The 144179-nt window shown below is 37.7% G+C and overlaps 2 protein-coding genes across 8 annotated transcripts; one reads left to right on the forward strand and one right to left on the reverse strand.

The window, feature by feature from the left end:
- Positions 1 to 10530: 10530 nt before the first annotated feature.
- On the forward strand, positions 10531 to 40711 carry PITRM1 (pitrilysin metallopeptidase 1). Of its 2 annotated transcripts, none has more exons than XM_030007495.1 (27): positions 10531 to 10654; positions 11100 to 11202; positions 12033 to 12139; positions 13104 to 13255; positions 13698 to 13812; positions 13930 to 14026; positions 14432 to 14592; positions 15837 to 15963; positions 16707 to 16795; positions 17373 to 17501; positions 19284 to 19397; positions 19834 to 19930; positions 25216 to 25350; positions 27315 to 27453; positions 28563 to 28679; positions 29779 to 29911; positions 30620 to 30740; positions 31558 to 31634; positions 31948 to 32113; positions 32242 to 32342; positions 33253 to 33373; positions 34173 to 34244; positions 35564 to 35676; positions 36224 to 36349; positions 37644 to 37789; positions 39503 to 39605; positions 40233 to 40711. In XM_030007495.1, exons 1-27 carry the CDS (start codon positions 10608 to 10610, stop codon positions 40324 to 40326), a joined length of 3102 nt encoding a protein of 1033 aa, XP_029863355.1. In that variant the 5' UTR covers positions 10531 to 10607; the 3' UTR covers positions 40327 to 40711. The 2 variants fall into 2 exon arrangements, with proteins under 2 accessions (XP_029863355.1, XP_029863356.1); XM_030007496.1 differs by lacking the exon at positions 10531 to 10654 and adding an exon at positions 11625 to 11649 and having other exon boundaries at positions 11094 to 11202.
- Positions 40712 to 41374: 663 nt separating this feature from the next.
- Positions 41375 to 88908, reverse strand: LOC115338740 (phosphofructokinase, platelet). Of its 6 annotated transcripts, XM_030007498.2 has the most exons (24): positions 88796 to 88908; positions 88420 to 88623; positions 79664 to 79737; positions 72830 to 72907; positions 70265 to 70454; positions 67573 to 67738; positions 66791 to 66835; positions 66582 to 66690; positions 66049 to 66144; positions 64508 to 64600; positions 64010 to 64135; positions 63348 to 63412; positions 62574 to 62643; positions 59628 to 59774; positions 58696 to 58766; positions 58134 to 58221; positions 57037 to 57189; positions 47041 to 47205; positions 45826 to 45887; positions 44703 to 44814; positions 43247 to 43346; positions 42907 to 42912; positions 42488 to 42593; positions 41375 to 41910 (listed from the first exon to the last, which is right to left on the reverse strand). In XM_030007498.2, exons 2-24 carry the CDS (start codon positions 88502 to 88504, stop codon positions 41757 to 41759), a joined length of 2361 nt encoding a protein of 786 aa, XP_029863358.1. In that variant the 5' UTR covers positions 88505 to 88623; positions 88796 to 88908; the 3' UTR covers positions 41375 to 41756. The 6 variants fall into 6 exon arrangements, with proteins under 6 accessions (XP_029863358.1, XP_040978085.1, XP_029863359.1 ...); XM_041122151.1 differs by lacking the exon at positions 42907 to 42912 and adding an exon at positions 51010 to 51162 and having other exon boundaries at positions 88420 to 88872; XM_030007499.1 differs by lacking the exon at positions 57037 to 57189 and adding an exon at positions 51010 to 51162 and having other exon boundaries at positions 88420 to 88871.
- Between the last annotated feature and the right edge of the window lie 55271 nt (positions 88909 to 144179).

Raw genomic sequence — 144179 nt, forward strand, 5'->3', positions numbered from 1 at the left:
TATTATTCCAAAGCCTATTTGTGTAAAATTGTTATTTTTGAAAATGAAAGCGTATTTGATTTCCTAGCTGGAGTTAATATCTCCTATTTTGAACAATGTGTTAAGCAGTGTCAGAAAATGTAACTGTCCCAGTTTTGCAAATAAATGCAGCCCTTCTTGTGATTTAATTACAAAAAGCCTCCCTCTGAAAACTGTCGATGTACCAGAAGAAGGTTTGGGGCCAACATTAGGAGAGCAGAATCTATAATCTCAAACTGGATGTATTCTTTGCATGTTTGGTATTTTATTTAAATCATTTGCACATGTCTGATACATACATGGGTGCTTGATACATTACATAGCACACAGGTAAATATTTTATCTTAGCCAAACGCAGTTATTTGAAGGCAAAATGTGTGTTTGGTGAGCTCTATTATCAATAGATAAACTATTGAAAGAAAGGTATCTGTAAGCACGCCTGGGGCATGCACGTTCAATGATTTTTGCATGTACGGTGATTTCGCTAATGATTGATGTTGCATCTGACATTCAGCGTATACATTATTCCGTTTATTGAAAGCTTTGTTGGTTCTGTTTTGAATGGCAAACTGCATATGCTTGAGTTATCACAATGGAAAAGCTTATCATAATAATGGCACACAAACTGCAAGAGGGCAAAAGCTTTGGCCCATAGCAGCGCTTCTGTATGCCAAGGTTAGACATTGTCTCATCCGAATGCAATTGCACCCTAAGTTACGTTTAAGAGTTGAATAAGTCAAAGTTATTATCATGTTCACTTTTATGCTCAGCTGTTGCTCTAGGGATACAGTCTTCCGCCACTTACATGCTGCCTATCTCTAGTGTTTGTATTAGGTATTCATTTTACAGGGTGAATTGGAAAATGGTATTTGGTGCTCCAGAAACAGAATGCCTCTTTCAGACTTGCTAAGCACAGAAATGTGAAGTATATAGTATGGGTAAAATGAAAAATATTATACATATTTTATTGACAATAAGTGTTGACAGCTTCAAGTATTCACTTTTCACAGCTACACATTTTCAATTAGACTTCCAATTTCTTTTTAATTCCCTTTTGTCATAGCCTCACAACTACATGCTGGAATTTTTCTATTTGTGACTACGTACCTCATAGTCATAGTGCAGTCCCGTTCTGGGTATCACTTCTCCTGAAAAGATGAAAGGACAAGCCCACATACGAAACCTTGCTGTGCTGATCTTATTTGCAGAGTGGTCCTTGATTTGATCAGCAATTTTCACATCCTCTTCATTCTCTGTTTGTTTGTGGAAGACACGTGAAATGACCTTCCAGCAGATAAAAAGCTGAGTGACACATACATTCCACATACGTATGGATGCAAGCCATACTGAAATATTGTTCGTTTGTTTGTTTTTTAACAGTGTAGGAGACTGAAGTTACAATGCTAATTTCATGAGTACTTTTTACGCTGGTTTTGCTATGATTTTGGTCAAAATGAGCAAAAGCAAGCTTTAGAGAATTTGCTGGTCCTGTGAAAGATTCACCCCTGAATTAGCTTTCATGCTCCCAAGAAAACTAACTTTAAGAAAAAAGAAAAACTGTCAAAATGTATAAAACCACCACAGAGGTGTCTGAGAAGTCTTTGTTCAAACTAGATCCATTTGTTCAGAAAATCCATTTATGCAAAACAAGTATTTCTGAAAATTACCTTGTTTTGAAATTCATAATGAAGGATTAAGATAAACACATATTTGAATTTCAAATATATACAAATAAATTTGCACATCTGTAAAAAGCATGCCAATTCTGCAGGAACTCCAGAGGAAGTTTCACCCATATATGTCAACGCATAGGTGCTATGTGATTCTGACAAAGAAATGAATCTTGTTCCACGGTCCCATTGATTAATGAATGAAATTCTATTAGCTTATCTGTAAAATAGGTAGTAATAGCAATCTTAACTCATGATTTCCTTGAGAAACTGTGAAACTGAGAGACTTGATGACTGAAGCAGATATTACAGCGATACAGAAGTCACTATTAACCTTAGCAAGGCCAGGGTTTCTTTTTGTAAGTCAGTGGCAGAGTTAAAAGATTCCTGGAGTCATGACATACAGTCTTCAGTTTTAATAACTACTAAAACCATCAAAAATAATAACTGGATTCTTTTTCATATTATTGGTGCAGGCAGCCATCCAACACTAAGCTTCTGTAGTAGGTTGCCTTCAATTATTAAGCAGTAAAAGGTGGCAGGTCTTTATCAGGAACAGAGATGAAAGAGAATATTTTGCTTTAATACAAGAAGGGAGAGACATGTTGCTGAACATAATGAACTGTATACTATGTGGAGTACATCATAATGGGCTCTTTATTTGGGTTACATGTGGAAGATGAAACAAATATGTTCATACATTCCAAAGACATCTTTTCAAAACTTCAAACCATCGCATTTCATTCACTTTGGATAATATTTTACATCTGACAAAGCATGAGATCATTCAGCAGATTAGGTCACGCTGCCTATTTGAAGACTTTATGGATTATTCAAAGGAGAAAGACTTACATGTCCTGAAAACTGTAAGCAAAAGTAAAACGTGCATGATAAAAACCCTGGCTCAGTTCTGCAGTCTGACTTACTTAGGTAGATCTCCCAGTGACACATAGCAGAAAGCCACTGCTGCAGGAATGAGAGCTGCATGTACCCTGGCCGAAATGCAAGGGTTACACAAGCTGCAGCTGTCCGTCAACAGGCGTGCTTTTCTGCCTTTCTGTGAGTGCAGGGTGGTGGTAATGGTACTTGTGCACCCCCGCTTCCAGACAGATATCATCATAGCTACAGAGAAGTAGAAAGCACCATAAAGAACAAAAGCCATGGGGCAATACTTCACTGGTGTTTACTTCATGAAATGCTGTTTCCTTCAGTATGACTGACTACACCATATGTAAGTTAGCAGAAATTGCTTGACCCATGAGACTTAAAGATTAACTGAAAACAAGGTTGTTGAGCAAATTAAAAAATTATGCACTGTCTTCAACATTTCTGAAGTGTTTTGACTCTGAATCTTCAGAACAATGACCCGCGTTTTAAAGTTTAACTTCAGCTGTACAAAATGATGGCACGAAATGCAGACATTTAACAAGACTTACAATTGTGTCTCATGTCTAGAATGTGATTATAAGAGTTGGCCAACTGCAGCACCATGTAGACATTAACAGTGGAAGATACAGATGGTTTCTGCTTAGCATTTGTTTGTAATAATAAAGTGTAAGTCAAGTTGCATTTTGTGCTGCATTTTAAACAGCTGTGTAAGAGCCAGTACAAAATCTAAAACCAAGTATGACTTAAAATATAACACTGCTTTGCTTTTCTCAGAAACAGTCAGTGAACTGGAGAATGTTTTGATTACTTTAACTTGGTATCATGTGTACATCTTTGTTTTCTAAGAAAATTAGATTTGCAGCTCATGCTTTTGCTGTCTATCATTGAGTTCCCCTCTCCTCCACCAACTGACTAATTACAATGGAACCTGATGACAGCAGAAGTCCCAGGGATATTAAATTCCACGTTTTGTTAAAAGAGACAGATGAGCAGCAGAAAAAACTTAAGTGCTCAGATGAGGGAAAAGCAGGAAGAGCCCATCCATTATATGTTCAGTTTGCTGAGCAATCTGTCCGTGCATCACTCCAAATCAGCTACACCATATGATTTTACACTGCTGGCAAGGGCAATGCAAAATCATAGTAGGGATGAGAGCATCCTGAGGGCATTGCAATACGGGGACAGATAATGGGGAATTGCTTTACTTCAATGTAATGGATGTAGCCAACAAGAAACAATATTTGGTTATACCTGCTGGTCGTGGAAGAACTTGTCTAAACACCTACCTCTTCACATAACAAACTTCCGATGCCTAAAGTAGTCACAGATGCAAATATGGCATTTGTACTGTCACTGCTACTTCACCATGTCAGAATACACCCAGCTGAGTACACTAAGTGTTCAAACAAGCATTCAAATAAGGAAAGCTGAAGATTAGTAGAGAATTGCTCCTCTGGCTATTGAGTACAGACCCTGGCTACACCATCCCCTGATGGTTCAGATCACATAAATATTAATTCACTCTCAGGCTCTCTTTTGGAGTGAATAACCTAGTCCTGAAACAAAATCTGGTAAGATTATGGAGATAGTTTGCTCAAAGACCTCTTCTAAAAGGCAACTGGAACAAGACTTTACTGGGTTAGGCTGCCATCACCTTACACAACCCTCCGACTTAATCCTGGGGCTTTGCACCTCAGATTTCTTCAAGGCCCTCTTCCTACACACGGAGGGATGCTGCACAGTTTCATATCATAAAATCACTGCCCCAGTAAGCTGTATTACAGCTCTCTCACTACTTCAGGTAATTTAAACTGAAATTCCCTTCCCCTCAGCTATGTCTTAGGGCCACATAGGGACCAGAGGAGACCAAGGGCCAAGTGTGGACCTTAATTTTTATGAACCTTCTCTTGCTTTGCAGTTAGATGATGCTTTTTATCATAGGGATACCCTGCTACCCTGACACAAGTATGTAAAAAAAAGCAAAAAATCTGAGCGTTAAATAATTTTTCTCTCCCTTTCCCCCTCCCCCCAAAATGAAAGGTAAGAGATAACAAAAAAAAATTCTTTCCAGCGTGTAGCAGCTGAAACGTAAACAGATGCAGAGCGATTTTCCAACTACTCCGGACAGCATCAGAAATGGACTAGATCCCACCTCTTCTCAAAATATGTTTCTCTTGTACTAAACCAAGGCATACATTCCATGTTTTTTCCATTACTGCAGCTCCATGGGATCTAGCATGTGGTTTTGCAGATATGGGCAGTGAGCTCACTTAAATGAAATCTTTAACTCCACATAAACTCCACAACCCCTTTATGCAGACATTGTTCTTCCCACACACAAACAGTACGCTTTGGCCTATATCGGTGCTATACGTGTATCTGCACTGTTAAGGACTTAATAAAGGCTCTCTGTCAACAGGGTGACAGGAGCAAGACTGAGGTACCTTGTTAGAGCTATGTGAGAGACCACATCTGCACAGCATTAATCTCTATTCTGGCTTGTCTCACTCTGGTGCAACAAATAAGTTAAGAAATGAAATATAACCCAACTAAGGCGAGAAGAAAATTCGTAAAATGTGGATCACTGCAGTATCAGGAACTTGTTTATCCTCTTCTTGGTGTTGTGGACTGTAGTTTATGAATGGGTCTGAGACAACAACAGTGGAATTTCTCAGCAGTGAGGCTTTTCTTTTTCTTCTATTGGCAAAAATGGACTCTGATGTAACTCATGATGACCTATGTTACAGCTATCTTCCTACAGCAAGTAACATTACTAATGGCTGAAGTGGAGATATTCCCAAAGTGTTTGTAAAAAGATGAATGAAAACACCAATAAGAATATGTAAGCCACACAGCTGAGTATTTCTGGGTATTATAAGCAACCAGCAAAGGTCCTTCCAAACAGAATCACCTTAGAAAATAAGCACGTTACAGACTTTTAAGCCATGCTCTATGGAATAAAATGCTGCCACTTTGCTAATTCACTGTTTTTACTATCCCTGGGATTCATACTCCTTTAGCTGTTATTGTTAACGAGTGACTCGTACAGAGGTTGAATAATTAAATTGCAATTTGGAGGCAGCACACAACAAGTTGTGCATGAAGTTCTGCTTAACGCCTGAGAAGCTGAGGTGTTGAGCAACTTTCCACTCCTACATTTGTGATATTCTATAGCAACACTTTTCAGTTAGTGACAATCCTTTGTAATATCCTATTTCGAACAAATAATATTGATGTGACTTTAGCTTTCCTCACTTATATGTATGCATAATATTATGCAATTTTTGTTAACCTTGACCCAACCCCTCCCCTCCCCTTTACCTTCCTCTCTCCTTCCTGTCCCTGAATTCCTCTCTGTCACACTGTTTGTTAGCAAGGGAAGCAATCAAGTATTTAAATCTTTTAATAAAGATGCAGGAAAAAATGTCAAGGAGGGCAGTAAAATGATTTGAAATGTAAACTATTAAGTAAGATTTTCATGTTGACTGTACCCAGGTATTCTGGTCTGCTTAAGATAATCCTAAAACACAGAAGCACTTCTGATACACTACATCATCCCAGGCTTTTAGCAAGACACATGATTTTCCTTTTTTCCTTCTCTCATATCACTGGTTGGGAGCAAACCTGCTCCTAGCACTGTACCAATGGGAGGTATCCTGTTCTCTGACAGTACAATACAAAGCAGGGTCTGCACATGCCAGCCTCAGTCCTGCGTGGGGTCACATAGCCTGGTGGAGAGTCTACTTCCACCTTGTGGGATCTCTTTGCAACAAATTGTCCAAAAATGACCACACTGAACATTGCGCTCGGTTTTTATTCCATTTTCTACTATAAAATCTTTGCGGGAAACATTTCCCTCTCTTCCATGCTACCACATACCCTTTAATAATCTTCCAGCTGCCACGGACAGGATGGACAGACAATCTCTGGGATACCCCCAAATCCTAAGTTTCGGGCTAAACAGACGCTTGTGAAGGTAGGAAGGAAGCAGAAAACCAGCAGCAGTACAGCTATCAGCTTCTGTCTCTGCCTCTTACTTGCAATCTTGTCTGGAAGAAAACACGGACAGAGTAAATTAGGAGGTCTGCTGCGGCCTGGGAAACTTTTCTCTCCATGTGGCTTTGTAAAATACTGATTTCAGTGCCCTGTTGAACGTTGTCTGACACCCATGGTGCAAAACCCTTGGCTTGCTAATGTTTTGTTATTGAAGAGAATACACTTAAAAATAGGAATGCACATAAATAATTTTGGAAACAAAATTGATACACAAGCAAAGGGTACCAGTAGGGTTCAGTGATGTTCAAGATACAGCTGAAGCTGAGGTCATGCTTATGTCCTGTCAAAGACCTATTCTTACCAGATCCCCTCTCAGGAAGATTATGGGTGGTGATCACAGGGAAACAGGGAAGAGAAGGGCTGGCATCTGGGATGCGAAAGTTCATTATTCCCAACTCACCAGCTGCCACACCGTTGTCAGGAACTCCCTTCACAGAGTCTTTACTCATGGCCTTCAGAAAAGGGTTGACAGGCAGATAGTCTCCTCATTATTTTGTCCACTGACAAAGCACAACTTCTGACATACCAACTGTATCCCCTTTGAATTTCTATCTTTCAGTAGACCTTGAGCGTAGCCTTTTTTCCTTTAACTTTTGCTGACTTCTGTAAGGAGTTTTATGTTGCTTCTGACAACATGTAATACAGGGCTGTGCAGAAAATCACTGGTCTCTCTCCTGGGAGGGTGAAGCAGTCACAGAGGAAATAATTTTTAATAACTTTAGCCCTGAGAAAACCCTAGAAGAAAGGTGCAGGCACAGTCTATGCTGTGTGCAGGGAGAAACACTGAAATCGAAGCATGCTTGGTAGGGGTCACCACAGAAAATACAGTTTTCCAGCTGTAACCAGCATCTACTAAGTATTTTTCAGAGATTTTAACTTGGCAAAATTTGGGCCTTATTGTCCATGAAGATAAGAAAAGACACACTTGACAAGTGGGAGGGACCAACCTCTGCTACAGAGGATAAAGAATGAAACTTCTTAGTTAAACACAAAATAGCATTTTCATTCCTGAACAGTTTTAATTTAATTTTTTGAAATAAACAGCTTGTGCAGGCATGGGACTCTTTAGCCCAAATATTTAATTCAGATAAACTTGTAAGTGATTGAAAACAAAATCTTTTGAAGGAAAACAACACGAAGTAAAGGTATCTCTCTGGTCAAACACTAAGGATTAAATTGTCATCTCATTTTTGCCAGTGGAGAAGCACTTTGAAGTAATTGCAGTTACACAGAATTTGTCGCTAATTAACTGAAAGCAAAATCTGATCATGGTAATCCAAACAGTTTAATGCTATTTATCAAGACAAGTTGACCAAGAGAATTTTATACCTGTTATGCTTTTACATGGCAGTGAGCTTTTTCTGAATTACCCTTAAGATGCAGAAATCATGTTTATGAAGTTATATATATACACACACACGTCTGTGCCTGTACATTCACAAAGAATATAATGTACTACTCTTACCAGTGCAGCAGTAATCTTACACAGCAAGAAAATGAAAAAATACTGTAACATATCACTTTCTGTTCTGTTTGCCAGAAGAAAAGCTCTGATGTACGAAATACATCAGACAATAGCAGGAGAAAGAAAGAATATTTTAAAGTTGTCTAAGGGGTAGTATAAAAGACTTCCACTTTGTGATTAAATTTAAGTTTAGGAATGATGTTTGATGTCTGTTGAAACTCTGCCCACTCAGATTGGTTAAGTTTGTGAAAGGTTGCCTGTCAAATGCCATGTCACTGATATGAAAACAGACAGCCAGTAAATCATCCTTCCAATATAAACATCAACTAAAAATAAATAAATGTCTGCAGCAGAATGCCAGCCTGATGTTCCATTAAGATGAATGTTATAAACCATGAAGCAAACTAAATATTGATGACAAGAGATCTGTAAGAAGAGACAGTAGCTTATGGTCAAATTAGGAAACTGTTGGTAAAACTAAGGAACTGAACAGTCAACAGAAAAAACAGTACAATCTTTCAAAATTAAAATTGCTGCAAGTTAACGTTGTTGTGACTAATAATAAACCACAAGTATATGAAAATATTTAGAAATACTTGAAAATTGAACCATGCAGTGTAAACTCACGGTTCTATGTGAGTCTCAGAAGTACTTTTTTCATATGTTTATTGTTCTTTGTTCATTATATGTTTGTCATTGTTTGTTTTCACCTTGAAAGAATGTAGAAGTTCCCATCAGGACTGGTTCTTCATGGTGTTAGAAACATATAGTTTCTGGAAGCATATACTGAAACGAAACATATACGGGAAGCAGTTCCTATCAAAGTGGTGTGACTTGAATCTAATCTGAAACAAATACAGAAAAAAAGGACAAAAAACACAGGAGGTGAAATGGTGGAAGGCAGGGAGGAAATCAGGTATAACAAAAATAGGGAGCAAACAAATTGCATTCACTAGTACCCAGCATCTAAGCTTTACATGAAAGTTACTGGATCTTTTCACTAGCCTTAAAAAAGATTGAAAAAGATATGTAATTAAGATAGATGACAGGTTACACAGGTTAATGCACAAAATCCAGACTTTAACTACAGCCAGTTATTGGCTTTTTTATTTAATTTAAAAATTAATGAAATGGGAAAATTACATGGAAAACACAAATGAGAAAAACAGAGGAAATGAATGGTGCTGGAGCAATGAGGAGCCACGCAGCTAGCGGGGAGATGGAGGATGTGCTTCAGGGCACTGCGCCCAGCAGCAGGGCTGGGGACGGCAGAAGGGCAGCGAGAGTGCCGAGTCACGCCAAAGATGATAAAATCCCCAAAAAGACTATCACAGGCAGCAGTGGGAAGCAGACAACTGCATGCCAGACAGCGAAGAGGAAGAGGTAGAGATAAAAATTCCCAAGATACTTTAAACTCCAATTTTTTCAGTTAACATCATAGCCAAAGAACTGAAGACAAGCAGCGTGGGATGTGCCGAGCACCTGTTGTTCACTCTGGTTTTGTTTAAAATCCCACGTAGTCTCCTCTTCTGGCATCAGGCCTCTTATGTCTAAACAGATAATCGGGCTCTTACGTTCAGGAATGAGGGATTGGTAATTTGGTGGCCGTAATTCACAGATGCTGGCCTTCTGGGAAACCTCACGAACACGCGATGAGAAATTGATTATCAAGTTACTATCTAAAAATCCTATTAGCTTGCAAAATGGAAGGAATAAAAGCCTAGGCATGTACCAGCACTTTCCTGGTGGGTACAACGACATCCTGTGAATCTTCACTGAGGTCCCTGTTACAACACCGACTGGAAGACGTACACCCACCTCTCTGCTAGCTTACCTAAACCGTGCCCTCCCTGTGCGCAAGCCCTTGCGCAGCAGATAAAGACACAACTGCAGGATGAAATCCTGGTTTAGTTTCCCACTCGCTCCTGTTCACTTTGCTCATTTTCCTCACAAAATCTCTGCATAAAAATATTGAGATGCATTGGCAAGACATGGGCAAGGAGAGATGCAGCCCTCGGAACGCATTTATCCCGGGTGTTTTGGGTTTTTTTTTAAGTTGAAAAAGCAAACGATAGGCTCTACTCAAAGGTCGCTCCCCTTACAACCAACGCAGCTTTTGATTTTCCCGAGAACTTCCCGAACAGGCTAAGACTTTTCCAAGAGATTTCCCCGCCAAGGTCAATCCTCCCCAAAAAGGCTAAAGTTTTGGGGTTGCGTTCCGCGCCTCCCCCCCCCGTCCGAAGCCCCGCCGCCCCCAAGGCCGCTCCCGGCCGGGGGCCGAGCACCCGCCGCCCCCCGGGGCCCGGCAGCCGCGGCCGCTGCAGCCCGGGCCGATCCCGCCGCCGCCGCCCCCCCCCGTCGCCCCCCCCCGTCCCCGGTGGGCCGCCGCAGCGCGGGGCGGGCCGGCGGCGGGGCGGGCGGAGTCTCCCGCCGCCGCCAATGCGGGCGGGGGCCGCAGCGCCTGCGCCGGCTCGGCCGTGCGGCCTGTCCCGCTGCCGAGGCGCCGAGCCATGTGGAGCCGCTACCGGGCGGCCGGGGGGCTGCTGAGCCGCGGCCGGTGAGGACCGGGAGGGAGCTGGGCGGGGGAGGGGGGCAAGCGGGTCCTTTCCCCGCCTTGGCCGGGCCCCTCTGCCGGCGCTTCGCGGGGGAGGCGGCCCGCCCTCCGCTGCCCCGGGCCCCGCCGCGGGCCTGGGCGGGCTCCGCGCTGCAGCCGGCTCCTTGGCGCTCCGCCGAAGGACGGGGAACGGCGTGCCCCCGTCCCTGTCCGAGAGCCAGACGGCCCCGGTGCGGGCAGGCAGGGAGTCCCCGTCGCCGGAGGGCAGCTCCTCGCTGGAGGCCGGCGGGGCTCCGAGGCCGGGCGGTGGCGTGATCCTCGTCGTCCCCCCCCCCCCCCCCCCCCCCCCCCCCGCCTCCCTCCCTCAGGGCGGGTGCGACGGACGGCCTCCCCTTGGCAGCAGCGCTGGTGGGAGCGCGTCTGTTCTAGAGGGAAGTGTTCGTTTCAGGTCTTTGACTCGGAAGTCGTGGAGGTGGAAGAGCGTTTCCGCTAATGAGAGAGCGCTGCAGTACAGGGTAGGCGAGCAGATCCACGGGTTCACTGTAGAGCAGGTAAGCATCGCCCTTCGCGTGTCTTTCCTCAGGTTCGTATGGACAAGTTGTCCCTTGGCGGGAAAGCGCCTAGGCGAGGCTGGGAGTCTGCACGCTGAACACTTGGCGTAGATGTTTTGGGTGGTCAGTTAAAAAACGATGCGGTAGTTCCTCATAGTTATCTCTCTGCAACCTGATTCTCTAGGTAACATGAACACGTGTTCCCGTAGGGAGCTAGCTCTTCTAGAGTAAATAACGCATCCCGGAGCTACAGAGGTCAAGTGTTCGCTCTTCTAAAAGTCCTGACAGATAACTGAACTTCACTGCGTGCTGCTTTATGAAATACGTTCAAGTAATATTTTATTTCCTCAGCTGCCTTTAATACCTTTGTTAAGAACCTGCAATGGAACTAATGTGTCGAATTTCTTCTCATTTTTTTAAAGAAAAAAGCAGAAGCAGAGAGTAAACGTAATTTGCAACAAAGTGATTGCTAGTGACAGAGCTAGTGGTAGAACTGGTTTCCCTGATTTTTCTTTTGCTGCCCTCACTGCTGGCTTTTGAATATATGTCTTTTGTTTGTACTTCTGATCAAATTGTTCTGGTCTTGATATCTATAACAGCAGAGTATACTTCTTTGGTTGTAGTGTATTTTAAATGGTTTTTTAAACTTTATTTTCCATTTGCATACTTGTTTTTTTTCCCCTCACAAACCATAGGAACAAAGAATTTATTTAATACTGTATATGGCAGTATTCTATACAGATCAACAAACTGATCATTGCTATATCATCCATTATTTATTTGACCTAGTTGCAGTCACACTGTAATACAGATGTTTTCTTCCAATGCAGGTGACAGCTGTTCCTGAGCTGTTCCTGACTGCAGTGAAGCTTAATCATGACGGTACAGGAGCCAGGTATTTACATGTGGCTCGGGAGGACTCCAATAATCTGTTCAGGTAAACATTAATCTTTGTATAGCACATTCCATCTCAGCATCACCTTGGGGTTTCTACACTGTAATCCAGCTTCATAACTGGATTTTTATGTGCTAACAAAGAGGATAGTACTTCCTTTGTGGGACTTCCTTAAAGTTTTTCAGGTTGGAACAGATGTCATGAGGTCTGTTGTTCAGTCTGCCGCTCAAAGCAGGGTCAGCACTTAATTTAAGTGCAGTTCCTCAGACATTTATCCAGGTGGGCCTTGAAAACTTCCAAAGACAGAGATTATGCAACCTCTCTGGGCAACCTGTTCCCGGTGTTTGACTGTCCATATGGTGGGGTGGTTTTTTCCTTAATATCAAGTTGGAACCTGCCTTGCTTCAATTTATGAACGTAGTCTCTTGTCCTTCCATCGTGCGTATCTATGCAAGGAACCTGTCTTCTTCATAACCTCCTTGTAGGTATTGGAAGGCAGCTATTGACTCCCCTGATGCCTTTCCTTCTTCAGGCTAAATGAGCCCAATTTCCTCAGCCTCTTTTCACAGGGCATGGTTCCAGCCATCTTAATGGCTCTCCACTAAACTGCTTCAAATTTATTATCATCTCTTCTGTATTGGTGAGCTGAAAACTGGACTTTCCAATAAACTGCTTTCTGGTTGCAAGTTGTAAACCAGTTCTTTTTTCCATAAGGTTCCATGAAGGTTTTTTTCTGAGCCTTTTGGGTAAAAAAGAAATGTGTTTAGTTACATGCTGAAAACTTATGTACCACCTCCAGAAGTAGAAGTGCAGAGGTTGTACATCCTCTGGAAGAGGTGACTGAGCACTCAAGAGTCTTAAGAACTCAGTAACTCTGCATCCTGCTGTATGTCATGTTAGTTACTGGACAGTGATAATGTTCCCATAAATCACAGCTGCAGTTAAGAGGTGGGTGGACTTCTCATCACAAATAAATGCATTCCTCTCTGTGCTCTCTGTCTTGCAGTATACAATTCCGAACCACTCCAATGGACAGCACTGGGGTCCCGCATATTCTGGAGCACACTGTGTTATGTGGCTCTCAAAAGTATCCTTGCAGAGATCCGTTCTTTAAAATGTTAAACAGGTCGCTGTCCACTTTTATGAATGCATTCACAGGTGAGCCCACAGTAAGTAATACCACTTAAAATGCTTGAGGTTTTGTTGCAGTAGAGCTGTCTGTCAGCTCTCCTTAATTTCCCTTTGGAGAGCCGTTATTGTTAAGTGTAAATGTTGTGAGTGAGATATTAAAAAACTAACAAGGCAAGGCAACAAAATAGATCTTGTTCATTTGGCAGTTACAAAGTCGTGATAGAGTTAGATCTTTATAGTACACAACGGTACATTTAATTATTTTTATATATATATATGGCAAAAGCAAAGTTTTCATGGTAAAATAATTGCAGTTAAACTTCTATGTATTCCTCTGCAAAAATCTATTTCATTTAGTAAGTTTCTTCTCTTCCAGTTATTTATATGGATGAGAATTTAAAAATAAATGAGGGCAAAATGCATCTTAGGCTTTCTAAATTCTGATCTTTTTATGTTTCTTTATATGCAGCTAGTGATTACACACTCTATCCATTCTCAACACAAAATCCAAAGGATTTTCAGAATCTCCTGTCGGTGTACTTGGATGCAGCTTTCTTTCCGTGTTTGCGGCAACTAGATTTCTGGTAAGATGTGGAAAGCTTGAGATGTATGGAAACCTCAAATTAAAAGGAAAAAAACCAGAACAAAATAAAACCAAAACCTTAAAACTCCCAACACGTCCTGTTATTAATTTTTTTCAGGCAAGAAGGTTGGAGGTTAGAACATGAGAACCCAGCTGATCCTCAGACACCTCTAGTCTTCAAAGGAGTTGTTTTTAATGAAATGAAAGGGGCATTTGTAAGTTTTGTGAATGTTTGGTTTAAGATCTTATACATGGTAAAGTGGCTTAAGCTGCAGGTTATCAATGGTGTTACTGCACCAGAGATTTCCATTCCTCTGTGAAATTTAAGTCCTCAGTAAAGTCAACAATCTGTTACATGGTTATTCTTAAAGTTCGGCTGTCAAAAGTTTGTTTACATATAAAAAAGCACCTTGTTAATGGATTGTATTGTAGAATTTTCTTTTAAATTGACATGGTAACATAGCTAGTTTTATTAAAGTATGTGGGACTACAGAACAAAATGCTTATGTGAGGAGGAGTTTTTGTGTAAGTTAGAGCTCTGAGGTCTTATTATTGAGCACCTTTTATTTTTAAAATGTGTTTTGATGATTTTTACTGAAATGTGGTATTTTTCTCTTAAGACAGATAATGAGAGGATATTTGCACAGCACCTGCAGAATAAAATTCTCCCTGATCACACTTACGGTGTAGTATCTGGTGGAGATCCATTATGTATTCCTGATCTTACATGGGAACAGCTTAAACAGTTCCATGCCACACACTATCATCCAAGCAATTCCAGGTATCTGAAATCTGTGACTAACTTTTTAGGTTATATAGTGTGTTAGCACTCTGTTCATATTTTTGTGAAGGGAAAACCAGCAATACAGTGTTTCCATTCACATGGCCAGCAACTTAGATAACCTGTGCCCTACAGCACCTAGGACAGCATTGAAGCAAGGAGTTTGCTCTAGGAAGAGCAGTGAAGAGTGAATTGGAGGCAGGAAGGAGAGATGGCTGATTTTCTAGAGTGCATCTGCCTGCTTGATTATGACGATTTGTTTTGAGGATTTCACAGATGTTTCACCTTGAACTTATATGGGTCGGTGGGAAATGGAACATACTAATAAGTACTCGGTGATAATATTAGGGAGTTATGATACAAATAGTATAGATGAGTCTAGGGGTTCCTATCCTCCTTGAAGTCAACACAGATGAAGTTATAAAAAGAACTTCCAAATGAACGGCTGTTCATTTACTCCTGAATCACACAGTACTGTATCAGGTTCTAAATAATGGATATTCATTTGAGTCGGATACTAATTCTGTTGGTACTAATAAGGTATGCAAGCTAAAAGTCAATTTGAAAGTGATATGGAGGGAAATCTATAGTACTGTTGTTTCTTCTGTAGCGATTTTGTGGTCAATCTGTTCGTCTGATTAATTCACATACACAACATCAGCTTGTGTCATGATAGTGAATTTACCATCCTTTGTTTTTCTCATCATCCCAAGTACTCTACTGTACCTGTGTTTAGATTTTAATCGGGGAATAAGATTTACCTGAGACATACCTCGTGCTTATATTTAATCCAGGTGTGGGAATGTGCTTGGTAGCCTGACCCCCAGAACCCAGCCATGTTTTACAGATCAGTTAAGACACGGATCATTGTATTTTATACATTGTGTGTGAGGACCATAAGAATTTTGTCCTCTGAAACTTTAGAGCACTGGGATTCTGGCTTCAATTACTAATGTTTTTTCTTGGAACCTTGTATATTGCTGCAACTAAACGAATTCTAGCTTTTTGTGTCCTCCAAAGCATAAACCAGAAGCTGAAAAATGTGGAATTTTACCAGATCTGTGAGTTTTATGTATGTGGCAAACTCGTGGGTCTTTAACCTAGGGGCTCTACAAAGCATGTTGCATTCTAGATGCAACTGAATCTCTGAAAAACCACACGAAATTCAGAGTATAATAAAAGCTGTTACTGTAAATTCCATGTAAAATCTGATGCTTAACCCCAGTCTTTCATTTGAAATGCAGATTTTTCACTTATGGTAATTTTCCACTGGAGCAACACCTGAAACAAATACATGAGGAAGCATTGATAAAATTTGAAAGAATTGAACCAAATACTGAAATCCCGAAACAGAAACTCTGGGAAAAGCCTGTAAGTAAAAAGAAATAAAAAAAATAAAATGAAACAAACAAAAAGAAACAGTGCACATCCAATCTTGGAATTGCAGAAACCAAATATAACACATTAATGTTTTAGCCCAGCCTGCTGGAGTTATTTTTTTGTTGAGAAGTGTTTTTGTGTGTAAATGAGCTGAAATATTCTTATATTTGGTTACAGTGCGGAAAAACTACATTTACTTTTGAGTTTCAGTGATGTAATGATTGCGTGCAGTTGTTTGTTTTTCTTATTTTCCAGTTTTCAAGTCCCTCATCATTTGAAGCACTGAAACATTTATTAATGGACAGCATTTAGTGCTACTGATTAGAAATATTGATACTTAGTGTCAGGAAATATGCCCTCTAATGGTACCTAAACTTCCAAACATTCATGTCAAAAATAATTTTTTCCATTCTCTCCCTCCCTCCTCCCCCTTTTGCTCCCTGGCTTGTCCCAAAGTGTAAGCCTTTCTTTGAAACACAGCTCAGAACATTAATTATGGCCAGATTTTCTTGATCCTCTCCTCTATTGTCCACTTGTAAAAATTGAGATACCACTCATATTTTTGAAGATATCCCATGTTTGTGTATTTACTCATGAATATTGAACTTGCTCATCAGTATCTGTAAAATTATTTGAAGTCTTTGGAAGGAAGATACTACGAAGATGCAAGCAGTCATGTTTTTTATTTGTAACTGAGTTTAGTCTGCATCAAATGTATTTATTATACTTTACAGAGAGAACACAGCGTAACATGTGGCTTAGACTCATTTGCTGCCGATCCTTCCAAGCAGACAACTGTCAGCGTCAGCTACTTGTTGACAGAGTAAGTGTATCAAAATGAAATTCTGAATCAAAGGCTCATTTTAGAACTTCAAGCAAGATGCAGGCATATTTCATGTCCCCCAATCCCTCTTCATAATTGTCATCTTTAAGGTAAATAATGCCATGGGAAAGCTAGACAAATCCTGCTTTAGTAGATGAAAATTTAATTGCTAAGCAGAATTTTTCCTGTCTTTTTTTTTTTTTTTTTTAGCAGATAGACATAAGGAAAATTAGGCGTTACCTTACAGAACTGTTCAGTTGATTAGACTTCTGGGAACACTGGCGTCCTGTCTTTCAATTTTGTGCCATGTGCAAGCTTTTCTGTATGACCCTACTACTAACTTTATCTACCCTTGCAGCCTAATTTAACTTGCTTTACTGCTAGTTATAACATGTGAAAGATGCAGAACTCTCTTAGTTCCTTAAGGTTTGGTGCAGTGTTCATAACTGACAATTATTTCTCCCTTGCTCCCTCTACATTGTTTTGTGGAAGTAATTCTTCTGAAATTAACTCAGTGATGCTGGGTGTCACATATTCATAGCTTAATGGTTTTTAAGAACTATTAATTTTTCTTCAGTATTACAGACACTTTTGAAACGTTCACACTAAGCCTGTTGTCTTCACTGTTGGTTGATGGGCCAAATTCTCCTTTTTACAAAGCCTTAATTGAGTCTGGTGTTGGTACAGATTTTTCTCCTGATGTTGGGTAAGTGTTGCAATTTACATTTCATCACTATAAACAATATTAGAAAAGTTACAAACCACTATTTAGTTGGGAGAAGTCATCTCTTATACTGGCTATTTACACCAGAATAAGCTCATTTTAATACTAGAACATCTTAAGAGTTTCTACTGATGAACTATAAAGCATTCTCAAGTGTAATTTTTGGCTTGTCAAAATAACTTGATATGTTAGTTTATACAAAGTTGTACTGTTTAAAGCTTATGAACAAGAAAAATGGGTAGATAAAAACATGGTATACCTTCAGCACCCTAATTTACTTGGGGTTTTCATCTTGGCCATTTAGTATTACTCAGAAGAGTTTGCTAGCTCTTCTCTATACTGTGTTACCTTTGTTTTTTTGCTTTAGTTCTGTGATTTAGTAGTAGGTAGGTTTGTCACAAATGTACTTTTGTGCAATTAGGGGCCATTAACTTACTATCACCTCAGTACAAAAGGGTATTTCTGCCAACACTTACTTATTCAAACTGTAGCTCTTACAGCCAGTCTTCTGAGCTCGCTCAGTGCTGCAGACTAAGGATGCATGGATTGTCTTCACCTAACTACAGGCTCAGCTGCTCATCATAGTTTACCTTTATTGTCAGCAGAAAGAAAGAAGCGCTTTCAGGGCGTAATTCATCTGAGTGATTTTTAGACTTGAGGATGACGAAAATCACACCTTTGTCTCCACTGACTGTCTCAGATATTTGAGTGGGAAACCTTAATATACTCATTTATGATTTTAATGTCTTAGCGACAGTTCAAGCCAGGCAGAGTACTCCTATGTGAAGTCATGGGCTTCCTGCAAGTCCTGTGTCATGCATTGCCAGTGCCATGCAGACATCTTGATATTACAGAGCATGGCAGCGGAAATCCATCTTTAGACATTAAGTAGTGATTCAGTTGTATGTTTTGTCAGCTGAACCTTTTCCAGGTTGACTGTATTAATACGGTGTTGAGCCATACAGTGAGATGGCTTTAATTTGCCTTAGTGACTGTGCTGATGAATCAGTCTAGAGGAATAAGTTTGAGTCCAGAGATCAGTATTCCAGAATTCAATATCTGAGTCTGTCATTGAATTCCTTCTGTGGTTTTTAGACATGGAATAGTGGATGTTTAGAGTTGATGAGCACCTATTGCTTTTTGTTTGTTGTCTTTAGTTTGAACTGCTAGGTGTTCTGTGTTTCTGCAAGTGTCAATTTGTCTCTCTAAAGATGAGTTCTTATGGTTAACCGTGCCTGACAGCTTGGACAAAATTATCTTTACTTTTTTTTTTTTTTTTTTTTTTTTTTTAAGTACCATTGAAAATAATTGCAACAAACATGGAACACTTCATCTTCACCACTTACTTTACAAATACTGCTTTAAAACTACAAATTTAAAAGTACCATTCCAGTCACTTGCTTAAGTAGAATGTATGTGTTTGGCCTAAGAGGCAGCTAAAATTTTTACCTTAAAAAAAGAAAGTACTTACAGATGAACGGGAAGATGAGCAGAAAAGACCAGCTTTTCTTCTGTAACTGTTTTTCTTTCTCTAATATCATATGCCGTATGTTTTCTTAACAGTGGCTACTACTACTGAAATTGAACAAAGAAATGCTTTTAAGTTCCGTTTTTTGCCTCCTTGGTAATTATTTTTCTTTCTATCTAGCTTTTAAAAGCCATTGTATGTGGAAATGATGGGTATTTTTCCCCTTCTGCCTTTGCTGGCAGGTTTAATGCTTAAGTTCTAGTACTTGTCACTGAGTTGGATGTGTTTTATTCTAGGTTTAATGGCTCAACAAGAGAAGCTTATTTTAGTGTTGGTCTACAGGGTATTGCTGAAAGAGACATTGATACTGTGAAACAGATAATTGCCAGAACAGTTGATGAAGTTATTGTGTGAGTAATGCTAAATTTTTGAGAATACTGTTAGTTCCTTAATACAGTCTTACAGTTAGATATTAATAATATAATAATATATAGGCATATAATAATACAGACATATATATAGTAATATGCCTTAAAAAATTAGTTATATTTAAATAAATATGCCAAGGAAGCAGTAATATTGTTCAATACTCCTAAAACTTGTATCTGCTACTTCCTCTGTTATAGCATATTCATCAGCATAACCTTCAGGAGTTTAATGATATTAGTGCAGTTTCACTGAATGACACAGCATGATAAGATTATTTCATATCAAATTTAATTCAGTGTGGAAGACATTATGTTGTAATGCTTCCTTTATCGATGTTATAATTCATTTTCATAACTTCACTGAAAGTGATTAGTGTTAATGGATATGATTTCCTTCTCTCATCACCCCTTCCCAAAGGAAAGGATTTGAGGAAGATAGGATTGAAGCTCTACTTCACAAAATTGAAATCCAGCTGAAGCATCAGTCTACGAGTTTTGGACTTGCCCTGACATCTGTAAGTCTGTATGTGTGCCCATGAGTGGTGTTTTTTTAGGAATGGATAAGGAATCTACTGTCTGCGTCTTTATGAAATGTGGGGTCATTTTGCTGGCTCTTGATATGTAAAACTTTTCACTTCAGGGCTTTTCTTTTGTCATCTCATATACATCTTCCTTCTTTTCGGTAGCCTTCAAACTATTGCTGGACTCTACACTGTATGACTTAATCAGGCAGTGAGCCTGTTGTCTTTGCCTGAATAGTAGCTTTGACTGCAGTAGCACTGGCTACTTCTGTAAGAGAGGCGTGACGTACTGGCTCTTGGAACTGTATGTTTTGGCTAGATGCCTATGTATTTTTAAAAATTAGAGGGACTATATTTTTCTATGGAATTTAGGGTTGTATTGCTGTAATTTAATTTCAAGATTCACAAGTGAAAATGTACACTAATTCAATTCTTGGCCTCAAATTTTGATACCAAAGCTGTATCAAAGTTTTGATCCAAAGCTGTTACAGAAAACATGTTCCGTAGCAGAATGTGGTGTCTTTGAGAAGTTTGCAAGTTGTAAATTTGGGAACAAGTTAGCTGCAGTATTTGCAGTCAGTTTGGTAATCAGGGCCTCCTGCTGCCACTCGTCCTCCTGTGTCCTTCCTCTGTTTTTTTTTTTCTGCTCTGCAGCAACTTCAGTTGCTTCACAGCTCTTTCACTTTCTATCTCTCAAGTGTTGTATCTTCTTCAGCATGAACAGGAGTTCATTCCTTTGGCATACAAAGTTAGGTAAAGAAGCAGAGCCCTGGATTAACATGAGACTTGTAAATGGGAGAGCCACAGCCAAGAGCTGTTTCAAATCAGATTGCCATACAGACAAATTGTGGATGTTTAATTGCCTGTCATGTTTAATACTAGAATCTGGCAAAATGTGCCTGACTTTGATAGCCAATACTTTCTAGCATGTCTTCAGATTGTGTGAGTAATTCTGTCTGATGAAATATTTATGCATATACTTTATCTTTCAACATTCTTAAGTCTTGAAGTTGATTCAACTGTTAGGACTTAATTCTAGAGCAGGAAGCTCTTAAACAATTCTTGCTTTTAAAGACCAGTCATAGCGTTTGGTGTTAATACTCCCATAGAGGAGGATTATATTTCAGTTCATTTCGCTGAGGTCATGTTTTAGAAGTTGACCTTGAAAAAGGTCTGAAAGGGACCTAGTTGTAACTAAAGTAATCATAGAATGGTTTGTATTGGAAGGGACCTTTCAAGATCATCTAGTTCCAACCTCCCTGCTCTGGGCAGGGCCATCTTTCACTAGATCAAGTTGCTCAAAGCCCCATCCAGCCTGACCTTGAACACTTCAGTGATGGGGCATCCACAGCTTCTCTGGGCAAGCTGTTCCAGTGTCTCACCACCCTCATTGTAAAGAATTTCTTCCTTATGTCCAATCTAAATATACCCTCTTTCAGTTTAAAACCATTGCCTCTTGTCCTGTTAGTACAGGCCATGGTAAAAAGTCTCTGTTGTGTTTCTTAGAAGCCCCCTTCATATATTGAAAGGTCTTCCTGAAGCCTTCTCTTCTCCAGGCTGAACAACCTCAACTCTCTTAGCCTTTCTTCATAGGAGAGGTGTTCCAGCCCTCTGATCATTTTTGTGGCCCTCCTGAAGATCTGCTCTAACAGGTCAATGTCTGTCTTGTACTCTGGGCCCCAGAGCTGGATGCAGTACTTCAGGTGGGGTCTCATGAGAGCAGAGTAGAGAGGGAGAATCACCTCTCTCAACATGCTGACCATGCTGCTTTTTATGCAGCTTGGGATACGATTAGCTTTCTGGGCTGCAAACGCACATTGCGGCCTTATAGCCAATTTTTCATCTACCAGCATCCCCAAGCCCTTCTCTGCAGGGCTGCTTTCAAACCATTCATCACCCAACTTGTACTGATTGCTCATTGTTGCCCCAGCCCATGTGCAAGATCTTGCACTTGGCCTTATTGAATTTCATGAGAATCATGTGGGTCCACTCCTCAAGCCTGTCACAGTCCTTTTGGATGGCATCCCTTCCCTCAAGCGTATCAACTGCACCGCTCAGCTTAGTGTCATCTGCAAACTTGCTGAGCGTGCACTCAATCCCACTGTCTATGTCATTAATAAAGGTATTGAACAGTATTGGTCCCCATACAGATCCCTGAGGGACAGACATCACTTGTTACTGATGTCCATTTGGATGTTGAGCCATTGAATGCAACTGTTTGCATGCAGCCATCCAGCCAATCCCTTATCCATCGAATAGTCGATCCGTCAAACTCGTATCTCTCCAATTTAGTGACAAGGATGTTGTGTGGGACTGTGTCAAAGGCCTTACAGAAGTCAGGATAGATGACATCAGTTTCTCTTCCCTTATCCATCAATGCAGTCACTCCATTGTAGAATGCCACCAGATTAGTCAGGCGTGATTTGCCTGTGAAGCCATGTTGGCTTTCACAGATGACAGCCTGTGTAATTTTAAATGTTGTGTGGTAAGGGTTCTCTAACTTCCATGCTGTAGTCCAGTGCTGTGCTAGCTTTACATTTAGGAGGGCTTTCCTCTGTGTGATGTATTTATTTAAAACGCAGTACGATAGGTGAACCACTGGCTGAAGAGTGGGGGTCAACGAGTTTTAGTAAATGGGGTAACATCTGGCTGGTGGCCAGTCACTAGTGGTGTTCCCCAGGGCTCAATTTTAGGGTCCGTTCTCTTCAGTGTTTTTATCAATGACCTGGACATAGGAGTTGTGTGCACACTCAAGTATGTTTGCTGATGATACTAAATTAGGAGGAGTTGTTGATTCCCTTGAGGGTAAAGAGGCCTTACAGAGAGGTCTTCACAGATTGGAGTGCTGGGCAATCACAAACTATGAAATTTAACAAGGACAAATGTGGATTCTGCACCTGGGACGGTATAATCCTGCATGTACGTGTAGACTGGGGGAAAAGGCTGGAGTGCAGCCCTGCAGAAAGGGCCTGGAAACATTCAAGGTCAGGTTGGACTGGGCTCTGAGCAACCTGATCTAGTTGAAGATGTCCTTGCTCATTGCAGGGGGGTTGGACTAGGTGAGCTTTAAAGGTCCCTTCCAACCCAAACTACTCTATGATTCAAGGGATCTGAGGGTTTTCGTGAGTTCAGTATGAGTCACATAAAGCCAAAAACGGCCAAGCATATCCTGGGTTGCATTAAGGACAGTATAGCTAACTGATCAGAAGAAGCGATTGTCCCACTACACTCAGCATTGGTGCAGCCTCACCTTGAATACCGTGTGCAGTTTTGGGCTCCACAATATAAAGACATAATAATATTAGAACATGTCCAAAGGAGGGCAACAGAGAGCTGAAGGGACTAGAGGGCATGACTTATGAGGAGCTGCTGAGGATAACAGGTTTGTTCAGTTTAGAAAAGATGAGACTGAGGGGTGACCTCATTGCTGTCTACAACTCCCTCATGATGGGGAGCAGAGCAGGAGGGGCTGGTCTCTTCTCTCTGGTGTCCGGTGATAGGACATGAGGAAATGGCTTCCAGCTGTGTCATGGAAGTACAGATTTGGTATTAGGAAAAAGTTCCTCAAGGAGAGGGTGGTCAAGCACTGGAACAAGCTCCCCAAGTGTACTGGTTTTGGCTGGGATAGAGTTAAATCTCTTTATAGTAGCTAGTGTGGGGCTATGTTTTGGATTTGTGCTGGAAACAGTGTTGATGATACAGGGATGTTTTCATTACTGCTGAGCAGTGCTTAACACAGAGCCAAAGCCTTTTCTGCTTCTCACCCCACCCCACCAGCGAGGAGGCTGGGGAAGTTGGGAGGGGACACAGCTGGGACAGCTGACCCCAGCTGACCACAGGGATACCCCAGACCATATGGCGTCATGCTCAGCATGTAAAGCTGGGGGAAGGAGGAGGAAGGGGGGGATGTTCGGAGTGATGGCCTTTGTCTTCCCAAGTCACCATTAGGTGTGATGGAGTCCTGCTTTCCTGGAGATGGCTGAACACCTGTCTGCCGTGGGAAGTGGTGTACGAATTCCTTATTTTGCTCTGCTTGCGTGCAGCTTTTGCTTTACCTATTAAACTGTCTTTATCTCAACACAGTTTTCTCACTTTTACTCTTCGATTCTCCCCCTGCATCTTGCTGAGAGGGGAGCAAGCGAGCGGCTGTGTGGGGCTGAGCTGCTGGCGGGGGTTAAACCATGATACCAAGGAAGTGGTCATGGCCCCAAGCCTGTCAGGGTTCAAGAAGCATTTGGACAATGCTGGTAGATAGATGGTTGAACTTCTAGGTTGCTTACTGAGAACCAGCACTGAGTTGTTGTAATGAACCCATGGAAGCCTCAAATAAGGAGTGACTAATTTTATTTCAAGAGAATTATCTTGAACATATTCTAAAAGAATACTCTTCTTTAAAACACATTAGGGAATTTCCACAGAATAGATAATAATAGTTATTACTGAAAAAGTCTGGAAGGCTTGTGATACCTGCTTGTAATTAAAGAGGTAAGACAAGAGAAGATGGTTTTGGCAGTTCCAATGCATTTGTTTTCTATATGCTTTTAAGACCTTTTTCTTTCATATGTCTTGGGATTTTTTTATTTTCCTCTGTTGCATTTTTTCCCCATTCACAAAGACTAGAAGTGGAGGAAGTTTTGATATCTTGCCCTGTGGTGTGTTGGAAGAACTTTCAATAGCAACTTGGGCAAACTTAATAGTCTCAAACTAGAGAATAAAACTAGAATAAAAATCCTTCCAAAAGAAATACCCTGTGGGTATTGCTGGTTATTTAGTATCTTCTTTCTCCAAAGTACCATCTATGTTACATGTTTGAGTTACCTTATTATTAATCATTTCATCTGACTTGATACAATAAATGGGTAGACTGTAATATTTGTCTACTACTTTGTCTCTACCATCTGTTTCTTTTTTCTTTCTTTCTTGGGCTGAAAATTGAATTTATTTTAAATGAGAAGGAGGAAAGAATATTACAGTAGATTTTCAGAATACAGATATACACACCTCTGCAAAAAAAAAAAAAAAAAAAAAAAATAAAAGGTGGTTTGGTATGATAAAATTAGAGGAGAGAATAGAGAGAACAGCAGACAGATGATGATGGAATAGTCCTTTAACCTGAAGAAAGTTTTCAGCTTTTTTTTTTTTCCACTCCAAATATATTAGAACTCACATATATCTGCTATTCAAATATAAGTGATAAGATGGTTTTGGAATATAGATGCTGTCAGTCGTAGAAATGCAGATGGATTGTACTGCTTACCTAATTATTCTTTCCCATTCAGTATATAGCATCTTGCTGGAATCAAGATGGGGATCCAGTGGAGCTTCTGAAGATTGCAGATAAAGTCTCTCGGTTCAGGCAGTGCCTTAAAGAAAATCCCACATTTCTTCAGGAAAAAGTTAAAACATATTTTAAGGTAGGCAAACTTATGGAAAAATATCTTCAGTATCAATTTTTAAATCACAATTTTGTATTTAAAATTCAACTGAAGGCTAATTTTTTTATAACCATACTGCCTATTTTTAGGCGTAGATGAACAGCAGCACTTTTGAATGAAGCATGTTAATTTTAAATAGTTGAAGTGAAAACTTTTCAAAATGGAAAAAATTGTCTGATTGGACATTTGGAAATACACATATTAGAGCATTGATAAAATGCTAATGATGTACTGAACTGTGATGCCTGATGCTATAAAAGGGCACTATGGGTCTTTCCTAATGAGAAGCTCAGATGTGAATAGAGAATTGTAGACCTAGTTATGTGTTCCTTAGCATTGGCATAGCAAGATACATCTCTTTTCCCTTGAAAAGACTTTGCTTGTAAGAAAGATCATTCTGGTGCTCCTCCTGTTCACTGAACTGCTGTCTGAATTTTGCTGTCAGTGCCAGTTGCTTTCTGCTCTTTTTCTTGTTTTCCTCTCCATACGTTCTACTGGAGTTCTTGGAGAAATAAAAACAGTAAAGGCATTATAACATTGAATAGTTCTGAAGCCCTGAATTAGCAATGCCAGAAAGAAAAAATCCAGTGATAGCAGTGCAAAAGTGGTTGGGGGGGGGGGGGGGGGGGTTGGTGTTTTTGTTGGTGTGTTTTTTTCCAATGAAATTGTTCAAGTTGTTTTGAAGGGCAGATCTATAATAGGTAACTGCCAACCTGATTTAATAGTGAGTAAATGCTGGTTCTTATATACTCAAAGGCAACAAGAGACAGTGGCATCAGCTGAAATCTGTTTTCCTAAAGGCATTATTAGTGTCTGGAAGTAGTAAGGAGCTGTTAAGGTTTTGGCTTTTTTAGGGAAGAAATAGAGGTGCAGTATTTTTGAGAATGTCCTTTTCTATGCAGTTCTGCTGAGGGGGCTAAGGCAAAAACATGACTCAGTAGGAAGTAATGAGAATAGTTGGATGTTCTTATTTCGGAAGATTATGCACTGTTGTACCTTGTGCCTGGAGATAATAAAGCTGGAAGGCTAGGAGCAAGGAAGAGAATGCTGTTCATCCTGTCCATTTTACTATGCCTGGTTAATTCTGCATTTCCCTCTTCAACTCTGTAGTCAATCAGGTTTCTGTAGTCTTTCCACATAAGCACAGGGGAGATAAACTCATAAAACGGAATCCGATTACATTGTCGCAAATTATTGGCAGTGTCTGTCAGTGACAGATGTTGCTGTTTGACTCCTGCTTTGAAATGGGCAATTTTTGAGGTCACTATATTTTGACTAGCCTCCCAGTATTATATGAAGTGGAAGCTGCTTGAGTAATTTTGTTATTAAAATTCCATAGTCCTATATAAACAAAGAGCAGCTGTGTCACAACAGCATAGTTGTGTCACAACAGCAGTTGTGACACTTGCATAATGCATGGAGTTCTCTGGCGGCAAGACTGATGTAAAGCATTTCTGAGCAGGATAAGGCATGCACATTTTACTTCATATGGGATCTCTGTGCACTCAAGCTTGGGCAGGTTGAAAGAGGTATTTAACAAAACCCTCCTGCATGTAACCAGATTCCTCATCTTAGAACATTCTCCAGATAAAACTTGTGGCATGTTGCTCTATAGCATTATGTACAGTTGTTTAACCTTGATTTAATTAAACTAATGAGTACTGTGTGCTGTTGAGGGATTCTGACTCTATACTAAAATTTCACAGAAGGTTGTTCATGCTTGTTCTTGCAGTGAGCTGCCTCTTTTCCCCACCCTTGCAGGAGACTCTTCTGTGTGAAATAAAGAGTTCAAATTGCCTGTTTGTGATACTTTTGATAATATGCAGGCCAAATGATGCACAGACTGGTTTTATCTACTGCTGATGAAGCAATAATCTGAAGCAAAACAGGAGGCAGTTGCCCTCAAAATTAATAATGCTTTGTTTTCGGATATATTTCTGCAGGATAATCCACATAGATTGACTCTGTCAATGAGCCCAGAGGAAGGCTACCATGATAAACAAGCAAAAATGGAAGCAGAAAAGCTGGAAAGAAAGGTCAATGCTCTTTCTGAAGAAGAAAAAACCCAAATCTTTGAAAAAGGTTAACATGCTTTTTCATATTTTTATTTGGGTTACTGCTTAAAAACACAGCTGGTGTTCTGTAGAATATCTTAAATTCTCTGGCACTCTCCAGCATTTGTTCCAAAAGGGATGATTTTTTTTTGTTGGAAGTTTGTGTGTATGTGTTATGGGGCTATGCAGTAAGGTGTTTACACTACTATGTATGATTGGTATATTCCATTAGTTTTAACACTCAGAAATAGAAAGATCAATGTCTCCAGTAGGGCAGAAGAAAGGAAATTGTTTTAAAATATTGATCTGCTTATTCTTTCCCATGTTAACTTGCAGTAAGTACCAAATGAATTCCACCATTTACCTTGAAGCTGTTTATTTTTGAGGTCTGCTCCATGCTCCTATAAAACATAGAATTTGTAATTTTATTTCTAATTTTTTCTGCTTAAAAAGCCAACTATAAAAATAATGTTGTGTTTAACTTATTCTGGGCAATAACTTGGAAACCGTGGGCTGTCATCTAACTTTGTGAAAACAGTGATCTAGTCACAGAAATCCTCCAAAAAAAGTGGTGTTAATCTTCTGAAGCTTTGGTACTAGATGGGGATAGGGGAGCAGAAAATCAGATGAGGCTTGCTACTTACAAAGGTAAATTGGAGAGTGCTTAGAGATGACCAGTTAGAATTTGAAAGGCTGAAATGTAAAATTAAACACAATAATTTAGTTGCATGAGTGTACTGACAGAGCACTTGGCTAAGAACTGGGGAGAATGGCTTAGAAAGAAGCTTCTTACCTGTAAGGTCTGGGTTGCCTGTGTTGCCTGTGTTGGTGTTCGCAGAGCTGTGTGACAAGACAGGCTGTCAGATGTCACTTCTTCAGGGCTTAAACTGCATGTTACTGTAAACAGATTGTGAAGGGGGGATTGGAAAGAGAGTTTACAAAGATAGTGTTCTGTTTGCTGTTGCGACGTGATAATCTACAGAATTTGTTTCTAGTACAATAATTGAAAGAATTGTTGACAGAAAATCCTAAACTCAAACTCTTGTGTTTTTCTGATCTGTATCACCTCGGTAGGTTTTGACAGCACTTTCACTAAAAACTGAAAATGACAAACTGGTATTCTGCTCTCCTTACTAGGTTTGGAATTAATTGCTCTTCAAAGCAAACCTCAGGATACCTCTTGTCTCCCAGCTCTAAAAGTGTCTGACATTGAGCCCAAAATCCCATTCACTGTGCTGGAGACAACACTCACAGGTTGGTGTAACCACTGTTCAGATTGTTACCTAGCTGCTTGCCCAGCTGTTGCTCTTTTTTGCTCTTTGCAAAGCATATGTACTCACTGTTTGTTGTCCATAGTTACGGTCCTTTTCCTCTAGTCCGCCACCTCTGCAGTAGAGTTTGCAGTGGATTTGCAGATGCTTCTTGCCGTTGCCTCTGAGGGGCAATGTGGGGCTCTTCTCAGCTCCAGCCAGCCACCCACCCTTCCCAGGGGTCTGGCAGTAGCGCTCCTGATGCGAGTTCCCTGCTGCCTGCTTACTCACCCCCTGCCCTGCAGTCAGAGGAGTCTCCAGGTAGTGTGCTCCACTGCTCTTGAGCAATCTCCCTGCTTTCCAGAGACTTCGCCAGGGTGCTGCACTACTGGCAGCTTGTACAGCAAGCCTTCCTTATGGCTTTCCCTCCCTACCCATTTTCTACAGAATATGACATACAGGAGCCATGGGGGGAAGAAAAAAAATAATACTGTCATTCTTTTTAACTTCAGTGCAAGTTTCTCCCTGTTTTGCTGGTGGCTGCCCCATGGATTGATAGGAAACAATAAATTGTAGATCTCAATTTTGTTACAGTTCTGCCAAAATCTTGCAGGTAATACTGCTCTGTAGTATATTTCTAACATACCCTTCCCTGCAAAAATTGCCAGCGAATGTCAAGTACTGTATAATTTTGATGCTAAAATGACCTGGTTTTGTGAAAATTCCAATGTGTATATTCTAACGCCCTAGCTTAAGAGAGAAGGTACAGTGCAGGAACCTGTTTTCCTCAACTTTTGATCTTGACTTGTTCAGAAACAAATTACCATTCCTTTATTTGAATGTTACCTCTAAAATGTGACCTCTGTCAACAGAATTCTCTCTTCACATTGTCCGGGTACCCATTACCTTACCATGGACAGAAACAATAAAACCCTTTCAGTCCAGCATTCAGTGCAATGTGCGAAGTTTTAACAAGAAGTGGCTCTGAAGTGCCAACAGAAAACAACTCTTAATGCGAAGATCTTGTAAGAAATTGTTTTGCTTTTATGTGTTTATAGTAGGAAGCTGTTAGTTGTTCTTTGCTTTTGTTTTTTTATCCCTAGCTGATGAAATTCCTGTCCAGTACTGTGCTCAGCCAACCAATGGGGTGGTTTATTTCAGAGCCGTTTCCAGCTTGAACACACTTCCTGAGGAGCTCAAACCATATGTGCCGCTCTTCTGCAACGTCATTACAAAGTGAGAGGTTTACTTTCTTAGAAGCTGAAGCAACAGGCTGTAATACACCTTACTGAAATAATACTGCTTTTAATAATTTCAGCATCTGTTCATATTATAGAAGGGTGTATTGGTTTTGTGCTGATACATTGGTGTCCTGCAGAAACAGTGGTTTTCCCTCTTCCCCACAGACTTGCCAACTCCTTTCCCCTTGTCCATCAGTCTCTGCATTGCTTTGTTCCCCGGCATCAACACAAGCACTCTATGAACAGATTGGAAAATTCATATAAATGAAAAATAGCCTAGCAGAAATTAAAGTTTTGACTTGGATAGATTTTTGGTCTAATTTCACTATGTGGTCACAGAAACACTGACCCCATCATAGGGGAAAGAGTGGCACAGAGCAGAACAAGTGACCTGGGCTGGGAGGAAGCTATTGTTTTTATTGGCGGTAACAACTTACGCGATGTTCCATGTGGATGCTGGTAGCAGGCCTGTGCATAAAGCTCACTTTTTAATATACCATTTTGAATTAACAGGATGCTTTAATTGAAAAGCTTGGTGTGACGCTTTTATAAGGTGTGAAGTATTGTGTTTGCTTGGTAATGCCCCAAACTGTTTAGTTGCTAAATTAGTATTGCCCTAAACAGTCTACTTTGCAAATGCCATATGGATCCTGGTTTTGGCATACAGTGAAAATGGGAAATAAATCTCTCTTGTTTTTTGCAGGCTGGGATGTGGAGCCCTTGATTACAGGGAACAAGCCCAGAAAATAGAACTGAAAACAGGTGGGATGTCTGTCAGCCCACATATCATTCCAGATGATTCACACCTGGATGTGTATGAACAGGTAAATTAATCATAAATTTCAAGATGTTACTCTTGCAATAACAGCTGTGTAGTTAAGGGTCAGTCAGGGCTTCCAGGTAGAGGGTCAGCTAGTGTGCATTGAAAACTTTGTGTATGAAAGGACTTGTGCCTTTTCGTGCAAGATATAAATTTCACAATTACAATAACTTAGTATTTTTTCTTAATGGGAGTGCATGATGTGGTTATCCATTTTAAGGCAGTGCTTCACTAGCATCTGTCACCATGTTTTTGAGTGCTGCAAAAAATTTTGGAAGCAGAGGGTAGAGGACAGAATGGTACCATGTTATAGATAAAGATTGCTGTTAACATGTGTATGTCACTGTTACTGTGGTTCAGAAACATGGAATGTTTGCAAGATCATTAAATGTTGGTACTGGGCATAACAGTCCTAGCAATATTTCTTAAGATTTTTTTCAGACTTGCTGGTGTCTGTTGCTGTGGCCGGCTCCCCATGGATCCTGGATTTGAATTAGGGGGACTCCTTTGCAGAAAGGTGCATCCCCAGAACAGTTTTATCTGTACTTTATGTGAAAAATAAGAAATTCTGTTTCTGAACTACTACTTACTATTGAGAAGGAGGAATCAACAGGCTTGCTTTGTGTGAAGAAGTTACATTTCATGTCTGCTCTGATTTTAGTAGCATAGCCTGCATTAAAGTGGTTTTGTGATGTGTAGCATTAGGTTGGCATCATTGCATCACTTTCATAAAAAGTTATTGTGCATTTCTCAGGCCACTGCTTTGGTTGTCTTGTGTGAAGGGGTTTTTTTTTGTGCTTTGTTTTTATTTTTTCCTTCAGGGTGTGCTCTTTTCATCTCTATGCTTGGATAGAAATCTGCCAGACATGATGCATTTATGGAGTGAAATTTTTAACAAGTACAGTACATTGGGTTTTGTTTGTTTGTGTGTTTGCATGTGTTTTGGGTTTCTCTTTTTCCCTCTTCCCCCAACCATTCCCTTCTTCTTAGAGATCCTACTTCGGGGTTTCTTTTTATAACTGTATCTTTAGTAGCTCTCAGTTTTGAAACCTAAGTAGTCCATCATTTGCATGACTATATAGTAGATTAAATGGCGAACCAACAGTTTAAAAGCTCTTTGTTGAACTTGATATGGTGAATGATTCAGTATTATAAATTCCATTGGTGTGCTTTTGCATGAGACCTAGAGACCTGCTTCTACTCTTTTTCAGCCCCCGATTTGAGGAGGAAGAACATTTCAGAGTGCTGGTTAAGAAGACTGCACAGGAGCTGTCAAATGGGATTCCAGATTGTGGGCATTTATATGCCTCTATTAGAGCCAGCAAAAACCTTACACCTTCTGGAGAACTGCAAGAAATGTTCAGTGGGATGGATCAGGTGAAAAGTTAACAGCATCCTTCAGCGTGGCCAAAATCCTCAACTTTGGAATTACAGTGCTCGTTTTTGCTAATTCTTTCTATTGGCTTAATTAATCTGTAGTCTTTCTGCCTTCCCTTCCCACACAGGTGAAGCTGATGAAGAGAATAGCAGAAATGTCTGATATTAAACCAATACTACGCAAATTACCACGCATTAAGAAGTATTTATTAAATAGTGACAACATCAGGTGAGTTCCAGCTAAAAAAAAAGGGGCGTTTTGGTTAAAGAGAGGCCATGGCCTGTGACTGTGCATTTCTCAGTGCACTTCATGGAATACTGGGGTTTTATGAAATGGGAGATCTGTAAAAAAACTACAAAGTTATTATTAGTTCAAATTCTCCTTGCTTACAAAGTGGTAGCTATGGCTTATTTTGTTCAATTTTAACAGGTATGAGAAACTTACAGCAAATTTAATATGTAAGTGTTGTACCAGAAGTGTGTTAATCGCCTGTGGGATTTTACAGATATACTCAAAGTTCTGCCTTTTTTTTTTCCTTGAAGGTGCCCATGAGATAAATACTGTTGTATTGTAACAGTAGAATACAGTTTGTTTTGGATGTTTTTCTCCTAAAAGGAAAATAGTGACATTCTGAAATCTGCTTTATGCATATATTAGAAAAAGTAAGAGGGCACTTTAAGGTGTTTAGTGTCAGACGCATTAGTTCCAAAACCAGATCCATTTGAAGTGACATAAGTTGCAAAGTTTTGTTTTGCAAAGCATGAAATGATGAATGAAATTATGGAAGTATCTACTGTTCAAAACCATGGTAAGTCTGCCTGTAAAGAGAGAACACACAGTGCATTAGTTTCTTTGTGAGACTTTTATAGTTTGTGAAACTGATGTAGTCCTGTGACAGCTACTGCTAAAGTTTAGAACCAAAAGAAAAGCGATTGGACCTTGACTTTTTTGGGGGGGCACATCGAATGCTGGATTATGAGTATTTTGCTTTTTTCTGTGATAATAATTGTCATTTGAGTGCAGATCTAACATTCTGATGATATAATAGAAAATGTTTAGGAAGAAAAAGTGGCGCAAATTATAAAGGACTGTCCAAAACCACAAAAACATGTAAAAACTTGGTATGTACTTTTAACAGGTGTTCAGTGAATGCAGGACCTCAACAGATACCAGAAGCGTCTAAAGAAGTAGAGAAATTTATAAAGGGCATAGCTAGAAGTAAAAAAGAGAGAAAACCTGTTCGTCCCCATGTGATTGAGGTAAGAAATTACTTCATTTGTGACTAGGGTATCAAATACAGTTGACTTGATCTTGTGTAAAGACCACTGTGCAATCAGAAGATCATCTGAACTCAGGTACTATGTCCATACAGAGATGTCTGAAGAAATTTGCAAGAATCAGCTCTGTAATAAGCTGCTATGTGTTTTGCCACAGAGGCTGTTCTTTACTGCAATAAAATAGACAATAGTAATCCTGTAGATCAGCTGTCAAGCCTTGCCCTGAGGTTACCGCTTTTGTGTGGGATGTGGAAAAAGAAATTCTTCCTTTCTCTGTTGCATAAAACTGTAATTTCTTTTTTAGCTGAGCTTTACTTGAAATGTTGGCTAAAGGAAATAGGGCATGACGTGCAGTTCCTCAGTTGCATAGAAATTTGTTTTGTTATCTGGCTGTTCAGGACATTTGGCACAAAATGTGCTTGATTCAATAGAGTTGACAAAGGATCTGCTCTGCCAATACACAGCTCCGTCTTAATTTCTGACGAGACTGGAATAAACTCCCAGTTCCTTACCCATGAGGAAAATGATAGTCTGAAACTTCTGGGGCCTCATTTAATCTGTCTTAGTGTCTTTCACTGCCAAATTACTCTTGAAAGGAAATTTATTTGGCATTTGCTTAGAAATTCAAATATAAAGAAGTAATTGAGTAGCTTGCTTATGTTTGTGAAGACACAGTCTGATGATAGTTTCAACGAGGTTTGAGTGGTAGGGGTTGCATTTGTAGTATTCTTGGTCTAAATTGTTAAATCATCTTTTAATATGAGGGCTGGGTTTCTTGTAGAAATCTTCAGAAGTCAAACCTGTGGGAAGTGAAATGCTTACTGGTTTGCAGATCACAAGGAAACTAGTCAATGTAAGTACAGTACTGGTTGGCAATATTGGTATTACAGGGCTGTTGCTGATATTAATGGTCCATCTTAAGCTGTTACAGATTCTTTTAGTATTTAGAAGAACACCACTGAAACATAACGTGCCCTTCAGTTCCACCCTCTGACTGGATTGTTTCCTTAAACTAGCCGTCAAACTTCTCAATCCCTCTGTGTCATCCTTTTTGTTATCTTCTCTTTGGTTCTGGCGTGCAGATCATTTAGCTAACTCCATGTCTGTGCATGCAGGCAAATACTCGCTTGTGCTGTCTCTTGTAAGTGATGCTTATTTTATTTTTAACCTGGTTTCTTTCAAAACCAGGCTCCTGTGGTGTCACTTCCTCCTTCTCCCTAAATGATTCTGAATGTGAGTGACACCTGACAGAAGAGCATCAGTGACAATTAAGTAAAAATGAGAATCTGTATTTAGCTACAGGAGAGAAAAACGGCTCAGCATACCCTGAGCTCTCCTCTGAGAAGGTGGCAGGGAGAGCTCAGCCCGTGGTTTTGCTTGCTGATCGGTGATGTATATGCTGCTGTGCTTGGCCCAACCAGCCAGGGTTGTGTGAGGGGCTGGAGAACAGCTCTCTGAAGTTAAGAAAGCCTTGAGAGTATTGAAATGGGGTCATAAAAGCTGCTGGAGGTGTGTAAGGCTCTGCGCATGCTTAAGCAAGCACACAAGCAGGTGTATGTGTGAAAGAGGCGAAGAAGTGAGTGCTACAGAGGCCTGGAGACATGAAGAGGGCTGGAAGTTTTGAAGTGGGGTTGTAAGGAAGACTTCAGTTTATTGCAGGGGATGTTTGAGTGGAAATTCATACAGCTGCTACTGTTCAAAAATAGTTTGCATTTTTTCGTGGATTTCAGTTTCTGAATTTGTTTTCAATATTCAAAATTGAGTAGAGGGATTGAAATATAATGTGGTGACCGTGTACTTATGTGGACATAGAAGTGGAGAGTTATGAACACTTGCTTCAATCAAAGTAAAGACATGGCAGAGGAAGCATGCCACTCAAAACTCTTTGGTAATAATACAAGATTTGCACAACTGAGAAGCTGGTGTGCAAAGATGGGTAGCTGATGTACGGTGTCCATGTACTTTAGTTTCCCAAGGTAATCCTGTGTACTGGATTGCTAATATGGGCACAAGTGAAATGTCAGTGGTTGCAGTGTAGGTCAAGTGGCAGCTTTAGTATTTGTGTGTCTGTATGTTTGGCAGAATTTCACAGCTCTTAAAAAAGCCAGAGTTCTCAAATGGGTGAATTGTCTAATCTCTGCTAACTGTGACAATAATGCATTTTTCTCTTAGGATCCTACTTTCAAACCATGCCAGATGAAGACCCACTTTGTACTTCCGTTCCCAGTGAACTATATTGGGGAATGCATTCGAACAGTTCCCTACACAGCTGCAGACTATGCAAGGTGGGAAAGCAGAACCAGCAGGGAGCTTCAGCATATGTTGCACAGCACAAAACAAAATGGAAGGTGCTAGGCTGACCACAGAAAATGGAGTATCGATAGAAAACGCTTTGCAGTGCATTTGTCAGAAATCTTTATGGAGCATCCTTTATATTGCTAGGTCCAGAAAGGCCCTGTTTTACTAAATGCTGAGATGAAGTGGTGAGGGGCTGCTATCCCCTAACTTCTGAATAAACAGCCCTGCCAACTTGGATGTGTCAGAGTTGACAATCCTATTGCGTGCAACAAAGTTTAGGAGGCTGCTCTTGTATTTCATTAAAATGAAATAAATGGAAATAGTCAAAGAATGTTCCAAGGCAATGCCACTCTTAAAATAATGTCACATTATTCAGCTATTATTAAATATTGAGTATTGTTATCGTTACTGGTGTAGATTACAAGAAGCAATGCGTTGCAAATAGGGATCTTTGTGAACTTCAGAGGAAGTTGAGAATATTACTGTTGTCCAATTCATTTAACATCTTTGCTGTTGATATTTCTCTCATTACAGCCTTCGAATTCTTGCACGGTTGATGACAGCTAAATTCCTACATAGAGAAATCAGAGAGAAAGGAGGGGCTTATGGTGGAGGCGCTAAACTTGGTCACAATGGCATATTCACTTTCTACTCCTACAGGTAACAAACAGTAGGTTCATTCTTTCCTGTACATGTCTAAGGGGACCACCGCCTGCACTTGCATGTGTCTTATTTTTGACTTAGTTGTAGTTGTCTTTCAAGATTAAGTAAAATGAAAAGAATGAAATAACAAGAAAGTGATTCAGTGCTGATGAAGTTAAGATTAATTGCTTAAGGTATATGATAAACCCCTCCTTGCTTTCTCTGGTTTCTGTCCTTGGGAAAGCCTAACTTATCTCTGCTGGTAGCAACCACCATTGTGTCTCTGTACCTAGGCGTTAACCTGTACCAGGTTTATGTAAAACTGGCTTTCACTTGTTTCTTCCTGGGTTGAGGAGGCCCTAAAAAAGAGAATTCAAGACTATTCTAAATTTGAGACCAGGAAGTAGAACGATGTTGTTCCCTAAGTTCCCAAGTTTGAAAATACGCAGCTTCCTTTGGTGACTGGCTGGAATAATCAGAGATTCAGCAGAAATCATTGCTGGTGATGAGCTAGAACTGCTTTCTCCTTCTTTTCTTTTCCCTTCCCTCCCTGCCCCCCCCCCCCCCCCCCCCCCAGTCCAGAACACTTAGCTTGCGTTGGTGTTTTACCTTCCATTGATCTTACCAAAGCACTTGTGAACTGGAGGTATTAAAGACTAGTTGTAATCCCCACTAAAAATGTCATGTGGCTAGAGTCCTGGCTTAAATCATTTTTCTAGACCAAAGGCAGCCTAGCACAGTACTTGGTCGGGATTCCTAGCTAAAATTTGAGCAGCCTTGCCTCGCTGTGAAGCTTCAACATGGTAGGACTTGTCCTGGTTAGTATTTCAGTAGTTGTTAACCTGTTGCACCTGTTTTACAGAGAGCAAAAACAGGTGTAGCAGGAAAAGCAACTCAGAGAAGATATGGCATATCATAAATATTACTGGTGTTGATATTAATGGCAGTTATGCTTACTAAGCTGGTGCAGCAAATTGATAGGGCATTGTAAACGGTGCTGGTTTACCATCTTTTTTAATACCAGTTCTCTGCATGCTGTCTTAGAACTACTTTTAGGCAACTGAACTTGCTGCACTTGTGTATCTAAAATTCAAAAAATGCCTGGTTTATAACACTTCTTTCTTCTGAAAAAAAAAAAAAGCCCAACCCCAAAACTTCATTTTGTACGTTAAAAGGAAGTTTATAATTTGGTTTAATCCCCATGTATGTATGCTTGTGTGATGCATAGTAAACTATGAATGAAATGAGAACAAAGCAATTAGGTTTTAATTTTGTAAGACTTGAAGTAATTAATTTTTTTTTTTCTTCTAAGAGACCCGAATTCATTAGCCACCTTAAAAACATTTGAAAAAGCAATCAAATGGGCCAAATCTGGAGAATTCACACAACAAGATATCGACGAAGCTAAGCTAGCAGTATTTGCTGCTGTAGATGCACCAATAGCTCCTTCAGATAAAGGTATACTCTCAGCAGCCTCACAGTGCTGTCAATATTTTTTTTTTTTATTTAAGTTTACAGGGAAGAAAATAGCTTGCTAAACTGTATCATATGATAAAATTTCTACTTGGCAGATGTAAGACAATGGCATTTTCAACAAAGCAGTCAATTCCTGTTGCTCCCTTTCAGAAATGCCACATGCATTCAGTCTCTCTACTGAAGTTTTCATATTCATACTGCTCCTTGATGTCAGGTGAATACAGCCAGGAGATGGAGGCAGATTAAAGAAACAACTTTAGGCTTGGAAAGGGCATTAAATGCAAGCAAATAAAAAGAAATATTGGTCTTCTGATTCAAAAAAACCTGAAGGATTATTTTCCTGACACAAGTATGCATACTGACTATGAATGTCTCTTAACCTTTTGTGCATACTTTTTTTTGAAGAAGTTAAAGCATAAAAGTCTGTCTGCTACGGTGGAGCATGCTATCTTCTCTACATATCTGCATACTTGTGATGGCTTGGTAGTATCTTCACATCTTTTCAAGTTGCTCGCTTGTTGCTTTGCTTTCCTCGCTTTTCTCTCCCTCCCCCATTCCTAGCTTAATTTCAGTCCAAAACTTGCTGAGTTAGAATATGTTCCTTTCCTATAAAAAAGGAATGATAAGGTTAAAATTAGCGTTATTTTAATATGTATGTGTATTAACACTAACTTATTAAACAAGAAAACTTAATGAAGCTGACTTTCAGCTGATGGAACTTGGTTTTGGTCTGGGCAATTAAAAAAAAAAGTAATCAATTTTAGGTGCATACAAGTGAAATACATGCATATTGAACGTTGGTATTTGTGAGAGTAGTGACTTACATTCTTTGATATTTGAACACACATCTTAACGGAGCTATGGCAAATTTAGTGGAACACTGAATAGAAGAACATTGTTCAACAGGCCTAGAGGCTGTTGCAGAAATACCTGTCCCTTCATACTACTGTTATTTTGATCATTGGCCCTGGATAAGAACTTGAACAACCTTATCTAACTTGGAAGTCAGCCCTGCTTTGGGCAGGAGGTTGGACTAGTCAACAGATGTCCTCCCAAGCCACATTTTTTCCATATGATTATTTGCATGACAAAAAGCTTTTCTATGATTATTTTGGAGCTCTCTGGTTGTTCATGGACCTATAATATTAATATTAAAATACTGTAGGTAAGTATTCCAACAAAAGCATTAAAGCATTTGTATGCAGATTTCTATGTGTAGTACAAAAAGGTGATCAAACCTTTGCATTGCACATATATTACAACTGATTGCAAATTTTAGGAGTTTGTTGTTATAAACCACAATAAAAATAGAAGCCTCATGAAATGCAGTTTGGCTAAAATGTTGTTAGAAAGTACTGAGACTCTTCAGAATTAATCATTTTTAGGTTTTCTGGACCACCATTACATTTAGGTTTTTGGCAAACTAAATCACTTGCCAGAATAGAATATGAATCTTTTTTTTTCTCCTAAATAGGAAACTCTTACTACCTCAGAAAATTAATTTCCCAGTTCTAAACTTTAATGTTTGATTTACAGTTAGATATTGTCTCAGAACAATGAATGGCCTTAATGGTAGTCTCTGTTCTTCCCCTCCAGCACACGTACCTGTCTTAGTTTGCACTCGTTCATGTGCTTAGTTATAGCTGAGATTCCAGTGCACCAGTGCAGTGTGTGGTTTTGGTTTTTTTTTCCTAGGAATGGATCATTTCTTATATGGGATTTCAGATGAAATGAAGCAGGCGCACAGAGAACAACTTTTTGCTGTCAACAGTGATAACCTGGTTGATGTATCAAATAAGTAAGTCTGTGCTCAATTTAGGAAAATATTTACTTGAAAAATAGAACAAAAACCTCATTTGAAGAAGAAAACAGTTTGTGAAAGTTGTCATAATAAAGTTCTTGGATATTTTCCCTTGGCCTTTTGCACTACTTTCAGTATTTGCTTTTGTAACCTAGAAAGAGAGTGTTAATTATGTCCTGCTTATTGCATTTTAGCAGATGTAACTCCCTCCTATGTTCTGAATTTGTGGGAGGTGATTGTTTTACTTTGGAAGGGTCCAGAAGCTGTCTGGAGAGAGAGTACACTCAGACATCCAGCTCCTGGCTATATGAGCTGGTTCTTCTAGACTTGTAACATTTTGTGCTTCTTTAGACTTCTGAATCCACTTTTAGGCTTAAGAATTCCACTACTGAAGAATACAAGGTTAAGGAGATAGGCTAGTTAGGGCTACATCTTAGGAGACTGTTGTATTGTGATGACTGGGGAAAAAACACTAAGTCAGTCCAAAAGATGCTGTAAATGCAAACAAGAGGTATGTATCAAAGAGCACTTTTTCCTGAGATGGGAATATTTTTAACTTGTATAGCAGAGTTACAGATAACAGCATGCAGCAGCTTCTCATTTGTTTCTGTTTTTTTCTTGCAGGTATCTTGCAGTTGGGAAGAGCACGCGTAGTCAAGCTGTACTAGGCCCAGAAAATGCAGATATCACCAAAGATCCCTCATGGGTCAAACGATGAATTGCTGCTGAACATCTGAGCTAATACAAAACAAGCCAATCTGTGTGACTATATAATTAGGGGTTTTTAGTAAATTTTGACAGTGCTATGGTCCAACTTAAATATTCATTGCTGCTTTCAACAGTGTCCAACAAACCAGTGAAAAGCTGTCCCTGAAATAATTATGTGAAAAATTTTCTAACCATACAGTATTTGAGAGCAAGAATTATATGCTCTGTATGGCAAAGACAGACCTTAATATTTTACATAAGACTCACTCCTCCCATTGCCATATGAATACTATATAAATTAAATATTTTTGTATATGTAAAACTCTCGAGTTTTAAATGGTGTTTGTTTGAAAGCATGTCTGCTGTTGGATATATAAAGAACTATGTCTCCCATACTGAGAGATTTCATTCTTTGGTGTGATAATGCCTTTACATAAGCCACCTACAGGTAGAGGAGCTTTTGACAGTATATTGCATCAAGCCCAGTTTGTAGTGAATTGCAGTGTAGTGGGCAAATCAGTAATGAGGCAGTGTACAGTGTATTTTAAGTTCAGCCTATCTTGCCAATTTGAGCAACATTCAGTCATTTTCATATGACAGTCTAGTATTTAGCTTTTTGTCAAGGGGTCTAGTTAACAGAGAAGCAGGCCTGAGGAAGCATGTGTGTCAGCCTAATTTCAAAAATCAATTTTACCCTTTTTCATTATTAGTTTTTTTTTTTTTAAATAGTCTTGAAGAAGCTGGGAGAAAGGAAGAAGCATGAAGCAAGGACCAGATTACACCCTTCTGAATCTCAAGTTTTTAAAGCTTCCCCTGCCTGCCCTGCCCCCCCCCCAATAGTTTTATCATCCCTGTACAAGGATAAGGAATTTCACTTTCCAGCCTAATCCTGAAGCAGCAGCAAAAACCAGCTTGCCCTGCTGTGACTACTACCTGCATGGTTAGGGAAGGAAAAGGGCCATTGCTTTTCTCTTCACTGGAGTGTATAGAGAATCCTTCATGAAGCATTATTCCCCCCCATTGTTTAAAAGCAGGTGAATACAGTTTCTGACAAGTCATGATGTTTGCAACAGTATTTTATTTCACTTCAGATACATTAAGCACATTCTGTAACTCAACACAAAGCTAGCCATCTACACTTATTTTTTGGGTGTAAGTACTCTGAAACAAAGTGCAGTAGATGAGTAACTTACAGAGTGCATAGAACAGCGTTGCACTGATTGTTAAAGGGTAGTATCAGTAAATGGTGCTTGTCCATTAGATGCTAGGGTTTGTTTCAAACATAACACAAATACAGGACAAAATCTGTGACATCTGAACATCTTGTTTCACATAAAGTGCTGGTACAATAACTTAAATGTTACAAAACAAAGCTGTAATGATTCTAAAGCATTGTTACTCACAATGTGCATCTATTACAATAATCTAAAAGTGTTGTCTTTAGATGGCTCCGGTTTCTGCTTCCTTTGGGCTGTGCATAGCAACATGCTCCAGCTGGCCTGAATCTGAAACATCATAACTAGTCTTGTACTTGGCCAGGATTTTCATCAGTGGTCGCAACTTCAGCCACCATTGTTCCTTGGGAATCCTGTGTCTGTGTAACAGTTGGGGATGGGGGGGGAAAGATAAGGTGATTCACTTAGTGGCCAAGGCAAACACATTTGACAATACAAACAGTAATGGCCTTCCTCATAAATAGGATCAGATATTGACATTTATGGTGGGATGTAAACACTGACCCAAAATGGAGAGAATTAAGGACAGAATACTGAAGAAATGAACAGATTTTACTGGAAGATGTTCATTATCGGTAAGCACACCACCAAATCTGGCACAAAAATGCTGCTCCACTAAACTGTACCAGAATGTAAAGCAATTCTGGGCATGAGAACAAAGACATTACAAGAAAGTTATTTAAAAGAACAGTGGAGTTCCAGAATTCACAAGAGGCTTCCAAGTATGAGGAGGATGAAGAGAAGGCATGAAGGGAGTTGTTAGAAAAGACAAGTGAACAATCAGAGTGAATCACTGGCTGAATGCACGCTAACAATGAAAGTGGAGTAAAACGGTTGACAAACGCTATGTGTCAGCGCTGCGGAGAAGTTGTTCATTTGATGTGGTGAAAGAAAGCCTGTGTTGAGATGTTTAAAATGTAAGCAGCGTATACGTACACAAAGTCTGTTTCAGTCTTAAGCTCAGCCACAGGTTGGAAAACAAGGTTGCGTCTACGCATTCCCAGCAAACAAACTGAGTCATCAGTATTGGCAAATACTTTTCCTAAAAAGAATGAAATAATTCAGTATCTTTCTTATTCACATTTGTAAGGGCAAATACCCTTTTTCTGTAATTAAACTGAATAGGAAGCTTACAGTAGCTTAATTCCAGTTAACTGAATATTTAATGTAATGACAAAACATCAATTAGTACTTTAATAGGGTTAGGAGATCTTCACTTTTTTAACGTAGCTTTGGTGATTAGCAATGGAAATACAGTGTAATTAAGCAACAATAAGACTGAATTTTAACATCCAGTTTTAAATTAGATTTTAGTAAATAGTACTTTACAAAAATTCCCAAAGAAGACATATTACCTTCTTCTGTCTCCCATGTAGCCACCATGAAACAAAAAGGAAGAACAGATGTAACTATATAACCATCAATTCCTTCATGCATGAAAAACTGTAATCACACTAGCATTTTTTTAAAGAAAAATAAGAAAAGAGCTATCTGAATTATTGACCTCACTTGAGGGGAAATCTTACAGGAGGAAGCACAGCAAGGCACTACAGAGTAATAAAAACGTAACCAAGAGGGAAAGAAGTATGTTGACTAGCAAACTAATACACATTCACATATTTACATAGTAGAGTAGTCTTATACCAATAGCTAATCAAAGACAGTAACAAGAGATAGCAGCAAATATTTCTGCACCTTTTCGGTAGGTTTCTTTCAGTTTTTTGGAAATCCACTGCATAGCTTTTGCAGAAATTTTTGTCCCAAAGTTTCTATCAAATGGTGAAGGTGCACCACCCTGTGTGAAAATTTAAGTGTGGGTTAGTGTAGTTATTGAACCAGTATTTGTGTCATCTTATTTTATCAGTCATCTCTGTTCATGGCCTGCTCTACCTCTTATTTCCATTTCCCCCACTTAGAAAAACAAATAAACAAACCAAAAACCCCACCACACAAATCAAGTTAAACATTTAAAATTTGTGTTAAACACCAGTAGAATTCTCACCGAATCAATAATACTTTTCACTTAGATAAATTTCGCTGTTTTCCCTTTCTTCCACTTCTCCACAGTGCGATCATTAAGCACTGCCCAGCTGTCACACTTCCACAGGGCAACCTGGTTTCAGCATAGACCAGGAGACTGTTGAAGGAGAGGTGTCAAGGAGCCTCAGAAACCTAAGTGCTGACTCTGTAATCTAGAAGTCTGGGAAGCATAGCACTCTATTGCAGCTAGAACAAGGAAGGCCAGAATACTGTGTATGTAATACTAGGATGAAAAAAACACGTTAGGACTTCCTAGACTAGTGTTGTTTTGTTTAGTTGTTTTTTTTTTTAAACCCTCTCTCTATATTATATAATGTCTGACTTTTCTTTTTCTGTCTGTTTTCAATGCAGCAGATGGGACTGAAATCATAGGTGAAGTAGTTTCAGATTGGTTGACTAATGGTGGTCTTGACCTTCAAAATAAACTTTGCTAAATTTTACACAAAGTGCCAACCTCAGCACTGAATAAGCTAAAAATATATGAGTAAGGGGAATATACATACAACTTGAAAAGACTTAAAAGGAGAGAGAGTCATTTAACTACTAGTACTTGAGAAATTTGGCTGTACTTGTATTTTTTACTCTACCTCAGTCTTGGTGATTAGCATAGCCAAATTAGAAACTTACTATTTGCCCACTAACAAGCACTATAGTGAGATAAAGAGATGCAAGGTACAAAGACCACAAGGAGTAGTTCACTACTGTCTCTTCTACAAGAACAATTCATCTGCACATATTTTCGTAATGAAATCTCATCTCTCCCAGGGTTCAGAAGCCAGATACATTACAGATGGGCAGATAAGTTTGTTCTAAGGATATATTACAGTAATAGTAAGATAGCTGTATTATCTATTTTAAAAGTATAATTGTTTATTAATACAGATAGGAGAGGAATGAAAATGAAAATCATTAAGAATCTAATGCATTTTTTTCCTGGATTTTTAAGAAGGTATTGCAGTAAAATGTAACGCTAAAAAAAACTTCTAAGTTACATATAAACAAAAATCCACACACTTTTTTTCTTTAATCCTGAATCAGACTTGTTTGAAATGCTTGAATAGTGTTCTCTGTTCATAAAATTTAAGCTCTGTAACTTTAAGGTCATTTTTACCTGCTGCATGTGGCCCAATACATTTTTTCGACAGTCAAACACTCCTTTTCCTTCTTCAGAATACAGCTGATAAATGAAGTCAGTTGTGTAGTTCTCATTGCAGTTCTCATTTCTGTAACAATTAAGGCCAGATACAGTTAGGAAATTTACTATTAAGTAGTGGATGTCTTTACAACTACTGAATGACAAATGTTTTCCTATTTTCTTGATATGAGTAATCATGGCCCAGGTATTTTCATCTAATCACATACGTTTACATCCACATAACATGCTCATGATTTTGAAGTCTGCATTACTTTTACTACACTGACATCACTGGCAGGTCACTTGGAATCCATTATTGAATAAGGTAGTGAAAAATATCATTTTAGGTCTGACAAGTTCATTATGCAGAGGAAAAACTGCACTAAAACAAAGTCTTTAAAACTGCAAAAAAAGTCATTGACATCCAATGTCATCATTTTGCCCTGTATAAAAGCATGGATAATGAACAGTACCTTAGGCTGTTCCTTATTTTTTCACCCTAGTCATATAACTAGTAGAACCTGAACAAAGACAATGGTATCCTCATACAGCTTATTGGGCTATTCATTTTTCAGCCCTTCACTATTTGGCAGACTGAAAATAAATGCTCAAGAGAGAAGCTACAGCCTGATTCAGGCTGCCTAAGAAGGTATAATTTTAAAACATGTTAATCAACATATTTGAAATGTTTTGATTTTTGAAAGGTATTTTATTCTGTGTTATCTCCTAAAATCTAAGTAGGATTTTTATGGTAAAGGCCATACTATATGTGTACACATGTATGCTAGTTTTCACACTATCTTTGGTAAGACAGAATCTACAATAAAAGAAAAAGCTGATGAAAAAATAGGCTGAAAATAGGATAAAATATTAGATTATGGAGCAAATATATTTATGTAGAAAGAAGGAAGCTTTGGACTTGAGCTTCCTGACAGCTCCCAGAATTGCCTTCTGGAGCAACAGTTTTACTAAAAATAGCATGCTAAAGGAATAATCAAGTAATATAAACTTGGAGTGTCTTTGCAAGTGGCCAAACAGCCTACCTGGCTGGAAGTGCTCAGCATCACTGATGCCATCTATTAAACCTACTTCTGCTTACCTCAGCACTAGACCACGCTGGATACTGGTTTTCATTTTTTCAGTCAAGTGTTCCACATTAGCCTAGAAACAACAAAAGTATTCTTCACTCACCATACAGAACTCTAAACCAACTTTAATGAGCCTACACATCCTAAGAACTTCTGTAAAGTATTCCACATAAAGTATTATGTGCAAATTCAAATAATCAACAGGTTTTTGGAGATCCAGGATAATATACCATCTATGGGTATTTATTCATCTTGGGTTAAAACTAACTTCTTCCTCTACATCACAAATAATTGATTTTGATAGCAACACAAAGTTGATTTTTGTATGCTATACTGGTACAGCACCAAAGTTGGATAACCTTGATATACATAAAAATACAGAACTTGCCATATAAGATCACAGCTTGCCCTTACTCCCAGTCCTTGCAACGGTCCTGTTATGGATGGTGATGTACTGCTGTGCTAGTACTCCCATATATGACATGAAGAGTACATGCCACTGAGAAATGAGTGGGGAGGAATTATGATTCATTTCCCATCTCTTTTCCTTTCAGGAAATTTCTATCTTTTTAGCTTTGTAGTTGTCCATGACCACAGCTAGCACCAAATACCTCAGAAGTGTAAAATCCTCACAGTAGACAAGTTCTGTATCAGCTTACACCCTAATCTGTAATCCATAAAGCCCGAGATCTTTATTTTAGTAACACCCCCAAACATGCTCTGAATAGTTGTGGTATCAAAGTGAGTATTTAATACATCTTACACACTGTTCAGTTGCTGACCTGAATGGCTTTCTAACACAATGAGCTGAGACAATATCATAATGGAAAAAGTATTCCTTTTTTTCTCCCCCCCCCCCCCCCCCGCCTTTTTTTTTCCTTTTAAAACTGCCCAGGTCTGTTTATTTACATGTAATTTGAATTTCAATCAGAAGAATAAAAATAAACCAATTCATCTAGTAGTGTTTAATGGCTAATATAATAATTTTGTCATTTAACTGAACCTGATGCCAAGAATAACTGGGTATATATTCCTTTATATAATACGACATAAGAACTGGCATTATATCAAAGCGCTACTGACAAGTGCAGCTTTTAGATACCATCTAAACTTTGTTTATTTTTTTTGTTACATGAGTAATCTACTTCAAATATACACATTATGCCATATACATACAATTTTAGCATCTACTTAAAAATGAGGAAAACATTTCTAATGCTGTATACCTGGAGCTCTCGAATATCAAACTGTTCTTCAAAGATATAAGCAGCATCAGCTCCTGCCGCAAGGGCCCCCATATTAGCCAGATAACCACAATAACCACCCATGGTCTCAATGATGAATACACGACGCTTGGTACCACTGGCTGACTGTTTGATGCGATCACATGTCTAATCAAAGACAAGATATTGTAAGTTTAAATAAAAAAAATCTGAATTTTTATGCTTTTATATGCCATGCAACTTTGCATCACTTATTGGTAAAAGGATTAAAGAATATATAAAATCCACATATTTAAAAGTTCCAAAATAGCATAACCCATTTAACTGTAATAATTACCAAATAAAGCAATTCTTATAAATCATACATTGAACATCACAGTCAAAATAAAATGTTTTGTTGCTATCAACACTTATTTATTTGCTTCCTGCAAATACTAAAACAAGAATTCATTTTCATTTGTGCATGGACTTAAAAGTTGTGATAGTTTTCTAACAGAGAAACTAATAGATATAATGGAGCTTTTTAATCAATTCTGGTATGAGTAAGTTTCTCTTCTCTGCTTTGACTCTTTTCATTACTGAAGAGTTTATTTCTTCTTAGTATTGATTTTAAAATTCATTGCATTCCCAACCATACTTAACAGCTACAATTCCTTAAACTTAAGTCTTAAGCATGTATTGCTCTATTGTTTACTTTCCAATAAGCATATCAACATCATTCTTTCAAGCACTGGGAGAGCATTTTTTAAAATGTTTTTGGTATTTTTATTAATAGATACATACTTAATATAAAAAGACTGCAATCTCCACTTGGATTCACCAGCATAAAGAATGTTCTCTACAAAGAGATCTGTTGCTTACATGCCACCAATTAACACCAATATTAGAGCTGCCTAAGAGACTTATAAAATAACAGAGAAAATTTCCAGTGTAGTAGGACCTAGGAAACTTAGGAAAACATAGAAACTTAGGAAAACATAGAAACCTAGGAACTAGGTTACTACTGCATCTCCAGGTTTTAATGATACTCAAAAAGCTATTTGACAAACTCACTTCCTGGAATGAATTTTTCTACCATTCAGTTATTTTAAAGTCATCAGATAATGTATCTTCCTTTCAGAAAGCAAATAAGAGAAATAGAAAGATACTATTTCCTTCTTTGTCTTAAAAATAAATAAATTGGTTATACCACACTTGGTGACAAGAAGAATTTTGTGAAACTGATGTTCTGTCCCTACACCAGTCCTGTTTAGTAATAACAAGAAATAAAAGTACCTGTGAAGTTCGTCATCTTGAAACCTAAATTATGATTTTAAAAAATCCTCATGCCTTACTGTTTTTCTGAATGAGTAACTGCAGATGCTGTAATATTTGAGGTATTTCTGTTTCACAGATAGTTACAACCAGAACCTTCATTCAGCTAACTGAAAATACTTCAAGCTGAAATAGATTGTGAGCAATACAGCTTTTAAAAATATACCTCACAGACCACAGAACAAATAATGAATTGATATGTGAAAAAACTAAAAATAATAAAAGCTTAGAACTCCTAACATCATAAGGTTTAATGCACTGAAGGACTAAAACCAGTGTATGCATTTATTTAGGTCCAGCTACTAAAAGATACATGTAATTTCATTTATACAAATATTTTTATATATTGCCAGATGTGCACATTATGTGTATACACATACAAGTGCAGAATTCACATGAAATTATTCAGAATATGGATTGACATTCTGTTATCCTAAGCAGAAAGTATCTCCATGACAAACTGAGTCACAAAAGCCTATGTTGAACTTCAATCAGTTTTTCAATATGACAATTACTTTTAGCTGTCTTGGATTCTACAGTGTCCTCAAGCACTTTACTTTCCCCTTCCAGATGTGCTTTCATAAGAATTTTTGCAGAATACTGTCTTCTGGCATATGGCAAACAATAATAAATTTATAAAAATCCCCACTACTTTTAATAGTGGCAGGTGCAGCACTGAACCAATTTTAACTAATTTTAAAAAAGCTGCCTGGAACTGGATGGATACTATATGTTTAGCTTGTGTTATAAAAAAAAAAAAAAAAATCTTGGCTTTAGACACTGAATAAATAAATACACATGCAAAGATTTCTTTCATTTTGAGACCTAAAACTTTTTTAGAAAGCTTGGAGTTTACCAAAAGTTTTCCAGCTGCTGGTAGTAGAATGAGATTTTCTGCCTTTTGAGAAGCTCCAAGTTCCAAGCAAGGATATAAATCATTAGTTGCTTTTGGGATTACCCACTTTAGATTTATTTAGAAGGATTTCTATCCTTGACTATACAAGAGACGTTAAGTAGAAACTTTCTACTATTCTTGCTCTCTCAGAATGACTGTGACAGAAACACCCAAATACAAAAATGGCACAGATAGATTTTAAAGAATCATTCGTTCACATACTACTCCATAGGCTGGAAAGGCCAAAGCTCAAATGCTTGATGCAGATTTCAGAAGTTTTAAACATGAAGGCATGGTGACTCTTTCTGGAGTACACTCTGGAATTCCATTGCTAGTTGAGCTTTCACATGAACTGAGCCAGCTTCATGAAAAATCTGATATTCAAAACTTCACCAAATCAACAGTCTTCTATTTTTAGCATAAACTAAACATTCTAACCATCATGAAATTCAATAGATACAGCCATTTTTAATTTTATTTTTTACTGAGAGCTTTATTGAAAGCTGTACAAATTGCAATTAAAATTAATAATAAAAACAGTGAAATAAGAGGAAGCAGCAATATATGCAATCATTTTTCCCCCCAGTGTTTTCATGTTTTCACTTTTACAGGTGCATCACTATTTGAAGTGATATCAGTCATAATTAGCAGACTTAGCCTGAGATTTATAGAAGTAGGTAAGGGGGAAGCAGCTCATGGAGTGGTAAAAGTACCTGTGTCCTGCCTATGAATGTATTGATACAATTTACCCACACTACATCTTAGGTCATCTTCACCCCAAGGATGCTGTATTGCATCTCCCAAAGACCAGGCCATAGTGTATTCTGACACAGCTCTTTCAATTATCTACTGGAGCTTTTTCACTCTATAAATAAATAACACCGTATCAGAGCAGGAAAACAAACCTGCATTTCTCAAACCCCTGCATCTCTATTCTGACTTTCTTGGACAATTACTTCCCAATTAGTTATATGGATTGATAATGAGGGGTTTGATAAAACCCAGAGCTGTTCAGAGGTTTACTCATTTGTTTGCATTAGGCCTCAACTCAGTTCCCTTTGCTGTGGCTCCAGCAGACTCAATAGGATAGTAAAGAACTTAAGGAGTTCATATAGCAGTTGTACCCAAGGGAAAAAGCTATGGCAGACTAAAACTAGAAAACTGACTGTTCTGACTGAAATGGAAAACTCATTCATAGCAAGTTCTGGCCTCACACTGTTTAGTCAGCATCAGTGACAGACTTAACTATCTATATATACTATGAATGCATTTATATGCACTTAATATATGTTAAGCCTAATGCAGTCTATGGGATTATTCATGTGTTTAGTGTTAACCATGTACTTAAAATGCCCTGTTGCACTGAGCTCAGTCATTAGCTCATGCAATAAATGTGGCATTTATTTATAAAATATGTGCTTTCTTCTTTCATCTAAGTAATGCTGAGGAGCTACATAAGATTAAAAAAAAAAAAAAAACAAAAAACAAAAATCAAAGCAAGCAAAATATTTTATTTTCAGTAAAAGTAAATGCCCTAAAAACTAATGCAGCAGTCTTGGATAACAAAACAGACGTTAAACGTTCAACATAATTAATTTTTATAAGGTTAATCTTTAATCAGTCTTGGAAAACTTCTTAACTATAAACCAGAAAAAAAAATACAGTAACCAAATTATTTTAGAAAACTAGACATTTCAAGGTCTTTAGGTAGCCTCATCTTATGCATCTTATTGTCTTAACTTTTAACAGATATGCAGTCTTACCTCCACAATAGCATTCAAGGCAGTGTCAGCACCAATGCTAAAGTCTGTGCCTGGCACATTGTTGCTAATAGTAGCAGGCAACACACAGATAGGTACGCAAAACTCCTCAAAGCGGGAACGTGCCTCGTGTAGCTGCAGACAACTTTCATAGGCCTGAAGCAGTGGTACAAGTATGAGTGATACATTCCTTGTCTTTGGATTGCTCTGCTAATGACTCCTTGCATGTGATGGTAAATTTGGCTGTCCATTGGCCCAAGTAAATAAAATTGGTGAGATTATTTGGGGGGGGGGGGGGGGGGGGGGGGGGGGGTATATCCTGTACATACCACAACAGTGCACTGGGGTTGCATTGGCACAATGCTCTTTGAAGAAAGGCAGAAGATTAGTGCAAGTTAATACAGAGTGAACATGAAGTGTGCACAGCATAGAGGTCTGAAGCAGTTGGGCAGAAGAAGACAGCATAAAGGTAGACTGGAAATCATTCCACAAGAAACCACTTAAAGAACAAAGTTTGATACATGTTAAGGAGTTTAGAAAGTTGACTAGTAAAACACCTACAACTTGAAGGAAATGCTTAAAGAAAGCTGCTTTTTTAAAAACTATGTTATCCTATAAAGTCAAGACACACATCGATTTCCACCAAGAAAAAGGAAAAAAAGTTTTGCCTATGCCTTCCAAGACTCTATCAACATCACACATCTGCCTCTATGCACATAGACTGGACCTAGGCCCAGAAAAATCCAGGAACATGTGCACATGTATGAGTTAATAAAAGTTTGCAAGTATAGTTCAAGGATTCTTTGCAAAAACAGCTGTAGGTCCTTGGGAAGATTCCAAACACTACAAAATAAATCATCGTGTGAAAAGGATTATGTGTTCCTAATAGATGTCAAAATAATACTTAAAGGTTAAGATTTTGCAGCTGTTTTAAGCCAGTAAACATATTTTTAGTTACATTATTCCAATTCTTTCTAATCTAAACTAATCAGCATCTCTCATGATGTGTGGCAATTTTTCAAACTGCCTATGTAATGACTCTCCACAAGAAAGCCTGATTACATAGTAAGTTACGTTCTTTTTCTCCCAGAAAGGACTGATGTTCACAGAAGTCTCATCTTTTCAATTTCTCAGATCAGTTCAGAGAACCAAACTACTGCAGATCAAAATTAGATAGCTATCAAGCTATGTCCACAAATATCTATACGGTGACTGATTTAAGCAATAACTTAGGAAAAATGATGGGAAAAATATTCATGTGTGAGAGTTCTGCTTTCTAGGTTTTTGTCCTAGATAGAGCAGATCCTGTTCAGTGACAGGACAGGCCATGTGGCAGTAGGTGCATAAGTGCAAACTGACTTTCTAAAGTCTCTCTCTATTAATGTATTTCATAAGTGCAACTTTCAATTAAGCTCAGTGCTACAATGCATTTCCAGTTTAAGTTTGAAACACAGTCTAAAAGACTGCAGTTTCAGACTTGTAGCTCTGAGAAGCAGTATAGCCAGAAGAGCAACAAATGGATTTTTTGTTTGTTTGTTTGTTTGTTTTGTTTTTTGTTGAGTGGACAAGACTTTACTGAGAAAATTTCAGTAATTGTCTAGCCCAACTCAGCTCAGTCAGGCTGCTTTGAATTTTTATTTCTACCGAAAAATAAAGATGTACACCGAGTCACAGTGGTTTGGTAAAATCACATGGCTTCATGAAGATCTGAAAAACATGAGTTTCTCTAAAAAGTTTTATATTGAGACTTTTGGGAAACCAAGTCGAAGGGAGATTTAGAGCAATAACTAACACGATTGGTTAGTCTGCATTTATGATATGTTAAGATGCAGTTAAGATATGTTTTACTTGCATTAAATATTGCCATTTTATTTGATGCAAGTGATTTCAGCAGACATATCAGAAGACTGTACCTTCACCAAGCACGAGCATTAGATGATTATATGCAACATCTTTGCATCACTGCAGCAAAATATGAAAATATTTTCAATAAAGGGTCACTTAATAATTATAAAGGGTAAATAAGTGATAGGTGGTTTTAATAATTGTTTTACGACTATTTTTTTTAAATAAGTACTACAGTAAGATCATAGAGGGATACTGTACTATGTCAATGAAATGGTTTAATCATTTCACACCCTTTTATTGTATTTGTGTTTTTAAAAATGGTATTGCCATAACCAATGATGCTTTATAAAAATACATGCAATCAAGCAAAGACTGTGGTTTGTTGTCCTTATGTTGATCTAAATGCAAATGGCCATTGAAAGGGATGGATTTACTGCTCTACCTCCACATCCAGCTGTTGCTAGGGCTGAAGCGGATGAAAATTTAACTGGTTAGACAGCTTGGCCAGGCTAATTTTCAGCTTCCTAGTTCAGATTAATGTGGAGCCACATATGCTAGTACCAGCACTGGAAGGGTACAGGAATCTGTGTTTTTCAAGGGAAATGCATGGAGACTCCATTAATGCAATCTAATTGTAACTTTCTTTGCTCCTCAGTGGCTGCTTGCTATTCTTTTTCTCACAAAACTAATTGATCAACCTGTACCCCCTTCCCTTTGATGAAAGGAAAAGGCAGAGGAAAAGGCAGATTGTCAAAAGAAACACATTACCAAGTTTCAGCCTCTTCCTTTCTCAGGTTCTGTTTTTCTCCATCTCTAGCCGATACCTTTTTCTTTTCATTTCCCCATTTACTTCTACATCTCCTAAATCAAATGAATATTCTTCCATGCCTTGTTCTGGTTTATTCCTTTTTCCATCACTTCCCTCTAGCCCATCAGTAGGCTTTGTTTTCAAATTAAATTTTCATCCTTTCCACTCTCTTTCCATGTTCTGTAGCTGAAAGAGTCTAACTCCTTATTCAGTCTGTTTAATTACAGAGTAGGTTTCTGCTTTTTAGTTCCATCTGCAAGATGTATTGCTAATGCCTCTTTTTGATCAATATTAAGTACTCCAACTTTCATCTAAAAAGAAATTTCTATCCTTCATGATTATGTAGGAAAAAAACTTAACACTTCTTTGGTGTCACATTCCAGAGGTCTGCTATCTGAAATAATATTCTATTCACTTCACTGGGTTAGCAACATGAAGTTGAGAATATAGGTATTTTTATTATGGTAGTTATTTTACTGATGCTTCTTTTCACAGAAAACTCAAAGTCCATGTTCTTATCCTGCAGTCCTAAACAATTTATTTTGTACATCTAGATATACAAGCCTTAAGCATACCCTTTTCAGGTACAGAAACATCCAGCTTTCCCCAGGTATTTTATATTGGAGTTTTCATTGACAATTTTTCTAATATTCTGAAAACTGAAGTGAAAAATACAGCATATCATAAATTTAAAACATTATTCAAAAAAAACAAACCGAATTCTACTATTCAACTGATTACAAGCCTATATTTTAAAACAAAAATGGAAAAAATGGAACATTTCAAGAGGGTTACAGAATTTGTTATAGAATCTAATTTCTAGTTATTGAGAAACGTACCACCCACTACCTATGACTTAGGGAAAAGCACGCTCTTACCTAATCTCTCATTCAGAAGTTATGTATCTGTTGGTCTGGGTTTTATTGTTTTCCTTTTTAAATGCAGCATCTTAACACATTTTACGTGCAAATGTCTCCAGGTACCATTTACATGCCTTGACAAGTTTTAAACAACCTAACATTGACAAGTGTCTAGTAATGCCAAACACTAAAAAGGCCTCATTACCCAGTAGAGATGTACTTACCTTACTAAAAACTGTCAAGAACACAGAAGTAAGAAAAGTACCACAGAAAAACTAAGTGTGATGACATTTTGGTGTTCATAAGAGGTACTAATCTGAGAGCATTGAAAACTGATACATTTATTGACCTAATAGTGGCAATAGGAATAAAAATGCTATAAACTAGATATAATGGACATTCACGTCCATCTGCTACTTTCATTTACCACAGTCAATTGTATGACTTGTATTGAGCTTATCAGTCACACTTAAGAGGGAGCATCATCATTATGCAACCTGATCTGAACATGACACAGGAATGAAAGGATACATTTTTCATTATCAGTTTTAGTGAATCATACTCAAACAATCAGAGCAGAAAACTGAAAAGATACCAAGCAGAAACGTTGCCACAACACAAAAGTCTCCTCCTTCCCCAAAAGAGAACAAAATTTAATTTTCCATTGGATTGAATCTACATCTTGCAAAGCCATTATATTTCATATTTATTTCAGAGAAAAATCTAGGCAAAATAAAATGCAAAACCAAGATGGAAGCTATTAGTAAAAAGATATAATTTTGAGAATTTTTCAACTACTGCATTGAAAATATGGATATACTAACATTTTATTATCTAATGAAGGCAAATGATATCTAGAAACCTAACTATAAAGCAAAACACAGCAACAAGGAGAGAGAGACTGACTGACTACGATACATCCCCTCTACATGAAATAACCTATAAAAAGAAGTCAGTTAGGCAAACAAAGCTTATGAAGAAAAGAAAAGAAGAAAAGTAGGTGTTATGCACAATCATTTTACTCACCTTAATTTGTGATCAATCATTTTGGAGAGATATTTTTATTTACCAGAACTGGAAACAACATCCACATTTATAACCTAAGTTGTCTATAAAGAATACGTTCAAGATAAATTTTAGTTATCTTACAGTCTTGTTCAAGGCAACAGTTAAGGACACTGAAATTTGCCAACTGAAGGGTTTATTTTGCTGAAGATAAAAATATTTATGTTGCCATGATAAAAAACAAAACAAAACAAAACAAGTGAAGTTTATATTAGTGCTTTTGAATTTGATAGCATTTGAGGAATCCTTCAAATTTCTGAAAATAATATCACAATTAAAATCTTCAAATGTTTCTAAGTGATAGAAGAAGTGACATTTAATTTTCAAAAGCAACTTGACATTCTTTTCCTGCTTTACATGAGCACTATGCTTGTCATTTTTCACTTTTTAAAATGTAGCTCAATATGTACAATCAGTGAAAAATTCTACATTCTGGCTTCAACATGGCTGCAGACAAAAATCAGAAAGTGGAACTTGTAATAAAATATGGTAATTTATTGTAAATCACTAAGTTATGAAATAATTCTGTTTCTTCTTTATAAGTAAAAACATAAATTCAATTTTGAAGACAAATGCTTTATTAGGTCTTTGCTGTGTTTTAAACAAACTATGGACACTCTGCAACTGTATATGCAATTTGTATGTGTCTGCAGATTATGCTGAAAAGAATAAAAATTGAAGGAAGTGTAATATTACTGCTATTGTTTCACAGACAAAATTATGTCAGAATATAAACAGAATTGCTTTTCTTAGCAGAGGTGTGATGAATTAATGCTTCTTAAGTGATTCAGATGAACTGTAAATGTGCATGCCTGACAATTTAATTTGTAAGGTGTTTGGCAATGCTTTCTGTCCAACTGAGTTTAATATTAAACAATATATTTTTAATTTATAATCATATTACTGGATTTGATTTTTTTAAAAAATACTTCATTATACATCTCAACTATTTTTGTTAAATCTGTTATTAGTAGGATACATGCAATTCTTATTTTTAGAGAAATATGGATCTTACATTATGTATTAGAGGAATAAAGATGTTACATAAATAAGGATCTCTTTCTGAACAGAACAACATTCACTCAGTGTTTGTTACAGCTAGGTATACTGATAGTTTACCCATAATGGGGATTTTTTTTACTCTACAGTGCATCAAATGATCATCAAGTCTTAGCTTTAGGTTTCTTTCTTCTATATAAAATAGATATATGCCATCTTACTTTGTAGTTTACAAGTTTACAGGTCATTGTAGTTTCAGAGGAAACCTAACGGAAGCATTTGGGATGCTAAACCTTCTCTTTTTTAAATGGGTATTATGAATGTGGCTATATCAAGTAACTGTATCATTTTCCAAAGTTCTGGTCTATAAAAATATCCAGTTCTAGCCAATTTAGTCAGTTTAAACCAGAACTGCTTTGTTAGTAAGCGCACACACCAGAATAGACTTACATCAGTTATAGTGTTCAGAGCAGTATCTGCACCAATGCTGAAATCTGAACCCGGTACATTGTTGGATACAGTTGCAGGAACCATAACCATTGGAACACAGAATTCGTCATATTTCTCTCGGGCAGCTGACAATTCCAGAAGTCCGAGGTACGCCTGTTGGGCACAGGCATTGGGTGAAAAATTAGGATGGAAAAAATAAGGGCAAAGTTGGAGTGATAAAACGGAGGGGCCACAGGGGGAGCCATTTCTACCACAGCACACTTCAGCAAGTCAAAGCATTAAGGAACCACTAAAATCTAACACACAAAAAAAGAAAGCATTAAAAACAGGTATACATTTGAAAACACAATAAATAGAACAGTCATTTTCAAGGGGATATATAATTTAGACATAAAGTGCTTCGTACAACAAAAACATACTGCAAACTAGTTCCCCAATCTTCAGGTACTGTTACTCCTGATTTAAAATCTTAATATTTCTGAACCAGGGCCATGCCTAACAGGTTGGTAAAATTGGATGATTCTTTCATTATCAAGAAGCAATAAGCATGCTCTTCTTTGGGAAGAGTAGGCAAAATACTTTCCTGAATCAAGATTTCAAAAATTTATTGTTTTGGTAAAATGAAATGAACATGAAATACAGAAAAAAAAGAAAATACTTCTCTAAATCAATTACAGATTTTGAAATGCACTATGTAAGAAAGAGTGGCTTCAATAAGGGACTAACAGTGCAATTACCACTAAAGGTCAAGAACTTCTGGAAGTATGTTTTAAGTATTGATACAGTACAGACTGGAACTTGCACTACTGAGGTCATTAATTATTTTTTTTAAATACAAAAATAGTATCATGCTATCTCACCTTATTTATCCATTTAGCACATCCTATTTTGCAGTTACTAGTCACTGTCTTAAATGTCAGCTTTCTACAGAATCAGTGATTGACAATACCTCTGATCCTAAACACTACTTACGTTGTATATCAAATATAGTTGTAACCAAATGCACTTTGCATGAAGATTGGGTAAAAATTAAAATGGACTATTCGTTTTGTTAGAAATTCTACTCTACTTAGATATAATTAGACATTTTAGTGTACCTCAAATCCACCAATAACCATAAGGGCATTAATGTTGTTAGTGCGCATCTGGTCAGCGATCTTCTCCAAATATTTTGCAGGAAGAGTACTAAAAATTATTAAACCAAAAGAAAAATGAAAAAAAATTTACAGACTCTGCAGCAATAAAAACTAATTACTAAGCTGAAACAGTAAACCGAGCAGGCAATGCAATATTTTTCATTTTTATCCATACAAATAATTCTTCCTGACATCCAGTAAGGAATCATGTCAACTGTAAAGAAACTACAGGTTTGCAATCCTTTTAACTGTAAGGACCCCAGGAAATTTTTAAGTTGAGGTCCCAACTCCCATGTTCATTCTCTCTTCAGAGCTGGTACAGTACTATAAAGATATCCAAGTTGGAACATAACAATTTACAAAAAAAACCCAAACCAAACACACAACAAAAAAAACCAAACCACAACATAAAATTGAGGACTTAAAACATTCTGTGGAAGGAAAAGAGCATGGAATCATACACCGGTTATATGAAATACTAGAATTCAACTCATCATAGCAATTGGCAAAATATTGATGTTACCGTTTTGTACCAAGAATTGATCCTCCTTGACCAGTCCAGCCTCCGACATCTCCCCAGCTGATTTCCTTTATCTTTGAATAAAAGTAAAAATGGAGATCCTGTTAAGTAATTATCCAATTACTTCTCTTGACATGCAGCAAACACCAGGTACTACTTAATGTAAAGTTGTTGGAACAAGTTATTGGGTGCTGACAGCACCAAAAATGAAGTTGGCAAAGAAAGAAAATGGCGTCAAGACATTAACTTAATTTCTCTTGAATTCTTACCAATCCCTTTCCATTCTATTTGTTCTTTCTTCCTCCAGGCCATGATGAACTCTGCCTCTTTGTTTCATATAATGATCCTATTTTCACATCCTTTCCTACTGAATGTGAAACAAAAATCTAAATCTAGGTCTTTGAAGCTAGTTTTGGGACCTAAGGCTCCAGCTAGGCATAGAAATCATAAGTTTGTATCCAGTTTCTCCTCAGTATACCAACTGATCCTTAACATTTAAAACAGGGGAACAGAAGAATCTAACTCACCTGGGGATAAGCTTCCTCCCTCAATAAGCACCACTGCAAAGTTTCTTATAGCAAAGAAACACAGATGCAACAACTCATGACACAGAATCAATGATTCTTCTGTTATTCTGTGGAAAACCTATCATATGCTAAACATCAACCAAAATTTGAAGGTAGGATTCATCTGGACTAATTTTGTAGCTCTGCAGCATGTGATTAGCAATACTTAAGATAAATGAATCTATAGACTTGAATAGTTGAGAAATACAGTAACAATTTGGGTTTTATATATCTTTATGAAATAAAAAAGAGCTTACAGAATCAGTTCCCACACAGTTATGACAGAACATACCTTCTAAGAACATAAACAAAAGTGGTGGTGTGGGATGGGGTACATACTACTATGTAATGCACATATGTAATACTGACCTTCCCTCTAGCAAAACCTTCAAATCCATCAATGACAGCAAACATTTTATGGCCTTCAGTTATGCCAACTCTCACTGCAGCCCTCACTGCAGCATTCATTCCAGCTGCAGGGGCACCAACATTTAAAACTGCCACATTAAAATTAGTCTGCAAGAGAAAAATAATATTTAATAAGCACTTTAATATCTACACCATGGTTAATTTTTCCATCATACACAGTTGCTAAATGTTGGAATGTAGGAAAGGAATTTCAAAGCCCCTAAAACCATCCAAAATTTGAAGTTAACTAGAAGGTGCATAAACATATTTCCCCATTTGCAGAAGATCACATATAAACAAACAGTTTAAAAAAGAATATTTGTTTTTAAATAAGACTTTATCACATTTTTATTTGGTTTTCAGATTAAGTTATTCAGGTTTTTATATTATAGCTCAGCTAGGTTCCAGAAACATAAAATATCTTGCGTTATTCAACCAGTTTCATGTTATCAAAGCAGTATTTTACAAAACCACCCAGAATAGCCAAGAAAAGAATAGGAACCAATTCTAGCACATAGCAGTTAGGTGTATATCATCAGTATCATGTAAAGTGAAACAGATTACAACTTTTAATTTGAAGTATTGTCCAGGTTTTTAGAGCAGCTGACAACATAGTAGTAAACAGGAGCACTCAGCATCTTTCACAATACCATATATTTTCAGATTATGGCAGTTTTTAAAGCATTTCCGAATGACTCAAAGTAACTGTGCTTATATACAGTGTCTCCCCAAGTTTAATGAGTATCCCAGGTGGGCAACTAATCTACTCAAATGGAAAAGTCTGAGATATCAAATATACTTTTGTAATTTAAACCACAGGCAATGTAAGAGAGAAGGTTCTATTTAAAACATAACATGAAATAATAAGTATTTTAGTATATAATGTGTATTCCATACCTATGCATTTAGTCCCCATTTATATTGCTTTGTTGTCAATTGTACTCTAGATAAAACAACTACATCTAAATGGATGTAAGCATTACAGACTGAACACAAGTGGCCAAAAAATCACACAATCTAGCTACAAAATACTATTAAAAACTTCTGTCTTGTTACAACAGCCACAACTCTAAAACCACAAGAGTTTTCAAATTAAGAATATTTTCTTCAACTGAATTACTACTTTAAACTGATAAATCCAATATCATTCAGATCATGGATTCTTTCCCAGAGGAAAAAACTTCAATACTTGCATTAAAAAGGAAAATATAATAGAAAAAACGTGCACTGTAAGGGTAAACAAAGCAAGACTGCTACTGTGTGTAGAATGCTAGTAAGCATCTTTGGATTAAATTTTAACTGCAGAGCATGAAATGCAGATCTTCTGTTTGTGAAGTATTCCTTGAAATGGAAAGCTTATTTCCAGATAAGTCACAGGCCACTGTCTTTGATTAAGAAATGGTCAGCTAGTATAAATCGATACAGTTTCACTGACATCAATAAGTGTTGATTTACAACAGATAAAAATATAATCCATTACCAAAAAAATTAAGAAGGCACTGCATTTTATTAATTTTGTTTTATTTTTACAGCTTCAAAATCAATACTGAGAGCAAAATGTAAGTAAAGAATTAAAACTTTACATGCCTGACCTTTGGTAAAGTTTAACCACTCTGTATGAATTTAGCAAACAGAATTTAAATGATAGCAAACTATCTAAGTGAAATGCAAGTAAGTTTGACAGCCTTAGCTTGCACACTAAAATTCATCATGCTTTAGGGTCAGCTGGATGACCTTAAATTGCTTATAACTATTAACATGACAGAAGTGTAACAATTTGGTACTGCGGAAGAGCTAGACGTTATTAGCTTTATCCTGGAAGATGGGAATACAAAACAAAAAAACCAGAACAGTTGTTAGGTAATGATCATGGAATCTCTTTCAATCAAAAGAAAAAAAAAAAAAAAAAAAAACACAACAAACCAAAACAAAAGAAAAAGAGACCCAAACCAGAACATGTATGGTTTCTTTTTTAGCTCTGGCACAATCAAAGGATTGTAGAAAAATGCAAAGGAAACACAAGCAGCAAAATACATGTGCAGCAACACTGCTGAAGCAGAGCATTCAGTAGGCTCTAGTGATCTGATCAGCTTAGCCTCTTCCTCAATTCCTGTGACATGCACATTTCATCCAGTTTTTAATTCCCATCCAATCCCTTTTATTGAAGCACACAGATTTACCTAGTGTGGTCAAATCCAAGTAGTTAATAATCACAAGTGGCCTACATTTCCTTCTAATGCCATCCATCACAAAAAGATATGGCAAAACTATTTTAAAACAAAATACAAAAGCCCAGTGCTAACAGTCCTAAATTTGCATTGGTGTATATATATATAAAAAAATATAAAAATATATAAAACAAACAAACAAAAAAACCCCACAACACCCAAAAAAACCCAAACATGTGATCTGGCAAAGCAAATGTTGACTATCCACCAAAAACATCATGAATTCTTTGATCTCTTGAAGGTCAAACTTAGATCCTTATTTTTGAAACAAAACCAAAAACAATCACAATAAAAAACCCCACCCTCTTAATCATGATTACATCACCTTTCCTTCTCTCCATGTTAAGGAACAGAGGGCATAACAGTAACTATTAGGACCAGACACTATAGCAATTGGGACCAGACATACATCCAAGAGAGAAAGAAACTGTCTAGCAGGAAATTTTCTAGTTAGAAAGGTATTTCACTTTAAAAAAAGTTAGTTATTATTAGAATAAAATTGTGTGTTGCAAGCATCTTTCTGCCATTATAATATTTAACTGATTTTATAAAATATCCTATGACATAGGTTTGAAGAGAGTATTAAGGCGGGATGAGGGGGAGAAAAGAAGAAAAATACTATTTGTTAAGATACCCCAAAAGCAGACATGCATTGCACACTCAAAAAAAACCCCCTTACCTTTGGAAGCTCGGCATCTGGTTTTTTGTGCGACAGTAATTTGTAGGTGTTAAGGTTGTTTTCAAAGCTCCTAAATAAATAAGTAAATAAAATAAGTAAAATAGTAAACTTCTCAACTTATTTTAAAGAAACGCTTGAATTTTTCAGAAACTTTTAAAGAACAGGTATGCAATATTAGCACCAAAGTTATTACAAATACAAAACACAATAAAAAATGGAAAAGAGAGAACACTGGAAAATACTCAATCCCATAACATAATAGAAAATATAAAATAACTATATAGCTGGCAAGTTAGTTTTACAGATCATGGATAAAGCATTTTATTATCAAGTGACTTGAAATAGAAAATGCTCTGTTGACAAATAAGAGGGCCGAATGTTTCCCTCCAACATTACTGTTGGAAAACTACCAGCTACTTACAAACAAGGTCATGGGATTGGCCTCAAAATCTTGAATAAACAAACATATAGTTGCTATCAATCAGCTCATACAACACAGCAGCTTTTTCTTTGTGAATAGGTAGCCTACTACTGTCCATCACTATTCTGACACAGTACTGACTTACAGTTTTCTTTGGTTTGCATGTTTTTATGGAGATAAGAATTTCAATTATCCTACTTAAGCAACTCTTCTTCTGTCTCCTCTATTATTCCCAAATAGACAAAAACATATGGATATTAAATTATGTAAAATAAAATGTCAAGTGCCAGCAGAATAGCAAAGTAATTCAGCTTTCCTAGAGTAAAAATATTGATATAAGTTATTGGCCATACCTTCCACGAAGCCTCACAGCCTCAACAAATCTTCCCTCATCCATGGCTTTCTGGACTTCTTGAGTCTTGAAAAAACAAGTTGATTACTCATTATGTTTAAAAAACACGGGAAATTGATTATTTAATGTATTCCAGTAAATAGATCATTCTGAAATAGCTTTCCAAAGTGACAAAAGAAATATTGACATTTCATTAATTTATGAGCTACCTCTTGTCGTAGCATAAATTACAGTGGACAGGAGAAGAACAAAGTAGAAACAGACAACTAAAGCCTTCCTGGGACAAAAAAAAAAAAAAAAAAAAAAAAAAAAAATCAATGTATCTATCTGGCTTCCCCCCCGCCCCAGTTTAAGCTGAACCGAAAACTGACTTGTGTATGATGTGTAAATGGATGCAAGCATCTGAAGAATTTGTTGTAGCAATAAAAAGAGAAGATCCGAGATGAAATTTTAAAACAAATTAAAAATATATATTTTTCTTGTTTGTTGACAGTTCACGAATAAGTAATAACACATAGAAAACACACATGAAATTAATTATTCCCAAATGTGGGAAAGTGCTGCACACATTCCCATCAGTGTTTTAATGACGACAATTATTGTACACAGTGGTCTGTTGTAGTTAATGAATTACTATAAATTGGCTCTTTGCCAGAAACTCACCATCTGCACACACTCCATCAAAGGCAGACGGACAGCCTGGTTTCCAGAAAGGGACACGACACAGGCAGGAGTAGCTGGAGTAGCTTCTAAAAGGGCAAGCACAGCTTCCACACCCATACGACTTGCCTGAAAATAGGTAATGTTTGAATGTTCAAGCAAGCACGTAAAAGCACCAGGATTCCAATCACAGAAATGGTGATGATTTCTCTGTAATTCAAGCTGAAACCAATTATTCCTTGGTAGGTGAAAGTGTTGCAGGCTGTTTAATACCCTTAAGTATGGGTAATTGTTCTTGCAGCTTTGCTTTTTAATCCTAATATAGATTCCTTTACATGAAGTGCTTCACTATTCTGAATTTGAGCTATTCAGACAGTTAATGCAAGATAATAGTTGAATTTGTCAAGTTAATCAGGTAAAGAACCACCACACCCCCAAATAAATAATCAAAAGGTAGTTGTACTATGTGGTGCCATGAGTAATTACTTTAGGTTCACTCACCAAAATTCTGTCAAAAGCTGAAGGGGTTCCACCTCTTTGCACATGACCCAAGATAGTTACTCGGGTGTCAAAACCAAGCCGCTGAACCACAAGCTACAAAGAATTTCAAAATATAGTGGTTTTATTATCATCATTATTTTATATATGCATGTCTTAGCATTATTCTGCTTTATGTGCTACTGGAATAATTCCATGTACGCTACACATTTGTATGTCAACAGTAATGAAAATACTATAAAAGTTAAGCCAGTCTTTAGTTTATTCCTAACCTAGAACTAAACTCCACGTTCCTAATCTAAAGGAACATTTTATTTAATAATGGCAAAACAGCAGCTTAGATTGCAATGCTTTAGCTACAGTTACAATGCCTTCATTATGGACAGTCCTCAGTCTTATAAAAAACAGATCTAAATATTATAATTAGAATACCTGAAAGAAGTTCAGTTACAGTGTTTTATTCAGCCCACATTTCACCTACATGCAAGATTACACATCCCAAAAGACTGTGAGTAAAACTTTAGTGAAGATGACTTTTAACCTTAATTGACAAGGCTTTTACAACTTGCAGTAAAAATTATAGTAATAAAACTATTTCATTCAGCCAGGCTTTATTTCCATTTCCTGTTACATATCAAATCTGAAGTCACAGAAAGACATGTTTATTAATACATCTTCAGTGAGCATGTAAGGTTAGGAATAAGTAATGGATACCATAAAGCAGAAAAAAAATTTAGAAGTTACTTACAAAATCTTCTATCCCTGGTATTTATAGTTTTTGAATGTTTTAACTGGCTGAAATTTGTAGCAAGCAAGTAGTGTTTCTTCCATAAAAGCATAATAGCTATCTGCAGCATGTATACTTAACACTGCTTGGTGCTAAATTTTACTTTGTAAAACTGCAATTCTGAATTAAGAGTCAAAGATTACTCTCAAACTGACAGCTATGGAAAACAAAACTTCATAGTCACAGGACAGATAAGCCCCAGGTAAAGTCAAAGTGTCTTAGCTCCGTCCTGCCAATGACTATTTTTCAGCTTCTTTTCTAACGGGACCCTTTCCAAGAAAAGCAGAATAATTTCAGCTCAAAAGTTTTTCTTAATCTTAGACACCAATGAAATTTTTGGCAAAGCAACCATTTTGAAAAAAGTGACAAGACTTTGTCCCAAGTAGACAGTATTATTTCACTATGAAACAGACCATTATCAAAATTTTACAAGAAATATAAGGTAGAATAGGATTATAATCATTGATTTGAGCTGATTTCAGACTCTCTATCAATTAAGGCACCTATGAAGTAGGTGCTTTGGACTGTTATCTTCTATTTCAAGGAGTAAAGGTTCTAATTAACAGTCACTGAAATAATTCCCCCTTAAGTGGACTATGGATTTACATAATAAAGCACAAATATAAAATGCAACCAACAAACTGTGTGATAAACTACTTTACAGGAACAGATTCATTTTACAGGAATGTTATTGTTAGTAACAAGCCCCATCTTAAGAAAAAAACAGAAAGTGTGTCATAGGCATGTTGACACTTACGTCCTTAACTTTCTCTGATGTTATAGGTTTGTTGTGGCAGTCAATAGCTCCTTCAGCTACAATAATAATATTCAACCTTTTCTTTCGTGCACGATTCTATAATAAAAATAAAAGCACATCCATATAATAAAGAAAAAAAATTTACAGCACAATTTTATAATCAATTGCTATACATTAAGCTGCTAGGATTTGAGGAAATATTTTTTATACTTGATCACTTCAGAGTTCTCACACATTTTATCTTCCTACAGGTCTTCTCATGGATGAAGTGAAATGTCTTATAACAAATTAACGAGGAGAGGTACACACACTGCTTGTATAGGAACAGTTTTATGTAATCACTAGAGTAGGTCGTAATAATTCTTCAAAACAATCACAGGATGCAGGAAAAGAGCTGTTTTAAGATCAAATAGCACTATCTGTGACACCAGAAGCAAAGACTTGCTGAAAGCCCTGATCATGTTTTTAAATCACTGTTTTCAGACAAACATCTGCAAAGACTTCAGGGAATCCCAAACATAGTAATAGATTACCTCTGAAAGCTTAACACACATTGAATCTTCCCATCCTTCTTCTGGTGGGTATTCAGGAATAAAAACCCAATCCGCACCACAGGCTAAGGCACTAACAAGAGCTAGATACCTAATAAACATAACAAATGATTAGATATTTATGGTTCAGATTTCCTGATCTTTCATAATTACATCTGTATGAGACACAAACTGCAGAAGACAATACATACCCACAGTGTCTCCCCATAACCTCCAGAACAAATGTCCTCTGATGGCTGTAAAAAATAAGAAAACAAGTTAACTGTAATACTGAAACTCAAAAATCCAGTCCAAATTCTTGAAATCAGAACCTGATATCAGAAATAGCCTGTGTTTACCATGCTTACAAAACACAGAATTCATTAGCAAAATGGAAGGCTGTATTAAACAATGTATTTAGAATTACGTATCTTCTAACGCATAATTCATTTTCACTACTACTTTAATCTAAAACATGTAAGGGCAGTTAGGAGAGAGGAGGTGAACATTTACTAGAAATGTAAGTGATGCAGAGCCATAGTTAAGAACTGTAATGAAATAGCTGTATTAAAAAAAATAATCATTTAATTGCTTAGATTTTACCTAGGGAAAGCTTATATACAAGCAGATGCTACTTTGTACTATTCAAGGTATGTCTGGATCTTCTCTGGAAGAGTATGTCTGGGAAAGACTAAAAACAAAAAAAAAACCCTGCCCCTAAGGCTGATGCAGCCTCTACAATCAGATGTTTGAAGTCCTGCCATGACAGGAATGATGGAAAAGCAATTACTAAGAAAAAAAGAAACCGAGACACTTGAAAGATGCAGCCAAAAAGAGCTTTTATTCCCACTCTAGAAATTACAAATACCAGTTACCTAACTTCTATTTAAAATTAACTTATATCCTCCACTATTGTATGGCAATAGAAAACTTAAGATTTGAAGCATAAACAACTGTATATTTGTTATAGTTTTCTATAATATGCACAATTTACCTTTGAGCAGTAGTCATGATGGCATCCACAACTTCAATGATTCTGTGCAAGGCTGAGTCAGTGCCTATGGTCATATCAGTGCCACAGAAGTCATTGTCTATGGATCCAACCATTCCCACAATGTTAAGGTAAGCATATTTCTTAACAGCCTCTTCATCAATCTTTCCTGTAAAGAAGTATCCAGAGAAAGACCTGTAAGATTTTTTTTTCTTTTTAAACATTTTAGACATATTGCTTGGGTGCTCTACTTCTGTAAATTAAACATATCCAAACATTAAATTATGTTTAGATATTTTAGGTAACAAGGTTAGTCAAAACTACAAACAAAAGCCAATCAAACAACCAAACGAAAGAATCCTGCATAGAACTCCTTACAGTAAGGAGGGAAACAAGAGCTTTTCAGTCCATTTCAAAGTGTCAACAGATCATCACATTTTGTAACCAACCTTAAAATTGATGGTTTGGATTTAAACAATAGCATTCAAATTGTAGTCTCAGTGTATGACGTGCAATGAAGAAGTAAAAGGATGCAACTGGATGCGATTATGGGCATATGTAAACAATCAAAAACCAGCATTAAACTTTTGAAGACTTCTCTTCTGCAACACTGAAAGGCTCTGATTTCATGATTAATAAGCAAATACAATAGAAAAGCTCCTATTCTAAGTCTTAGTCTGTGTCTCCCAAGACATCAGTGAAAATGCTGAATCATCCAAGAGTTCTAAAGGATCTCAAGGATGAAATACCATAGCTGCTTAAGTGCTTAAAACTACCTTGGTATCTGTGGATGGGATGGTAGTAAATACAATGCCAAATTTTTAATATGGGATTCAAGAACTATATATCAGTGTGTTTAATGTCTATACTAGAGAAATTAGTAGACAACACAATGAAAAATATAACTAATGTCCATAAAGATAAATACACCACTCTGAAGAAGAATCAAAATGTTTTCTATGAATGTATACCATGCATTACAAACCTTTCCTAGAGTTCCAAAGGTGACTTAATAATCACATGAATAAGGGATATCTGGTTGACTTATTCTACTTAGATTTCCAAAAAGCCATTGACAAGGTCTGTCGCCAAGGGATTTTGAGGAAACTAAGTAGCCACAGCATAAGAGAGAAGGCTTTTGCATAGAATAAATAATGTGAAACAGAGAGTAAAAAATAAGAAACAGAGGGCAGTAGTAAATGCAAGTTCTTGTATCTGAGGAAGGCAACCAATGGAGTTCTAGAGGGATCTGCATTGTTCAACATACTCAGCAATAACCTAGAAAAGGGAATCAGCAGTAAGGTGCTGAAGTTTACTGATCAAACTGAATTATTTGGGTTCTAAAGGTATGGAGTGTCTGAGAAGAAATGAAGAAGACTAGCAAGACACAGTGAGCAGTAAAGTATCAGATGGAATTCATTGTAGATAAATGTAAATTAATACACATGAAAAGTGTACCCTAACATCACAAATAAAATAATGGTATTTTCAGCATAATAATAATATAATGCTGTTTTCATTAATAAATCAGCTTCAATGCTCAATAGCGATCAAAAAAATCAAAATATTAGAAAATATTAGGAAAAGAATAGAGAACAAAACAAAGATCATTATACTACTGTGTAGATCCATGGTTTGCCCTCATCTTGAATACTGGGTGCAGTTGTGGTCCTCCCCACCTCAAAAAGGACATGGTAGAACTGGAAAAGGTTCAGAGAAGGGCAACAAAGATGATCAAAGGTATAGAACTTACATATAAGGAACAACTAAGCAAACTAGGACTCTTCCATCTAGAAAAAGAGATGATGAAGGGAAAATAAGACAGCTGTAAAATCTCAAGTGGCATACAGAGAGGAAGCAGGATTGATCATTCACTGTTTGTTCTAACACAAAAATTATAGGACATCAAATGATACTAGAAGCCAGCAGGATCAAAATAAACAGAAGATTCTTCGCAATCTTCATCGTTCAGTGAAGCTGTAGAACTCCTTGCTATACAATGTTTTCAGCAAAAATCTGTATGCTTTCAAGGAGACTGTATACATTCATGGAAGAGAAATTCATTAAGGACTGCTTAACAGCATCTGGTTCAGGAAGCCTGAAGACAGAAATGGATGGAACCTATCAGAGTATTTCTGTATTATGAATAAAATATAGCATCAACACAGCATTATTTAGGCTTCTTCTGTTCTTTTACTCTTCCCTATACATTCTCTTGAATGCTATCAAAGACAACTACTGGGCTGGATGCACTTTTAGCAACAGCCACTTAATGTTCTGATCCTAAACAGTGACATAGAGCCAGGAAAGCATCATGATTTAATAACAACCAAGTGTGTAGCTCATTGTAGGAAAGGAATTGCCATCTTAGTATGGATATGAGGGCAAAGGGCTTTTCAAGTAGAATGGTCAAAGTTCAGACCCTGAAAATGATTCATAATAGGGGAAAAAAGCCACACAGACTGTCGCCCAGTAACTTATTTGGCCTTTTTGAACCTTTATGGTATATAAGAGAGGATGTACAGAAATCAAAAACTGTTACCTTATGAAGAACCATAAAATTTCCTAGAATTTATGCACTTGATTTTTGAACTTAAGAAATATCCTCTGGATATAGTTTGTGTATGTATAGTTAGGGTACATAGCTTCCCTGGAGATTGGACTAGCAGTCTAAAGGGTCTAAACACAAACTTACCGTTCTGTGCCAGTTCTTCTAGAAGTCCACTCCATTCTTCACGGAACAGATTGGCACCAGTTAAGCTACCATCTCCGCCAATCACACAAAGATTAGTGATTCCTCTCTGAACCAAGTTGTAGGCTGCCTGGAGGCGGCCCTCCCGAGTACGAAAGGATTTGCAGCGTGCACTACCAATAACTGTACCTCCCTAGAAAAAGGAAGTATAACAGTTTTAATTTATAATCCAGTAATTTACTGTATTTTTTTAAAGACTAATTATTGATGAATGGTTATTTTGTAGTATAACCTCCATCTTTAATTTTACAGCGAGTAAAAAGGAATGAAAACCAAAGAATTATCAAACCTGTGGGAAATTATGTTCTCAAGAGTAGATACACACACCAGTGAAAAAACACTCAAAAATGACTCATAAAGAGCTACTCTTGAAGGAAAATGTTAAATGATTTGGGTTTAATTTCAGTAGCATTCGAACAAATTATCTAATTGTTACTTACATGTGATGACAATAGTAAAAGTGTAAATAGTAAAAACTACTAAGTAGTTAAGTATGTAGATAAATTTGCTTCAAAGCATGATGTTTTTTCCCCTAATATCATGAAATATATAAACAATAACAGAAAAGATGTATCCCTAAAGCTCAAAATTAGCATTTACTATCATTCTACAGAATTATGGAAAGAACTGCATCCACATTTAGTGCCTTATAAGTCAGTTTAATGCCAAATTTTCTGGTGTAGTAATTATCAACTGTATTTATTGATATGATTTAAGGAACTTCCTCCAGAAATGGAAGTCATTATTTTCAAAAAAAGACTGAAGCATCCTGTCACTGAAAGTTGCTGGGCATCTTGCTGAAAACAAGTTATTTACACATCTTCTGTGTTTATGTTGTTCAGTGGCTGAAGAAAAGTCTAATTTTTGCCTTATTTATAGTCACAGTAAAAAGTGAAATTAAGACTGCAAAATTTTTTTTTCCCTGCAAACAAATCTGGAGATGATTACCTCACTTTTGCACAAACATTTCCTTCACTTTAATTTATAATAAATCAGCCATGCCAATCTAAATTTGAGCTTCAAATCTGTAGAGGCCGTACTGATACGATTTGCCCTATCAATAGGTGTTTCAGCTCTCAAGCCAGTCCTAGGCACTATTTTACCATTTATGTTGCAATACACAACAGCTGCTAGTGGAAGGAAAAAAAAACAAACAGTGGAATAGATGCAGTTCAGCTTTCTCCACAGGCAAAAAAGCAGAAGTGTACGCGTGGAGATGTTCTAAAAGTAACAATCAAGACTAAAAAAACATATCTAAACTAGATATTTTCATACTTCAAAAAACATAAGTGAAAGTGGAAAAGAGACTATGTATTTGAAACAATGTACTACAACTTGTTCTGATTAAACAGAACTATACGTTGGGCTGAAAAATCTTTTTATCAAAACAACTAAACACATTCTTTAAGATGCATTCTCAGCATCACTGTTGGTCTGTTGACTTCCTAGCAAACAAGCTTAGAAAGGTGTTTTTCTTACACTATGTATGCTACATACATGTATAGGATGCCTACATCCTGCTCCTGCCTATGCTCTTGTGTGGCTTGGCCATGACATCTCAATTTTCTCTTAATTATAAGATGCGTCTGGATGATGCTCTTAGTCATATGGTTTATTTTTAGGTAGCCCTGCGAGGAGCAGGGAGTTGGACTTGATCCTTATGGGTACCTTCCAACTTGAGATATTCTATGATTCTACAATTACAGATTCTACAACATAGGGGATTAAAAAAACCACAACAAAACCCCTAAGCATATGTGGACAAAATATCTAAACAGTATTCCAGGGTATTTGTTTGTTTAAAAAAAAAAAAAAAAAAAAAATCATCTATTTGTCTCTCTGCTGACTGCTTTATGTTTATTATATTAGCTTTACAGAAAGCTCCAAAGAAACCCACGCTTCACCTGGACGTAGTTTTCAGAAAGCTTGGCAAGCAGTAAGGCCTCTTCGCCAAACATAGCATCTACTCTGGAAGAGGTAACAATATTACCATGCTGAGGAAAAGTGTCAGGAGATCCAAATGGCCACCTTGCAGAACGTTGTAATATGAATGTACAAAGTCACTGGTATTATTTGAGCTCCGGAGAACTGTACCGTAATTACACCCATTACTATAATTCTAAATCCACTTATACGGAAAGCCAACAGGGTTTCGTAAGAAAACACTTGCCTTACAAAACACAGTTGTTTCATATTTTGGCCCTATAATGTCTTTTTATTAAACATAGCCTTGTCAATATGGCTTTAGGAGGCTAATGACACATAATGTTGAAAATCTAGGACAAAGGTTTTCAAGATTATTTCTGAGAACCAAATAAAAGACCACACAAAGATCTTTAGAAAGTGTCAAATGTCCATACTGTAGAAATGAGGCTCTGCTAAAAGTGGTGTGTGCTGGTCACTCACTCATCACAGAATTTGAATCCATAATACAGTGGTTGCCTGGATCTAGAATTTTCATTCCCTGTTTAAAGAGAGAGGGTTTGGATCCGACCCCCTAACACTTACCACTTGCAGGATACTTGAAACACTTTCCCATGAAACTTCTACAATATTATCACCTCCATCAACCATTCCCTGGTAACCCTGAAAGAGAAAAAGTATTTCAGAAGTCTGATTTGATAAACTCTGTAATATTTCCACTGCAGTAATACTCACCTTGTATATTTTAATGCAACTTTAAATAATTAAAAACAGTGAATAAAAAAATACTCAATTTAAATGAAACAAGATTCAAGCAGGTATCACATTGGGGGGGGGGGGGGGGGGGGAGCAAAACAAACCCTCTCCCTAAAAGATCAGTTCCAAAGACAACTTCAAGATAAAGTAATACTTTACACAGATTACACAACTTATGAATTAGAATGGCAATTTTCAGGTTTTTTTTTAAAACTACAAATAACAACTTTGAAAAGCATTATAAAATGTGTTTCCTAAAAACACAACCTCAGCCTGAAGTCATGATCTTAGGAAAAAAAATCAATCTACCTTTGTAACACTTTGTACACTTTTTCTCCTAAGGTAGGTATAAGCAAAACAAAACAAAGAGCAACAACCAAAAATTTTTCATAAACAAAGAAGAGATCAGGTCACATAATCTTTATTCTTTTTGGAGGCAGTTACACAGTAAATAGATGAAAGAAATTTAGTAGAAAAATACAATTTTTAGTGATGCATTTAAGAAAACCTTAATACCTTAACTCAAATGGTATTCAGAAGCCAATGCATGCTGTAATATGGAAGGAACTACACTCTGACAGAAGGAAACTATCCAGGGAGCAGCTGAAGGGTTTTGTTATGCCTGGCTTTATTAACTCTCTACATAAATACTAGCAGAAAGATATTGACAATTACAGATTATTTTCCATTAGGTGATATTGTGAAAACTAAGTTAAAAAAAAAAAAAAAAAAAAAACACAGCAAAGTTCTAACCTGAAAAAAACTAATTTATACAGACACCAGAATAAAACTGGGGTTACCATTCAAATTTTTGACATTTATTTAAATCCAAAGGGGGAAAAAAAAAACCAAACACACTACACTAAAGAAAACAAACAAAAAACCACTAAGCAAAAATAAAAATGACAATGTTTATGTCACCATTTTTAAATAATGTGTACATATGGATAATCATGCTGAGGAACAATTAGTTAATCTTTCTTCTGTATGCAGTTCTTGCAAGACTGTACATACTTAGTTTTAGGGTTCTCAATAAGAAATCAGGTGGAACTAGAAACAGAAGGAAGTTTAGAAGACAGCAAAACTGACATTATAGACTGGAGACGCTTACTTTGGCACAATCCAGAGTATATGTAGATTTTATCCAGTAAGCAATAACTTGGAAATGTACTAAGCCTACACTGGCTTAAAAAGCCATATATATTACATGAATATTACATCATACTTGGAATCCCTCACTAGCATGATAGGATAAGAATATAAAGATAACCTGGACTCAGCAAAAGTATGAGTTACTCAAATTAAGCTTTCTAGGATTCTAGTACAGATTCCAAGGCGAAAGCATAGAAGTTTCTGCTCAGTAAGACTTGACTAATAATTTACATAAGGTCATCAAGAAATAGTAAAGAAACATCTAGATGGAAAATTACCTATGTCTCTAATTTGTCAGTCAACAGATCTTTTCCATATTTTGTACACTCTCCAGATAACTTTGAAATGTATCTAATGTATACACATACTGTCTTCTATATTAATGCATACGCACACTGTCTTGAAGCTAAGACATTATTTGCACAATTCCTTCAAAATTAGAGCAAGTTGGAAAAGAAATAATGCTTAATCTACATAACAACTTAAAAAAAACCCCAAACCTCTCAGATAAAGTGCAAAGATCCTCAGACAGAAACATTCCAGTGGATCCAACTTAGCTTGATGAAGGCTAATTACTAAGTTCATTTACCACAGGCTTGCCGTTTTGTTTTGTTGTTTGTTTTTTTTTTTAAAGCAAAGAACATGATGTTCCTTATATCACTTGGTAATGGATTGAAAGCTTTTCTTATTGGTGTTCCTATTGGCAACTACAATAACACAAAGATTCATAGGCAACAAATCCTGAAAGAATAGCCTGACATTGCATCCTTATGCATTTTGTAACACTGACTATAATAAGCTGCACTATAAGCTGACAAAAACATTCACCCTCCATTTTCACTTGAGAGGAAAAATAAAGAAAGTGCAGCCAAGAAAGTATTATATACAGTAAATATATACATATCATGAGACTCATGGATGAAAATTCCTTATTTGTATTTTATTAACAAATCTAAAACACAGGGAAAAGCAAATGGATATACTACTATTTGAAATTGTCCGTAAGATTTGAAAGACCTTATAGTTAGGCTAAGGATGAGCTATGACCGACTCCTGCATCATGCATCTTTAAAGTAGAAAGAACTCATGCGTTCTGGTCAGGAGTCCACATCAGCTCTACTTTCTCTGTGTAGAGAAGCAAGAACAGGGGCTGTATTAACAATTCCTCCCACTACAAGGTAAGATAGGGAGTTTTTTGAACAGGTCTGATCCATTTTAACTGTTATATTCACTTTTCCTAACTCAGTTCTGCTTGCCAAGTAGTGTATGTAAGCTAGCTCTGAACAATGTAGCTAAAATTTCCTCACTGTTATTCCATACCATTAAGAGATACAAAAGGCATAGAATTAAGACAGGTTTCTAGAAAAGCTATAGGGAAAAAAAGATGACTAATTATATTGAAGTACTAATAATGATCAAGATTTCCATTTATCATTTTCATTATTTAAACACTGATGCTAATTTGGGGAGTGGGCAATCCATTTTAAAGGTGGAATTTAACTTGAAATATTTCATCAAATAATTCGACACTGTTACAATTGCCTGGTTACTGATACAGACCTTAACAAAAAGAGGGTGGGAACCTGTCAATTTACATTAAAAAAAAAAAAAAAAAAAAAACAACTTATTTAGATTCTAAAAATAGTAGCTTGAGTTCTAAGATACTAAAACTATAGGGCAAGAATGGAAAAAAGTAAATGGTCAAAAAAAATACAGCAAGCACTACACTTGAAAAAATCAACCCCATTTTATGCCTATTCCTTCCTCTACCCAAAATCTGAATATTGAAAGATGAACAAGAGGAAATTCCCTGTGGGTCATATGTTCACAGGGTACACACATATGCACTGTAACTCCTGGAGAGAGTGGCAGAGACAGCAAACCTTGCTTCCAGTCTTAACCATAAAAACAAAAGCTTTTTAAAAAAAACAAGCCATCTTCTGATATGTTACATATGAGACATTTGGGGCTTTAACAGTTATTTAAGTTTACTTACTGAGCTTTTTTAGCTATTGCTCGACAACGTAAAATACTAGCATCACTGAGTGCACAAACCACCACATAAAAGACATGAAGTTTTCCTCACAGAAATCCGTGACTGCCGTACCATTGCATTTCCAATGCTGGCCTCTTGAGAAAAAGACTCTTAATCAAGATGAAGAATCTAAAAGTTCCATAGCTTAGTAGTAAGAACACGCATCCACTGGGAACTATGTGCTTCAATCCTGGAAAAAGGGCAGGTTATTTGTATAAATATTTAAGACCTCAGTTTCTAAAATGAATTGCCATAAATGAGAGGCATCACTTTCTCTTCTCATTCTCAATTAAAAAGAAGGAAAAAAAAAAAACAAAACAACCCCAAAAAACCACCACAAAACCAACTTAAATCACTTCTGATTAGTGAAAAAATTTAAACTTGCCTCTTAGAGCAGCCTGGTACTTTTACATGTACTTCCATCTCCTAGATTTTCACAGCATAAGTAAAGTCAGTCCATGGGTATTCAAATTTTAATTCAGATTGGGGTAGACTTGAGGAATAATGTGATACTAGTCAGTGATGGTGACTACAGACTGTTTATATACTAAAATTAAATACTAAAAGATGTTAACATGAATAAAATATGAAACTAGGGCAACTGTATAGAATAAGCATTGTTTCCACAAATTAATAGCAAAATTTTCAAATGTGCTAATTTCAATGAAATGATACAACTTTTTTTATTTTATATCTATAAAATTATAGTTTTTATAAACTATATAAATTATATATACATATAAATATAATATAGTTTTTATATGAACTATTTTATAGTTTTAAATTTTCACAAGACTTGGTTTGTTGTTTTTTTTTTTTCCTTTTGGGAACCAAAGTATGTCCAAATAGCCCATGAATTCCAATATCTGTTTCTTTCTTCAGGCTTTGGCAAACCCAACTTAAAAAATGCTAGAAATTTACTTATATCTAGTTCATTGCCAATTATTATTTTTTTATCTTGGTAATCTCTCTCATCACAAAATGAAGCAAAATGGAGTTAGGAAACAAAAGGAAAATAGGGTTACTGTTTTACTTAGAATATGGAACTAATTTTGGCCACAGCTGTAGGAGACAGGTGGTTTTATAGTGCAAAGAAAGTTCTTATGACAGAGAAAGTTACAGGAGAAAAAGAGTGTACAACTATAGCTAAGTAGGCTTGAAAAGGCTGAGACCTTTAACTCCATTTTTGGCTCCAAATAAGAAAACATTTTTCACCATTCGGATGTTGCCACTTCAGTTTTTTTCTTCACTTTTTCAGAGCAGCTTCAACACAAGTATCACTTCACCTCATCATATGTGCGTCTAGTTAAAATGACTACTCAAAAATGTAAGCTAAAATTATACTATTCTCATTGCTTAACACACTGAAGTCTGCATCTGATAAACTGTAATTTAGAAGGACCTTATTAAAAGTATTAAGTAACTTCAAGAATATACAAAAATACATCTCCTCTATATATATTATGCAAAGGCTTACAATAGGCATCATCAGTAACAAGTCTTACCCTAAGATTTTTACCTTCCACTACACTTGTCACCTGTACCTGTTTCCTATTTCAAGGTGCTGAAATTAAATGGTTGTTTCATTTCAAAGCTTGCAACAGTGTTTCTCTGAAGCACTTATATGCATTGTGAAAGAAAACTGACTTCATATTTTAATTGACAGAGGCAGAGAGGAAAAAAACCTTAGCATTCAGTACTTCCTCAAACAGAACTGAATGGACTAATCTAGAAGCAAAGATCTCTTTCAGAGCTATTACCCATACCTTCAGTGAAATATACGTTTTTCTCCCAGACTACACTGTTACAGTGAAGATAGAATGACAATATATAATGGAAACTCAAAACTCCAACACTGACTTGATTTTTACAATCGATTTTCATACAGAAATATCTGTGACTTCACATTGGCAAACTCTAGCAATTAACAGATGAACACAATAATTTAAATAGTGTAATTTTGCCAAGTTCAGAAAAACAGAAATATCCAAATTTCTCTGGAAATTTATCATTGAATACACTGTGTGATACAAAACAGTTTTTAAAAGGTGACAAAAGTAAACATACTGTAAAATGAACTACAAAGATGGTAACTCTTAAGTTAAACATAAATTTAAAAAAAAAAAAAAAAAAAAAATCCAAGTTCTAGCCTTTCAAGACAGCCAAAACCCCCTAATTTCCACAAAAGTATCTGACCCATTTCAGCAAGCCTGCAAAACAGCCAGAACACTGAAGGAATTCTAGAGATTGGCCATGTAATTAGCACACACTAAGTATTCAGAGCTACTTGCTGTAGCACTGTAGTACAAAAGAATTTTGGAGCACAGTGCTCTGCTTATTTGCATTTCAATATACTTCACATCTCTTTAGTAAATGAGCTATAGGAATAAGCAGACAGAAAGAAAATGGATAAATAGCTACCCTTTAAAGCTAAATTGTATATTTTGCATGCAGAAAACTAAAACCAAAGTACTTTCCTAGCACTTCTATGAATTCTAGTACTACACATTTTTATATTAAACATTAAAATTACATTTTGCTAGGAATATTGCCTACCAAGTTTTGCCCCATATCAAACGTTTATTATGATTTGTAATCATCTCAAACTTCTAAGGAGTTGTACAGGAATTCCACTGTGAACAGAATGATTTCTTGCTAAATCTATTTACTGTATTCTTTAATTCTCAAATTTTATAAAAAACTGTAAGTGTCCTTCAGGCAGAAGTCTAACTATAACTTAGTCTAGTCTTCCAGTAAGACATAGCATTTACATTAAACTTGTGTCATCATTTTTTCGTATCAAATAGTTGTTACGGAAGTTTTCAGTATTCATGCACATGCAGTCATAAGCTTCAACCACAAAATTCTGATGTCTGGACACACTACTAATGGTGCAGGTTTTTTTTGGTGGGGTCTTTTTCATTTGTTGGTTGGAGGTTTTTCAGTTACAGCTTTCTACCTATAAGCCAGGAAAGATGGCACCAGCCTGACAGTACTCTTGACCAAAAAAAAAGTTGTGTAATCTGTGAAATGAAAGTGATGGCACATCCTTATCATACCCTAGGAAAATGGACTGGGGGAAAGTCAGAGGTTTAATAATTAGTAGTTTAACTAGGTTTAGGAAGGTATTTATAATATACAATATTTGAGGCCAAGCATCTAACAAGTACACAAATACATAGCTCACTGCTAGGTGACAACCATCTCTGTCTTTCTCAGTATTTTCAAGCTTCTGGTGGTACATGAAGAATTCCATATATTTTAAAAATTACTTTTAAATGAAATAGTTTTAGCATATACCTTGTAAAAAGTACTTTCCACAAAAATAAAAAAACATGAAATAAAACATTGATATGATGAAAGGGAATGACATCTATAACATTTTTTAATTTATACTATTCACTCTCCATGAAATTTGTGCAAAAACTCAAGTATAGTCAGAAGACAAATACAGAATGAATAAAACAAAAACTAACCTCATAAACAAAATACACTTTGGCTTTTACATAGATTCCCATGCGTACTACTGCGCGCACAGCAGCATTCATACCTGGGGAAAAAAAAGCAAAATCCCATTGTTATAGGTTATCCAGTATTTTTTTATATACCATAAATTTTCAGTGTCTTCAAAAAAACAACAACAACAAAAAACCCCCAAAAAACCCAGAACATTAATTAATTCCTAAAGAAAGGCAATGATCAGCATGTATTAAAACAGAAATTTGCTTAATGACAGTGCAATCAGCCCATGAATATGAAGGGTGCAGAACTATTTGCTTTGTTATAATAATTATGTGGATGCCAGTACACGTGTTATGTGTGTTAATCGGAGAATAAATTGCTGCTGATTGTAAAACACCATTGTAAAAGTAACAGCTACTAAACCAGAAACAGAAAGTAAATTCATTTCACAATAACGATTAGTTTTCTATCTGAAATGTAAAACATTTAGCCAGTTAAAATTTAGCTTCTTCAAAGGAGAAATTACATTGTAACAGTTCTTGTTCCTGAGCTTTCCAAAGTAACACAGGCATATACACAGTATTTTCTAGGGACCACAGCCAAAGCTCCTGACATGGACAGGTGCCCACTTAAAAAGACAGATGTAGCAGTAAATTAACACAAGAAACACTGCATGGACTCATTTGACAGAAAAATGCCTAAATGCCACTTTGCTTCCCGGAATTGCAAATTCACATTGACATTCTCTACTCATAGACATCTAACAAATTATACTAATGTAAAATCTTCCATTTAAGTCCAGCAGTCAAACACGTAACCCCCTGAGCAACAGTGAAAGTTCCACTGGTCCCCTGACACGGGTCAAATGAATTTCTGTTATAACCCAACTCTTCACATATTGTGTTACCTTACTTATTATTCAGGAAGTTCCCAAAAGTAATAAACTAATTGCTTTCATACCACTTAAACAGACTCAAGAGATTATGCAAAGCATGAGGACAGAAAAAGTAGTTAGGCTACACTGAAAGAAATAGCCTCAGCACATCAGTTGAAAAGGGATGCCAGAAACATGACAATCCAAAATATTGGGCACCGATTCTCCAAATCTGTTGCACTAAATATCAAAATAGCAAAGTAGTAGGTCAGCTCTGCTATTTGACATAGGTGTTAAGTGTTCATCTATCTGGGGATATAAAAAGTCAGTAACTAGAATATATAAACCCACAACACAGTAAGCCATAAAGATCTATTCCTACAATATCCATCATTATTAGACAAAATACTGAGCTATAAAAGCTTACCTGTCTGAATAAAGAATGAGACTAAGGTTTTCTAAAGATTTATTACTTAGGAACATACCAGAAAGTCCCTGAAGTTTCCAAATGCAAAACAAAAAATTAAGTTTGCCAAAATCAAAAGTTGCTTTGTTGTTCGTATAGATGTCACTTAGCTTTAAGATTAAAATCACAAGTAACAGTGTTTTCACATCAATTCTGTATTAGGAAATAACAGCAAGAATTCTCTCAGCCAGAGTCAGCCTTGTGGCAGAGCTGGAAAATGTTCTTAAATGCCAAGACAGCTAAAAGCACAGCTTTGGACAATGAACTGCATGATGCCAAAGAAAAGCAGAGAATCTCATCTGACAAGTTGTACTGAAAAGAAAGTTAGCATGCTAAGCCTCAGATCAAAACAGATCTACTACACAGAGAAAAGTTATCTCCTCAGTGAAATGGTTTTCATAACAAAATGAACACACCCACCCACCCCACCCCCCTCACACACAATGTTCCCTGGAAAGCAGAGACAAAGACCTTTAACTTTATAAAACTTGACAGTTCTTCACAGCACTGCCATTTTCCTCAAACAGGGAAGACATAAGCACAAGCTATTCCTTTCATGGAAGTCCACAGCTTGCTTCTATCAATGCACAAGATGTGTGGGAGGGGGGTTTTTTGTTATTGTTGGTTGGTAGCAAGGTTTTTTGGTATCTTGGGTTTTGGGTTTGTTGTTTTGGTTTTTGAGGTTCAACTTTGTCACCTCTCCCATTTGGCATCTGAGAAGAAACACTGTTTCAGGTGTCTAATATATGTTCATTTACAAAGGCTCTGGTGTCTCATTCAGCAGTAGTCTCTGTATTCCAAGTGTCTAATTAGAATAAAGAAAAAGCATCTGTGATCCAAACAGGCTAAAGCAGAATAGTTTTGTCAGCAAAAGTAAATATTTAATAAAATAGGAAGAAATTAAATATAAACATTCACATGTCTACCAAAGACACATACTTGTCTTTTATCTGTTTCTTGCTCACATTTCTGCTTTATTGATCATGTATCCTAGCTTTTTATCTTTAGCATGTACCTCTTAACAAGTGTATTTTAAAGGGTAGTAACTCTGGCCTCATTACAAATGCTCCAGATCTGCCATACCTTCATTATGTATAAATTAGCCTACATTAAATGTTGATTTGACTTACTGTTCATAGTCCTTCTAAAAGAGAGTAAAATATAAGCATTTATTTCCTAAAATGACAAAATCATTAATTCTTTCCATGTGAATATATTCATAATACAGCCACATACTTTCTTAGCAAATATTTTCCAGTTTCCATGTGTCTTACATGAAAAATTGATAAAATTCATAATTTATCTGCTGCAAGAAAGGGCAAAAGCCCAGGAAAAAAAACCATAAATTAGAGACAAAAAGCATCTTCTCAGTACCATCACTGTAACTTTATAAGTTTATGCAACATACATTTTATTATTATTTGGCAATGTATACTTTATCTCTTTATACAGAAAAAGGACTTGGGTGTTTATTAGCAAGCTCCTAAAGAAGTGGCTTACATTGCAGAAGGGCTGAGGACTGAAGGATATTATAATTTGATATTTACAAAATACAGTTAAAACACTGAAGCTTTAGACTTTTACATGTTGGCTATCTAAATCCGAATACACTACTTGCGGTGATTCAAGTATGTAAATACAGATAATTTCATGAAGTCTCTGTAGAACTTGTCTAACAAAATGTTGCTGTATTTGATTATTTGTGGAGTCTTACAATAGGATTTGTGAATTACCATAATAACTATGAAATGTAATTATATGCTTATTACTGAAAAAGAGATTTACTGGGTTAAACATGGATTTAGTCCTGAATAATAAATATAGCCTGATACACATAGGATTAGAATAGCAGCTTCAAAAGAAAGCCACAAGTAAAACCAGTATTTTTTTATAACATAAGAATTATTCAAAATCTTTCTGAATTACCACTTGCTTTTGCATTAAAGCCTTTGACAGAGCAAAAGATTTATTTTGCTCTTCTGGACTCACTTACATGGCTTTACATAATGTCTGAAAATAATTTAAGAGTTGATAATTTATTGTCCTTCTTGATATTGTCTATTCAATTGTCTTTGAAAGCAATAATTTTCATAGCAGGGTTACAAACAGTACTACAGAAATCTTTAAATTATTTTAAAGGCACTCCCTTCCCCCAAAAAGAACATTCCTCTCCTGTGCCTACATCCTGTTCCACATACATATGCACCACTACAACAGAGGAGTTTGAGTAAAATTAAAACACTATTATTCTGTGTTTAAGCCAAGTTTTCCTCACTTTAGTCAGCTAGACAGGCCTTTAAATAAATAACTGTAATACTAACCATATGAATGAAAAATCAAAACTATGCATCTTGGACAAGCATCAAGAAATACTTTAGTACCACCAATTTTAAAGATAAACACTGGCCTTAATGCATGCTTAAAGACTTAGTGCATATGTTTAAGTGCTACCCTGAATAAAGTTCCATACTTAAAAGACTATATAGCAAAACAGAGAAACTAAGGAAAATGTCTAAATATTATCAAACAGAAAGAATTTATTCAAGTATAGAAATGGATGTATCAGTAATGATGTAAGAGCCTATAATCATCAAAAGGAAAGATGAGAAGAAGCAGTCAAATACAAGATCTGAACAAATGATTAAGAAAGCAATTTGGGTTTCTTCCATTTACTTTTAATTATCCAACAGGTTTCATTGCATATAATCACAATAATGATTCTGAATACCTGAAGAAAATACTGTACAATTTTTCTAAACAGTAACATAACACTCTATTAGATCAGAACATTCTACTGCTCAAATAGATACAATAGCATAACATCTAGACTACATACATATCTCCTTCTTCAAAATTAAAACAAAATCTTAAGAAACTAGTTTCAGTCATAGAATCCACTAATTATAGAAGCAATTTCTCCAAAATACTAAATGCATTGACATAGTTACACTCATCTATTAATAACTACATCCCTTAATTTTACATAAAAATTATATTTATATTATACAGATGGACACATACATATGTATTTTATATTCATGACTATACACACACTATTATTTGCTGGAAAAGGTGCCTTTTTGGGGGGCTAGAGTTTGAAAATTCCTTGTGACTGTCTTCAAATTACTTAAGTGTTAACAAATAAACTCTGTAATTTGGACAACATAAAAGGAGTGTGGGTTGTTTTGGTTTGGGGTTTTTTTGTGTGTTTGTTTCTTTTTACTTTTTTTTTTTTTTTTTAATTTATTTTATTCGTTCAGTGGCAGAATTTCTTTTTCCATCATATGCTAGCAGGACAAGATCAGTACATCTGCGCTACCATATTAAATATGTTTTGTGATGTTCCTTGGAAGCCTGTAATGCTTCAAGAGTAGCAATATGTAGATCTTTCTTCTACAGTCATGGCCTGTGGTATTCCAAAACTCTGAAATCCAAGAGGCTACAGGGTTCTTTTTAGCTGTTTCTAAATTCAGTATTTGCTGAAGGAGTGGAGTTTTTTTATTTGTTCAGTGGAAGAATTTTTTCTTCCAATATAAATTACCAGGACAAGAGCAGTACATCTGGACTACTATATTAAATATGCCTCAAAATGTTGGGAAACCTGTAGTGCTTCAAACGTAGAGACATGTAGATGTTTACTTCAGCAGTCCTGGTCTATAATATTCCAGACCATTACCATGTAATCCGTAAATCCCTCTACTTATGCTGCCTTCCACAACACTAAATCTTTGAGTTTATCTCAAAAATAACAGGTCATATTCAAAGACAATAATCTTGAGCCAGTAAATTGGGCAACAGCTCTAAGTAGCCACAAACATATAATTCCCCAACAGTACACAATCACCTTCTGTCAGAAGCTTTCAGATTACATTGTTCCTGTTGCTGAGCCATACCTATCATGGTCCTAAAATAAGCAGCCAGATTGGAGGTTGTACGAACATAAGTGACCTACGGCAGCCAAAATTGTCTGTGGCAGCCACTGGCAACCAGCCTAAAATACAACCAGTGTACTTCATGACCTGAAGCAGACCATGGCTAGAGAGTCCCACAAAGCGAAGACAGAAGCATGACTTAGTCATTAGTCCACCATTTATTAGTCCATCTTTGAACTGCAACCGCTACAGTTTAGAAATAGCCCAGAAACAGGACTAACACTTAAATTTTGAGAATCAGTTGTCGAAACTTCATTCGCCTCTCAAGGTACTTGTGATTCTGGTGGAAAGTACTTGTTTTATTTCACAATTTAACAGCTGGCTGGCTAATGTGATGGACTGCAACGTTTAGTACTTACAAACTTTAAGTGTACAAAATACACATCTTTTTTTTTCTGTGAAATAAATCACTGATAAATTCTTTAACTCCACCAAACAAAATAATATACCTGTGTTTAAAATATGGTGACTAAACCATAATAGTTCCAGTATGACATATACACATTCTCTAGTCCTTAATGTTGCATGGGTAGTAAAAAGGACAAACAAAAAAAACCTTGCAAGGAAATACCACAAATGTGGGGAAGTAATTTAAACCTTAACATGTCCTATACATAGAAAGGCTTGTGTAATTTACCTAATACTACTTCTAAATTATTAAAAAGTACAATAACAGCAAAGGCAGTAACTTCTATTTTAAAACAATTTCAAGCATATTTTGTTCTAGGCTAAGATTTACAGCCCAATCTAAATCAAGGCACCTATTGATATGAAGATTACATGTTTGCTGCAACACTAATGGGTGTTCTTTCTACTCAATTTCCTATGAGTTCAGTTTGCATTACAGATGTTCTGAAGATTTCCAGTGTCTAACAAATCTAAAAAACCCCAAAACCAAATAAAACCAAAACAAAACAAGAGACTGGAACTCTTTTTTTTTTTTTTTTTTTAATATTAGTACTTTTTTGCTTACTTCAGAGTTAGTAGTTTTTGCCTCATGTACAGTTTGCTTAAATATACATTTTCAAACAGCTCTGCAGTAATAGCAGCATATTTTCTTCTGCTTATACTTCACAACTTCACTTCTCTCCCATATTTGCCCCACAAAGGGCAAATGACCTTGACTGGGCATGACTCATTCTGCCCCTTGTTTAACCCCTAAACTAGCATGCAAACAAACAGACTTGAGTTTGCATATTTTACACATATATACTGCTACCAAGATAAAAAGGGTTATGAACCTCAAATGTGTTGTGTGACTCAGTTGAAACTATCAAGTTCTAAAATTCTTTTTTTATCCTTGTTCTTCTAAGTTAGGACAACACCACTGCCTACAAAACCTGGAAGGCATGCAGTTTACTTTCGTCTTTGTGACAACCTCACTCCTGAGACAGCAACTTTCAGAGGCTGTTACTCTTTATCCCTCCACATAAACATGCCACAGTTGCAATTTGCCAGATAATAAAGTCTAGATATTACCCATGGATTCTGCAAGTCCTTTAAATGCTTTAATTCACATAGTAGCAAGTGCAGATTAATGCTTTATAAAGAGAGATACATCTGCTGCTGCATTATATAATCTCCAGCCATGCGGAAGCAAGTAGCAGGGCTCAGCCTCTCGCTGAACACGCTACTGCTGCTTGAGGCAATGCCCCGTCACACTTTAAAATTAAAATGGCGATTTGGCGACCAGACGATTAAAACAGAGATGCCTTGATTCACAGTCCCTCCTAGAATCATTTGGCAGTGGAATTGATGACACTGAGAGCAAACTGTGGATAAAACTTGAACAAGCATAACCCCACGAGGGGCAAAAGATAAACCAACTAAGGGCGTCAGTTTGCTTCTTCTCCGGAAACTGCAACATTTTCCCCTCCTTTTGGTATCAAATCCCTTCCAGCCCTGATTAGTTTCAGGTAAACCCGGGGGCTCCCCGTTATTCCGGCGGGCAGAGGGAGGGAGGATGCTTCTCCCAGCCCAGATGACGCAAAGAGGCGGAATCTGCAGCGACTCGCAGCGGATCACGTACACACCGGCGGCGGGGAGGGAGCGCCGAGACACTGGTCCATGCAAGCTACCACCACCTCATGGACGCGCTGGGAGGGAGGGGAGGGGGGTGGGCTGCTGCCTGCAGCCGCTCGCCTCTTGGGAAATGGGACCGAAGGCCCCAGCCGCGGGGGCGGGCGGGTGCCTGCACGTCCCCCTGTAAAAAGCTGGGCAAACTGGTCATTAAGGTACCGAGCCCACGCAAAAAAGGAAAGGGAGGCTTTCCCCCGCAGTCTCTTCGCAAACGAACGCAAACGTTTCTTCTTTAAGCGAAAGTACTTTCGAGACGCTCCCGGCAAAAAAAAAAAAAAAAAAAAAAAAAAAATCGTAATTTAAGGGAAGGAGCTAAAAGCAATCATCATTAAACAACTCCCCCGGCAGAAGCAGAGCAAGAGTCCTCTCAAATAGCACGGAGCATTGCACATTTGAAATCTTTATTAACGGAAACTTCAAACTACTAATATAGATGAGTTTATCTGCTAGAAAAGGGGAAACGAAACTGTAGGAAAACGTGACTTCATGGCTAAGTATATTGCGATCAAGCCTCTTTTCTTTCCCTTCCCTTTTAATGTCTATAGGTCTTTTGTTCGCCCTGTCCTGTAGCTAGGACTCGCTCTACACTTACGAGATTCAGGAGGTGAAACACGTTTCCAACGTGCTCCTACGGGGCTAGAGAGTAAACTACGATCTGAGCGTTCTAAACCGTGGGTAGGAACGTAAAATTGTTCCTGGTGCCGAAACGAAGTGAAAAGCAGATGAGGCGAGGGCTGGCAGAGCCCCAGCAGCGCAGACAGCCTCCCACCCGCCGTGCAAGGCGGCACGACCTCCTCCCCCGCTCACATCAGCCATCCGCTCTCCCTCCTCGTTCTCCTCTCCCCACCACCTCCCGAGGGGTGAAGACATTTTTCTGGTAAAAGTTATTGGCGCGTTTCTACCCTCTTCCCTGCCAAGGCAGGCTCAGAGGAAATGTGATGGGAAAGGGAGGGAGGAGGCAGGAGGAGGGTATGTTTGCGAGCTCAAGCGCCCAGGCCGAGCAGAAGTTATTTCTCTTTTAAATGATCTTAGCAAGAGCGACAGCTCGAAGGCCAGGACGGAGAGAGGAACCCGAGAACCACGGCAATCTCGTGTGCCCCGCTCCCAGACCCCCCCCCCCCCTCTCTACTACCTCCACGTGCCCCTGCCGCCGCGGCCGCCCGCAGCCGCCCCCGAGGCAGCCCGTGCTTCCTGCTCCCTCCTCGTAGGCGCTGCTACACCCACCGGCTCCTTCCCCGGCCTCCCGCATGGGCGCCCTGCCTGCCCGGGAGGCCCTTCGCGCTCCTGCCTCCCTCCCTCCCTCATACCGTCCCCCGAGGGGCTCCCCACCGGTGCCCCAGTCCCCACCGCCCCCGCAGCGCCCCCCCCCCCCCCAATCCTCTGCCTCTCCTTTCCTTCGCTCCCGGCGTGAACGGCTACCTTGGGCATCGCCGCCGCTGGTCAGCACCCCGATGGCCTTCCCGGTGCCCGACAGGTTCTCGAAGAACTTCGGCTGGTGATCCATGGCGCTGCGGGGGCGGCACCGGCGGGCGAGACGGAGCTAGGTCGCTGAGGGAGCCCCTGGCCGCGGGGCTCTGCCCTGCTACCCGGGGTGCACGCTCCGCTGGATCAAATATTTGGCCTCTGCGGAAAAAGAACCCGAAAAAACCCGGTGTAGGCGTGTACTCGCAGACAGGTGTATTTCTATAGAAAAAATGAGGGGAGGGGGCGGCTGTGTGAGAAAGCCCGGGGGGAAGAGAGAAAAAAAAAAAAAAAAAAAAGTGAGGAGAGAGCGGAGGAGACAGGCAGCTCTCACATCGCAGCCACCCAGCCGCCCGCCTCTTCCCCGGCCGCGCCCGCCGCCGCTTCCTCTCCCCGCTCCCGCTGACAGCCCTACACGGCGCAGCCCGGCACCGCCCTCCAACGGCTCTTCAGGAGCGGCGGCTGACGGGCGGGCCAGGGGGCCAATGAGAAGGCGAGCTGCCGCCTCGAGCGGCGGCCGTTTGCGGCGGGCGGGGCGGTTACGTTCCAAGGGAGCTGGCAGGTGGGGGTGGGGGGTGGCGCGAGGCTGAGGGAGCGGGCGGCGGCGGCAGGGGAGGGGCTGCAGGTGGGGGCGGGAGTCCCTGCGGCGCCATTCCCTTCCCTTCCCTTCCTTCACCACCCCCCCCCGGCGCCTGAGGTGGGGGCGATGTGGGGAACATGGCTGGCGTCTTGGGAGGGCGGCAGCTGAGTGGGAGGGAGTTGTGTCGGCCGGAGTTAACACATCCTCTCCGCGGGAGCGACTGAGCCCCCCGTCGCGCGTGTGGAGCCGCGGGAGCGGGCTGCCCGGGCAGCCCCTTCCACGGGAGCTCTCCGCCGGCCAGAGCCTTGCTGGGGCGGCCGTCGGGGTCCCGCGTTGTGGGGCTCGGCTCTCCGTGGTGAGCCTAGGTGTGCCTTGCGCCGGTCGGGAGCGTCCGGCCCGGCCGTCCCGTGTGAGCGGTGCTGCAGGCCCGGCGGGAGGCTGGGGCTGCTGGAGTGGGAGCGCCCACCCGCCTCTGCCAGAGGCTCGAGTGGGAAGTCTGCCTCCAGCGTGTCGGGTGCTCGCTGCCCGCTCCTTGTAAGGCGGCTTGGCCTGCCCTCTCACGCTCAGCTGTTGCTCGGAAGACTCGCATCAGTGAGCGAAGAACGCGGCGCCCGCTGTGAATGCAGCGTAAGCAAAGAGAGTTTCTCGTCCGGCAGGGTTTGTGTCACAGGGTCTGGTCCAGGTCTGCCTTGCCAGGCAGGGAAGCCCAAAGGCCTAGACCTCCGTTCATTCTCTTTCTGCCTCTCTCATCCCTTCTCAGGTATGTCTTGCTGCTCTGGCATCCTGAAACCGCAGCAGATGTTCAGGTGCATGTAGGAAAAGGAAGTTACTTCCTGTAAGTATTTACAGCTTAGAGACAAAGGTTGAGTCTAAGGGACCAACAGAGGCCAAGCAGGTGAGAGAAATTACTCTAGGCAGGAATCCCAGTCTTTCTGCCTTCCCTTTTGCTCTGTTGTGCACTGATGCATTTTCTTGGGGAGTGCTTAGTACCGGTAGAGAAGCACCCTCTTAAACTTGCTGTGTTGTAACGCCGCACTGGAGTACAACAGAATAATTCTGTTGATCATAACAGTGTGCGTAGTCACAGAAACAGCTTAAGACCCCAGTTTTGTTAACTTAAGTAAATAAAGCTGAATTATCCCCCATATAGTTCTTTGCGGTACTTGGCATAAGTAAAAGCATTTGCAGAAACAGGGGCTAAGTTACTTGTGCAAAATCGTAAAGCAAGTCAGGGAGAGTCAGGAACAGCAGCAAAATGCTGACTCAAGTTTTATATTTTAATTGCTCTAATAATTATTGTTTTATTCAACGTCTTCATCACATCTTAGACTTAACTCACATTGTAAAAATACACGTGGTCATCTTGTAAACTTTCACACAGACACACGCAGAAGTACAGTCATTTGAGTAGTTCAGTCAAAATTACTCATAGATAAATGTTCGAAGAAACCACACCTGCAAATAGATATCTATACCTAGTATGTGGGCAGCTTGCGTTTGCAAATCTACTCAGAGGCTAGAATGAGTGTGTGATTTGACAACGGAAAAGACACGTTGCCAAATTGTTTGCATACCATGAACAACAGTGGTTCTACAGGGAATTTACTGTATTCTTTCCTGAATCTCAAGAGAGCTCTGAGTCATAAATTATAATAAAGGTGAACTTTTGTTACAGAAATTTATAAGTTGCCATAAAGTCCCACTCTGTTCAAAGGGTTCTGGTTTGAATTGGAATCACAGTAGTTCCTTGGAGAGTAGCTTTGCAAAAGCTAAATTAAGGTCTTTGAGTGATTTGGGGCTTGATCCAAAGTCTGTAAAATCAGTAGGAAGGCCTTTGGCTAATATGAACTATTAGGACTACTTTAAGATAGTGGACCAATGATAGTTTGTCCTCTGAGTAACACTTTTGAGGAAGCTTTGCATTGGTTGTTTGCTTTGGTACAGGTACTTAGCCATTCTTTGGAATTGGCTTACTTTGCTTTATTCAGTGTAGCTAAAGCATTCACACTTTGACTGGAGGTAGACTTGTCCCTCTTGCTTCCAAATACAGCCTTGATGCTAAGGAGCTATTATTTTCTGAAGGTTTTTTTTCTCCAATTGCCTTATGGTACATAATGAACTTAGAAGTGATGTCTTTTTTTTTCACCCTTGTCTAACTAGGAAGCTGCCTATGATTTCACTGTTTTCATCATTTATTGTAGCTACTCATCGTTCTTCAGCAGAGCTCTTGGGGAAGAATTGTATTTTGTCTGTGTCAAGTCATTAAAGTAGAGGTGGGAGGAGAGGAAAGAATGTGGAACTGTTTGTTCCTGAGGCTGTCTTGATATACTTGTATATCTTCCAGCAATACAATTGCCTATAATCCTAAAAGGAGTGAATTCTTGGCTTAAGTATTGAAGGTTGTTGGGGGAAACAGTCTTATTTAACCTTCTGGGATTTAGTTGCAATGCAGCTAGATACATGCATATAAATCATACTGACACTAAGAGAATAGGCTTTTTTGAGATATGCAAACTGATAATAAAGAAACTGCATATCTGAATAAAACCTCAGCAGGTAATTTGCACACTACATTAGGTGCTCTAATTGTCCTCTTACTGTAATACTAAATAGAATCAGTTTACATGGGATAGGGAGAGAACAGGTGGGTTTTGACTCTTTCCTGATACTGACCATTGCAGATGCTCTGCTGCATCCTTTTCCCATTGCCTGTTTGTTCCCTGTGCCATCTAGATCAAGCCATCTAGATCAAGCCTATCTGCCCACCTTTAAATCTTATCACTACCTAAGAAATCCTGACTGACCCTTTAAAAATACTTTGGATTGCTACCCACCTCAACTTACTGTGCCAGTATCATTACACATGCTGCCTTTAAACTGTAAAACAGTTCATATCATGGATGTAATGTCGCCAATGCATCCAGTATTTCATTTGGCACATCTTCCATTGAAATTAAGTTAAACTATGAAGAACAAGTCATGTCCAAAAAGAATGAGATTATTGGATAAGTTACAGAGCTGAATGAATGATTTCCAGCCAGCTGAAACTGCAGCTAGACCTTTCTTTCATATGTGGGTTCTCTGGCATCTAGTGGTACCTGAGACTATGCTTCAAGTTTGTCTGAGGCGCTTATAGGAGGCATTTCTTCTGTCCAGCTGTCGTTTTTTCATGAGACTTGTGAATCATGAAGACAATTAATTTTTGCATATTCAACTTTTTAATATTATTAAAAAACAGGCAGAGAACAGAGAATGAGATGGAAGGATTTACAGAAATTCCATCATTTTGAAATGAAACAGGCTTAGTCATGGAATGCACAGATTAGCATGAAAAGAAGGAAAGAAGAAGTCATCGAGATATCATTTCTGGGCAGATGGTGACAGTGGTTTCTCTAAGAGAACTGACTGCTTTCTTCTGTTAATACTACAACATTCCCTGGCCCTATGTGGTGCATATAAACTCTTGTACTACTTGGTCTCTCTCCTATTTGTTTTCACCCTTCAATTATGTCATTCTAACAGTAAAAATTTTGTAGTACAGGGGCTGGATTCTATGGGTTTGGGGTTTTTTCATTTCTTTCTTGCATAATGATAGTCCTAGTGACACTAACATACACAAGGCTTTCTTTATGCTAGAAATATAGGGTGTAAATGAGAGGAAATCTAGAACTAGTGTGAGATGAGATACAGGAAAATCTCCAGGAGATTTTAATAAGGGACTTGCTATTACGGTTGGATGAGGAAGGAAGGGAGATGAGAGCAATGGAAAGCTCACGCAGATTTGAGAAGGGGACATGATTGTATCCAGAATAGGTTAAGTCTTTTAATAAATATTCAAACAAGATTTTCTAATGTATTTTTCTTGTTTTCATCTCCAGTTGGTATTGATTTTGTTAGGGATAGAGCAGCAATTAACACAGCTTTGGAGAGGAATTTACTTAAGACTCTGGCCAATGCAGACATTATGGAAGAGGTGATCAAAATATTAATCTGTTATTCCCCAGTAGTCATATAAAATGCATCAAAATCATTTTCACTGTAAACATGCATAATATCCTGAGTCATTGTAATATCAGCTTTTAAAAGAGAGGGAGTTGTATCACTGGTCTGTGAATATGCCCATCTTACACATGGACAAAAATACTTAGTAACGTACTGTAGCAAGTGTAAGCTGTTTAAACTGCCCAAGTCAGCGCAAGAAGTGGGAAAGTATGTCAGCTATGAAGGATGTTTATTATTTTCAGTGAGGGATGATAGTGTAAAATGTCACCATGTTCATTGTGAAAGAAAATCACTTACTGAACATCAGCTACAACTTTAATGTTAAATGACTGTTGCTTTGAATTTGCTGTACCTGACTCATCAATTGAGAGTTTAGGTACCAATCTAAGGCTTTAATGAAATTCCCACTAAAATCAAATGGCAAGACTTTTTGATTGTACTTGAATCAGGCCATGTACAAAAGAAAAGCACAAATCTAATCCCTAAGTTTACTTAACTATAAATGTTCTATATTAAAAAAAGAAAAGAAAAAGACAATGATTTCTAGATGTTATTTCATCCACAATGTTTTTGTTTAACTCAGAATCTAAATGTAAATAATGATTAAGCAATAGCACATTAATTCCTAGCAAAAATATTTTGACTGGGAATGTTATATAACTTCAAAACCAAGAAGTATTGTTCAGCTCTTAGTACCTTTGAAGCCTCCACATTTTTATGGAGAATGTTCTATAAATAGTTATGTGAAAAATGTGTCAATGTGGTCTTTAGGCTTGATAGTTATTTCTTCCATGGTAAATTCATGTATCTTTTCTTAAGTGACATGTACAAAAATTTCTAATTTGTGCTCAGCAGGTTCATTATATGGCATTGTTTTTTCTTCCTCCTGCTGCTAGCTGCTAATTTCAGTGCTCAGTGCCACCATTGAACAAATATTATTAACATGCTGTGTATTGCTAGGTTATCTAACTTTCAAACTTTGATTCTTGGGGAAAAAAAAAAAAGTTCTAAGCCCCTAAAGATGCATATTTCTGTGGTTTGACATGACCTGGAGTCCACTTCTTAATTCCAAAGTATGTTTTTCTTGTTTTATTGGGTAGGAAAATTCATGACTGAGCTAAGCACCACCCAAAAATATTGCAGATCAAAGAGGATTTGTGTTATTGTGAAAGATATGTTGTGTCAGATATACTAGGTTTGGAATAATTGAGCCATGATAGTCATACATGTATCATAATTGCTCAGAGGTTTAAAAAACTCAGAAACAGAAAAAACTGCCTAAGACTCTTCATTAAAAGGAAACTTTGTGCTAATTAAATGGTTAATGAATCATACAATTGACTAAGTTATTTCTCCTGGTTTGGGGGAGAAGAATACTTAAGCCTTTCTTTCTCACCTAGAAGACTTCCCCAGTGAGCCGTCATTTGGCGCCACAGGATAATTTGTAAGCTTGCTGTACTATGAGCCACAAAAGGTATATGTCTGGTTGGGAAATGGGTAGGGCCATGTATACATGTTCATAGTCCGCATTAAAAGGATATAGACTAATCATGGTATTCTCAGAATGTAGTACTTCTGCAGCTTTCTCTTAACCAGTGCAAATAATCTTAAGATATCGAGGACAATTCTTACTATTTATGTGATGTGAAATATGTTTGTTTAATGCTCAGTATAAAAATATGATCAATAACCTTAGAACATTGTCTAGAACACAGAACTTTCTTGTAGATGAGTGCCCTAACTACTTGATTATTAGATGGTATTATCCTTCGTACAGTACTTCTGGATTAGTGAATCCTTGTAACAACTTCAGCAGGAGTGTCCTCATCCAGAAAAATACCCTCCTGACTGATAGGGTAGATTGTGGAGGAAGGCTTCAATGTACCTGGGCAAAATTGATCTCAGGAGTGTCACTTTCTGGTCATATGCTGTAATTGTTAGGCTATATTGTATAAAAGGTGAGCACTGTGGAATTTTACATGGAGGGCACTTCTGTTGAAGAGTAGATCATACTAAGGAGTTCTCTGAAGATTCGTTGTATCATATTCCTTATCAGAGTTTGATTGGAATAATGCTTAGTCTTTTGTTTCCGAAAAGGCATGAATGCAGGACACATCAAACTAAGTGCTTATGTGGATTGGGGCCAAATGGGCAATTTGGCCTGAAGCCGTCTCTGATTTCTTCCCTCAGCAAAACTGATGGAAATAACAGCAAGGGAAAAAATTCTGAAAGAACTAGGAGAGATAAAGAAGAATTTACGTGATTTGTGTAACTTAGGGTTGCTTAAGAAAAAAGTAACCTCTTCCCCTATTTTATGACCTTGGGGATCATTTTTATGTGGAAAAGAAAAATAACAAAAAAATCGTGTTTTTTTCCTTAAAATTATATATCCTTAATTATACTTCAAGAAATGGTACCACTAGTAACGGTCTAATCTAATATAATTCAATTGGTTTGGTAAGTGTAACTTTATTTCAGAATGTAAGCTCTGATGTTCTACAAATATCACAGTGGTGTTCCCTTCCACAAAGTCTTGAATTTTATAATCCAGAATAACATGACCGTATAATTAAGGTAATATAAATGTAGTTACACAGTTACTGATATGATGAATTAAAAATGCAGTGCCCCCAAATATTTGTATATGCAGCAGTTCTCCCAAATATGCAGCAGTTCCCATGATACTGGAGAATTTTAGTTTATGTAAAATTAAACTAATTGAAACTGTGGTTTATGTTTTGCAATCTTTACATGTTTTATAATACATGAGAGAAACAAGTGAACTTGTTCTCCATTACATGGTAAATACTCAACTTCCCACTTACTGTATGTTTCTGCATAAGTTATCGTGTTTATATTATTAATACTTATAAACAATGGATTTGATACATATTTCTCATGGGATCCTTTTCCCTTTGAGGATAAATTTCACTTTTTACAACAGAGGTTATGCATATTTTCTTTGCAGTTTTGTGGCTTGCCTGAAAATGGAAGCTCCAGCAATGCTTAAATAATCTAGGTGGTTGTGGAGACTTCAGGCAGCCATTAGTGATAGGTTGCTCAGACAGATAAAATGATACATGACTGGACTTTTTATTGTAGCTGCTATGACCCTAGTCCTTCAAAGACTCTTGTTATTCAGTGTGGTGTCTTACTGCTGGATGGAAAGAGGATTCAGTATTCAAAAGGCCTGAATCTAATAGAAACATTAATTTTGGGGGGATGTGAGATGGGGGGGAGAGCATAAATGGTCAAAATGGAATGTATTGCAGAGTGTACAAGCCATCTTTGTCTCCTCCACAAACTATCTAGGGAGTACAGTGCCACAAAGTTGTCTTTCTGCAGGACTGAGGAGACTAGAAAAGCAATTTTGGTAGTAAAGCAGATAGTGGGGCCATCACTAGAGCTTGTGTGTTAGCAGCCAGCAGTTTCTGAGAGAGATTACAAGTACTTAGAGAAAGCAATAAAATTAGGTATTTGGTCTGAAGAATTTGCACTTCAAGAAGCAGTCTTTACCTTTGATTTTTTTGTTATTGTATTCTGTTATGGTGTCATGAATAATATATAACAGCAAAGATTGTTTCTTCAAGAGGACATATTTATTTTTACTTATACTCTTTCCTGGTCAGTCAATACCTCTTATTTCCTGGCATGCGCTTGCTCTCTCACTCTTTCTTCTCCCCACTCCAGCAGTCCTTTTCATCCTTTCAGTTATTTTTCTACTGTCTATTTTCCCTTGCTCCTCCTTGCTTTCACTACTTGCAGCTTCCTTCCCATCTCTTTCTTTCTTCTTAACGCTGAAGATAAGAAGGTCAGGAGTTTTTTCACTCCCGTTGATAGTTTTAGTATGGTAGTTAACTGGTACAAATTTCATATTCTTGCTTCTAAATATTTTTTATGACATTGATTTGAGATCATGACTGATGATGAAAAATATGGAATTTTTCCATTTGTGGAATTAAAAAAAATAGCCTTTAATGACTAGCAGAGTCATTTTCATTTGCAAGAAGCCAGTCTGGATGCCTTAAGCAATGTGGTCTGGTTTCTTCCTGTGAACGGAATTAATAACATCTTCTCATTTCTCCTGGCCTGTGAAATTTAAATAGTTAGCAGAGATATATTTAATATTGATTTCTTGTAAAAATGTATATGTATGAGTCCTTTGCTCAGAGTGACACCTGAAAAAGTCTTATCTCACATTCTGTAGCACAACACCCCCACCCTCCCCAAACAAACTCAAACAAAAAACATGTTGCGTATACCAGAACCTATAGTTTAGAAATACTTGGACAGGCATAACTGAGAAGTTAAGTAACATATTAAACTGTGGAACAGAGCTGAGGAAAAAAAAACGAAAACAAAACACCAGATTGTTTTTGCTTTTATTTACAGAGTTAAGAATGTTGTAAACTTATATGGACTGTAGTATTTAAGAGTATGTGCTAGTGCTAAGAGCATATTAAATATCTGGCTTCTCACATATTTGTTTTTTTCTGGACTTGCGTTATAATTCCTTGGAATTCCTTAGAATTCTGATAAAGAAAAATTGATTTCTTGGTTGTTTATGCACGTGACCAAAGTCCTTTTATGATATGTTTGAGTAATACCATTAGGATCATTATGTGAAAATAATCGGTATGTTATGAATAAAATGAATGGTGATTGTTGTGATCAGACATAGATGGAGCACGTTTGATGTTTACAGTCGGTTATCTTAGGCTCACCATTTCCATTCCAGGAAGGCAGTGTTTCTTTGGTGTTGAATGCCTCTGCTGCTGAGACTGAATGCTTCACACAATATCTTGTCTTTAAAATATGAATGTTGTGTATTAAATAGTTGCTTTAAAAAAAAAAAAGTAAACAACTGCTGAAGGAACAATAACAACAGCTCACTGGAGACATTAAAAAGAAAACCTTTTTACCACAAAGGAGAACGAATATTCTACGTAGATTAAAAACTAACTCATTAATTAACATGATATAAGAGGTTATCTGTCATGGTATTTACTCTTTGTTATTGCTTTTGTGAGTTCAGAACTTCATCAAATTAGATTTTACTGTCAAAACCAAAGAGGCAAGCTAGCTCACATCAGCAGCTAGCTCAGTTTTGTGACATGCTGGAATGAATTCTAAAGGAGTAGACAGCAGTAGGAAAGGTCATTGGGAGTTTGGGAAATAATGTGTGGTGAGCTAGAAGGGCATCCACTGAATTCCAGGCAGGATGAGCCCCACAGAGTTGGTGGTATTTTAGCTACTTCTGGGAATCTGTGGTCTAGATCTTCTAGTCTTCCTCCCTGATACACTTGTTCATAGCCAGTCTAATTTCTCCATGAGGTCGAGATCTGCTCCTGTGAAGCTTAGTTCTGTTTTAGTGGCACAAGGTGATGCTCACCAAGCCTGAACCAGACACCTGTGGCAAAGTGCCATTTTGCTAGGTGACTGAGAGGGATAGGAGTTCCCATCCCACCCTTGAAACAATTCTGCTGCAATGCCATTGTCCTTATCTTGGGATCCACAAGTCCCTAAGGATTACACATGTACCATATATATAAAGCAAGCGGCTGCCTTAGGAAACCCTGATACTTTCCAGTATGTAGGGCCAGACTAGGGTGGATTAATGAAAGTTAAATAAGCAGAACAGAGGACAAAATTAATCACATAAGGATAAGTAAGACAGGAACAGAGACAGTGGAGATAATGTCTGCTAGGGAAAACATTTTAATGCCTTCTTAACCTTCATATTGCCACCAATAAAAATAATTTATCAACAGTCACAAAAGAATGTGAGCTGCTATGATGAATATTCACTTTTCTTACAACTTCTACCTTGGAAGTTTCCAATTCTGGACAAAGCCCAGAATTCAGTGTTAGCCCTGCTTTGAGCAGGAGGTTGAATTTAGGTCTTTTGAGGTCCCTTTCAACCTAAAGTATTCTATGATTCTATAATTCTAAATTTTACACAATTTTGTACATTACTAAGAGGATGAATGTGTGTAATACCTTCTTAGTCATATGGGTTAGAAGGCAAGTATTCATATATCTTTAAGTGCTTTTACAAATAATTTGAAAGATAAAAGCTTTGGTTACTAAAAGTATTCAGAAGCTATTGTTTTCTTCTTGTTTGCAAAGTTCATTGTATCCAAGTGCTAGTATGAAGAAGTAGCTGTAAAAAAAAAGTGGTGCAGAAAATTCTTTCCAAGACAAGCAGAAAACTACTGCTCATAGTTGTGTTCTTATACTTCTTGTCATTTGTACTTTCTTTCTGAAAATAGTTTTCTTTTATTATTGTTTCACTGGGCTTCAGTCTGTAGCTGTCACTGGACTCAATGCTTTCACAGAAAAATTTAAATAGAAATTTATTGTCAGAAGCAAATAAATAAAGTCCCCAGTCCTATACACAAGATAATTAAGTACTGCTTTGTGTCTGTAAAAGTCAGAAACATGGTTCTAGTAGTTTTCCTTAGCAGTAATGTCTAGTGCCATGAATCAAGGCCTGTGCCGCAACACTGTAGCACAGAGAAACCTCCTCTAGGACAACACAGAAAGAGGTTGGCCCCCTACTAGTGTCACAGATTTGGGGTAGTGAAGCTCTGATTTCTTTTTTATTTTTTTCTGATGAGGGAAGGTTGGCACAGGTTTCATAACATTGCTTTCACAAGTGTTATGGTACAGCCACCTTCAACCTTTTTCCCCAGGGAACTGGAAGGTCCATGTGACTGACCTCTTCCTCTGTGTCTCAGTGTAGGATGTGACAGTACTTTGGGGTATGGTATAGCATCTTGCATAAAAAGAAGAGTGTCAATTACAGGCTAAAAACATCTGAAGGAGGTTATATGCAAGGTTAGACTGCCAGCTGAGTTGCAGCTGCTCTGAAAATATTTTTGTTTTAAGAAAGAACCAATGTAGTTTTAGAAACTTGGGATCCTGAGAGGAAACTCTTACTGTGCAGCTGACCCAGGGAGTTGCATGAGTCAGTGCAAGATTGTGATTAATAAGCAGACAGGGAGCACTTCATAGTTTGAAGAGAGCCAAACCCAGGGGGGTGCCTAGATATCCAGGTTAAAGAATTGTTAGAAGCATGGAGGGGCCAAAATAACTGAAATTGCAGTCATTTTCTTTGTAATTGTTAGGGCCAGAATTTCCCCAAAAGCCATGCACGCTGGCAAGAGGCCACAGTCTGTGCTGCTGTAGATGATATGATCAAGTGATAGGATGTTGCTACAGAGTCAGGGCAGCAGTGAAAATGAAAGTGAAGATAACTTGCAGAGTAGGGCTGACAGTAGGCAGCAGACTCAGGAGCAGCAGTGCCTGACATGGTACCCTCGAGTAGCCATCAGTCAGCAAACACTTGGAGAAAGTGTAATGACTGTCCTTAATAGGAAGGACGTAATATGGGTGTTGGAGGGAGAGACAACTGACACATGTCCAGTGCAAGGTTCACATTAAAAGGGCATATGGGGAGAGATTTGTACTCTGTTCTTTATACTGCAGCTAATTCAGTTTTACAACCATTCCAGCCTTGTAATGAGTTGGCATGGTGTCACAACCCAGACTGGACAGACCAGGGAGTCGTGTTTAATTCGAAATTCCCTTGGGCTAAATTAAGGTGAAACGACACCAAAGGATCAGTTAAAGATTTTATTCATGACAGAAGCAGAACGAACTGGGGAGTTGTGGTAGTATGTGGCAGGGTTTCTCACAACAGGAACTGGCATAAGACTACTTCTGTAAGCCAGGTAACCTAAGGTAACCATATACATCAATTCAGGGAATAAGGAGATCCCTCCCGTTGAGTCACGAGATTCAGAGCAGACCCCTTTGCTTTCTAGACTCCTCCTCAGAGAAGGGCCCAGGGGCGGCTGGATCCACTCTTAGTCCCAGGCTTGGTCAATGGTTTTATGTCTTAAAGGGATGAGGTGTAGGGATTGTGGAAAAGGAAAGAGAGAGAAAAAGGAAGAGAGAAAGACTTCACTGGTCCTGGGTCCAGCGTTGGTTCAGTCAGCCGAGGCGTTCAGTTCCAGTGGTCTTGCGCACCTGGGGCTTCAGTTTGTGTCCTTTTGTCATCCTTGCCCCTCCTTCGGGCGGCCACCCGAACTCGTCAGGTTAATGAGCAGTTTGTGAGCCTTTGGGCTTGGGGGTCGTTTGTGGAGTAACTTCTCCTTCCCTGCAGAAGTGACCATTGTTTGATCTTTGTACCAGAACAGCTTATCAGAACGGGGAGCTGCGCACCCTCCAGCACGCCCTCCCCCTCCTGTTGCTGATGTCTGAGCTGATGGGCTTTTCACCTTGGCTCCTTGCTGTGCAGGGTTTCTCTTTAAGCAGAACTTGCCCTACCACAATGTTTGAGACATTAACTCTTTCCGTCTCTCACACATGGTCATGTTTGCAGCACAGGCTCCACTCTGTTGTGGGTTAGGTCTTCAAGTTAAACTTCATTTGCATGAGATAACAGGCAGTTCCTGAAAGTTATAAAATATTTCTTATTTCCTTTTTCCCTATGACAGTCAATGGAAGTTCAGTTTAATAAGATCATAGAAGGTTGAGGTAAAATGGCTGTTGTTAATACTCAGATGTATTGGCATAATAATGCTACCATAACTCAGTTTACAAATGTCTACATGTTAAGGAATAAAACTATATATATATATATTGTTTTGAACTATATTGAAGGGAACACGTTGTAAAGGTAAGGGTAGGAGAATTTAATTTTTTTTTTTATTTTCTTTTTAGTATTTAATGCCATCAGTATATATAATGTGTTTACACTGGCAATGTACATTTTATGATGGAAAGGTTGGATCCATATCCAAACTGCTGTAATATATATCAATATCTGCCTTAGAATGTGGTAGATGCAAAAGCACTTCCTCAGTTCAAAGATGTGGGAATTTTGTTTAGTAATTTATTATTTGTCTTAATTGAATTCATTCATTGAAGAAGTTTGATTCTTGTATTGATAACTGTGTGACTTCAAGGGGTTATTTTTTCTGCTGGAACACTGTCTGCACTCTCTTTGCACATTGATCTGTGACACAGGTCTCAGCTGAGTGAACAGCTTCTGATTCAGATGATGTGTGGATAAGACAGTGTAATGAATATGCCATAAAAGGTGATCAAAACCTCAAAGCTGTGTTTGTTCTTAAACTTGGTGACAAAGCTGTAGATCTAAAAGGGTTAGTACTGGTTACCTGGTTATTCTTCTTTTCTTTGTAAAAGATAAGGGTTTTTTCCCAAGCCATTTTTTAAAGGATTGCTGAGGGGATCTAGGGGATTTGGGAAAGTCATACTGAAATGAGGTGCAAGGCTGCCTGTGAAGACTTGCACCAGATTTAAAAAAAAGAAAAGTTCAAGAATGGTAAGGAAATGACACAGATATGGTATTACAAATATTTTTACCCTTTTCATCCTTGTGCAATCTAAATTAAGTATGAATATTAGAATCTTCTGCAAAGTCTCCTGATTTGTTTTAACATCTGTGTTTCTCTGAAGAGGCAGGTTGAAAACCAGTGCCTAGAAATCTCACTGCCAAAAGATGTTACGAAACACTGTTCATTCACAGTATCCCTCTTTCTCTTCTTCAAAACTGTCAGTTTCATAGATGTTATCTTCTTTTATAGGATTTCAAATAATCAGTGAGCTGTTTGGAATAACATGCCAGTATGCAGTGCTGCCAATGCCTGTTAAATACTATGTGAGCATTTAAAGGTGTTTCGCTATTTAGGGTCTTGTCTGTCTAATGGAATGCAGAGGTTTTTGTTTGTTTTGTTTGTTGTTGTGTTTTTATAGATACATAATTTACATATGGATGATCAAACTGAAATCTCAGAATTCTTCATGAATGACCTGGAAGCCTGGCAGAATGGCATTGTGGAAACAGGCATATCTTTTCACACATGAATGGCTAGTTAGCCTTGTAACTGCAGTGGTAAAAGTGCAGCAGTGCAAATGTGTGGTATGAGATGTGCATTGGAAAAGCATTAGGCTGTCAAAGGTTCATATACCTATAACTTGATGAATGTACTGTGAAATCAAGTAGTGTAACTGATATGCTCGCTTTTTAGCCTGAACACAAGATTTGGAGGGCTGTATCCATGATATCTATTTTATGAAAAATGGACCCCCCCCCTTTTTTTTTTTTTTTTTTTAATAAAACAAATAAACATGAACATATTTACATGCTGGTTTCATCCTTTTTATTAAGGCTAAATTTATTATAGTAGTTTAGAAAAAATATCTTGACAAAAATTAGTTAAGCAATTTATAGTTTTAAATAGGAACTATGTGTATACTACTTCCTTTAATTTTTAGAAAAATAGGATAATTTATCTTGACATGATAGTAGATCCTCAAAGTCTTTGATGGAAGCTACTTTGCTAATGTGTTGCTCTTCTCCTGAAAGAGTAGTTTTCAATTCTTTGAAGTATCTCTCTGGATTGTGCATGGATCTCTTGCCAAGTGCAGTGATCATTTGACTGTGAAGAAAAGATTATTAAGTGTTTATTCACTGTTTTATAAAAAATACAATGTTATGGCAAGCAAAATGTCAATTGAGAACAAGCATGTAAAAATCTATTTCAAAGAAATTTAAGGAAAAATGAAGAATAATTTTAGGAAGTGTAATTAAGATTCAAATGTTCTTTGGTATATAAAATGATCATGGCTTTTTCAGGTGAAATTGATATCATCAGATGCACAGCTAATCCTGACCCATGTGATGTAAAGTGTTTCTAAAAAGGCACAGACTGCTATGGGGTTTGGTGCTGAATTAAAATCAAATGTTTTTTAAAAGCCTGTGATGATACATTGACCTTGAAATGGATGTGGGCCAAAAGATTTTGTGTGAGTAAAAATCCATAGTGCTTGGTAATGTCGCACAATCCCACAGATTCGTACAGCTTTGATCAGCAGTGGGACTGCTTGTATAGGAAGCTCTTCTGTATCTTTAAAATTACTTAAAGTCAGCTGGAAGTAAAGAAACAGCCTACTTACCTTGGCCACAAATTTATCCATTTTTTGGAAGCAGTCTTTCACTATAGACTCATGGGTAATGTTAAGTCTGGACTTCAGCTGTTATTTTAGTGGAAAAGAAAAGAAACTGTTAGTTTGAACAGTGAGAAGTAAATAGAAGTTCGACATGACTCAGTAAAACAGTACCCTCTGATAGACATGGTCATGACTGACATCATTGTAGTGCTTCTGTTGTATGCAAGCCTGCCGAATGTGTTAATATTAAAGGTAATGTAGCACACAACTGCTATGTCTACAAAGAGATCAGGAAATGAATATATCAGTGTTCAAAGCAAGGTAAGGGGTCTATGGATTTTTTTGTTCTGTAACAATACTCGTTTTGTTTCTGTATACTGTCTCTGAAGGAAACTGATTTCAGAATAACTGGTGGTCATTTGGCATACAATGTCATGGATGTAATATGTGATTATGTTCATTCATTAAAAAAAAAAAGTGCTTAACTAAGCAGTAGTTGTTATCCTTTGTTGCACACATTTTGTCCTGGGGTCTGGCCTGATGAGAAGCAGCAGTGTGGTTTTGGAGCTCAATGTTTATATGCTACTGCCCAGGCATATCTCTAGTGTGTCCTGCAGAAAAGTGCAGTGAGTTCCCTCCACGACAGCACAGAAGGGTATATGAGGTGTACCTTGTATGCCTAGGTTTGTTCTCCTGCAGGTTTGTTAGCAAATCTTGTGCCTGGCATAGGCATTAGTTGCAAGGCAAGCTATAATAAATATGAGTATTTGTCCTCTCTAAATAGTTCTTAAGCTGACCCCAACTGAATGAACCATTTGCGCATATGTTTAAGTAATTTGCTCAGCTGAAATAGGCTGAATGCAGATCTAAATATTTTCCTGAAGTGTTCTGCATACAATTTGCATGTAACTCTTTATGTTAGCTTGTCTTGACAGAAGTCATAAGTAGTTGAAGAAAAGCACATGAAATTGATATTTAGTGAGAATAGTAAGTACTGTGTAGAACTAGTGCGGTTTTTAAGGAGAAGCAAGTTAAATACCGGCTTAGCCACATTTTTAGGCATCACATCTCAAAGTAAGCCCACAAATATATATGTGTGAATTTAAAACTACCTGTATCGTACAGGTTAGTAAAAGTGCTGAAAGGTGCCTGTCATTACTTGCATACAGATGTTTTAGGTGCCATTAATTGAAAATGTAGTCTTTAAAGTTTTCTATTGCATTTTCAGCATACATATTATCAGTTTTATTCACCATTGATATCTGACTTGAATATCATGCAGTGTAAAAAAAAAAAATTTTACTTACACAAGTCTTGAGCTGAGCATGAGTTTCATACATTCCTCTTAGAAAAATGTTCTTATTTTGAAAAGGAGTGTCTGCTCTCTTGAAAAACTCAGCAATTTCGTGCACTATATGAACAATGGCTGCATTATCATATTTAACCTGTGATGACAAAAACCAAACATAGACAAATTTGGTTTTCGAAGTTTGCACTTAAGTTTCAGTTAATGGTACATTTTTCAACTGCCTGAGTCTTGTTGTCATAAGTTCTTAAACAATTTTCACCACTTTCTTGTGCTCTTCTAAATTTTTTAGTACAAAAGTTATAGAAAGTAATATGCATTGCAAAGATGCTATTTATTTGAAAATCGGGAATTGTATGTGTAATTTTCAGTTGCAATTTTTCCTTTCATAAGGTGGACCCCATTTTGTAATGTAAATATAACTTGCATTTTTGGACTGCATTGATATTCTTGGATATATACAATGTACGAGGAGTAGTCAGCAAGAGGCTAAGAGTCAAAAGCAGATCTTCTGAATTCAGACCCAGGACAATAGACTAAGAGTATGCAGCTCTTTCCTCACAAGCACAGTACACATCTGATGAAGGGGAGCTCCCTCTGTCTCAGAGAAGATGGAAATACAAGAGAGACTGATAATGCTCTCTGTCCCTTTTGTTCCCTGGTCGCGTTTGAGAAGCTCCATCGAAGAGATGAGCTGGAAGTGGGCTGAATGAATTGCTTTGGTGCAGTAGCACGCTCTCAAACAAGTACCTTCTTATTTTGTGGCATTGCCGACCCGGACTGAAAGTGAACTGTGCACGTGAAGTTCATGCGTGTGCTGACTAGTACATAAAATTATCCCTGCGCTACTTTTATGGGGTCTGCTTCTGACTGAAACTGAAGTCGGCATGCCATACTGGTAGTATCCAGGCTACCAGACTGATTCTGACTAATTTTCCACTTTAAACAGCAGGACTAACAGAAAAAAAGCATCTAACCCTTTTCTTGTAAAAGTAGTATCGTAACTTAAATAATAGGAAAAGCAAAAAAAAAAAAAAGTGATTGCCATAAGTAACCTCTCAGGAAAAAGAATTTGGACTGAAAAGTCAACAGTCAGATTTATAATTTAAACCTGCAATTTAGAATGTCAAATTTCTAATATAAAAGTCTCGTGACAAGGTGCATATGCTGCATGAGGTAAAGCTCTTCCAATGAGATAGTGTCAAGTACATATCTTTTTCTACTTACTGCTTTTAGCAGCTGCTCGGGGAAACACAAATCTTCGTTGCTCACTTCCTCACACTCCAAAGAAAAGCCTCTTTTGTTCTTAAAGAAAACATCAGTGTAGAAATTTTAAGCATGTGCAAAACCAGGATTATTATGAAAACAATTCATAGAAGAGTTCACTTATTGGTTGGTCTCTTAACAATGAAGCGTATGAATGACTACGTCAGTGGAGGACACTATATATCTCATGAGGTTGTGTGAAGAAGATTCATTTGCTTATATGTTCCCAAGCCTATCTAAAATGGAAGAAATAGCTGATTGTTACCTATTTCACCTTTTCTCAAATGTTCCAGGAAGCTCAGTCTGTATGGTGTTGAGGAAAGGGCAGGCCACAAAAGAAACCAAATTAGGAAAGGAAACATGCTTTCCATATAGCTGATTTCCAAAAACACCTTCAGACAGTATTTGTACCAAAAACTTTGTGACTGTGGATGCCCTTTTTTTGAGTGGGGTTATATCATGGCAAAGTAAATTATGGTGTTATGGTTTCAGTTGATGCCAGTTAGCAGGAATCCCAGATGACTGTGTACTCTGAAATACGTGACTTCTGTGTGGAGGATGTGGAGCTCTTATTGGGAAGACACACAAATGTCATATATTCAACAGGATGAGTTTGAATTAAAAAATCTAAATTTAAGATTTTTGGCTTTGTAGAGAATGAACATGTGGCTCATAATTTTTGAAAAACCTAAAAAAAATTGTAATCAGGCAATTATTACACATTTGAGAATTCCTTACACCCAAACTGAAGAAAGGTTGAAAACAACATCTATAAATTGTGACAATATTTTATACTTTGACTTACCAGTTTCTCCATCTCCTTTAAAAGCTCACTCCACTGCACGCTTTCAAAGCACTGATGACTGTTGCTTTGGTGATTACCAAGGGATGTAGCAGTAAGGCAGACAGTTAAGAGGAAGAAGCAGCTCCCGGGGCAATACATTATCTCGTTCTGGAACAATAGGAAGACAGAAGGCTTAATAGAATCAGGATGGTTTTAGTTTTGTGAAGTCACACAAGCACAGCTGATCATTTGCTCCTGCTTGTTTACTTTTATTCTGTATTTACTGATGTGCTGTGATAGGCCTAATGACTTCAGATTTTAGGGTGGAACATTTTAAAGTTAAATATGTTTATACAATGTATAAAGAGAAAAAAACCCATATAACAAAACCTTTTTTATACTGTTCATATAATATGCAAATGGTTATACGTGTTTTTTAAAAATCCTATTCTGATTCTCTGAAATACTTATTTTCCCACTGTTTCTGTATGGATAACCACATACAGTATCTAGAAAACTGGCATTATTTGCTGTAGTAAATTTGACTAAATGTAAACTATTGCCTACTAAATCATGAATTAAAAAATAGATATTTTTTTCCCCAGCAGTTTGCTGTGTAGTAATACCTGTAAGCTTGTTACCTGTAACTCATAACATTATTTAAAGCAATTGCTTCTAAATGTAAGGTTACATTTTAGTCAGTTTTTGTTTTCATAAAACTCATTTAGCATTACAGTAGTAAAGTAAAAAGGAAAAATGAAATGAGTAAATTAATCTCATCTAGAAAAATCAGCAATAAAATCAAAGAAACCTACCTTGTGGATAATATTGAGCTCCTGATTGTGCGCTTCTGTAGGGCTCCTGGGGTACCATTCTGTCAGCTATCTCAGTCCCTTTTAAATGCTCTTCTCCCACTTTTACAAATCTCTGACCACCTCCACTCAGCAGATGATGCAGAGTGAAACTTCCTTCTTTCAGTATTCCATCTCTTCAGGTATGCTGATTTCCAGGCAATAGAGAGGCTATACGTGGGTGGCATAGAGGCCACATTTTACAGTTTTTATTTAAACAGAAAAAACCTAGATGGCTGATGTCTGTAGAACAAAATGATGATGTTTATTTTACTTGATTTTACAACAACTTTACAGTTAACAGTTTGTAAATATTCACATACAGGTGATAAAATACAAAACACTTTTTCAATATGAACAAATACTGTCTTCTGTATTTACATTATGAATGTAGAATTTCATATAACTTCATGTGATTTATACTTGTATAAATAATATTGAACATAACAGTAAAGTTTAACTATATTTATTCTATGTGAACATCTGACTTTATAGTTCTGTAAGTATTATATTTACTTTCAAATGTAAAATACAAACTCATATGCGCACACATATATGTACATGTCACACACATACACATACATATATATACACATATGTTACTTGCCCAAGTTAAACCAAGTACTATGAAGTAATCAGCATAAATTTTTCATTGACTATAGGTTGGAGGTACTGAAGAGAATTAAATTCCATGAGAGCTAATTCCTACCAAATTAGAAAATTTCTTAATAATAATATTTTCATTAAATTTTCTCCCTGGGGCTTTTATATCCCATTAAAACTCAAAGCAACTCTAGCATCCAAATGTGTTCTTCTTGGTATTTCATACCTGTCTGAGCCCCTTCATCTTGCTCCTAAAGTTTCTCTGTGATAGTTTGTCCAAATGTTAAGCACTGTATTACCTGCAGACAGGAAGGATTTTGCACTAGGTTTTTAAAGGTTTTTTTAGATGGATTGGCTTGTAGTTTTAAAAGTCCTTAGATATCTAACATCCAACTTCTGGAAAGCTCATTAAGATCATATTTGTATCTTTCATCTGTAACCTTTTGTCAATTTGTCCCTTTACAGAATACCTCCCCATCTTTAATAATTTTACTTTACTAATGCTAGTGTATGTCTGTTCTCTATGTGCCAGTCATAACTGCAGGAATTGTAATAAGAAACCTAACATCTGGAATTAAGGGCAATTTTTGCCACTTTTCTGAGAATAAGTAGCTAGATGGGTGTAGTAAGACAGGCCTCATTTTATCTTGTCTTGGAGATGTTTCATGAACATCTTTTCAGCAGAGGATTCTGGATACAGGACTTAAATATTTACCATAAGATAGATACATGAAGCCACTAGGGAAGGGTAAAATTCAGGGTACTGCTGTCTTAGCATAATGCCATGTCAGGATTGAATAGAGAGCAGTGCTAATAGGGCAAAGAGAATATCAGGAACAGTATAGTGCTGGAAGTTGGAGCATTTTTGGACTTGATTGCCCATTTCAGTGTGATCACACCTTTCAGCGTGAGCCACCCGGCTATCTAACTTGGTGCTACATATGTGGACCTAAATCTTAGGGATTCATTTATGTTCAGATGTGTTGACTTTTCAATGCCGAACAAAAAATAAGAAAGGTGATAATTTACTGATTACTCATTTAAATTTTAAGAATGAAATTTTAGACCACTGAAGTTGCGCGCAAACCTCACTGTGCATTTCTTAGCATTCAGCGCAGGAAATTGCGTACTAGTTGGATACTCAGTTTCAACAACCAGCCATATAAAGGAACAGTTCTGAAATTCTAAAATGACGGATCCTGTTTGTAAGATTGAAAATATTGGTTTCCCTTTGAACTGCGTAACTTTGTAAAATGTTTTAAATAGACTGGATGGTGCTAAATATATATTACTCCGCATGTAGGGAACCATGCTGGTTAAGTTTTAGGTTCTAACATGAATGTTATGTATGTTAATGTAGATATCTCTAAACAGTGGTACCCTAAATTTTTCATGTGATATTTAGTCTCGGGTTTGCTTTTGATTCAACGTCAGTAAAAATTGGAAAATATATGTTATATAGTACATCTTCAATGGACTTTCCATAGGAAAAATTTAGAGAAGCATTTTGGGGGAGGAGGAGAGTTGCATGAAAATTGCCTACACTCTTCATCTTCTCATTTCTTCCTTTTCCCACTGTGGCTTCTTGAGAGATCAAGACTACGGAATAGAAGATGCACAATTATTGCTGTGTAGTATCTCATGACTAAATCATAACTATTCTTTCTATGATTTTATTGTACCTACAATAAAATTTGATTGGACCACTTCGGAGAGAATATTCAAAGAAGGAGTGCAGTGGGGCTGCAGCTAAAAGAAGTCAGCTTTCAAAAGATATTTCTTTATGCTATGTTTGCTAATAGAGGTTATTTCTCAGAAGACTGATGAGGTAACCATGTTGTGAGCCTGCAATTCACCTCTGAATGTTTGTAATGATTTGTCTGACACAGGAATTCAAATATGTTCTTTTGAAGGAAAAAAAACAACACAAAAATGAAGAGAGGAAACATCATTTTTTTTCTAGCTGTGTAAATAATCTTAATTGACCCTACAAATCTTTCAATACCAGATTTTTTAAAATGTATTTCTCTTTAAAATTAGACTATCTTAGTGAGAAAAGCATAGATATTACTTGTTTGTTGTTAGAGTGATAGACTGTTCTTGGTCTGAAAGATGACTGACAGATATCTGTGTTTGAAAATTTGCCGCTTCATTTTTTCCACCCTGCTTAGCTTTCAGCATTAGGCTTCACACTTCAGGGTAATGTTGTCATTTCCTTTTGTGCATTGGAACTCCATGAGTTACCAGGGCTAGGCATCTAAAATACTTCAGCTTTTTTCCTTTACTGTTTCCTCCCTCTATTGTGGTTTTCCTTTATACAAGATGCTCAGCAGCAATGTGGTAAAACTTTTGCTCTGCTGTGTTTCTAATTAAAAAATTTGCAAACAAACAAACAAAAAGACCTGTAACAGAATTAACTAAAGAAAAATATTTCACAGAATATTTATTGAACATAAGAACCAGTCTTTGTTGTGTTTTTGGCCCCTTTCTACTGGTTTGCCAGAGGAAACAGCACCTCGTTTTCTCAAAGTGAGGTAGTTGAATAGCGTCATTATCGCTATGTAACTATAAAAATTCCTTGTGCTAGAAAATCCTGTTCTGTTTGGGACTGATGTGTGTGGGAGAGGTGTTTCCGTTCAACCCCGCCCCCTTTTTTTTTTCAAGTGGATGTGAACTAGTTTTTTTGAAAAGGCACACCTTACTGTATAAAGTGTATCTGCAGAAAGTGAAAGCCACACCTGGAAGAAAGTAATTTCCTGCTGATCAGGAAAAGTAATCCAAAAAGTTTGGAAATTAAACATCTAACCTTACTGCTTAGAATTTCAGACTAAAGTCCTGTAAATGAAATGATAGCATTGTAGCTCTCAAAAAAATTTACTTTCACTAGTTTGAGAAAGTGGATAGTGAGGAAATTATTAACCTTTGTTAGGCCTGGTATAAATATAGGTTATAAATCATCTTTAAGGCACCAAAATGGAACTTGGAAGATCTGGACATCCGGGCTTTTTATTTTGGTGACCTTTGTGCAATCACTTTTTTCTTTAGTACTTTAATTCTTATCTCTAGAAGAATGTCCACAGGGAAATTTAGGATTGTGTTGACTTGGAAGAGTTTAACAGAAGGCTTGCTGTCTGCAGCAAGCAACCTAAATATTGTTACAAAGTAAAGCAGAAAAACCTAGGTGAGAGCTTGTCTTAGTAGCATAGCTGAGAACAGCAAGCTCTCTGGAGACTCAGCAATGTGAACATGGATAGACTCTTTCCTATCATAATTTAACCATTCGTACCATTCTTAGCGGGGGCAGCTGCAGCATGATGTAAACCATGGACATATTTACATGGTATACATTTTTCTTTCTGGCTTCCATAAGGTAGTTGTCCTGCAAATTCATCACAGCTTAGAATGACAAATCCTAAAACTAAAATATTTACCAGGAGGGGGAGAGAATACTAGTATTTTGTGACAGCTCTAGGTCCCTGACGCTTCATGGGTAATAACTTTGGGTTGCTTAAAAAAAAACTATTAAATTGTCTCACTTTTTAACTTAAATGAAATATTGTAACAAGTTGTTATATTTTTGTGACTATTAGGACATTAAATATATAAGAATACAGAGGATGAATGGAGAAGACCAATGGTGATTTAATAACCTGCCATTAAGATTATGGGGTTTTAATTCTATTTTATTTGACCATCAGTATTGTCTTGAATCAGCATGCTACATTTTAGTATAGAGGAAAAGGCAAATGTGATTAAATTTGGGCTGCATACCAATGTTTTATTTGTTTTGAGAGCAAGGTATTTGAATACTGAAGCTCTGAGTACGTGGCATCACTAGGTGGCAGGGGTAGGTTATGGAGACTGATAGTTATGGACATGGCCAGAAGATGTCACTCCTCAGATCTCAAGTTAGGTGCCTTCATATTTGTAGGAAGCTGAAAGAACCTCCCTGTATTTAGAGAAATAGTGCAGAGGACTGATGGCTTCCTGATTTCATTAGGGCCAGGTCTTCCAGGATACTTAGCACAGCTGTTTTGAGAGATACCCCACTATAGAGGGACCATTTTAAACATACCAATATTTAATTCTTGTTCTGAAAGCTCCCAATCTCTGGTGCTCTTGGATTCTGGAACATCTTTCTAATTGGAGTAGTGGTAAAGTATATTTTGTATTAACATACAAGCTTTTTAAGTTGGTGAAAAGTATAATGTAATCCAACATATGCCAGAGCTGGAGGGTGGATTTGGTGATTTTAGAAGTTTCTTCATATTTTTTTTTAAAGGTGTGGGCTAGAGTAAACATCCTTCAGAATGTGTTAACTCAGCCAGAGTTTCTGGCTGGGCCTGAACCTCGTTAAAGAATGGTTAATCCTTACCACTTTTGGTATCATTTCCTTCCATAGCATTTAATATTCATTGCTTTCTATTCCTGAAGTTTATGGACCTGCTTTAGAATTCTCACCCATTTCTTTCTGTGTACAATTTTTCATGCAATGACCAAGCTCTATGTGCCAGATATTCCTGAGTTCATGTTTGAAAGAACTTTGTGGTTTATATAATCTCTTTACCAATATTGTAATATGAAGCATTTTAGTTGCCATTATTTTGGCATCCAGATGGAGGCATTATCAAAAGGCCTGGCTTCCTGGAAGTGCTGGTCACCCAGTCTCTGAAAATCATGCTTTTAATAATTAAAATATATATAAAAAAATCAGTTATTTTGAAAATCATGGCCATGTCTAATCTTGCACTTTTTCTTAAAACTTACTTTGAACTTACCCTGTTTCTACGAAAACATGCATGAATGTAAGCCCTGCTAGCACTTAATTTTTATTAATTAACTCAATTCTGTCAGAAAATAATACAAAAATATTTTTGGAAAATCTGTTAATTAGCTGTACAGTTCAGCTGTTCAGTGGAGTGTGACAGTTCATTCAAAATTTAAAATTAAGATCGTGATCAATTAACTGTTTAATTCCCATCAAATTCCATAGGATTTCTCACTTATTTAAAGGTAAATGCAATTAAAACATGGATGGATTTAGCCATGTCCTTCAATGTTGAAATCATAAATGACTGACATTTATGACAAGATACATGAAAAACCTATACTGCCATACAGGAGTATAAAAATGGTAGAAAAACACTAAATTCTCATCAGAAGACCTCATGTTTTGTGATTGGCAGATGAAAGTCCTGCTTTGGGAAAGAATTAATAAAAGAACAGAAAGGCCAATAAAAACGGAAACAGAAGTAAAACAGGGAAAGCTATTAATAGGAAAACTACCAATTTTCAAATCTCCACAAACTTCTTAAGCCTCGTCATATTCTTTGTCTTTACATGATTCCTAATGTGAAGTCTGGGCTCCTGAGCTGGGTACAAAGGTTCCAGAAATGTTAGCTGGAAAAATCAGCTGCTTTAAAGCAGATTTGAAACACTAGGTACACTGAGAGACTAAGCTATAAAGGAAATTTGTGCATTCTTCCTTGAGATGCGTAGTGTCTGCTACTTACTGCGCTGTGCTTTTACTCCTGCAGTTGGAGGACAGGTGTTGCTTGCATGTGCAACAAGATTCCCAGACACACAGCAAGTTCCCTTGCTTTCTATTGAATAAAGAAAGAAATAGGTAAATATAAATTGAAAAGAGGTAGTTTTAAAAATCTGTGTGAAGTATTGTGAAGGCTTGGTAGATGGAGGGGAGCAATGGATCTTGTCTACCTAAACTTCAGTTAGGCTTTCAAACACCGTCTCCCATAATATCCTCATAGAGAAGCTGTTGATGTATGGGCTGGATGGGCAGCAGACAGTGAGGTGGGTTGAAAGCTGGCTGAACGGCCAGCCCCAGAGGGTGCTGATCAGTGGCACAAAGTTTAGTTGTAGGCCAGTAACTAGCAGAGTGCTCCAGGGGTCAATACAGGCTCCAGTCCTGTTCAACATCTTTTTTAATGATCTGGATGATGGGACAGAGTGTACCCTCAGGAGGTTTGCAGATGACACCAACCTGGGAGGAGCACTGATGCACCAGAGGGTCATGCTGCCATTCAAAGGGACCTTAACAGGCTGCAGAAATGGGCCAACAGGAACCTTGTGAAGTTTAGCAAGGGGAAGTGCAAAGTCCTGCATCTGGGGAGGAACAACCCCATGCATGAGTATATGCCAGGGGCCACCCAGCTGGAAAGCAGCTTTGCAGAAAAGGACCTGGGCGTCCTGGTGGACACCAAGTTGAACATGAGCCAGCAATGTGCCCTTGCAGCAAAGGCGGCTAACGGTATCCTGGGCTGTGTTAGGAACAGTACTGCCAGCAGGTCAAAGGAGGTGTCTGGTCAGCACTGGTGAGGCCACATCTGGAGTACTGTGTCCAGTGCTGGGCTCCCCAGTACAAGAGAGACATGGACTTACTGGAGAGAGTCCAGCAAAGGGCCGCTAAGATGATTAAGGGATTGGAGCATCTCTACTATGAGGAAAGGCTGAGAGAGCTGCAACAGTTTAGCCTAGAGAAGACGGCGGCTCAGGTGGGATCTTATTAACGTATATAAATAGCTGAAGGGAGGGTGCAAAGAGGACGGAGCCAGGCTCTCTTCAGTGGTGCCCAGTGGCAGGACCAGAGGCAATGGGCACAAACTGAAACACAGGAGGTTCCCTCTGAACATCAGGAAACACTTTTTTACTGTGAAAGTGACCAAGCACTGGCACAGGTTGCCCAGAGAGATTGTGGAGTCTCCATCCTTGGAGATATTCAAAAGCCATCTGGACGCAGTCCTGGGCAACTGGCTCTAGGTTATGCTGCTTGAGCAGGGGTTTGGACCAGGTGACCTCCAGAGATCCCTTCCAACCTCAACCATTCTATGATTCTGTGTTTGAATACAAGGGCAAAGAACAATTATTTTGCTCTACGGTGTAGTTCATAAACCTAAAAGGCCTACGTGGGCAGGCATTATTTGTCTTTTTCATCATCTTCTCTCACTCGTCATTGGTACGCTTGTATTCTGTTGGTGCATGCTGGTGCTGATCTCGGACATCTCCTGAGACTACCACATCCACATGGAGAGGAAAGTGAAGGTTTATTACTTGTTCTGTGTCGTCTGCTGGCTGGTTGACGTGTTCACACTAATTGACATCTCTCATTCATTGTGGTTTCATTGTTATAAATGCTGTTCTGTGTGCCTATGCAGTGAAGGCCCTGCAGAAGCATGTCATATGTAGGGCACAGGACAATGAGGGTTGGCAGGTAGTGTGGGGCCTTAAGTCATTACATAAGACTGTGGGTTGTGATTTGGTGGATTAAGAAGACCTAAGGCAGAGTCCTTCACAGAGTGGGCTGTCAGCATTCCTTATGAGCTCCCTTTGCCAAATGCTAGAAAGGCTCAGTGTTCCTGAACATTTCCCTGTAGTAGATCAACCCAGGACCTGTGACGGTTAGACAGTAAGGACACTCGGAAAACCTGACCTGGAGTAAACTGTTGGAGATGCTATAACAGAACTTCATCCTCATCCAAGAAGAAATGCTAACCATTATGTTAAATTGATATCTCTATTCCAAAGAAATGTATGTGTACAGAGGAAGAGCCAGAAACATGGGTCTTGTTCCTTAGTTTAGACTAAACTATAACCTGGTGATTAAGGAAGGCTGTACCAACTCGGGATGAACATAATAACCATCCAACTTGTGTTAACTGTTACGTTTAGTTAAGTCTTGTGCCTGCTCCAACTGCTTACTAAGGCAGTTACAGGCAATGTGAGAGACGTATAGTGTTCCAGTTCAAGAATAAGTGTTTCATTTATTATCATACAAAGGGGAAAAGGCACTACTGTTCTTCCCCAGATTTGCTTTAAAAGCAAACTTCATTGACTTCTCTAGAGAGGCCATCCATTTTGCCTTCCCAAAGTATTAGATTGGCTCCCTTGAGAGTTTCAGACACTGGATCCGTGCCATGCTTAAACATGAGATAGATGCTGGACAGGCTCGTAGAGTACTGGAGAAGAACATTAAATGGCTGTAATAAATGAATGTCAAAAAGCTGAGATTCTGTTAAATTCAAGCATCTCTAAGGCTTCCAGAATTGAAGTTCTGAACATAAGTGTATAATGCGTGAATCCAGTATTAATTCAATCCTTTTTGCAATTGTTCCAAAAGAATCCTTTTTAGAGAAGCAGACATTACTGCCTACTGTTATAGATACTTTTCCCCCCTCCAAATATACATGTAATGTACACTGTAATAGCTGATCAAAATGCATTAACCTATAACTTGAAAAAACTCCATTATTCACAAGATTCCACCCATCTGCAGGAAAATTTCATTACATGAGTTCTGACATTTAAACAGCGAATGAAATTAGAAATGTCCAGGGGCCTTTCAGCCTTTTAGAAGCTGGTAGTTAATTAAAAATTATTGCATGGAAAAGCTTGAGGATTAAAACTGAAAGGGGGCAACCAGGAAGAATGGATAATACAATATAAAAAGAAACGTTTTTTTCCAGTGAAAATTTAATGTCTTCAGTTCTCAAGTACATCTCTAGAAATGAGTTTTTTTTAATCTATAAAAATATAGCAGAATAATATGGACAAATCTGAAATGGTTTCTGTTACAGTGACTGCTGCTTCTGTTTTCCATTCTTATCTGTAGATTTGACAAACTAGCTGAGTGTGTGGTAAAAAACAAATGCCTCATTTTTTCTGCCATACAGTGTAATTGGAAGTCTCCAGAGACTAAGCACCTTTGTTTTGTTTTTTTTTGGGGAAAACTTAGGATTCATTTCTTTACAAATTCATAGCAAGTCACTCATACTTATGTAAAGCCCAGTGAATAGACCTGCAGCCTGAATGTAGGAGACCTAAGGTCAGAACTCTGCTCTGCTTAACACAGTGTGGCCTCATAATCCAGACAGTGCCAGCCTCATTTGTAATAAAATATTTTAGGTTTATGGCACTTCTGCAGGTAAGCTTAAATTAAGGAGTGATGCACACAAGGCAAGCACATTAGTATAATAAAACAGATTTTTCACAGTGTGGTAAATGAACCAGGGTAGTTTGGGAACTGTTAATACAGGGTTTTGGACTACCTATGCCCATTGATTGTATAACAAGACTGAATTAAATTAATGAGATTTTCATAAACATTAATGTTGTTCATCATTTGCAGATGGAAAAATTAGAAAAGATAATTTTTAAATTGCTATATATATTCAGCACTCTGCAGTTTCTGTTTCCTTGCAGCCATTGTACTTTAGGAAAGCTTAACTTCAGTGCAAAATGAATGGGAAGAGGAAGTAACAAACGTGGAGAGAATAAAGCCAGTTTATTTTCAGTTCCCAGAAATGGACTTTTAGAAGATATGTGTGGTCTACTTAATCTTTTAGATTGTCAGTACTAAGGAGCTCTGTCTTGACTTGCAGTAACAATCACAAGTTTGAGTGTCGTCTTTTTTTTTTTTTTTAACAGGGTACTTATGGGAAAATGCACCATCATTATAAAGGCATTTTATAAAGTCTGGCTTTAGAAATCTATACCTGACTTTTCACACAACCTAGAAACTTAAAAGTATGAAACTTTTATTTCTGAATAGAAAATATATAACAAATTACTTTCAATGAGTTTAAATTTTTAGCACAAAGTTGTTCATGTTTTTTAGAAGAGGTATTTGAAATAACATTTAATTATTATTATATTATAAAGCTTTATGATTTTCATAGTTTACTACAAATACAGTTTTCCCCAAATCCCAGAATCTTTCAAAGCAGCATAAAGTAGCAAATTTACCCATCTCTTAATTGAAGATAAAATCAGATATATTTATTTTCATTCTTGCTGTTATCAGAATTCAGGAAGATATTTAAATGGTGAATATACAATTGCGAGATATTCTAAACTGGTGTGTATGTATATAAATATAGACACACATAAAAATATTAGTTGCACTGTTGATTTACTATACAGAAGAAATAAGTAATGTGCAAGAAGATTTGAGAATGGCATTTGTTATAATTTTTTAAATCAAACTTTTATAGTGATTGGTTTTTTTGAACTACAGAGAAAAATGAGATCTTAAAAGTTGTTAAGTCATAACTTGTTGATAAATACAGCCTGAAGCTGGTAAGAAAACCAATAAACAAGGTTGAAAAAGCTACCAGTTTTTTTAAAAAATCCTTAATTCTGAGTACAAAAACTTATGCCTGTGTAATAAAAGTTTAGTCAGCTTTACCATGGGCTTTGAAAGCAGTGTCACTAGCGTGACATGGATAGTTATATACAATCTTCCTATATATACATAGCTAAAACATTTTATATAGCAAACTTTCTAATTTCTTATGCTTTAGATTGTTCCAGTTGCCTAACGGACTTTTTCACTGTGCAAAATCATGATGTTCAATTCCTAGCTTTCATTTTTCTTGTTCAGAGTAGAACTGAATGGTTTCACTTTACTCCTAACCAGTGGCCGGAAAATAGTCTCCACCCTTCCTACAAATTAGACACCTCACTTTACAATAACTTGCAGAAGCTTTTTAATGCCCAACTCAGTTTTTGTTTTGTTTTATAGTTCCATTTCATTAAATGGACAATTGTTTGTCCACTGCATTCCTGCCAATTCCAGATTGGGTTGATTTCTTTTTTTTTAATTCACTGAATTCCGTTAGTGGGTTTCCTGGCAATAAGTGAAACTTCTCTGACCATGATTTAACAGTGAGACTTGGGGAAATTCACAGCTACCCCACACTTCATGACTCTGTATTGAGATAAAGTCTGACACATTTACTTTCCTTTCCTTCCAGTCTACCCCTGGCCGTTTCCTTGCTATATACCAAGTTCAATAGGTAGGACTGGGCTTTGTAGCCTGGAAGAAAGCCTTGTAACCCTTAGACCAGTTGCCTGATTTGGTCTGTGAGGGGTTCAGGACCCCAGAGAATATCTTTTGAATAGTGGCAAGGTGTGGCATTACAAGGTACTCGTAATTTCTACTGATCATCTCAACTTGGTTTCAAGGCTGCATTTTAAAATGCAATGTTTCATGTAGGACTGATGTGTTTGTCACTTGTTGATCTTGGGGGATCTTGCAAGTTGCAATTGATGGCTATTCTTCATATTCCTGGTATATAACTGAGCTGAAAATGTAAAAGTCACTTAAGTTTTACTTTACTAAGGCACAGGACTTTGCATAGCCTTCTCACTGGCCTAGTAGTTCGACAGAAAAACTCTTACAGTGTTTAGCACCATTGCTGTGTATACTTTCCACTAGATACTAAAAGTAGCAAAAAAACCCGTTTTTGAATTGTGTCATGCCAGGTTAAAATGATAATGTCACCTGACAAAACCTTGTACAACTTTATTAAGTGGAGTTATTTTGTTTTATTATACAAATTTATGTTACAGTGAAGGTAAAAGGAACACCAGAACTTGAATAAACCTTGAAAAATGAAGCAAACAATAACAAAAATATAAGCAATAATTTAAATGTAAACATACAACAAAGTCATATGGAAATGAATTATTAAATCCATTACCAGTGAGTTCTGTCCCCATCTGTTCCCTTTGATCCACCATTGAGATTTCCAGTAGGTAAAATTATTTTGATTCAATCATTTCATTTATCACTCACTTCCATCTGAATTGTATACCAAGAGTCTGTGTCTTTTGAAACTCTGTTTCAAGTCTGGTAGGCCTGATTGACTGGTCCTCCCTGAAGTGAAGCTTAATCACCTGTCTAATACTTCATTAGAATCATTATCATGTCTACAAGACAGGATGTCACTGAAGAGCATGGGGAGCTAGAGAAGATCATAGTCTTCTGCGTTGTCAGTCATAGGAAAGTTACTTTGGCTTCAAATTCCCTGTAAAGTGGGAGACAGGACAACTAAACTCTTGAGAGGAAAAAAAGAAAAAATACTGCTTCCCCAAGGGCCCTCTGGGAAGCAAATATCTCTTAAAGCCCATGTTAATATGACATTCATGGGAACCTTCCAAATGTCAGTAGAAGGCCTCTATACATCCCATAATATTTACAGATAAAAATTTTTATGTCGGTGTTTCTTCTATTAAGTCAATAAATGAAGACAAATTCTAAATCACAAAATTGATTGAGAGCTTTAGTGACATCTGATTCTGAAAACTACAAGGTAAGCTGTACCCTCATAGTGAAATAAACGAGTAGTCTTAAACATGAATGAGTTGTTAGTGACTGGATTCCTAAAATGAGATTAATCTCTGTTAAACATACTGGTCTAAAATTCAGTCATGGGCTATGTCTTCATTAGAAAATGATGCAAGCAATAGGAATGAGTCTGTAGAACCAAAACAATTGATTCTGAGGAGCAGAGATCTACACTATGCAAGTTTTGGAGCGGTTATTCCTGATTAACTGTAGTCTCATTCTGTCAAATAATGAGCAAAGAAGTATTCAGTTGTGATCCTGGAATGCATCTTCTGGTTTACTTTCTTCTCAAAGGAATTCAGTTCACATGCTGCAAGGTGACCCTGTGATGCAGATGAAACCACTGTCCCCACTTATGATCAGGAGATTTGTTTTAGAAACACACTCCTGACCCAAAACACTAATATGCCCTTACTCTGAGTTAGTCATCTGAGGTTTCTTTAACAATCAATGAAGGTAAATAGGCAACTCCAGAGTGTGATTTAATGGCACTTAGACACTCTCTCAGGATTGATGTCTTGAAATGTTTATTTGTTTATCAATATAAAAAGAATCTACAATGAGTAGCTCAGGCTTTGATGTCTAACAGCTAAAATTGTAGCTTTGGGCTGGGATCCAACCTCACTAATACATAAATGATATCAGTCTGCTTATAGTATCTTATTTAGTTGCTCCAAAAAAAGATCACCTTAACAGTTAAAATAAATCTATTATTCTCAAATTGATCAACATAATTTTCTTTGATCAATCTCAGCTGTCAAGTCTCTGAGGTTTTTAGCCAAAGCCATCTCCTAATGGATCTATTCAAAAGCTTAAGTGTCTAAAGAAATCATTGTTGAGTAGTTCTGTAACACATTTATAATTTCTGGTATATAGACTAAGGAGTTAGCTTGTGGGTTTTTTTTAGCATATGGATTTGTATATCTAAAATGGATTTTATATACAAGAAAGTATATTTTTATAGAATTATTGTTACTTCATTTTCTTAATCTTCATACTTCTCATCTAAGGATTAGTTTGTTTGTCTCCAGGATTTCCCTTTTAAGTTAGAGTCTTTTTTAACAATAGATTGTTCTGGGCATGAAATAACTAACAAACTAGTTGTGTAGGGTTTTTTTTATGAGCAATTTCCTGGATGAAGAATACTAAAGGATGAATTTATTTTGTGTAATATTTGCCATCTACAAGTTAGCAGTTATATAAGCAGTTTTCTATGCTGCTTCTCTAGGCAATGAAGAGAGAGGGCCTTAGGGTAAGTCACTTCATCCTAGAAGAGATGGAATAAATTGACCTATAGAGGAATCTATCTTCTTAACAGAATAAAATAGATGGGAAAGGACCTCTGGAGGTCATCTGGTCCAACTCCCTGCTCAAAGGGCCAGCCTTAGGGCAGGTTTCACAGGGGTGTGTCCAGCTGAGTTTTGAATATCTCCAGTATGAAGAGATGTAGCCTCTCTGGACATCCTTTTTCAATTTTTGATTACCCTCATTGTGAATGTTTTTTCCTTACTACTCAGAATTTCCCTTATTGCAATATGTGTCCATTGCCAATTGTACTATCACTCTGCACTTCTAAGAGGAATCTGACTCTATCTTCTCTATACCCTCGCTTTAAGCAGATGTAGAGCTCCCTTTAGATTTCTTTCTTTCAGGCTTAAAACCCCAGTTCTCTCACCTTCTAATCATATGTCTTGTGCTCCAGCCCCCTAATCATCTTGGTGACCCTGTTGCTGAACTTACTCCAGTATGAAAGTATCTTTTTTGTGCTGGGAAGCTCAAAACTGGACACAGTACTCCAGGTGAGTTCTCACAAGCACTGAATAGATGAGTATAATCATTTCCCTGACCTGCTTGCCAACTCTTGCTGATAGAGGCCAGTATGTTTTCTTCACTGGAAGGGTGCAATGTTGACTCATTTTCATGCCCACCAGTACCACAAGTCCGTTTTGCAAAGCTGCTTCCTAGCCAGTAGCACTCAATGTGTGCAGTTGAGTGGCGTTATTCCATCCAAAGTACAGGACTTTCCATTTGCCTTTGCTGAACTTGAGATCAGTCCATATATCTACTCTGTTGAAATTCCTCTGAATGAAATTCCTCCACGCCTCAGTGTACTGACCCCTTCCACCCAGTTTGATATTCTCTACAACCTGCTGGGAGTATGTTCACTTCCATTGTTCAGGTCATTAAAAAAGACATTGAAAGTACTGGCCCCAGCAGAGACTCCTGAGGAACGCTGTTGGGAACTCACTATCAGTTGCCCTTTATGCTCTTGATTGCAACCCTTGGAGCCCACCCAGCCAATTTTCCACTCATCTTATAGCCCATGTGTCAAAACCGTATTTCACCAATTTGACTAAAGGCTACCTTGGAACATATGTCAAAAGCCTTGCTAAGAATTGAAATTAGTTGAATGAGTTGCAAAAGCATGGAGAAACAGGTTTCAGTGAAAGGTTTGGGAATCTGCAAGCCCAACAGTGTAATCAGAGAGTGCTACAGAATATGAGGTCAAATGTTTAACTTTGAATGCAACTAGCCAGAGTCTGAAACTATCACATGGTCATTGTATTTTTGGCCATACGAGTGCTCTAGATAAATGTGAATACAATTACAAAGGTTCAACAAAACATTCCTGATGATTCATCTTCATACTTGTCTCATCTTGCAGCTCCCAATATTTGCTCTGAGTGTTATACCCTTTTGTATAACAGCTAGTTTTCTTTCTCTGAATATGTTAAAAGTGGAATATGCATTCCAGGCAGGTACACAGTAGTTTCAGTCAGGAAACAATTTTCTTTTATATTTGAATCTAGTGAATTAGGGCTTGAATCTCACCATGCTAGGATATTCTTATATTTAATTAGTTAAAAACATAATAATGTCCCATATGTTTCAGTAAAGGTCCTCAGATTAACTAGGACTACAAGACTGAATTTACAAGCAAAAGCTTTAGTATTTACAAGGCCTATACTATACTTCAAGTGGATAGATTTTCCATGGAACTTGTGCTCTTGTTTCTCTTAGGCTGTGTTCAGATACCTCAGAGTAATTAGTTGCTATTGCCTCTTAGTGCATGCCCTAACCATGTTGGAACAAGAAGTGAATCTGGGCTGGGATGAGGCAACACCATTTCCCTTCCTGTTTCTGTACTCTCGTTCCCACTTGAAGAAAATGCATTCACAGAAGCCAAGACAGTATTAAAGGCCAGCTGAGGACCCAGCATGCCTCAAAACTGCTTTCATTTGCCCTATTGGTGCACTGACATTAGCAGGCCCCATGTGAGTGATGTTTTATTGTGGCAGAGCATCTCTCCTGCTCTTACTTGACATTTTTAACCCTAGAAGGCCTAGATCTGAAAATTTTCTTTCTCTGTCTAGGAAGACATACCAACCCTGTTGTACATAGCTGCAAATTAACATATGTAACCACTAAGCTATAAGAAAGATCAAATATATTTTTCCCTAAAGTGGTACTTAAAACTTAGTTTCCCTATCTTTTAGGGATTTGGTTTTTTTGTTTTATTTTTTGACTGTTTGGTTGGGGTCTTTTTAAAATAACTTTAGGAATATTTCTGCTTGGGTCTAGTAAAGAATGTATTTTGCTTAATAGGTTGGAGTGCACTGTAATATGAAATAGTCTTTCTGAATATTGCAAAACTCATACATATGTGGGAAAAGAAGTAACTCGCAGTAAACCTCAGCAGGTACACTGATAATAGTCCAGGTAAGAACTGCCCAGCAGTCAAGACTGTTTCTGCAGTATGTTCCTTTTGACATTTTGTGAAATGTTTCAGGAAATAAGGTTTCTTATTCTCTAAACTAGTCCTGTCTTGCACACCCTAGACGTAGCATGTACTGACCTAAAGCCTTTTCCAAGGTATTTTTTGCTACAAAGAATCCAACTTAAATACAAATCTTTTCTCTAGCTGGCCTAGACTGAAAAGGAAAAATGGAACAGAGGACATTTTCTTGCTGAATAGGAACCAGGCAAAATCTTTTTTTGAAACAACAGGCTATGCTTAAATGGCATTTTCTCAAGGACTTAGTCACCAGTGGCAGAATAGAGCTATTCCCCACATGCACCGTGACTCCTAGAAACAAACCTCTGTTAGTAACAGGTGGATGTGAAGTTAACAACTCCATAAAAAGACATCAAAGTGGTACTGAATTACAGTGTTAAGTCCAAATCTTCAGTGAGGGCATTTCATTTGCATCCAGCAGGTTTTCTGTTCATCTCTTCTTTCCACTTTGTCTTTCTTGCATAAATTGTGCAAGCTGAAATGAATGAAACATTCAACATCCAACAGGAAATGAGACCTTGTAAGATATTTTGTCATGCTTGCTACAGTACATAGAAAACCACAAATTGTTTCTGAAGGAGAACAGGTTATCCCTGAAATGACATGATAAAATGAGGAAAATGAAACTCAGGCTGTTGTACTTATATGGAATGAGCTGTATGTACAAAGGGAAAACCTCAGCCTAGTATGTTGAAACATGCAGGTGAAATCTCATGTTCCTATTACAGTGAAAATGCATTGAGAATACACAATCTGCTCTAGATCAGTAGGTTTTTGTGGAGAAGCACTTCAGGAACTATCACTATCTGGAAGAACTCAGATATACACAGAACAGTTTAAAGAATTCCTCTTGATTCTTTGCTTCAAATGCATACCTTCTCATTTTTTTATTCAATGTATACTTTCAGGTACTCGTCAGTGCTAGCAATGGACCCTTACTACAGGGAGTCAGTCGATTCTGTGCTGTATGTGTGTTACTCTTAGACATTGGACAGCATACGCTGTAGCGGTTGGGCACCTTCTCAGCTTTTCTGGATCTGTTGCTAGTGTATTCCTGACTGTTACCAGAAAGTACAAGATACCTTCCCCTTCAGGCCTCTGAAGTCCATAGTTTGGCTAATTCCATAAACTAATTTATTATTTTTAAATAATCTTATTTACTCGACTACTTTTGTTTATTCTTTCTAGTATATCTTCTTGCGTCCCATCATGATACAATTCTGAGCAGAATTGCTCTATTTGGTTGCATTATGGGCAGGATATCGCTCTGCTTCTATTTTCAGTCCTGCGTGTAGCACTATGCCAGGAGAATCTCTTTTACAATTCTGTTTAGAAAATAATTTTTACACAGATTAGCTTTACCCATGTTGCCTTACTTTGCTTATTTTATATTTTTTCTGAAGATTGCATGTTCTTACACATCTGTGTTCCCATTATGATTGCTATTTGACCATTTAATACTTTCCTAAGTTTCTTCCATCTTATTGTCAGAACTGTTTGGTTTAGCATGGTAATGTTGAAATTCCATCTGGGATTAAGATTTTGAGTAATTTGAAAGGATACTTTGCAGGCGAGCCTGTTTTTCTGTATAGGCTTTTGTAACACTCTGAAAAAGTAAATACTAAATCTCTGACTGGCATATCTTCAGTGCTCAGCTAGCATGGATTCCTTGAAAATGATAGCTTAGCAGTATTACAACTTGTATGCTACTTGTATATTACAACTTTTCCTGAAGTTGAAATCTAGATGCCTCTACAATAGCTTAAATGTACATGAATGTGGCTGATACATTTTCCTTAGATATGGCTGTGATACCGTTTATTGTCTTCCATACCAGTGCACATTTCAACAACCTAAGAATTACTGTAATTAGACTAACAGAAGTTTTAATTTCTTTCCCACATGCTTCAGAAACAGTTTGAACTATGCATTGTGAACTCTTGTGTGCATTTTATCTCAGTACTGGAATAACATAAAATTCCAGCAGAGGGACCCCTCATACCTTATAAAACATATTTTGTGTTTGAGTCTCTTGTTCCTGGATGAGTATTTTCTTACAGAAATTTTTGACTTTTCAGTCTACATAAAAAATAAAGTGTAAAATACTGGACTTCAAAATAGCATGTAAATTGTAAAAAAAGTGTTCAGGGTTTTTCCTTGTCTTAGGACAAATTGAAAATACCAGGAAACAAAGGGTATTTTACTAGGGAAATATAATTTCTAGCATCAAAAAATTCTCAAAGAAAAGCTATCAGTTCTATAAATAAAATATAAAACCTACTTCTTCTTGCTAATTTTTTCAATAAACATCACACATAATTCTTTTGGACAATATTCAGCTTGCCACAGAATATTAATTTACAAGTACTCTTTTTAGTGTAGTTCATGCTCAATTCAATACCATATCATTTTCCAATAGAAACAGTATAACTCAAAGTGTTATATGTACCCACTGGTCAGACCATTCTTTTTTTGCATGTTTTCATGTTTGAAATCTAGAGCCTACATTTTAAGTGTCAATTTTAAAAGAAGGCCCTAAGAATTTATATTGGTCACACCTCTTCCAACTGTGATAGACTGAATGTTTGGTTTTAGCACTAAGCTGAGTCAAGTTGTCTAGGCAACAACCTATTCCCATAGCTTTACTGAGCATATTTTAAGTATTTTCTTACACTATTTCAAACCTTTTCTAATCAGATCAAAGTAGAGCCTGTGGAGACGCTAAAGATATTGCCATAAACCTGAAGTATGTAACATCTTTCTATTGATTTATGCGTAGTTTTAGTAACTCTCTACAAGCTTCTTTTTATACTGCATATTGACTACACTGGTGCTTATGTTCACCGCAGGAAAAGACTAATGTGAGGCCTATAGGATGCTCAGACACTTTACGTCTGTTTTTTGCTCTTTCACCAGTACAGTTAAATCCTAAATATGCTGGATCCATCACTGGAATTTTTCCATTGTTGCTGTCAACTGCATAATCCCTGGGCCTGTCCAGATGCTGACCTTATATTTGCTAGGTGGTCCAGCCTGAAGTTCAGTAGCAGAGCATGTGCACATGCACACACAAGCATATGCATGCACACACATTGCACAGAATAGAAAGCATGCTTGCACAGAAAATAGGTAGAAATAGAGTTTAATGGAGAGGCTGGGTACAGGGCTTGGCCACACAACAGTACTGACCTGCAGCCAGCTTACCTGTGACCTGCCCTCTTTTAGTCCCTCCTCCCCTTCAATTTTCCATGCCTGCTCCTCCCCAATCCACCTTGATCCCTGCCACTACCTTTGTCCTTTTCCCTAAAAATCCCATAGTAAGCTCTGCACATTCCTGACCCTTTCAGCAGCTGAGCAGATGGGTCCCAGATGGCCCCTTGGGCAGTGAGAGTTCTGGTCCTTGCTATTGTCTCGGTTATCTGCTGCTTGTTAGGGTTTGTGTGCTTCTGTCTTCAATTTATAACTTTTTCTGTTTCTTGTCTTTGTCTCTTACACTGAACACCCATTAGCTAAATACCTTTTTGAACCAGGTATCCTTAGAATCCAGATAACCTTACATTGTGTATTTCAGCCGTACATGCACTGCAGAAGAATCTCTCTGACTAAATTCTTTCTCTGTGTCATCATTTGAAGGAGGATGCTTAGAGTCTCAAAGAAATCATAAAAATTCTACAGTCCATCAGGTCCTATGAAGCAAAATTAAGAAATGATACATCCAGGGGTAGTTGGTTGATTTTGGCATTCACAGAAGCATTACCTGCTGCTTTTCCCTCGGTAAGATAGTTCCTGTATCTGGCACTGTCGGTTTGCATGTTCTTTTGCATTCTGTGCCACAAACCAAAAAACTTCTAGCCTTAGTCTGAGACACAGCAACAGAAGAAAAAGTGTGAACTAGGAAATAAATGTTAATGCATTATGTATAAAATTACCTGAGAAAATAGAGCAGAAAGAGGACTGAAGAGGCCGTCTGTTCCATCCCGCTGCCCCAACTCAGGCTTGACTGCATTTGAACTATTCATTTCGCAGTAGCCTGGTTAACTTGTAATTAAAAAGCTCAAATTACAAAGCTTTTCTACAACCTCCACATCTAATCTGTTCCAATCTCAACTATTCTTCTTGTATGAAAGTTTCTCTTACATTCTGAAGTAAATCTCCCTTAATTCAGTTTTAAATAAATTATAATAACCCATCAGCCTTTTATTCTGTTGCTGAATTTGTGCTGCTAGTTAGATTGGTGATGTGAAAGTATCCACACTGATGCTGTGAAAGGAAAGCTTAGCTCTTGTAATTTTTGACAAAAGACTTAAGTAGCAGAGTTGTATCAAGACCCCCCCCCCCCCCCCCAAAAAAGAAGGTAGAAGAGAGTGCATTCTACCCTGTTGATGCAATTGGATTTCAATTGTAAGCCTGGCATCTAAAGAAAGAGAGTTTATGTAACCATTGTACTCATTTGTCTGTCACTGCTAAATTCAAAATCCTGTAATGCAAAAAAGAAGCACACCTCATAAGTAAAGCCGAGAATTTATTGTTGGTATAATTGAAATCTCAACAGAATAATCAAAGGAATTGTTATATCTAATTAATGCAGAAAAAAAGGAAGAAAATAAATAAAAGAATATTACTACAAATAGGTCTCAGTAGTAATAATATGCTTTAAATTTTTATGCATACCCATCCACTGCCCTTCTGGGTCCTGGATCAGTGGGTCCAGCCTTTCTCACAAAGAAAGCAGGGAGCAGGGTGTTGCAGAAAGTTTCAGCATCCCATGTTCTTTGCTGGGAGGAGTGATGTTGATGGTGGGGTTTCTTCCCCTTTGCCAGGGAAGTATCATGTTGATGATTTCTTCTTCACTCTGGGTTCACTTTGGCCTGTTTTCATGTTTTCTGACACAGGTTTGCATCCTGTTCTTTGTTAATGTCTGCAACATCGTATTACATCCAAATTTTGTATGGAAACTGTTTTACAGATATTAGATGCTTTTTCTTTGCTCTCTTTGTGACCCCTAAAGCCAGTTTTGTCCAGCTTGACACGTCCATTTCTTTAACTGACCATTTATGAATTGTCTGCATCCCTGAGGACTCCAGTGCTACCTTGTGGCCTCCTTCTTACCACCCCCATGCCTGTACTCCTCTACACTGTATCCTGTGTTCCCAGTGCTATCATACCATCCCTGTGCTGCTCTACCTCTACATTGTTATGCTGGAGTAGTAAATACTTCACTCTACACAGAGGAGTTACTTGTTTATCTATAGAAAAGCTATGGTTGTACTATCGAAAGACAAGCACAAATAAAATTAATTAGGCATAGCAACCTGTTCAAGTAGAAAAAATGCTGTTACTTCTAAGCAAGCTAAAACAAAAGTCCAGGCAGGCCAAGTTCAAACAAAGCCTGCTGAGCCTCAGTCCTGGGACATTGAAAAGCCAGTTCAAGGCCTGTAGCCTGTTACGAGCAATGGCAGTGATATATTTATGGGGCTGCTGGGCCACAAGGACCTTCCCTTACTAGCTTTTGAATTTCAACTTGAAGGTTAGAAATTCACAAACATGACAAGAGAGAAGAGTACCAATAATACCCAGTGAGAAAAGGATTATGTAGGAGGCACAAAAGTATATGTCCTCCTTAGCCTGCCAGGTGACCACCCTGCCCATGTGTGCTTCCCAGCCATGCAATGTGTGCACAGCTCTAAACCAGCCTCTGGGTTCATAGATGCCAGCGGGACACAGAAGAAAGCTAGTGCTTTGTGTAGATGTCAGTACAGCTTTGAGAACCAGAGGTCACTTGAGCTACTGCAACGAGAAGGGGACATAGGGAATGAGACACTTATCATCAGGAAACTGGGCTAGAATGGCTTTTTTTGCAAGCATGTACAGTGTGAGACTGAGACTCAGATCACCTCCTGCCTGAGGAAACCCAACAGCAGCTTTGAAAAATAATTTTTTGCAGAGAACGTCTTTCACAGTTCTTTGTTGGTTGCCTCTGGAGTGGCTACATCAGTCATCACAAATACAATTTAAGGGACTGATTACAGCAGTATCTGATTGCTTCATCATCATCAACATACATTTTTTTTACAGAATCCCTGTGATAGACAGAAATGCTATTATTGTGACTTTAGGGATGGGTATCTTAATCTTGGCTCCTTAAAGATACCGCAGGAGTAGAACTAGCTGCCATTCTAAAGGAAATAGATACCTAGAGACTTTTGACTTGTCCAAAGTCATCTGGAAACTGAACCCGGATTCTACATCCCACGTTAAGCACTAAACCTCTTCTTCCCACATACGTAGACGTGTCTCATTACGTTCTTTTCATTTTCAGAGGAGCTGTACTTCTTGGGCCTTCTCCTGTCCTTGATTGCATGGACACTGCTAGGGGAAGGAAATTTCACATCTCCATACAAAGGATAATAAAAGTAATAGCTGTTGAATCTATTCTTGTATAATGGACTTCATGAGACTTGGTTTGGTACATTCCTAATTTTTTTTTCCTCAAGACTATGGACACCCCCCCCCCCCCCTTTGTTCAGTTAAGGAAGAAGTAAGAATGACACTAGAAGCTGCATCCTCCATTGAGCCTTCCTCTGAAATTAGCAAATTGCTAATGAGTCGTTCCATGAGCAGCAGATTTAAGGAATCATGATCTTTTACAGATTTTTGCATTTTCTTTTTCATAATTTCTCCGAGTTCTTTCATGACACTTATCACTTTCTTGCCAATGTTCTGTAGTACCTCCAGTTTCTGCCATATCTCTAGTTGCCCACATTGCTGCTGTCTAGGCACTGTCTAGGCATACATGCCGTCTTTAGCTCTGGGTTGCACATGTGGATTGTTTGAAGATATATTTTGAGCTCATGATCTGATGCGTCTCATGCATGAAGTCTTTCCTTCTACAAGGATATTCGGTTTTTCTCTCTTCCTTTTCAAGCCACTAATTTTTTATAAAGCTTGCAAGTTCTTCATATCTTCTAGGCCTCTTTTCCCTTATTAGCTGAAATTAGCTTGAAATGAGTATCAGAGGACTGCCACATGGACAGGTGGACTGACACATGGTACAGTCACATAAGCCTCATTTTCCGGGGTGAGGAAGAAACAAGTGATGCCTTAAAAAAAAGGTCACCCCCCCCCCCCCCCCCCCCCCCCCCCCCCCACCCCCCCCCCCCCCCCCCCCCCCCCCCCCCCCCGAGAACATCCCTAGGAAAAGAGCAGTAGGTTTTTTACAGCTTTTCACCTAGCACACCTTGCACTGTGCTGTGGAGAGAAAGATAATGTTTATAAAGGTAACTGAAACTAGTTCTGCAAACATTCTCTTCTGAATCCTCTTAAGCCTGCAGTGGTATTTCTAAAACTCAGTTGAATCATTAAGAAGCAAAACCTTTCGCTAAAGTTGTAAACTCTCTTTTCCCCTTATTTACTCCATCTCTTACAGCATTATACCCTTGAGCAGATAAAACTTAGGTACTTGAACTGGGACTTGAAATTCCTTGCCTCTTATTACCCATTTTTACCATTTTTCAGTTACAATGGCATTTGTGTTTTATGAAGCTCTGAAACTTTGCTATTTCAGCAAGTACAGGAAAATACTGACTTCATAAAATTCCCAGACTAGTACACAAAGAAACAGGAAAGGCCAGTAAGACAGTAATGTGTTACCTAAAGGCAAGTCAGATTTTCAAAGACATTCTCTCTCTCTTTCTCTCTTTCGCACACACACATCCACACATGCTTTCATCACAAACTTGGTATCTGTAGACTATGACTATGAAGGAGCACTATGATAAAAAGAACCTCAGTACGCTGGCTGAAAACTCCTGGGAGGCTAAATAATCATTAACATAAAAGAGGTTATAATACATATGGCTATTGAGAGGGTTGTAGTATTCAAGTGCACAAGTGTATTTTGCCAAAGCAAATTTGGAACTGAAAATTTTAATTTTACACAGTTGAAATTTTCTGCTAGGGAAAAAGTATTCATCTCCAGATACTTTTTATTTTCTAAAGGGAAAATGCAAATGTAATAATTTGCTTTGACTTTGTTGATCTGATTCAGAATATTTTTCAGCTTGTTGAACTGAGGCAATGCATTTAATTATGAGTTGATTCAAGAAAACAATTGCAAAATACATGAATCAATTACATTGCTCTGTCAGCAAACTGCCTTTGAGCTGCTATAGACTGTGTTCCAGACTGGCTCTGTTGGTTAGTCTCTCTGGAGAGTGATAGCTGAAATAGTGCACACAGATATCATTCTGAGTTGCATGATGCTTAATACAAGAGGTAAATAAGCATAGGAAGAAGTGGGACATGGAACTTCCAAGTAAAGTTTAGATAAAACAAAGTGCCAATATAAAGCAAATAATTTTGTTATGTAACTGACTCAAAATGAAGTATTCCAGATCGATTCAATAAACTGAAATAAAGTGTCGTTGTTTTTTTTTTTTTTTTTTTTTTTTTTTTTCCCCCTGAAGCTGTATAATACAGATTTGCCTAGGGAGATAGTCAATCAGGAGAAATGAAAATCATTCCACTACTTTGGTTATCATGGCTGTTTAATAATCTGGCCACTTAACTGTGCTATATAAAGTTGCCTATGATATTAATTGTATATATAACTGCATACTAAATGATCTCTACAAACTTAGTATAAAAGAATTAAGGGAGATGTCACCCATCTGGCTGGCATCACTAAAATAAAATGGACTAAAAAAAAAGGAAGCCAAATGATTAAAAAACAAAGAGAAGAGATGAATAATAGTTATTAAATTTTGATATAATAACTAAGATATGAGAAGGGAAAAATATTACATTACGATTTGTTGGGTGAAGAATTTAATCTATGAAACTGATCCTATGTTATCTTCACCCAGAGCCTCAGTCTGAGATATTGAGTAAAATGAGTTTGTAACCACCACTGAAAATTGACCTAACTCAATTCATACCCACTGGTTTTAAAGATTCGGTGTATGTGATATATGTGGACACTAGAGGGAAGCACTTAACTGAGCTATAGCAGTTTATGGCCCTAAAGAGAACACTAGGACAGCCACTGTACTGATGGACTCTTTTTCATTTAATGGCAACATTAAAATTTTTCAGGGAGAAAACAATTAGTGGACTAAGGAAATGAATGTAGGTTATGAGGCTTATTCTTTCTCTAATGGATATAAATGTACTCTAAAACTTCAGTTACTGTTACAAAGCATGGACAACTGAGCAAATTATATATTAAAATGATTGTAGGTAATGCTTATATGTCACGGTTTCATCTTTTCTTCCTTTCTCCTGCAATTGATGTTTCCTAATTTAAACATGTTCCTCCTTTAGTACAAATAAAAGGAAAAAGTCTTTAGGGTCTGATTCACCACCTTCTGTAGTTTTTATTTTTGGCCTGACATGGTAAAGGAAAGTCTTGTCTAAAGAAGCTTTTTCACTTTGTACCAGAGTTAATGACTATAACATATTAGATGTCATGCACAATTCATGACAGCTGGTTTAGTATTAATGCAGGTGCATAGAATGGCTGGAGCTGTTTACCTGCTCTCCCTGATGGAGGCAAAATGCTGCCATGATTTCTAACAAGAAGAAACTGGAGGAATGAATCAGGGAGATGAAATATATACATAAACGTGGCTTAAAAAGCATTGTAAATGATTTGTACATATCTAGTAAAATACCTTTCTCTAGTGGCAGGCTAATCTTCTAGTCAATGCTAAAACACAAGACTAGATTGTCATCCTGTTGGCAGCCCTCTGAAGCAAATTAGGACTCGATCCTTCTGCCAGTGGAATCATTGGCAGGCAATCACATGCACAATATGCTGCTTCAAATGCAATCACAGAAATATGCATTTGGCTTAACTGGGTAAAACTCTTCACTTGATAATCACTTGCTAACTTATAATCACTTGATAACTTGTCAATTCTCTAACTAATTTGCTTGTAGTATGTAGAAAGAAATTCTAGCAAAGTAGGATTTTTTATCCCCATGCTTACTGAAAATAGATTTTGGTCTGTTGGTTCCAGTAGCCTTCAAAACTTCTATCAGAATTGGTTTTCTATTAAACTGATATTATTATAGAGTTATTGCATTTATAGGAATGAAATTATTTTCTTCCAAAATTAATATTGACAGGCATTTAGCATTCCTAAATGCTGCAAGGCCGTATAAAGTGCTCAGTCACTATTTCCTGTTTAGTTTCTCATTTCAGCTTTTCAGCTTTTGCCCTGCTGAGGAAATAGATTAACAGGGAAAAGTAGGCCTAAGTACTCGGAGTCAATATGGCTTGCTTAGACTAGAAGTATAACTTTTAGATGCTAATATTAAGCAGAATTCCATTCAGCAAAGAAGGCTCAGGGGGGATCTTATCAATGTGCATAAATACCTGAAGGCAGGGTGTAAAGAAGATGGAGCTAGGCCCAGTGACAGGACCAGAGGCAATGAGCACCAACTGAAACACAGGACGTTCCTTCTGAACCTCTGGAAACACTTTTTCACTGTGAAGGTGACTGAATACTAGTGCAGGTTGCCCAGGGAGGTGGTGGAGTCTCCATCCTTGGAGATAGTCAAAAGCTGTCCGCACACGGTCCTCAGCAACCTGCTCTGGCTGACCCTCTGACGAGTAGCGGGGTTGGACTGCACACTCGTGAAAGGTCCCTACCAACCTCAACTTTACTGTGATTCTGAGATTCTGTGAAATGTACTATCCGTAATAAATTATCACCTAGAAACTATTTATAGGTATATTTATATGAGTAAAATGCACATTGTTGTAAAATGTTATATATATAAGTAATATATAGAGAATGATAAATTTTAGTAGCAAATAGCTAATTATTCCTTCTCAAATTGCACATAAAAGTGGTTTGCATGGTATAAAAATTTTCAAAAATGTTATAATCTATTTGCGATAAATTTTGAAACTCTTGCTATAGGTTAGTAGAGTCTTTTCTTCAGACTCAAATTTTTATGATGACTTAGTCTCCCTGACTACCAGATAGTCATTCCAAACTTTCCTGACAGATAAAATATAGAAGTTAATTCACCTATCAGTGTCTAAATAGTTCTATGCCACTGGTTTCACAGAAACTTGCATTTGGTGCCATCAGTTATTTAAAATGAGCAAGTAGATCAAAAGATTCACATACCATCCATCAGCCACATTACAGAAACTATTTAAAAGCTACTAGGTAAGTTTTTTATCTGTCTGGATTATGCATTGATATAGCTTTGCCACCTAAGACTTTGTATTGTGCAATAGGTGATGCTACAGATCTATAGAGGTGTGCAGAGTCTTCCAGAGAGTACAGATTTGTACAGAGAATTTGCCCATTGTATGCTGTACGTGTGCTGCTATACTGACAGCTGGAGAGGTGTCAGAAAAGGTAGAAAGAGATAGAAGTTTCTCACAAGAGAAGACACTATTTATTGGAAAGTCTAACGGATCCAGGGGATGGTAAAGCATTGTTACAGCAACATCTAGACATGTTTAATACAGAAGGCAGAATATACACACTGGTGGTCATTTGTGGTAGATCTAACTTAATCTTTGTGATCTACATAAGTCCCACATACAGCAGGACATATTAATAACATTACTACTGTGACCATGACTTCCATTATCTCTGCATCATATTCCTGGGCCACAAAAAAGGTGTGAAAGGACAAGATGATATCACCAGATTGCAGGTTCTGAGCAAGTCCTGAAATCTTTATTTCAGATTAGGGCTTCATCTCCTTTCCTATCAATTTAACTTCTAATTCCATGTTACTGTTCTTCCATCTCTTAGTTTCCTTCTGTACAATAAGAACTTAGCGAACCAAACACATGCAGCTGTATTACTGTTTGCTGTGACCAGTCTGGTACCCTGAAAGTAAGTCCTGGGCAGCCTGGCCTGTTGTGAAAGACTGAGAGGGAATTTACAGTGTTTTCTACAGCCAGGAGAATAAAGGACTAGCTTAAATGTCAGGCTCTGGTTTATGCACCAAATGTTTTAGGAGATTATGTCTCACCTAGTGGAAACTAACCTTTAGGCAGGAAAGAGTGTTTTATTTCCCCACTTTTTGTTTGTCTTTCTCTTGATATCCTGTGCATAAACCGAGCTTCAAGTTTGAGGTTTCAAATTGAGATTGGAATGAATAACCATTGCGTACTTGATTCTTTCTAGTGCTCTATATGGCAATCAAACCAAGGGAATAAATTATGAAAGTAGCATTTCAATCCATGAAGACTGAAATTTCGAAGCCTAGATAACAGAGTGATAGTACTGGACTTATATTAGGGATCACCCAACTACCGGTCCTGAGACTGCATTGCACAGGCAACACTGTGCTCATACTATGCTGAGGAAAATTCTATGGGTAGCCTAAAATAATTATCCAAAAGTAGCTGTCTGTTTTAGGGTTGACTGAATAGATCTTTAGGTTTCACTAAATTCATCTGATTAGATCTCTCTTGATTGTAATGGGAGCTTAGCTTGCATGTAAACATCCAAATGTAGATGTCTAAATCTGTGAGCTGTACCACTCAGGATGACTATATTGTTATAAAAAGACACCCAAGACAGCTTTAAACTATCCAGCATGGGTAAGTCCAATCTAATTTCACAGCAACATAGAATTTAGCTCAGAATAATATCCTGCCATGAAGGGTGACTACAGTATAGGCTGTTTTGGAGACCTGCAGTAATTTACTTTGGGTAATAAAAGTTTTAGCATTGGCTTAAATGGGATGTTATTTGGTAACGAAGCTGTTTACCAAGCTGTGCTATGCAACCTTGATGCAAAAAGTATTTATTCCTTGTGCATTTGTGCTAGGCATATAGAATGAATTCAGCTGGTGAAATCCTGGCTGCTTTGAGGAGAGAATGACATACTATAATGACATTATAATAATCTTTATTTCTTTTTTTATTGTGTAATATTGCTTCATTTGCTTGCATGGACATTGAACTTGACTGAGGTCATGCAGTGACACATAGCTCATTACCATGGCTGGCTTCTGTGAAATAATAATTTATAGTACATTCAAATAGTCAAAGTTATTCTTGCCTTAAATGTGCAACATTACAGTTGCTGCCACAAACATTTCTTCTGCCACCATGCTTGTTTTTGGTAACCTTTCTGAATACCTTTTTGAATAACTTTTCTTTATAATCTTCTCTAGTATTAATTACGAGAAAGCTCTGGGGACACCTTATTGCAGCCTTTCAATACTTCAAGGGGTTTATAAGAAAGATGGAGAGAGACTTTGTACCAGGGTACAAAGAATTTCCTGTAGTGACAGGACAAGGGTTAAGGGCTTTAAACTGGAAGAGTGTAGATTTAGATTAGATCCAATGAAGAAGTTCTTCACTGTGAGGGTGGTGACACACTGGAACAGGTTGCCCAGAGAGGTTGTGGATGCCCCGTTCCTGGAAGTGTTCCAGGCCAGGTTGGATGGGGCTTTGAGCAACCTGGTCTAGTGGAAGGTATCCCTGTCCATGGCAGGGGGCTTGGAATGACTCTGTGACTCTATGATTCTACAAATATGTTTATATTTGAATTCTAAATAATTAATAATGTAAAATGTTTTAGTGATGCAAAACTGTAGGCAGTTTTGAAAATTGACTAAATATCCCTCTGTCCTTATTTTTTGCTCTGTAACAAAACTGCTTTCCCTGTTATTCAGGGATTTTTACCTGGAGATTAATTTGGCTTTTCATTGGACTAATAAAGGTAAAAGCATTCTTGCAAGGTGTCACAGAAATTAAAAAGTAAATAATTTACAGATATGCCCCTTCAGTGATCCTCAGTCAGTCTTTTTGTCTTTTATAGTTGCAATAACCATCTTCAGGTAACTCCTAAATGTAATAATTCATATTTTCTTTACTTTCTTGCAAATGAATTAAAAATAGACACTTCTTAATCTTTTTTAAGATATGATCTTAAAAGCAGATTTTTGGCTAGGACATCATTTAGATTAATTTGGAATTCTCCAAATTTTACTTTCAGTAGGTTCTTATATGTTCTGTTACTGATGATAGGATCACACTATACTCCCAGGCTTCACTGGAGGGACCATAGGTGGCCACTGTTAGCGGACAGTTATGCAAAATGGTTGCGGAATTCTGACACTAGGCAAGCACGAGAGGCCGGGAACAGTGTGCACAGAGCAGGCTACCCCTGAGCTATTGTCTGAGACTATCATTTGCAACCTAGAGTGGTATTCTGCCTCTTGAATTTTCAAATTTTCTGGACAGTATTACCAGTGACCAGCTAGTAATTAGTGACTAAATTAAGCTTCTATTAAAAAAGGTTATGGTTCAATCTAAAATGACGTCTGTTTTTCCACTGTGGGTTTGGGTTTTTTTTTATAAATGTAGCAATCCACTTCAGAATATTCTTTTCCAAGTGTAAGTTTAGGCAGGGTTTTTATATTATTCCTTTTTATGTTATCCTCAGGTAACCTGCCCATGAAATTTATATTCACTGTCACCTCCCTAGTACAGCTGGGGATATACTGTGAGGCATTGAATTTTTCTTTTATACCACTGTGAAGAATAATTTGGATTTTTTTTAAATCCCATGGCCTATTCACATTAGCTGGTAAGAAAAATTTTCTAACCTCAGATGATGCCAGCAACAGTTAAAATTCATTATTAACTACCTGTGTGGTCTTATGCCAAGAGGCACATCTGATACTGAAGTTCCGTTCTGTTACATCCTGTATGCAAAAGTGACAGTTCTTGTTTAAAGATTACACAGTAAATATACAAAACAGACAGAATGGGAGGCAGAACACAGGTACAAAAAGATGAAAGGTGGGAGCCACTGTGAGTAAATATAGATGTTTGAAAGGTACAGATATTGCCTAATAGATGTCATTTATAGAGTAATGAAGTCTAAAATAGCATTCTTGATTTTTTTTTATAGCATTTAGACTTCCAGAACCATACAGCAGGTTAGCAGGAGAGCCAAGAGCAGATTCTAGGTATAATAGTCACCTCAACTTCCTTAGACATATGTAACATAGACAGCTATTTCTGAACCTCCCTTTATATTCATTGCAGAGAAATAGAACTTTTTAGGATTTAATCCATCTGATGTATTAAAAATGTCTCTTTTAGAGTTAGAGGAATTCTGTCTTAGACTTCATAGTCTATAGTGACTAGATTTCTACTGATTATATGTGGAGACAGGGATGACTCAGATAAAGAGCAGGCCTCTGCATTTAGTCAGATGAATTCCACCCTAAATCTTTTGACTAAAGGAACTGTGCTTTTCTCTCTGGACCATGAAATCATTCTGAATAAGAAGATAGAGCAAATCTAAGTAACTGCTGTGCATTCCAGAATAAGTTCAAATAAACCTTTTCCTCTTCACTTAGTTATGCCAAATATGCCTGCTTTGAAATTCTGGAGATACCTGACTCAACTGACTGTTTTGTATACTCATCATCAATACTCTTCTGTATTCTGCCACCTTATTATCCCAGACAAGGCACAGGATTTCAGAGTGGACCATCACACAGGTACATTATTTACAGTCTCACATTACCTTATTTGCATATAAACTACCCCAGTAAACCACTGTCCAGTGAAGGAGGTCCCAAAATATCAGACATATGCATAGTTTCAGTTACTGACTTCTTACAAAAATCCCTTCAACCAGAAAAGAGTTCCAGGGATTCTAACTTGTAATTTGTATTCCCATTATATTTAATAACTCTTTATACAATCCATCTAGGTCAGTTTAAATGAATGCCTTGTTGCTACTTAGATGATTATGGGTTGCAATTCATTTAACGTGCCCAATGATTCATGTTTAATTTATTGAATTTAATGCAGTTTCTGAGTGACCTATGCATGTGTAGTATTTTAAATGCATGCATAGTGGCACATACAGCCCTCTGCAGTATTTTGCTTAAGTAATCAGCTTATCAATGTGTTAAAGTTTGAGATATTGTGTGACTCTTTATGCCACTCTTTAATTTAATGCTGCTTGCAGTAATGAGTTTGGGTTGACTGGCTACCTCTCAGGAGCTCCATGGCTTTTAGTGGTTCAAGATGTGTCCAGTTCTATGATTTGTTACCTGGGCATCTGGCATGAGCCACTGACTTGTGTTTGCATGTAATTGTATTTTTGTGTTGGGAAACTTATTAATGAGTGCCCTTTGTTTACAGCTGTAGGTATGAATCTTCCTTCAATACCGGACAAGTCAAATGGCATTTACAAGTAATAATATCTTTTGTAGAAATGATCTTTCTGTATGATAAGGCTCTGTGTGGTATACCTGGATGATTCCCTGAGTCTTTTGTAGTGAAGTTTTTCATTAATGTGAGGAGAGTGGAGACTGCCTCAGGGAAATTTGAGCTCTCTTAAAATCCAGAAGTTCAGGTCATTACTTTTGGCAGACCTATATTTTTATGCTACCTATTAGCCCATTCTGTGTTCTGTTCCTGATATAACACTGTGCTTTCAGTTCTCATCATGACACTGAATCCTTGCAAGACAGGGCCAATGAAATTATTGAGGAAAAATGCTGGTGGCCTGATGAAATCCACATTATCACCAATGGTTTTTATCTTAACTACAATCCATTCGTATCTCTAAACCACAGTACCCAAGTTGGTGCTTGATATCTGTGATATCAAGTAGGGGGAAATTCATATGGCATTCTTATCACCCAGTTCCAGAATTTTTTCTTTCCTCTGTCTCCATGACCAAATTCTGCTTTTCGTATTTACCAAATCCTGTGACTTTTTTGTTATATGCATTTTCCTGGGTTTTAAGAAGTCCTCATATTAGGATAACTGAGAAGGAGGACCTCACTGTAATCAGCTTTATTTCTGACTTCTGCTCAAGTACCTCAGAAAAAGAGTTCAGAAACTAGTTATCTGCAAGATTTATATGTTCCATCTGCTAAATATTTGGATTCTGAACAGTGAAATATAGTTCAGCATACTCTTTCTTGCCAAATAGTTCCCATGTAAACAACAATGTGCACTGTAGTGACAACTGAGATGTGCTAGTTTTAACTTCCTGTTAACAAATAGACTCCAAATCCCCAAGCAGCAATGGTAATTCCATACTCAGTTTTACACAATTTACACTAAATTGTACCCTGTAGTGGATCAGAAAATGTTAAAGGCAAAGTAATATTGTTGATTGTCAGCACATCAAAAACATTCAAATGTAGCCCAGTAAGTTGAATAGCAGAGGCATCCAGCAGAAAGATCCTAGATCAGAGTTTCTTTTTTTAAGAAAATGTAAATTTAGTGCAAATACCTTTATTGGCCCCATAAACATTTAGAGCTTATAAAGCTAAGCTATCAACTTTATAAGAGAAAAAATTGCTGGCATAGCAAACTTTTGCACTGAGTGCTAGTTTATTTCCAGGATCCTCAGAACAGTTGTCTAGCAGAGGTAAAATGGCATAGTTCCATCACTGAAGTTATGATTTATGTCAACTGATATGCCAACCCTTGACTTGTATTTATTTCTGTTGATATCCATTTGTTTTAGAAACATTTCAAATGCTTTACACATTCATCTAAAATCAAACTGAAGCAACATAAACCCATAACCAACCACCCACACATACTCCAAGCTTGAAATGACTCCCTGGTCTTTAGCTGTAAGAAAAGAAAAAAGTGGGTTGCTTTGTAGAAAACCCCTAAGAGATAAAAAAGAGTTCTGTTGCTTTAAACATATAATGTATTTAAAAAACGAGAGGGTAACAGCCAAATTTAGTGTCATTAATGCCCTTGTGGGACTGAGGATTCCTCCTTCGACATTATAATTGATAGTAAAATGAGAAACATGTCCCCGTGAAAGCTGATTTTGATGCCATTTTGCAATCTTATTAATTTCTCTCATGGAAAGATGGGTTTATGGTCACATGTCTCCAGGGCATGTCTCTTGCCCACCTTACGCAGATTTGTTGACTGGTCCTCTACAACGTCTTGCTGACTCTCCTGTCATTCCCAAATCTGGGTTCTGCAGATTTTGGGGTTCCATGTAAATATAGGGAAGGATTTAGGCAAATCCTTAATTACAGTAACAGTGAGCTAGATACTATAGCAATTGACTGGGCAAATTCAGTAATTTCTTCACTATTTTTCCGTGCTTTAAGGTCTATGAAGTTGAGCTAATCAGTATTCTAACCATAATGAATTTGCATCTACTCTTTGTAGACTGTCATCCAAAGACTAACATTAAAATGCTTTTGGATGCGAAGCATCCTACCTAAAATCTGAAATAAGTGGCTCCGTTTCAGTTGTGATGATCATACCTCTTTTTGGCCCTAGTAAAACAAGTTTGGATAGTCCTAGATGGTAGATCTTCTTCCTGCAAGACTGAGAAATAGAATAGTTCTGTAATGAATGTAATAACGCCCTATAGCCCATATACAGATGGTTCACTGATGTATTGGGTTTGCATAGCAAGGTTTTGGTAGCCAGGGGGCTAAAGGGGTGGCTTCTGTGAGAAGCTGCTAGGAGCTTCCCCTGTGTCCGATAGTGCCAATGCCAGCTGGCTCCAAGATGGACCCGCCACCAGCCAAGGCCGAGCCCATCAGCGACGGCAGCAGCAACTCTGGGATAACATATTTAAGAAGGGGGAAAAAACCCCTGTGCAGCTCCAGCAGCCGTCAGGAGAGAGGTGAGTGAGAACATGTAAGAGAACCGACCCTGCAGACCCCCAGGTCAGTGCAGAAGGAGGGGGAGGAGGTGCTCCAGGCGCCAGAGCAGAGATTCCCCTGCAGCCCACGGGGAAGACCATGGTGAGGCAGGTTGTCCCCCTGCAGTCCATAGAGGTCCATGATGGAGCAGATATCCACCTGCAGCCCATGGAGGACCCCACGCCGGAGCAGGTGGGTGCCTGAAGGAGGCTGTGACCCCGTGGGAAGCCCGCGCTGGAGCAGGTTTTCTGGGAGGACTTGTGATCCTGCAGGGGACCCACGCTGGAGCATTTTGTGCCTGAAGGACTGCACCCCGTGGGAGGGACCCACGTTGGAGCAGTTTGTGAAGAACTGCAGCCCATGGGAAGGGCTCATGTTGGAGAAGTTCATGAAGGACTGTCTCCCACGGGAGGGACCCCATGCTGGAGCAGGGGAAGAGTGGAGTCCTGCCCCTGAGGAGGAAGGAGCGGCAGAGACAACGTGTGATGAACCGACCCCAACCCCCATTCCCCGTCCCCCTGTGTCGCCGGCAGGGAGAAGATAGAGAATTTGGGAGTGAAGCTGTGCCCAGGAAGAAGGGAGGGGTGTGGTGAAGGTGTTTTAAGATTTGGGTTTATTTCTTATTACCCTACTCTGGTTTGATTGGCAATAAATTAAGTTAATTTTCCCCAAGTCAAGTCTGTTTTTTCCCGTGATGGTAATTGGTGACTGATCTCTCCCTGTCCTTATCTCGACCCATGAGCCCTT

This window comes from Aquila chrysaetos, chromosome 3, assembly GCF_900496995.4.
Source record: "Aquila chrysaetos chrysaetos chromosome 3, bAquChr1.4, whole genome shotgun sequence".
In the NCBI taxonomy this organism is placed as follows: Eukaryota; Metazoa; Chordata; class Aves; order Accipitriformes; family Accipitridae; genus Aquila; species Aquila chrysaetos.

What these genes read in the sequence shown, in the direction of transcription:
- PITRM1 (XM_030007495.1), top strand. Translation starts at nt 10,608, where the DNA reads ATGTGGAGCCGCTACCGGGCGGCCGGGGGGCTGCTGAGCCGCGGCCG. An exon ending in TTGCGGCAACTAGATTTCTG is followed by an intron (nt 13,813 to 13,929) that starts GTAAGATGTGGA and finishes AATTTTTTTCAG; the next exon opens with GCAAGAAGGTTGGAGGTTAG. An exon ending in AAGTTAAAACATATTTTAAG is followed by an intron (nt 25,351 to 27,314) that starts GTAGGCAAACTT and finishes ATATTTCTGCAG; the next exon opens with GATAATCCACATAGATTGAC.
- LOC115338740 (XM_041122151.1), bottom strand. Translation starts at nt 88,504, where the DNA reads ATGGATCACCAGCCGAAGTTCTTCGAGAACCTGTCGGGCACCGGGAAG. An exon ending in AAGGTTTTGCTAGAGGGAAG is followed by an intron (nt 58,767 to 59,627) that starts GTCAGTATTACA and finishes TTTTATTCAAAG; the next exon opens with ATAAAGGAAATCAGCTGGGG. An exon ending in AAGACTGAAACAGACTTTGT is followed by an intron (nt 41,911 to 42,487) that starts GTACGTATACGC and finishes ACTGTTACACAG; the next exon opens with ACACAGGATTCCCAAGGAAC.